Source organism: Pongo pygmaeus, chromosome 8 (assembly GCF_028885625.2).
Source record: "Pongo pygmaeus isolate AG05252 chromosome 8, NHGRI_mPonPyg2-v2.0_pri, whole genome shotgun sequence".
NCBI classification, from domain to species: Eukaryota; Metazoa; Chordata; class Mammalia; order Primates; family Hominidae; genus Pongo; species Pongo pygmaeus.
In genome coordinates, this window is record NC_072381.2 from 67,155,169 (window position 1) to 67,275,349 (window position 120,181).

The 120,181-nt window shown below is 44.8% G+C and overlaps 3 protein-coding genes and 1 pseudogene across 10 annotated transcripts; 3 read left to right on the forward strand and 1 right to left on the reverse strand.

The window, feature by feature from the left end:
- Positions 1-12,940: 12,940 nt before the first annotated feature.
- On the reverse strand, positions 12,941-83,359 carry SAMD8 (sterile alpha motif domain containing 8). 6 transcript variants are annotated; one of them, XM_054503644.2, is made up of 6 exons: positions 82,997-83,359; positions 43,457-44,049; positions 30,302-30,397; positions 26,391-26,508; positions 18,866-19,016; positions 12,941-18,694 (listed from the first exon to the last, which is right to left on the reverse strand). In XM_054503644.2, the coding sequence occupies exons 1-6, from the start codon at positions 83,168-83,170 to the stop codon at positions 18,390-18,392; spliced, it is 1,437 nt and encodes a 478-aa protein (XP_054359619.1). In that variant the 5' UTR covers positions 83,171-83,359; the 3' UTR covers positions 12,941-18,389. The 6 variants fall into 6 exon arrangements, with proteins under 6 accessions (XP_054359619.1, XP_054359620.1, XP_054359625.1 ...); XM_054503645.2 differs by having other exon boundaries at positions 83,030-83,253; XM_054503650.2 differs by having other exon boundaries at positions 82,941-83,096.
- Positions 83,360-85,565: 2,206 nt separating this feature from the next.
- On the forward strand, positions 85,566-88,692 carry DUSP13A (dual specificity phosphatase 13A). Its single transcript, XM_054503655.1, has 3 exons — positions 85,566-85,730; positions 86,532-86,749; positions 88,493-88,692. The coding sequence occupies exons 1-3, from the start codon at positions 85,582-85,584 to the stop codon at positions 88,690-88,692; spliced, it is 567 nt and encodes a 188-aa protein (XP_054359630.1). The 5' UTR covers positions 85,566-85,581.
- Positions 88,693-90,268: 1,576 nt separating this feature from the next.
- On the forward strand, positions 90,269-99,950 carry DUSP13B (dual specificity phosphatase 13B). 3 transcript variants are annotated; one of them, XM_054503653.1, is made up of 5 exons: positions 90,269-90,472; positions 92,425-92,519; positions 96,503-96,676; positions 98,592-98,812; positions 99,509-99,950. In XM_054503653.1, the coding sequence occupies exons 1-5, from the start codon at positions 90,290-90,292 to the stop codon at positions 99,709-99,711; spliced, it is 876 nt and encodes a 291-aa protein (XP_054359628.1). In that variant the 5' UTR covers positions 90,269-90,289; the 3' UTR covers positions 99,712-99,950. The 3 variants fall into 3 exon arrangements, with proteins under 3 accessions (XP_054359628.1, XP_054359629.1, XP_054359626.1); XM_054503654.1 differs by lacking the exons at positions 90,269-90,472; positions 92,425-92,519 and adding an exon at positions 93,780-93,843; XM_054503651.1 differs by lacking the exons at positions 90,269-90,472; positions 92,425-92,519 and adding an exon at positions 94,856-95,355.
- Positions 99,951-104,614: 4,664 nt separating this feature from the next.
- On the forward strand, positions 104,615-105,095 carry LOC129045224 (peptidyl-prolyl cis-trans isomerase A-like; annotated as a pseudogene).
- Positions 105,096-120,181: the final 15,086 nt, after the last annotated feature.

A 120,181-nucleotide genomic window follows, 5' to 3' on the forward strand; every position in this document is an offset into this window, starting at 1 on the left:
TAGAAAAAAATGGCAGAAAACCAAAGGAAGGAAATTCCAAAGGCTGGTGAGAGACAGTGTATCGATGAGGGAGCACAATGAGGACACACAGAATCCAGGCTTTCCTGGCCTTCTCCATTAGTGCAGCATGTCTAAAGCCACCTTGGTTTTAGAGTTTTCCCAAGGAGTCTGACTTGGCAAGGGAAACTATAGCTCAGGAGTGGTGGCTCCCAAACTAACCTGTTGCGGGTCTTTGTAGGAGGAAGCTACTGGAATTCTTAGTGTGTCTAGCTGTGGCCTGGCCTCTGGGGAGGCTCAGTTAAGGGCTTCACTCTGTCCCAGGAGCCCAGCATTGCTCTCAGAGGGGAGAAAAGGTTATTTTCACTTACTCCAGCTCTTCCCAAAATCTCATTAGTTCCTTGAAACCATAGCACCAGGACATTTTACTTCCAGCTGTAAGTCACAGCAGGAAGAAATGCCTATGGCCCTACTTTGGGGGCATAGCCCAGCCCTAAAGGCCTCCTTGCTCTTTTTTTTTGAGACTGAGTCTTGCTCTATTGCCCAGGCTGGAGTGCAGTGGCGCCATCTTGGTTCACTGCAACCTCCACCTCCTGGGTTCAAGGGATTCTCCTGCCTCAGCCTCCCAAGTAGCTGGGATTACAAGTGCCCGCCACCACACCCGGCTAATTTTTGTGTTTTTAGTAGAGACGGGGTTTCACCGTATTGGCTAGGCTGGTCTCGAACTCCTGACCTCAAGTGATCTACCCGCCTCAGCCTCCCAAAGTGCTGGGATTACAGGTGTGAGCCACTGCACCGGCCACCTCCTCACTCTTATAGGCAAGGGAACTCATGTGTAGCAAGGTCTCCTTCCCACAGGATCCTTCTTCTGTTCTAACTGGATGATCCTCCATGACCAGTCTCTGTTTTTCTTCATTTAAGCCCTTATGTAACAGGAAAGTTCTATGTGTATGTGTATGTATACAGATGTGGGCTTTTGTGGTTGTAGTTTTTTTGGGGGGTTGGAGGAGGGGAAGGTAGGAGGAGTTCTTGTTGAGAGTTGAGGCTGCTGCCACAGCTGCCCTACAAGTAGAAAGCCAACGGGTTTATGAAATTCAAATACAGAGGCCAAAGTGTACCAGGGACGCCACCATCACCTCCAAAACAACATCAATTTATCTGCATTTCCAGCAATTTTATGAGACAAGCTACAAAGATACACCATTTAGATGAATCACTCTGCTCTCTGCAGTGCCAAGAACTTCAAGCATAGTTAATTCAGAATGACTAGGTCCAGTTAACAAGAGTTGGTTTGTCTGAATCAAAGTATATTTAAAGAAACTCAGTTTTATTACCTTCGGGAATCTAGTGGAACTATGCTAATAAATTGCTCCTCTGTGTAGGTCTTAAGGGAAATATGCTTTAATGAACAGATGAGAATATTTCCTAATTCAGTCTATCCATTGTTTATATAGAAAGGGTTACTCATCAAGTGTTTAAGTTTACTTGAAATGCTTGCTCTTGTTTACGATCACAGTATTTTAGTTTAATGAACCCTGTGTTTATAAATGGTATAAAATAAACTATCCATCTTGTCATTCCCTCTAAATTAGTGAAGTCCCAACTAATGCCTCAATGGCTCTGTTAGCATAAAATCAAAAGTCATTGTACCAGCTGGGTACGGTGGCTCACACCTGTAATCCTAGCTCTTTGGGAGGCTGAGTTGGGAAGATCACTTGAGGCCAGGAGTTTGAGACCAGCCTGGGCAACATAGTGAGACCTCATTTCTACAAAAAATAAACCAAATTATTTTTTGTGGCCATGTGCCTATGGTCCCAGCTACTTGGGAGGCTGAGGTGAAAAGGATCACTTGGGCCCGGGAGGTCAAGGCTGCAGTTGAACCATGATCATGCCACTGCACTCCAGCCTGGATGACAGAGGGAGATCCTGTCTCGAAAAAGAAAGGAAAAAAAAAAAAATCATTGTACTCATCACTCGAAAGAAACACTTAGCTTTTGCATGGGCTATTCTTCCAGGGGTGGGGGTTTGGGGATCCAGCCCTATTCTTTCATATTTTGTGACACACATTCTTTCTCCCTCCTTTCTATGAATGTTTATTAAGGAACTAGTAATGTGTCAGACACTGTGCTGGGGACTAAGTAATAGTCAACAATCTCACAGTCTAGAAAGGGAGACAGACATGAACAATGAGCAAGTATTGTAAAGTGCTGTAGGTACAAGGATAGCTGTATGAACAGAGGACAGTGGGGTTAGAGTCAGTTCACCTGGGAAGCTTCATGAAGGCTTCAGCGTTGAATGGATTCTTAAAAATGGGGGATACAGCTGGGGGCGGTGGCTCACGCCTGTAATCCCCACACTTTGTGAGGCTGAGGCAGGTAGATCACCTGAGGTTAGGAGTTCGAGACCAGCCTGGCCAACATGGTGAAACCCCGTCTTTACTAAAAATACAAAAAATTAGCCAGGCATGGTTGTGGGTTCCTGTAATCCCAGCTACTCAGGAGGCTGAGGCAGGAGAATCACTTGAGCCCGGGAGGTGAAGGTTGCAATGAGCAGAGATCGTGCCACTGCACTCGTCTGGGCAACAAGAGCGAAACTCAGTCTCAAAAAAAAAAAAAAAAAGGGGAGGCTATAAGGCGGGGCGTGGTGGCTCACGCCTGTAATCCCAGCACTTTGGGAGGCTGAGTCAGGCAGATCACCTGAGGTCAGGAGTTTGAGACCAGTCTGGCCAACAGCCAAGATAGCACCACTGCATTCTAGCCTGGGTAACAGGAAATCTCTAGTCTCAAAAAAAAAAGGAGGATATATTTAGTTGCATCATGGGCTATTAAAAAAAGAGAGGATGCTCCAGGCACAGTGGCTCACGCCTGTAATCCCAGCACTTTGGGAGGCTGAGGCGGGCAGATCACGAGGTCAGGAGATCGAGACCAGCCTGGCCAACATGGTGAAACTCTGTCTCTACTATAAATACAAAAATTAGCTGGGTGTGGTGGCGGGCACCTATAGTCCCAGCTACTTGGGAGGCTGAGGCAGGAGAATCACTTGAACCCGGGAGGCGGAGGTTGCAGTGAGCCGAGATCGCGCCAACTGCACCCCAGCCTGGGTGACAGTGCGAGACTCTGTCTCAAAAAAAGGAGGATGTGTTTGGCAGACAGGGAGAGGAAGGGCAGCACATGAAGGAAAGGTGCTCGGGCCTGATACTGCAACTGCAAGACATATTTAGCCAGCTGCAAACAATATGGCAAGAATGAAAATGACAATGGATGGGATATTAGGGGAGAAGGTTACCCAGCAAGACCAGGCTGGAGAGGTCAGCTAAGGCCCGATTGGAACCTACGCAAGACAGTGCCTGCTCAAGTTCTACCTCCTCATGAAATTACAAGCATGAAATAAGACATAGATGCCCAGCTGTTGCTTAGCCCATATCCCCAGCCATGTCATGACCCATATATGCCCAGTCCAGGTCAAGGGAGAGCATGGGTTGGCTGTCCTCAGCACCAGACCCATATCACATCTGGAGTATCATATTTAGGAACTCAGTGACAAATTAGGGGGCATCGATGAGGCAAAAGAGTAAATCTCATCCCTGTTACTCTGTTGGGGCCATAGGCAGATGTCTAAAAGTATGATTTCTGGCTGGGTGCAGTGGCTCACGCCTGTAATCCCAACACTTTGGGAGGCCAAGGCAGGGAGATCGCTTGAGCCCAAGAGTTTGAGACCAGACTGGGCCACAAAGTGAGACCCTTTCTCTAACAACAACAACAAAAAATTTAAAAATTAGCTGCGTGGGCTGGGCACAGTGGCTCACACCTGTAATCCCAGCACTTTGGGAGGCCGAGGAAGGTGGATCATGAGGTCAGGAGATCAAGACCAGCCTGGCCAACATGGTGAAACCCTGTCTCTCCTACAAATACAAAAATTAGCTGGGCATGGTGGCGTGCACCTGTAGTCCCAGCTACTCGGGAGGCCGAGGCAGGAGAATTGCTTGAACCCAGGAAGCGGAGGTTGCAGTGAGCCGAGATTGCGCCACTGTACCCCAGCCTGGGCGACAGAGCGAGACTCTATCTTAAAAAAAAAAAAAAATTAAATTAAATTTTTAAAAAATTAGCTGTGTGTGGTGGTGTGCACCTGTAGCCCCAGTTACTCAGGAGGCCGAGGTGGGAAGATAGCTTGATCCCAGGAAGTTGAGGCTGCAGTGAGCCATGACTGCACCACTGTACTCCAGCCTGGGTGACAGACCAAGTCCCTGTCTCAAAAAAGAAAAAACAAAATAGTGATTTCTCAATTGAAAAATGTAAAAATCATATGCATTGCTCCACTTAATTCCAGGCAAAGCCAAATGACGATGCACCAGTGAGTTACCAGTGAGACTGCATTTAAATTCCAGCAGCCTCAGAGCCAAGACCAGCCTTGTGTAAACAGAGTTCAGGGAGGAGTGAAGATAGTGGAGTGAGGCGTGCCGAAGCCAGCCGGCCTTTGGGCTTGGGGTGGGCTGACCTCTGGGGGGCCGAGTGCATCTGCTGGACTGAAGGCAGAGTAATTTTTTCATCTCATCCAGGAGAAGAAAGAAGATATGTAGCAGAGGAAAGGAACGGAACATTCTCCCTCCCTACCTTACACAGGGGAGTGGTCATCTACACTAAAGCAAAACTTCCTTATCATAGGAAGACCATTTTCCTTGACCTTTAGGTGATTTTATAGTCATCTCGAAAGGAAAACGAAACTCAACTCAGGACTTGATTAAACACAGAAAGTCCACTAGGATGCAGTATTCCTGCCCACTTCTCCAGGAAGAAAGAAGCAAATGACGTGGGTCTTTTGGCACTGTTTGCTTAATTATAAAGAAATTATTTTGCAAGCTGAATACTGATGCTTTATTTGAAACAGGTGCTTAGTTGGTAGCATTTATGAATTCCTTACCTTTTGTTCCAAATCAAAAGACTAAATAAATAGCAAGTATTTGTTGGGGGGGAAAAAAAAGACTTTGCTGGGCGCGGTGGCTCATGCCTGTAATCCTAGCACTTTGGGAGGCAAAGGAGGGCGGATCACGAGGTCAGGAGATCGAGACTATCCTGGCCAACATGGTGAAACCCCGTCTCTTCTAAAAATACAAAAATTAGCTGGGCATGGTGGCACGCGCCTGTAGTCCCAGCTACTCGGGAGGCTGAGGCAGAAGAATTGTTTGAACCCGGGAGGCGGAGGTTGCAGTGAGCCGAGATCGCACCACTGCACTCCAGCCTGGATGACAGAGCGAGACTCTGTCTCAAAAAAAAAAAAAAAAAAAAAAAGACTTCAAAACAGTGTGGAATTATGAAAATGGATGCCATCCAAGAAGACTGGAAAAATACACTCTGACCTCTTTATGCAGTAGAGGTAGGCTTTTCAAGATACAGGAGACCAATGAGAAAGGTTTTTTTAGGCCGGGTGCAGTGACTCATGCCTGTAATCCCAGTACTTTGGGAGGCTGAGGCAGGTGGATCACCTGAGGTCAGGAGTTCGAGACCAGACTGGCCAACATGGTGAAACCCCATCTCTACTGAAAATACAAAAATTAGTAATCCCAGCTACTTGGGAGGCTGACGCAGGCGAATCACTTGAACCTGGGAGGCTGCGGCTGCAGTGAGCCAAGATTGCATCACTGCACTCCAGCCTGGGCAACAGAGTGAGACTCCATCTCAAAAAAAAAAAAAAGAGAGAGAAGGGTTTTCTTGTTTGTTTGTTTTGAGACAGAGTTTCACTCTTGTCGCCCAGGCTGGAGTGCAATGGTGCGATCTCCGCTCACTGCGACCTCCGCCTCCCGGGTTCAAGCGATTATCCTGTCTCAGCCTCCCGAGTAGCTGGGATTACAGGCGCATGCCACCACGCCCAGCTAATTTTTGTATTTTTGTATATATTTTTTGAAACAGAGTCTCGCTCTGTTGCCCAGGCTGGAGTGCAGTGGCATGATCTCGGCTCACTGCAACCTCCGTCTCCTGGGTTCAAACAATTCTCCTATCTCAGCCTCCCGAGTAGCTGGGATTACAGGTGCCTGCCACCACGCCCAGCTAATTTTTGTATTTTTAACAGAGACCGGGTTTCACCACATTGGCCAGGCCGGTCTTGAACTCCTGACCTCAGGTGATCCACCTGCCTCGGCCTCCCAAAGTGCTGGGATTATAGGTGTCAGCCACCATGCCTGGCTTAATTTTTGTATTTTTAGTAGAGACGGGATTTCATCATATTGGTCAGGCTGGTCTCAAACTCCTGACCTCAGGTGATCCGCCCACCTCGGACTCCCGAAGTTCTGGGATTACAGGCATGAGCCACCACGCCTGGCCTCAGAGTACTTTTATAATATGAACTCAGTAGGTCCTTATAATATCCTTAAAATATGCTAATAATAGCAATGTTTAACATTTATAATAATAATATTTAACACTTTACATCCTTTGCATGTTATCCTCAGAATAACCCTAAGAAGGTAAGTACTATGATCACCTCAAAACGGAGAGAAAGAGAGGTTACATGATTGCCCAAGGTTACTCAGCTAATAAGTGGAGGAGCCAAGATTTGAATCCAGGCACTTGGCTTCTGAGTCTGTGTCCTTAAACCACTATGCTATCTGCCTTCCAAATATTATCATGCGTTATATCAAAGGAGGAAATTGAGACAGTGCAGTTTGGTGACTTGCCTAACCTCATACACAGTCCCATTACATCATGACTAAGAGACAGAACCCAGGTCTTCCCTTTGAAAGCCAAGCCCCATTAGAGTGTGGCAGTTGAGATTAGCAGCCATTTCTACTTTAGATGGCTTTCTTAATAGGAAGGATTGCAGAGGGTGAGGGGTTGAGTCCAGAGTGGGAGGCCAAAGGCTTGCTGATATTTGCCTTGAGAAGGCAATGGCTACCTTTACGTTTAGCAGCAGAGGGTGGATGAAGCTGTGTAAACGGGAGCTGCTTGGTGAGCTGACCCGGGAAGCCAGTCCACAGGACGGGGGCTTGGCAAAGTTGGGCCAAGGGAGGCGATGCTCCCTGTGCCTCTCTGTGAAGACACCCAGCAGCGTATGGGGGAGAGGGTGCAAACACATTACACTGCCACCCCCCCAGACGCCATGTGCCCCCATTTCACTACTGTCCAGGAAAGGGCAAATTCACTCTCCCTGCTGCCTAGATCAGAAGCCCCATCTCCTGCCTTCCTTTTGAAGCACTCCAAGAGAGAGCAGCTCCCGATTCCCACTGACCTATCAAGTGGGCTGAGGGCCACCTCCACCTCTGCCAAGCCCTGTTCCACCCAAGGCTTTGCCTCAGAGTCCCCTCGGATGCCACAGCTCAGATACTGGACCCACTTAGGAACTCCGGCTCAGAGAAACAGGACTGTGCTCAAGGTGAGGCTCAGGGCTAGGCACTTCCCCACTGTGGGCAGGTAGGGGTTCCACTCGCTAGCTCTGGCCAGTGAGAACAAACTATTTCATCAAGGCTAGGTCTCCCTCATTTCAGGGCCAGTGGCCTGATCATTTCAGATGTTTACCCCCTCATTGGCCTTAGTGGTCTTTGCTAGGATTCAGAATACTGTCAAGTTGCTTTGTGAACTGGTGTGTTATCTGCCCCTAAATATCATGACAGAATGTGGTCGGCAGATCTAGTTCTGGCCACCAGAGAAACCAGAGTTCAAGATGGAATAGGGGGAAGGATAAAACTGTTCCTATTCAGAAATGATGTGATTGTCTATGACTATGTAAACACACTAACGAATCTACGAAAGAACTCCTAGAACATGACTTTGGCACTGTCACCGGATAAAAGGCCAGCAATTAAAAATCAATTGTATTTCTAGCGAGGCACGGTGGCTCATGCCTGTAACACTAGCATTTTGGGAGGCCAAGGCAGGTGGATCACTTGAGGTCAGAAATTCGAGACCGGCCTGGCCACCGTGGTGAAACCCCATCTCTACTAAAAATACAAAAAATCAGCCAGGTGTGGTGGTGTGTGCCTGTAGTCCCAGCTACTTGGGAGGCTGAGGCACAAGAATCACTTGAACCAAGGAGGCAGAGGTTGCAGCGAGTCAAGATCACACCACTGCACTCCAGCCTGGGTGACAGAGCAAGCCTTTGTCTAAAAAACAAAAACAAAAACAAAAAAAAACTTCTATTTCTGTACACTAAAAATGCACAATTAGATACCAAAATGAAAGGATAGGAGGGAGGAATAAAAAGCTAAGATGCTGGCAGTGATCATTTGTATGGAGATTACTAATTTACAGCGTTCAGTACTTTCACAACAGCCCAGGGGAGGGAGGAGGGAACCCAGGAGCTTGGGGAACACCTGCGTCTTCACTCTAGCCTGTTCTGAAATGCCTTTGGGGGACGCTGCCTCAAGCTGTGGGTGTTGGTGAAAGGCTCTTCGGGGGGTTCTGATCACTTCCTGAGGAAGAACCAGTCTGACTGGGAGCCTCGGCCTCACCTGGGAACCTGTCAGAAATAAAAATTCCTCCCACTTAGGCGGAAGGTAGGGGTTAGCAATGTGTTTTAACAAGCTAGGTGATTCTGATGCACACCTATTACGCTGTTCAAACCAGTGACTTCCTGTGACAAAGGCACAAGGGCTGCTGGAGGTTTGTGGCACCCTCTGCTGGTAACCAACAGCAAAGGTTGACTTCTGAACCAAAAAAAGGTTCTCATAACTCTAGTTTGTCAGCCTGTGCATTAAAAAAAATAAAAAATTTAAGCAAAGTTAAAAATCCTGCTTGCCGGCCGGGCGTGGTCACGCCTGTAATCTGAGCACTTTGGGAGGCTGAGGCGGGCGGATCATGAGGTCAGGAGATCGAGACCATCCTGGCTAACACGGTGAAACCCCATCTCTACTAAAAATACAAAAAATTAGCTGGGCGTGGTGGCAGGCGCCTCAGGAGGCTGAGGCAGAAGAATTGTTTGAACCCGGGAGGCGGAGTTTGCAGTGAGCCGAGATTGCGCCACTGCACTCCAGCCTGGGTGACAGAGCTTAAAGAAAAAAAAATAATAATAATAATAATCCTGCTTGCCATTCTATCCAGGGCTGCCTCGTCCCACTGCAGTACTTCTGAGATCATGCTGTTTTTCCTTTGGCTCTGCTGCAGCTTTCGTCTCCTTGAGCATCCTTCAATTCTTCCATGCTCCTAATAAAGCACCCAGAAGCATTTGATGAAACCTTCAAGGTCCAGGGCCAGGCAAACTGGCCTACACAGAAAGAGCTGGGTAGGGGAGGCCTTCTCTGCCTTGGCCTACACATGTCACTCCAGCTACAATGGAGATGTGAGGTGGGGATGTGAGTCACTCCCCTGCACAAAACCCAAATCCGCCAATGGCTTCCCATGTCACTTGAAGCAAAACTTAAGTTTTCATCAGGACCTTCAAGGATTGTAAGACTAGAGCCTAGCTACTTCTCTAAGTTCATGTCAGTCACTTTTTTTTTTTTTTTTTGAGATGGAGTTTTTGCTCTGTCGCCCAGGTTGGAGTGCAGTGGCACGATCTCGGCTCACTGCAACCTCCACCTCCCAGGTTCAAGCGATTCTCCTGCCTCAGCCTCCTAAGTAGCTGGGACTACAGGTGCCTGCCACCACACCTGGCTAATTTTTGTATTTTTAGTAGAGACAGGGTTTCACCATTTTGGCCAGGCTGGTCACGAACTCCTGACCTCAAGTGATCCACCCGCCTCAGCCTCCCAAAGTACTGGGATTACAGGCATGAGCCACTGCGCCCGACCCACTTTCAATAACTCTTCCACTTGTTTACTCTTAAACCAAACTCTTTATTGTTTGTAGAACATGCCAAGTCTGCTCCAGAGGCTTGTGCAATTGCTATTCCCTCTGCCCCACATGGCCCTCACTTCATCCAGGGCCTCTGCTCAAATGCCACATCTGCAGAAGGACTTCCTTTAGTGCTATCTCAGTAGTGAGCATTCCCTGTCACTCTTATCCTTTTAGCTGTTCTTTTTTTTTTTTTTTTTGTCATAGCGGTTTGGGCTGCCTGAAGGCAATTTCTGCTAGCTAAATATCACCAGGAGCACACCTCAGTAAAACTAAGTTAGGTGTTGTTTTTGTTTTTGTTTTTTTTGAGACAGACTTTCACTCTGTCCTCCGGGCTGGAGTGGAGTGCATGATCTTGGCTCACTGCAACCTGTCTCTCAGGTTCAAGTGATTTCTCTTGCCTCAGCCTCCCAAGTAGCTGGGATTACAGGTGCGCACTATCACGCTTGACTAATTTTTGTATTCTTAGTAAGAGTCGAGGTTTCACCACATTGGCAAGGATGGTTTTGAACTCCTGACCTCAAATGATCCACCCGCCTCAGCCTCCCAAAGTGCTGGGATTATAGGTGTGAGCCACTGCACCCAGCCAAAGGTAGGTTTTTAATTAAACTTCCTGCAGCGAGAAAGACTAAACACCTGGAGAAGGGAGGGGAATTTCAGTGAGACTGTTAGGTGGGGCTGGTACAGGATTTGGGCTTGTGTTAGGTGTTCTTAAGGAAGGTTTAGGAAAGCAACCAAGTAGGGTGCTGCTCTGGATTGAGTGCTTTCAGAAAGCTGTGGCAATTCGGAATCTTAATTCTTATGAAGGAACAAAGTAATAGTTGCCCATGTTGATCAGGAGGGGGGTGTATGGCTATTTTTGTGGCTGCACGGTGTCTTTATTGCGGTTCAGGCATGACTACGAGTGAAGAGGATCCATTACAGCCAGGCAGGGTCCTCATCTGATGATGATATTCTATAGAATTGCTTATGTTCAGCAGGAGAATGCCACTGTACCCAGGTCAATTACTAGTTGACAACTGCCAGGAATGCTTTTTTTTCTCTCTCTCTCATATATGTGTTTGTTGTCTAGAAAGTAAGATTCCTGAAGGGGGGCTTTGTTTTGTTTACCACTGAACCACTAGCACTTAAACAGTGCCTGGCATAGAATAGGTACCCAATAAATGTTTAATAAATATTCTTTCAAAACATCTTCCATAGCTCAGATCTATAATGAAGCCCTCCACAGGTAAAGCTGGGTCTTTGCAATGTCTTCCAGGTGATGGTAGGGCCAAAAATAGCTACTGCAGGCAGACCAGTATCAACATTACTCTTTACAGAACTTTAAAACAGAGAGCAACTGAGTCCTTTGGGCTTTCCCTTGGGCCAGACAGGACTCAGCCTCCTACAGGTGCTCAAGGAAGACAATGATCAGAAAAAATTGCTACTTTTGAATGGCAAGAGATGGCCAATGTAAAGACTATCTTAAAAATTAAACAGGAGAAACACTCCTCAATCTGCTAAATCATCTTCCTGGCTGGGCACAGTGGCTTATGCCTATAATCCTAGCATTTTGGAAGGCCGAGGTGGGAGGATTGCTTGAGGCCAGGAGTTCAAGATCAGCATGGCCAACATAGTGAGACCCCCATCTCCACACACACAAAAAAAGATTAAAAAGTATAATTTGAAAATCATCTTTCTTTTCCCCCTCAACATCTTATAGTCATATGGTCTTTAATATATTTTAAAAACACTTTTTTTTTTTTTTGGAGATGGAGTCTCGCTCTGTCGCCCAGGCGGGAGTACAGTGGCGCGATCTCGGCTCACTGCAACCTCCACCTCCCAGGTTCAAGCCATTCTCCTGCCTCAGCCTCCCGAGTAGCTGGGACTACAGGCGCACGCTGCCACCCCGGCTAATTTTTTAATTTTAGTAGAGATGGGGTTTCACCGTGTTGCCCAGGCTGGTCTCAAACTCCTGAGCTCAGGCAATCCGCTGGCCTCCCAAAGTGCTGGGATTACAGGAGTGAGCCTCTGTGCCCTGCATCTCTCAACCTCTCAACCTGGGAGGTGGAGACTGCGGTGAGCTGAGATCATGCCACTGCACTCCAGCCTGGGCAACAAAAGCGAAACTCCGTCTCAAAACAAAACAAAAACAACAACAACAAAAAAAACCATCAGGTACAGACATTCACTTCATAATGTGACCCAGGGCTCCTAAAGCTGGAATATGAGCAGGTCTTGGTGCTTCTGTATTTCTGGCTCTCATGGGGGCCCCGTGAACTGAGAACATACGGCATTTAAATGTCATGCTACTCTACCAGAAGCCTTAAAACTATCATTTGGGCATCTTCAAAGTTCCAGCTGAAGGTGGCAACTGAGCTCCTCTGAGGCACTCTCTTAACTCAGCACCCTCATCTTAACATCTCCGTGAGCAAGGCTACAGTACTTTCATAAACTGGCCCTTAATACAACCTATGTGGTAGGCACTTTTTTCCACTTAAATAAGGTTAAGCGGAGGTTTGAAGACAAACTTAATCAGTGTCAGAAACACAACTCATACCCAGGTCATCAGAGTCTAAACCCAGTGCATTTTCTACTCCACCAAACTCCTTGAGGCCTCTTCTGGACTATTTTTTCTCAGAGTTCTCAAAAAGACTAGCTGGGCCAGCGCTACAGAGGCTATATATTAGCAGTGATCAAGAAGACAAGTTCAGTCGCGGATCAAGCTGATACGGTCCTGTACCTGTGACAATGCTTAGCATTCTAACTACTCCACAGTTCTGGACTAAGTTCCACAGATTTAAAGTTGCAGAGCTCAATCATTTGCTTGTTTTTTTGGAGACAGGGTCTCACTTTGTCACCCAGCCTGGAGTGCAGTGGCATGATCTCGGCTCACTGCAGCCTCGACTTCCCAGGCTCAAGCGATCCTCCTGCTTCAGTCCCCCAAGTAGCTGGGACTACAGACGCGCACCACCACACTTGGCTAATTTTTGTATTTTTTGTAGAGACGCGGTTTCACCATGTTGCCCAGGCTGGTCTCGAATTCCTAGGCTCAAGCGATCAGCCTGCCTTGGCCTCCCAAAGAGCTAGGATTACAGGCGTGAGCCACTGCACCTGGCCAATCATTTGCAAAAACTAAAATTCATTATATAAAAAACTGACCAGCTCCATTAATAATGCAAAGACATTTAAATAAGAAACTGCAATCCAACTTTCAAATGTTTTATTTTTAGTGTTTTTAAACATTTTAATACAACAAAGATATAAAATAATATATATTAGTTAAATCTGGATTTAATTTAGAATCAAGATATTTACTTATGTACAAACACTGTGCTTCAAGGTATGGCTACCACAGGAACTTTCACATCTTCAAGTAATACTAGTTTCTCTGTGGATAGAGAGACATTTAGGTAGAATTCACAAAACAAAACATGTCTGTTTTAGTCCAAGCTAATTTTGCTTCCCCCATTAAGTACCAGTTTCTACTTTCTTTGTTCCATATCAGAAATACTTCATTTTTCTAATAATACATAGATCCTCTGAATAAAACTTAGTAAAACTGAACATTTTTAAGATGACATTACTAATTGATAATATTGCTCGGCTGTGTTCAATTCTCCAGACAACCCAGTCCTTCAGATTGAAAGAGACCTGAAGTAACAATGAAATTACCATAGTGTTCTTTCTCTTGCCATATCAGGCACAAACTTTCCTTATGCTGAAACATGGAATACACTGAATAAAAAGTCCTTTGGTTAATTTAGAGTAGAATGTATTATAAAAACCAGAATAGCTGAAATATGGCTTACAGATTTCAGAGATATCTGTATAGAACTTGAAGCAAAGTAATTGGTCACATTTTAGTTATTTGAAATTGGTGGCATTACATCCGGGTAAGGTGAGAAGGGGGTCCAAAACCTAGTTTCATACTAATTTTAGTCATTCAAAGTTACTCAAGACAGGGAAAAGAAACAAAAAACCTACTCAGTCTCTTTCCATTCTTATTAGTCACCTGAAGCATTCTGACCTTTGATGTTACTAACAATTCTCCTCTATAGCAGTATGGGGTAATTCAGGCTAAACTGCTTACAAACACAAACTGTTAAACTGTCAAGTTGGCATTAAAATTGACACCTTTGCTGGCTTAGAAACTGTCTAAATGAAACCAGTACTGTTTAAGAAAGCAATTGGACTATTCTACAAGACAGCTTTCTTGTCTCAAATGCATGAATACCTTAAAGAACTGGCAAATGACTATATTATCATTACCTTTAGTATGAAGAAAACGTTAAGTCTATAAAAGACTATCAAATAATTACATTTATTAAATTAGAGAGTTTAAAACAAGAATGTGGTTAACATTCTTAGGCAATTTAGATCTAGAATCCTTTAAAAAAGCTTACTATGAAATTAATGGTGAAACTGCCTTTTGTTGAATACAAAGCAGACTAGTGTTATAAATATGACTTTGTGAATACATGAGTAATACTTTCCAAACAGATGTTTCTAAAACAGACTGTTTCTTATCAGCTATAAAAGAATCTTGTTCCTCTGTTTCCCATTCACAAATTATAGGATTTCTGGAATTCTTAGTAAAAACACACGGGCAGAGACGGCACGAAACACCGCTGCTCACAGAGTAAACAGTTATAATCCCTGCAGGTCTCTTGATCCAATGGGTTCTGGTCTCTCTGTCACTGACTTTTTCTTCTGAATAGCACACATTATTATTTTATTTTATTTTGTTTTTTTGAGATGGAGTCTCGTTCTGTCGCCCAGACTGGAGTGTAGTGGCAGTATCTCGGCTCACTGCAACCTCCGCCTCCTGGGTTCAAGCAATTCTTCTGCCTCAGCCTCCCGAGGAGCTGGGACTACAGGCATGGGCGTGCACCAACATGCCCGGCTAATTTTTGTATTTTTAGTAGAGACGGAGTTTCACCATATTGGCCAGGCTGGTCTTGAACTCCTGACCTTGTGATCTGCCTGCCTCAGCCTCCTAAAGTGTTGGGATTATAGGCATAGCCCGCATTATTTAACTGACTGGTTCTAAGGATAAGTTCTGATTTCAAAGGATACAAATAAATAGAGCTAGAAGTTCTATTTTTGCCCTTGCAATTCTGGTCAGAGAACTATGGAGAGGATAGCCACATAAAGAATTCTTGCAGCACAGCCACGAAAGGTTTCCCCCAAATTATTTGGTGACAACAGCAAACCTGCCTCCTTCAAAACCTCTTACTCTCTACCAACTCTTCAATTACCCTTCGATAACACTACCCTACCTGGTCTTACAAAAAAAAAAAAGGAAAAGGAAAAAAAAAGGCAACACTGCTCCCAGGAACACAGAAAATGCATCGAAGACTTGCAACATAACCTCCAGTTTGCATCCCCAAACCAAAAACCTTTTGGTTCCTTCCATACTAAAGTCTCCATGATGATGTAAGCCTTCACAAGTCTGCAACTATAGAACCAAATACGAGGTCAAAAAATACGTAGACCAAAGCCATTTAGCTTCTCTGCTTAGCCACATTCACAGATAAAATGTAAACATAAATACTATCTTCACTATGGTTTAGATTTTAACCAGAAAAAAAAAATGAAGAGAAAATCTGGAAATTTCTGGACAAAACAAAAAGCAACTAAAATACAGGTTTCATGTTTAAGTAAAACTGAAAATAAATTTGTCTCAATGTTTTCCAAGAAAGAGATGATTAATTTATGTAAACACTGCCTTATAATAGTTAAAACAATAAGTTATACCTAACTTACATTTTTCTCAAAACATATATGAGCAAGTGCAAGGCTGAAAAGTTATTTTACAATCCCCATTGCAGTCTGTTGTTAGGTCTCTCAATGTCAATAGCTCTGCAAAGTTAGTTGCATTTATTTTTCTATTTGGTCTTAGAATAGAATTTATATGAAGGAAAGAAGACCGAGGTTAATAGCTATTTAAGTTTTTGTTATTGATTGATTGATTGATTGAGACAGGGTCTCACTCTGTCACCAAGGCTGGAGTGCAGTGGCATGATTACAGCTCACTGTAGCCTCAACCTCCTTGGGCTCAAGTGATCCTTCTGCCTCAGCCTCCCATGTAGCTGGGACCACAGGCATGCACCACCATGCCCAGCTAATTTTCTAAACAACTTTTTGTGGGGACGAGGTCTCACTTTGTTGCCCAGGCTGGTCTCGTTTACCTGAGCTCAAGTGATCCTCCTGCCTTAGCCTCCCAAAGTGCTGCGATTACAGGCATTAGCCACTGCACCCAGTCTAACTTGTTTTTTTGTTGCTGTTTTTTTTTTTTTTTTGAGATGGAGTCTCGCTCTGTCACCTAGGCTGGAGTGCAGTGGAGTGATCTCAGCTCACTGCAAACTCCACCTCCTGGGTTCAAGTGTTTCTTGTGCCTCAGTCTCCCAAGTAGCTGGGATTACAAGTGCGTGCCACCATGCCCAGCTATAATTTTTGTAGTTTTAGTAGAGATGAGGTTTCACCATATTGGCCAGGCTGATCTCGAACTCCTGACCTCAATCGATCCTCTGCCTTGGCCTCCCAAAGTGCTGGGATTACAGGCGTGAGCCATCGCACCCAGCCATGTTTTTAAGAGAATGGGTCTTGCTACATTGCCAGGGCTGGAATGCAGCGGTTATTCATAGGCGTTATCATAACACACTCCAGCTTCTAACTCCTGACCTCAAGCAATCCTCCTGCCTCAGCCTCCTCAGAAGCTGGGACTACAGCCTTGCAACACTGCACTCAGCTTAACATTTTAACATTAATGTTGCCATAGAGTTTTTTGAACCCTTTCCCAAAAGCCAACATCAGTGCCTCCCTAGCTAAATTCAGTCTGTTCGTGTAGAAAAATAACAGTAACACATCTTTTGACCTGAAGGGTCAAACCACTCTAACTGGCATAGGAAGCATCCTTTACTTTTCATGATTATGCAACTTCTTTACATGAAATGTTGGCATTTTGTTCCTAGCATGTAACAGAATCAGCAATTTAAGATATCAGATTCTGAGGTGTGAGATTTAAAAGCATAAAAGTTGAATTGCCTTGCAGCATTTCTCAAGTGAGAAATACAAAAATAATGTTCACAGCAGACACAAATTGGGGTCATTCAGCACTAGCTGAGACTTGTTCGCATAATTTCCTTTCCTACCCAATTCATTCAGGCTCCTATGTAGCTTATACAGGGGTGGGAATATGACTCAAAGTGCAAAAATAAAATATTTCACCCAGATAGGAAGGAGCAAGCTTCTGCTATGTGGCCTAATTGCAGGCCTCAGAATGCCAGCACCTTTTCTAAGTTTTTGTTTTAAAACAGAATGTAAAAACTACATAATTAATACTCCAAGCAGCTAAGCTCATTAGTTGGGAGTTTAAATTCCAATTCCATAACCATCCTACTGTCATAACTATTGTAAAAAATCATTAAAAATAAAGTAACAAATGTTATCATAGAGGTGAAATTACTTAAAGTACTAAATTTCTAGTGTTGTAAATAGCAGCTAAGTTATATCACTTCCTGACTACCAAATTAAGACTAAATAGAAAGAATGTATATACACCATTATATTTAAAAGTAAAAAACAACGAAACTTTTTCATATCCAAATATGTCTGAGACTGTTTACTTCCAACGGCCAAGAATGATAAATTTCAAAAACCAAAAAGTTATATTTTGCGTGCTGTAAGTTTCTTTTCAGGAGAAAACAATTCTTTGCATGCATACCTCCCTACTTAACGACATTAAGAACTTTATCTAGCATGTGGTAAAACACTCCTATTTGGCTCATTAAATAACACCATTAAAAAAGCATAAAATTGGACTGTCATCTAACAACTATAGCACAAAGAAGTTATTCTGGGTACCTATACCACTAACATTAAGCCCATTTATTTTTATGGATGCAGCCATTTTTCCCTCATGAATACTCACTGATGGTCACACTGAACCCTCAGAACAAAACAGGCACTGCATCTTTTGTTGCATCTTTGGTGAAATATGCCAGCCCTACATTTGCATTAATGAGACCAATGGCATCCTAGCCAGTACTCTGTCATGTCATCTATGGCCTCTTTCATTCTCTTCTTATTTCAGGCATGCTGGTATGCTCAGTATATTTAAAGATGGTTCAGAAGGCAAAAACTGTTTGTCAGTAAAACAGATCATGTCCCAGGGTTGCATTTTTTAAACTGAAACAGAGATTAATCCAAAGAACAAGTACTGATCACTTGGTAGGGTTTATTCTTCTAAAGGTAATAAGGAGCTTCAAAACATATTATTTCTTGACTAGAGCCCTACTGGAAATCAGTGAAAATTCCTCAACCAGCAAACTGCTCAAGTTGACTTGTTTAAAGTTCAATAAGCAAATACTCAACAGGTAAGGGTACAGCCTGACTTCAATCACAACATTAAGTCTTCCAAAAGAGAAGGGGCAGAAAACATCTACTTAAGCTTTCTGTTCAAACAGCTACATAAGGACTCTTGATTGTTCTTTCTTGCTTTTTATAATCATAACTTTGCTGAGAACAGAAAACTTTACTTTGTCAACACATAAGCCAGGCATCTAAGAACAACCTAGGGGGAGAACGCAAAGTTATTCATTTTCAACAACTATTATATATTTAATCACAAATTCATTAGAAAGATAGTATTCATCCAATTAGTCTTTTCATTATTGCTGGTTTTGAAAATGGCCAACAATATTCATTAGGTACTGTGCCATTAACATTGCATTCAAAAAAAGAGAACATGGGAAACCAAATCCTTGCTCTCCTACTCTGCTGATATGCTCTGGTATTGGCCAGAGTATGGTAGTACAAAAAGAGTCTTGTTGTTATATAAAAAGCAATAAACACATCAATGGAATAATGTTCATGGGCAGCCAAGATGAAGAAGATTCCAAAGAGGTTGAGAACCCAGGATAAAGTGTGCAAGAAATTCCAGCTTCTTGGTGTATCTAGGAAAAGGACAGAAAGATCATTTTAAAGCTACATTCCTTCCAATGCTTCTCAGTCACGTTTCTCAGGTCAGGCTGTTTTGCCATTCTTCACAGGATCTGACACCCTTCCCACAGCCTTCACTGCAGCTAGTTATCTAATATGCATAGAAGCACTAAAAAGATACTTACATTCGGTGACAAAGAAATTCAGCATAGTTAGGACGACTGTGTGGCCACTAAACATGTAATCTCCACATGTGTGAACACCAGTAAGGGTCATACCAAAGCCACTCCAAATGGCAAAGGCTCGATGTAATTTCTCCCATACACTGCCGTATATCTATGAAGAAAAGTTATGAATTAGTGCTTCAAATGCTTAGGGAGGTGGGAACTTCCCAACATCCATTCCTATTGAAATTCAAATGCTGAATAACTTAGAAATAAGATCTAAGCCAAAGCAGCTAGGCCCTCAGTCTAATGAATTCCAGCCAGACTTCAAGAATGGGTGGGCAAAGCTTGGCTGTACTCAGAAATATTTTGGTAATTAAATGAAATCAGGCTGGGCGCAGTGGCTCACGCCTGTAATCCCAGCACTTTGGGAAGCTGAGGTGGGTGGATCACCTGATGTGAGGAGTTCAAGATCAGCCTGGCCAACATGGCAAAACCCCAACTCTACTAAAAATACAAAAATTAGTCAGGCGTGGTGGTGCACACCTGTAATCCCAGCTACTAGGGAGGCTGAGGTAGGAGAATCACTTGAACCTGGGAGGCGGAGGTTGCAGGTAGCCAAGATCGCGCCACTGTACTCCAAGCCTGGGTGACAGAGTAAGACTCTGTCTCAAAAAAATTAATTAATTAATTAAAAATAAATAAAAAAATAAATGAAATCACTGTAACATGAACTCCTTTACTAGGAGTTCCTTTATAATAAAAAGTTCTCTATAACACAAAAACATCTCCAAGTTTTTAATCCAATATCACAGTAGTAGTTGCTTGGCTATTCTTGCCAATAAGACATAGGCTATGACAGACGGAGATCAATGTCTACCTTTCAACATCCACTCTCCCCTTTTTCACTGGTGACAGAATCTCAAACATACTGAGGCAGCAATGAATTCAGCCAAAATATTGCCTTTCCCAGCCTCCCTTGTAGCTAGGTGTGGCCACGTGACTAAGTTCTGTACAATAAGATCTAAGTAGAAGTGTTAAGGGTTTCTGGGAAGGCTACTTACCAAGGTAAGAGACAACACTTTTGAGGAAGTCTTTTCTAACTTTTTACCTTTCCTTCTTTTAGTCTACAACTCAGACTCATTCAACTGGAGGTGAAACTCCAGCAACGATCTTGGACCACAAAGTGGCCTTGAGGATACAAGCCAAGTATTGGGATAGCAGACCAGAAAGACAGAAGAATTATGGGGTTTTTTTGGATAACTTCGTAAAATTATCATACCAGACCTTGTGTACCTATCTTCAGACTCTTTTTTGAGAGAGAATAAACCATTGTGTGTTTATTAAACCATAGCCACTTTGAATTTCCAGTTATTAACAGCCAAACCTAATCCTAACTCCCACACACATAACGCCTAAAAAAGCAGTCCATTTTGAGAAGACCTCGAGTGATAACTGCTTTACAAAAGAGGGACAGTCACTTAAAAAAAAAAGGCACACTGCCGGGCGCGGTGGCTCACGCCTATAATCCCAGCACTTTGGGAGGCCGAGGTGGGTGGATCACCTGAGGTCAGGAGTTCGAGACCAGCCTGACCAACATGGAGAAACCCGTCTCTACTAAAAGTACAAAAATTAGCCAGGCATGGTGGCACATGCCTGTAATCCCAGCTACTCAGGAGATTGAGGCAGGAAAATCTCTTGAACCCAGGAGGGGGAGGTTGTGGTAAGTGGAAATCGTGCCATTGCACTCCAGCCTGGGCAACAAGAGCAAAATTCCATCTCCAAAAAAAAAAAAAAAGGCCGGGCGCGGTGGCTCACGCTTGTAATCCCAGCACTTTGGGAGGCTGAGGCGGGTGGATCACAAGGTCAGGAGATCGAGACCATCCTAGCTAACACGGTGAAACCCCGTCTCTACTAAATATACAAAAAATTAGCCGGGTGTGGTGGCGGGCGCCTGCAGTCCCAGCTACTCGGGAGGCTGGGGCAGGAGAATGGCGTGAACCCGGTAGGCGGAGCTTGCAGTGAGCAGAGATCACGCCACTGCACTCTAGCCTCACTGCACTCTAGCCTGGGTGACAGAGCGAGACTCCGTCTCAAAAAAAAAAACAAAAAAAAAACCAAAAAAAAAACACACACACAAAAAGGCATACTAATATTATAATAATAACATAATTTAATAACAACATAGTAATGGTACAAAAAGGTGCTAAAATTTTATGTACATTTACTATGTGCAAGGCATGCTGCTAAGTGCTTTATATGTTACTGCATTTAATTTCCACAGCAATCCTATGAAGTGATTTAATTGTACAGATGAGGAAACTGGCTTAGAGAAGTCACATAGCTAGTAAGTAACACAGTCAGGATGTGAACCCAGGGAGCTCAATTCCAAAGCCCTATGTCTTCAAGATTCTATCAAATATGACCAAAATAAACAACTTCATAGATACCACGATCTCATTAGGAATCTCACCTGCTGATTATACACTGCCCAGCTTTCCCTTTCTGCCTCATTTGAGGGAAAGAAAGGAAGAAGAATTTATTACTAGAGAGAAAGAAAGATAATACACATGGGTTTGGGTCTTCTGTGATCGCTATGAACACGAGCTTAGAGATATTACTCTTGAGAAAGTAAAAAATCATGTAGTAAATAAACAGAAGAGACTGGTAGGAAAATGTCTCAACCAAGGATAGGAAACTAGTGATGCCAGTCAAAAGGCAGTTATCTCTCCATCCTTTCCCATCTTAAATGTCTCATATATCCTTCCAAGAAATAAAAACTGAAACACAACAGAGCAGAATGAATAGGATGTTTTGACAAGAGAAGGTGTAGAAATATGCACTAAGTGTTTCTAAATTTCAAAAATAGGCATGTTCTTGGTTCTGTCCTCAAACCCCTTACTTCCGGGAATGCAATTTCAAGCAATTAATTTATTATAATGAAAGTACCTTATGGAATTCACTGTAAGGGATTTGATTTCTATTTTTAACAATTACTGCAAATAATACGGGTCAATAAGTAGGTTATATTATAATTCAAAGCAATTAACAGTATTTAGGTCAGATTGGAGTAGAAATATCTATATATAATCAACTGATAAAAACAGTCATTAGAGACAGAAAAAGGTATGTTTATACCATAGAAGGATGGTATCTAATTTATTTTTGCAGGATACGTTGCAGCCCTATGCACAGATATCCCTCTCCTCAGCGGCTGTCCTACAATTAAATCCCTTAGCTATGGCAAATTTTCTCTTTTCAGTGTAATAAGCTTATATTTTTCTTCTTTAAAATCTGTCCTGTCTGGGGGTGGTGGCTCATGCCTGTAATCCCAACACTTTGGGAGGTGGAGATGGAAAGAGCACTTGAAGTCAGGAGTTCGAGACCAGCCTGAGCAGCAAAGTGAAATCCTGTTTCTACAAAAAAAAAATTAAAATTAGGCCAGGTGCGGTGGCTCACGCCTGTAATCCCAGCACTTTGGGAGGCCGAGGCGGGTGGGTCATGAGGTCAGGAGTTCAAGACCAGCCTGGCCAAGATGGTGAAACCCCATCTCTACTGAAAATACAAAAATTAGCCGGGTGTGGTGGTGGGCGCCTGTGATCCCAGTTACTCGGGAGGCTGAGACAGGAGAATCCCTTTAACCCGGGAGGTGGAGGATGCAGTAAGCCAAGATCATGCCACCACACTCTAGCCAGGGCGACAGAGAAAGACTCCGTCTAAAAAAAAAAAAAAATTAGCTGGGTGTGGTGGCGTGTGTCTGTGGTCCCAGCTACTCAGAAGGCTGACGCGGGAGGACTGCCTGAGACCAGGAATTTTAGGCTGACAGTGAGCTATGATCATGCCACTGTACTCTAGCCTGGGCGACAAAGCGAGAATCTGTCTTAAAAAAACAATGACTAAAATACAATAAAATCTCCCCTAATCAACTAGAATACTATTTGGGTGAAACTCTTCATACCATGTATACAGCATACTATTTTGGAGAAACTGCACACACCATGCACAGAAACAAATTCAAAATAAATTAAATATGTAAAATATAAAAAAAATAAGAACATAAAAGCATCAGATATGACCTTTCATCAATCAGAATGGCACTGCTGGCAAGAAGATGAGAAAGCTCACATGCACACATGTTGGCAGTAGTGAAAAACTCATCTTTTCAAGTGTGTATTTCAGCAATACATATCACTTTTTTTTTTTCTTTGAGATGGAGTCTCGCTCTGTCACCCAGGCTGGAGTGCAGTGGTGTGATCTCAGCTCACTGCAACCTCTGCCTCCCAGATTCAAGTGATTCTCCTGCCTCAGCCTCCCGAGTAGCTGGGATTACAGGTGCCCACCACCATGCCCAGCTAATTATTTGTATTTTTAGTAGAGATGGGGTTTCATCATGTTGGCCAGCCTGGTCTTGAACTCCTGGCCTCAAGTGATTCGCCCACCTCGGACTCCCAAAGTGCTGGGATTACAGGCATGAGCCACCTCGTCCAGCCCATATTATATTTTTTAATGTGCATGTCCTTTAATTCTATAATTTTACTTGCAATAATTTATCTTAAGGAGATAACTGAGTAAGTGCAACGCACAATGTACAAGAATGTTTACTATAGCACTGTTTATAAATAGTAAAATTTTGAAACCAAAATGTACATCATTTGGAGCCTGGTATCCACAATGGAATACTGTTAAAAAGATGAATATGACCACATGTACTTCTTCAGAAAAAAGTAAACAACATACTATTAAATGAAAAATAGGCTAAAGAGGCTGGGCACGATGGCTCACGCCTGTAATCCCAGCACTTTGGGAGGCCAAGGTGGGCGGATCATGAGGTCAGGAGATCGAGACTATCCTGGCTAACATGGTGAAACCCCATCTCTACTAAAAATACAAAAAAATTAGCCGGGCATGGTGGCGGGCGCCTGTAGTCCCAGCTACTCGGGAGGCTGAGGCAGGAGAATGGCATGAACCTGGGAGGCAGAGCTTGCAGTGAGCCGAGATCGTGCCACTGCACTTACCCTGAGTGACACAGCGAGACTCCATCTCAAAAAAAAAAAAAAAAAAAAAAAAAAAAAAGAAAGAAAGAAAAAGAAAACTAGGCTAAAGAACAATGTTTGCAATATAATCCTGTCTTGTTTAAAAAGTATCTATGAAAACTTATATGAAGGCCAGGCGCTGTGGCTCACGCCTGTAATCCCAGCACTTTGGGAGGCCAAGGTGGACGGATCACCTGAGATCAGGAGTTCGAGACCAGCCTGGCCAACACGGAGAAACCCCGTCTCTACTAAAAATACAAAAAATAGCCAGGGGTGATGGTCCCAGCTACTCGGGAGGCTGAGGCAGGAGAATGGCTTGAACCTGGGAAGTGGAGGTTGCAGTGAGCCAAGACTGCGCCACACTACTCCAGCCTGGGCGACTGGGAAAGACTCCACCCCCCCGCAACCCAAAAAAAAAAAAAAACTTACATGAGTTGTGTAAGTATGCTTAAAAATGGTCTGTGTGGCTATACACACAACTGTTAACTGTGTTATTTATAGGGTGTGGTAAAAAAGAATCAGGTGAATTTTTACTTTTTAATATATACATTTCTATATAATTTGAATTTTTATAATAAACATATAATTTTATAATTTGAAAAAATTACTTTTCCTTTTTGGAAAAAGAAAAAAAGACCTCAAAACAACTTTTACCTTAAAAATAAAACATTTCCTTTACATGAAATCCTGTGTCTTATCAACCCTTCCCCCTTTCTTACTGGTCAGTCTAACCCTTCCTAATACCAGGAGAAAGTTTTGTCACCCTTCAGCTCAGGGGTATATTTTTAGCTCTTGATCTCCTTTGGCTGCTTAATCTTCCCTTGTTGGCATTTCAGCTATGATATTGCAGTACAAGAAGTGAACTTGAATGCTGTTACAAACAACATTAAAATAATTACAAAGGTGTTAACACATACATTTATTTGAATATGTGAGAACACAGAATTAAAGCATAGAGGCCTAGAAAAGTAGAGTTCTTTTGTCCAAATTTGTATATAATTTGGACAAAATTCCTTGCAAATTTGTATATAGATTTTAGCCAATTTTGTATATAAAGTACAGGCGATTTTCAGAGTCTTATTTTGTCCCCATCTGCATAATTTCTTCTCTCTGTTTAATGAGATGTCTACAGTACACCAAAACAAATCCACAAAATATAAAATGAAAACCAAAAGTCAGCCATTATTTTGTTTATCTCAGAAAGAGTAAAGTTTAGAGTGCTGAGTATGCCGTCAAACTGCAACTTTTGTTTGTTTGTTTGTTTTGTTTGTTTTTTTTGAGACGCAGATTCACTCTTGTTGCCCAGGCTGGAGTACAATGGTGCCATCTTGGCTCACTGCAACCTCCGCCTCCTGGGTTCAAGTGACTTTCATGCCTCAGCCTTCTGAGTACCTGGGATTACAGGTGCCTGTCACCACGCCCAGGTAATTTTCTGTATTTTTAGTAGATTGCACCATGTTGGCCATGCTGGGTCTTTAACTCCTGATCTCAGGTGATACACCCGCCTTGGCCTCCCAAAGTGCTGGGATTACAGGCGTGAGCCACTGCACCTGGCAGGCAACATTTTTAAAGGAGTGAGGAGGACAGTGAAGGAATCAGAGCATGCCATATGAGAAACTTTTAAAATGCTGAGGATGGTGGGAAAGGGAAAATAATAACTGAAAGAAAACTGTTTTCCTTCTTTCTTTCTTTGTTTTTGAGACAGAGTCTTGCTCTGTTGCCCAGGCTAGAGTGCAGTGGCACGATCTCCGCTCACTACAACCTCCGCCTCCCAGGTTCAAGCGATTCTCCTGCCTCAGCCTCCCGAGTAGCTGGGATTACAGGCGTCCACCACTGCGCCTGGCTAATTTTTGTATTTTTAGTAGAGATAGGGTTTAACCATCTTGGGCAGGCTGGTCTCAAACTCCTGACCTCGTGATCCACCTGCCTTGGCCTCCCAAAGTGCTGGGATTACAGGCATGAGCCACTGCGCCTGGCCAAAAGAAACACTTTTTTTTTTTTTTGAGATGGAGTCTCACTCTGTTGCCCAGGCTGGAGTGCAGTGGCACGATCTCGGCTCATTGCAACCTCCACTTCCCAGGTTCAAGCAATTCTCTGCCTCAGCCTCCCGAGTAGCTGGGATTACAAGTGCCCACCACCACGCCCAACTAATTTTTGTATTTTTAGTAGAGACAGGGCTTCACCATCTTGGCCCGGCTGGTCTTGAACTTCTGACCTCATGATCTGCCCGCCTCAGCCTCCCAAAGTGCTGCGATTACAGGCATGAGCCACTGTGCCCGGCCGAAAGACATTTGCTTTCTATAGCTCCACAGCATAGAACAAGTTTCAACAGAAATAACAGAGAGGTAAATCTGGCTTAAGACTTTTACCAAATTATTTCTATAGTTTTTTTTATAGACATTGCAGATACTAAAAAGCACATTTTAATACTATAAGCAAAATCTTAGCCCTATTGCATACAGTGTGCCATCAACCCACCAAAAACAAGAATGATAAAGAAGGTAGCAGGCTACCTTTCCAGTACACTGCAGGTGCTGTCCTGGCACGGAGAGGGAGGTCACAAACATGGTAAAGCAGCGAAGCAAGAATACAGTTCCCATCAGACTACAGAGCCTTCGCAGAAGTATTGACCTGTAACAGATCAACCAAAAAGGGGGAAAGATCAGAAGAAAACAAACCAAAAAACCCCAGGCATCAAATATTTACTTCAAGGAAGAGCAAACAGAAAAATCACTAGACTCTTTGAAGAGGACAGAAATCTTAAAGACCATCAGAAGCATCGTTGTCCAATAGAATTCTCTGCAATGATGGAAATGTTCCATATACTGTCCAAGAAGCTATTTATATACCATGTGGATCTTACGGACTTGAAATGTGGCCAGTATGACTGAGGAACTGAGTTTTAAACTTTATTTCATTTTAGTTAATTTAAATTTTGCCATAATGAACAATACAGACCTAAATTATATTCTAAGAGTATCATTTCACTGATAAGAAAATATGGCTAAGAGTCCAGGCGTGGTGGTGCGTGCCTGTAATCCCAGCTACTTGAGAGGCTGAGGCAGGAGAATCACTTGAACCCGGGAGATGGAGGTTGCAGTGAGCCGAGAATGCGCCATTGCACTCCAGCCTGGACAACAATAGCGAAACTCCGTCTCAAAAAAAAAAGAAAATATGGCTAAGAGAAAGTAAAAGAGTTATACAAGACAGAAGACAAGTAAGCCTGGTGTTAGTCCTATTACTGAAAATTGCTCTTAAATTATTTATAAGAGATAAAGTTGGCCGGGGATGGTGGCTCACGCTTGTAATTGCAGCCCTTTGGGAGGCCAAGGTGGGAGGACTGCTTGAGTCCAAAAGTTTGACAACAGCTTGGACAACATAACCAGACCTCATCTCTACAAATAATTAAAAAATGAGCTGGATGTGGTGGTGCACACCTATGATCCCAACTACTTGAGAGGCTGAGGTGGGAGGGTTGCTTGGGCCTGGGAGTTGGAGGCTGCAGTGAGCTATGATTGTGCCACTGCACTCTAGCCTGGGTTACAGAATGAGACTTGTCTCAAAAAATAAAAAAATAAATAAATAAAAAAGGAGGTAAAGTTAAACACCTGTGATTCCAGGGAATTTTTTGCTCATTTATAACACTGTAGGCTAGGTGCAGTGGCTCATGTCTATAATCCCAGAACTTTGGGAGACCAAGGCAGGAAGGAGGATCGCTTGAGACCAGCCTGGGCAACACAGTAAGATCTTGTCTACAAAAAATTAGTCAGGCATGTTGGTGTGTACCTGCAGTCCTAGGCTGAGGGGAGAGGACTGATTGAGCCTAGGAGGTCAAGGATGCAGTGAGCCATGATCATGTCACTGCGCTCTAGCCTGGGTGACAGGGCAAGACCCTATCTCAAATAAAACAAAAAAATCCATTGTAAATTAGTTAATGATAGTAGCTATCGAATACTCATTCTAACTTCTCTTACCTTAAACTTAAGCTATAAAACACTATGTTTTTAAAAAAATCTTTATATCAAATATATATCAAATAAAAATTCTGAATAACTGTCACTTGGGTAATCATGAACTGCACTGTGACAACACCAGTACTGTTGGACTAATATTCCTGAGGACAGGGACCATATATCACATATTTTTGAAATGATCCTCCCACCCTCAGAAAAAGCACTAAACACAAGGCTAGGTATGTTTCAAGCATTAGTGTGCACTCCTGAGATGGAGCCTAGGAATCTGCATTTTAACAAGCACCCAGGTGATTCTAATGAAAGTGGTACAAACACTTTGAGAAACACTTTCTTTGACTAAGTAAACATTAACACTTGGATTTAATGGGTTACCTCTATGCTTTGTTAAACCTACCAAGGTTTCCTGTAAGGTAAACTCCAGTTTTGAAGAGCAGATAAATTCAAATTGATGAGATCTTGTGAGGCAAAGTTAACCAGAAAGCAGCAATGATACACGTTTTAAAACCACCTCTGGCTTTAAGCAATCCAGAATTTAAAATATTGCTGCAAAACAGGACAAAATGGGAGAGAATGAGGCTCAGTGTGGCCTAAAAGTGTGATAAGAATAGCAACCACCAACCTTTCTTTTCACCTTCAGAACACTGAAATAACTGCTGCCTAGGACCTAAAGCTCATCACTGTGATTTACCTCAAGCACTTCCTGGTGAGGAGAAAGGTCAAAACCTCAAGCAACTACCCTTGTTCCTCTCTCCAGTGTTCCAAAGACAATGGAGAGCAGAAGCTACAATTTTTTTTTAAAGTAATCTCAAAAGCTCACATATCTACAATTTTTTTAAAGCCCCCTCAGGAGCTCTTATGCAATATCTACTAATTTTATCTTTAATTTTTTTGCTTACAATGCCTTGTTTTTTACTTAAATCCACTAATTCTTCCTGCCCATTAAACTAGGAAAGGAGCCCCCCAGGCTTCCTTTTTTTAATTAAAAAAATTCTTCCTGGATGACTCTGGGTACACTGCCTGTGAGTTAGCCCTGCTCCACAAGAAGCAGTAAAAGTAAATAAAATGAAAGTAAATGAATTCTTTCCTCTATATTTTTTGGTGAAAGTGCCAAGAAGCACTTTCTAATTTAGCAACTTCCTATACCATCTGAAGTAAACCACACAGACTATATGTACATGTTGTGCAAAACAATCTGTTTTTTGGTTTTTTTTTTTTTGGAGACAGGGTCTGGCTCTGTCACCCAGGCTGGAGTGCAGTGGCACAATCACAGCTCACTGCAATCTTGACCTCCTGGGCTCAAGCAATCCTCCCACCTCAGTCTCCTGAGAAGCTGGGACCATAGGCATGTGCCACCACACCTGGTTAATCTTTAAATTTTTTGTAGAGACAGGGTCTCTTCATGTTTCCCAGGCTGGTCTTGAACACCTGGGCTCAAGCAATCCTCCTGCTTCAGCCTCCTAAAGTACTGGGGTTACAGGCATGTGCCACTGTGCCTGGCTAATAATTTTTTTTTTTTTTTTTTTGAGACAGAGTCTCGCTCTGTCACCCAGGCTGGAGTGCAGTGGCACAATCTCGGCTCACTGCAAGCTCTGCCTCCTGGGTTCACGCCATTCTCCTGCCTCAGCCTTCCAAGTTAGCTGGGATTACAGGCACCCGCCACCATGCCCGGCTAATTTTTTTTGTATTTTTAGTAGAGACGGGGTTTCACTGTGTTAGCCAGGATGGTCTCAATCTCCTGACCTCGTGATCCGCCCGCCTTGGCCTCCCAAAGTGCTGGGATTACAGGCGTGAGCCACCGCGCCCGGCCAATAATCTCTTTTTTAATGGGCCTCCTCCAAGCAGAGAAAATTTCTTCCATCTAAACATGTGACCAAAGAATATCCTTGGAAGAGTTTCTATCCTACAGAAAGTAACATTTCCAGTTTGTTTCTAAAGAAAGATAAGGCTTTCTTATCTCAGCTCACAACGTCCAACCCCGGGGTTTAAGCGAGTCTCCTGCCTCAGCCTCCCAAGTAGCTGGGATTACAGGCATGTGCCACCACGCCCAGCTAATTTTGTATTTTTAGTAGAGACGGGATTTCTCCATGTTGGTCAGGCTGGTCTCGAACTCCTAACCTCAGGTGATCCACCTGCCTCGACCTCCCAAAGTGCTGGGATTACAGGCATGAGCCACCGCGCCCAGCCTCTTTTTTTAGATCGGAGATGGGCACGATCAGCCATAGGGCATCTCTGATCTTTCCGTGCAAAATGCATTCAGGATTATTACTAAATATGTAGATATTATCTTAGGCTGACTCTTACTGATCAAACTCAAAATCCTTTGTTAATAACTATGTCACAATGACCAGAGAAGGAAATTAACAAGGAAACTGCAAAGAGAAAGATAAGATTTTATGATCTTGATACAAGAGTCAAAACATTTTCAGTCATTTAATGGAGTAATGAGGTACCTGTGCTTGTGAAGAAGAAGAACCAGGAGCCAAATATAGCACAGAATCATGCCACATACTTCCGTCATGGCAAAGGCCCATGGGATTCTAGGAACACTGGAACAGAAAAAAATGATTTTGAATTGAAGAAGTATACATGTGAATGATGCCACCCTTTTCAGTAAGGTGCTCTTTTAATAATGACCTTAAAATTGGTTTTATATAACTTTTATCTCTTTCAGAAGATGATATTTGGAGAAACTGGGAGAAAAAATCTGTGTCATTAAGTACCCCCACCTATCGGAACCTGTTTCTTGTCCGTTGATTCCTAGTCAGGGTTCTCTATAAAGAAGTGACTGACAGCAAATGCCAGAGGAAAAAAAAAAAAAGAAGTGGCAACCCTTTTCTCCCATCCTATAGCACAGCAGATCTGGATATAGGACTACCCACAAAGGACAATGGGAGAAAGGCCCATTTCTTGCATGAAGTGCTCTTTTCAGAGTGCAAACAATCAGGGTTTGAACTTGATGCTTTGTTGTTGTTGTTGTTGTTGTTTTTGAAACAGGGTCTTGCTCTGTCACCCAGGTTGCAGTACAGTGGCACCATCATGGCTTACTGCAGCCTAGACAGCCCAGGGCTCAAGTGATCCTCCCACCTCAGCCACCTAAGAGGCCAGGACTACAAGGCCCGTGAAACTATGCCTGGCTAACTTTTTGTATTTTTTGTATGGGGTCTCACTTTGTTGCCCAGGCTGGTCTCAAACTCCTGAGCTCAAGTGATCCTCCCATCTCAGACTTCCAAAGTGCTGAGATTACAGGTGTGAGCCACAGCGCCTGGCCCCTTGTTTTTGTTTTTTGTTTTACCTCTTTCTCTCTATCCTCCCTTGTTTTGTAACCCTGGTTTTTTTTCTATTTTCAATTTGTCCCTTTTTCCTCCCCACCAAACAGCTCCTATGATTACTCACTAATAAAGGACAGGTCACTTTAAGAAAGAAAAAGGAGAGAGAGGGAGAGAAAAAGAGAGAAAGAGGCTGGGCATGGTGGATCACGCCTGTAATCCCGGTGCTTTGGGAGGCTGAGGTGGGCCAACTACTTGAACTCAGGAGTTCAGGAGACCAGCCTGGGCAACATGGTGAACAACCCAAACTCCCAGGTCTCTACGAAAAATACAAAGATTAGCCAGACGCGGTGCTGCGCGCCTGTAAGTCCCAGCTACTTGGAAGGCTGAGGTGGGAGGATGGCTTGAGCCTGGGAGGCAGAGGTTGCAGTAAGCCAAGGTTTCATCACTGCCTCCAGCCTAGGTGACAGAACCAGACCCTGTCTCAAAAAAGAAAAAAAGAAAGAGGGAGGAAAGAAGGAAGGGAGGAAGGAAGGGAGGAAGAAAGGAAGGGGAAGGAGACTGAAACAAATGAAATAGTCCAGTAGGTCATCTCTGGGTGCCAGGATTATTGACGGTTCTTTTATTCTTTGTACATTTCTACTAAAAACTTTTCTACAATGACATGTTAATTTTATAACTAGGGAAATAAAGGTATTTAAAAAAAGAAAACATGGCTGGGCGCGGTGGCTCACGCCTGTAATCCCAGCACTTTGGGAGGCCAAGGCGGGTGGATCACGAGGTCAGGAGTTCAAGACCAGCCTGGCCAACATGGTTAAACCACGTCTCTACTAAAAATACAAAAAAATTAGCCAGGCGTGGTGGCAGGCACATGTAGTCCCAGCTACTTGGGAGGCTGAGGCAGAGAACTGCGTGAACCCGGGAGGCAGAGGTTGCAGTGAGCCAAGATCATGCCACTGCACTCCAGCCTGGGCGACAGAGCGAGACTCTGTTTCAAAAAAAAAAAAAAAGAAAAAAATTCCTTTCTTGTACAACTTTTTGTAATTTGCTGGAGCTAATAAATTCTTCTTTTTTTAGTTTGCTCTGTGTTTCCTGAGTGCTTATTACTAACTCATCCCCAAACTAGTCTATCAATTTCAATTTTTCCTTCAGTGCAATCTCTCCTAGAGCCTTCTCCCTTTTTATTCCAATTTAGAATGGTTGTATTTTCCAATCCTCCTGCGTGGTTATTTCCTAGAATAAAATTAACTCTCATCTTGGCAATTCAGTTTTTTTTTTTTTTTTTTTTGAGACGGAGTTTCACTCGTGTTGCCCAGGCTGGAGTGCAATGGCGCAATCTTGGCTCATCGCAACCTCTGCCTCCTGGGTTCAAGCAATTCTCTTGCCTCAGCCTCCCGAGTAGCTGGGATTACAGGCATGCGGCACCAGGCCCGGCTAATTGTGTATTTTTAGTAGAGATGGGGTTTCTCCATGTTGGTCAGGCTGGTCTCGAAATCCTGACCCCAGGTCATCCTCCCGCCTCAGCCTCCCAAAGTGCTGGGATTACAGGCGTGAGCCACGTGCCCGGCCTCACTTTTTTGAAACAGAGTCTCGCTTTGTCGCCCAGGCTAGAGTGCAATGATGAAATCTTAGCTCATTGTAACTCCACCTCCTGAGTTCAAGCAATTCTCGTGCCTCAGTCTCCCGAGTAGCTGGGATTACAAGTGCCCGCCACCACGCCCAGCTAATTTTTGTATTTTTAGTAGAGAAAGGGTTTCACAATGTTGGCTAGGCTGGTCTCGAACTCCTGACCTCAGGTGACCCAGCCGCCTCGGCCTCCCAAAGTGCTCCCAAAGGATTACAGGTGTGAGCCACCACACCCAGCCCCTGCTGGATTTTAAATCTCTACTTTCTCTCTCTTTTTTTTTTTTCCAAAAGCTCTTTTTCTCTGAATTTTCTTTGGGCCTCTCATTACTGTCACATAGAATGCAACATCTCTTATTTCTCTTGAAAACATGAAAGTTTTTTTTTAAGTGTTCGTCTGCTCCCTATTTTGTGTTTTCTAATTTACTTTTTTTTTTCTGTTTGCATTTATGTTTTTTCTCAGACGTCTGGTTTCTTGACTGACCATTCATATTTGACAGTAAAGTACTAAAAAAGATGAGACATTCTGTGGGCATAGACTGAGCTTTGTCAAGCTTTGGGTTTCTCTGCGCACTCAGAGTGTGCAGAGATCTAGTTGATTAGATAAGGATATCCCAACCAGTTATTTACAGTGTTTTTCTTCAGGTTTTCCAAGGAAAGGAATCTTACCCTTCTTGGAAGACTGGGGTTGGGTAGGAGGGGATATGAGAAATAAGTCTGGCTACTTAAGGAAGGGAGCTAGAAGTCTCTGTGATTGGTATATAGACTTTTAATGAATCCTCTTGAAAACATGGAAGCTCTCATCTGGACATGGAAAACATGTTCTCATCTGGACATGGTATCCCTAAGTCAACAGTGCTTCATATTCAACTGCTCTGGAGAACAGACCACTAGTCTTCTGTCAGAGTAGAGCAGGTATAAAAGCTTAAGTAGATTTTTTTTTTGAGACAGGGTCTCGCTCTGCTGCCCAGGCTGCAGTGCAGTGGCGAAATCTCGGCTAACTGCAACCTCCACCTCCTGGGATCAAGCCATCCTCCCACCTCAGACTCTCCAGTACCTGGGACTACAGGCACACTCCACCATGCCTGGCTAATTTTTGTATTTTTTGTAGAGAAAGGGTTTCACCATGTTGCCCAGGCTTAAGGAGATTTTTAACCAATTCTCCCCTATTTAGCTCCTATCTGTACCTGGCCTTGAGTGATGCTTGGTACTTTCTGTTTTATGGGAGCTCTGAAGTACAAATAAACTTACCTCTTGGGCAGGGCCCCCTTCCACCCACAACCTCACAAGAGGTACTTAGCGTTCTACTTTCCAAACTTCCATTATTAGCACTGTTTTTGATTTCATGAGATTATACAGTTTCTTCACTCTTTTACTGCCATTTTAGTGGACTGTTGTGAGGAACCTGTCAAATATGTATTCAATCCCTCATATTATTTTTGAGCTAAGCTTTTAAAATGCATTATACACGGATATGCCTTTTTTCTGGATAAAATTTAATTTCCTTGGCTGGGCCTGGTGGCTCACGCCTGTAATCCCAGCACTTTGGGAGGCCAAGGTGGGCGGATCACGAGGACAGGAGATCGAGACCATCCTGGCTAACACAGTGAAACCCCGTCCCTACTAAAAAATACAAAAAAAAAAAATTAGCCTGGTGTGGTGGCAGGCGCCTGTAGTCCCAGCTACTTGGGAGGCTGAGGCAGGAGAATGGCGTGAACCCAGGAGGCGGAGCTTGCAGTGAGCCGAGATCGCGCCACTGCACTCCAGCCTGGGCGACAAGCAAGACTCCGTCTCAAAAAAAAAAATTTAATTTTCTTTAGTAATTTAGAGTCATCACTATGAACACTGATTATTATACTGTATATGGTAATGACCTTGGAGACTACTGAGAAATGAAGGGCAGTTAAGCCCAGATTGATGTAGTTTTTCCATTATTTATGTTTGCTTTTTATAGTGCTTTTGTTTCTTCCCTTGCTATTATGGTTATCAGCTCTCACTTCTCACTGCTGTAGGTAGGCCTGCTTCTAGAAACATTCCTATCTTCTTCTAATTTTCTGTTTCTATGTGCTGAACACATTGGATTTGTGTAAAATAAGCTTCAGAAGCAGACCCTGAAACAAACATCAGTGTGAAAGTCAATTACAGGGAAATGTTCTCAAAGAAAACCCACAGGGTAGTGGGTTATGATATGAGATTAGAAGGCAAGGAAGCAAAGCAAGGGTGAGACATCAAGCAAAGCCCTGTGGAGAACTCAGGAAAGGGTAACTTTGGCTCAGGCTTATGGGGAATTTGGGACAGTGTAGGTCCAATCTAAACGTCGTCCCAATTAGGGCAAAGAGAAATGAGTCACTGGTTAAGGACAGCTGCTGGTGGGAAGTAAATTTCCAAATACTTTTTGGCTTTCTCTTCAAGCAGGCAAAGTTGCTCCAGCAGCCCAAGAGCAGCCCTCCAACACAGACATATCTGCTGGATGTTGGGAGTATCCATGTGCAAGAAAATGGAAAAGAGATCTGAGGGGATATAGAAGGAACACTGACAGCATCTACCATTCTCCTATGAATAAAGTTTAGACGTTTAAGACCATGGAGTTTTAGTGAGTGGCATACTAAGTAAAAAGAGTTAGGCAAAATTTGGTTTGAAATCCTCCCTGCAAATTGATAATATATGTCCCGCTGGGTGTGGTGGCTCACACGTGTAATGCTAGCACTTTGGGGGGCCGAGGTGAGCGGATCTCTTGAGGTCAGGAGCTTGAGACCAGCCTGGCTAACATGGTGAAACCCCGTCTCTACTAAAAATACAAAAATTAGCTGGGTGTGGTGGTGTGCACCTGTAATCCCAGCTACTCAGGAGGCTGAGGCATGAGCACTGTTTGACCCAGGAGATGGAGGCTGCGGTGAGTTGAGATTGCACCACTGCACTCCAGCCTGGGTAACAGAGTGAGACTCTGTCTCAAAAAAAAAAAGAAAGAAAGAAAAGAAAATATTTGTCTATACAAAACTTTGCACATGAATGTTCATAGCAGCATTATTAATAATAGCCAAAAAATAGAAACAACACAAACATCTATCAACTGAAAAATGGATAAACAAAATTGGTACATCCATACAATGGAATATTATTTGGTAATAAGAAGGAAGGTAGTGCTGATACATGCTACAGTATGGATGAATCTTGAAAATATTATGCTGAGTGACACAGAAAGACCCGATACTGTATGGTTCCACTTATATGAAATGTCCAGAATAGACAAATTCATAGAAACAAAGTAGATTAGTGGTTGCTAGGGTCTGGAGAAAGGAAGGAATAGAGAGAGTATGACTGCTAATGGGTATGAGTTTCTTCCCAAGATGATGAAAATGTTCTGGAATTAGTGGTGATGGCTGTACAACTTTGTAAATACACTAAAAACCACTGAATTGTATACTTTATTATTATTATTTTTTTGAGAGAGTCTTGCTCTGTCACCCAGGCTGGAGGGCAGTGGCATGATCTCGGCTCACGGCAACCTCCACCTCCCAGGTTCAAGCAATTCTCCTGCCTCAGCCTCTGGAGGAGCTGGGACTACAGGCGCGTGCCACCACACCCAGCTAATTTTTATATTTTTAGTAAGGACAAGGTTTCACCATGTTGGCCAGGCTGGTCTCGAATTCCTGACCTCAGGTGATCCACCTGCCTCGGCCTCCCAAAGTGCTAGGATTACAGGCATGAGCCACTGCACCCAGCCTGTATACTTTAAAATAATAAAAGCCTCATTGTTCTGCTGAACCATTTCCTGCTCTCCCACTATGCTTTGTTTTTTTATTTTTTGCTTGTTTTTTTTTATTATTTTTTCATCTACCTTATATCCTTTACCTCCTTCTTTTTTTCTTTTTTTTTGAGACAGAGTTTTGTTCTTGTTGCCCAGGCTGGAGTGCAATGGTGTGATCTCAGCTCACCACAACTTCCGCCTCTCAGGTTCAAGCAATTCTCCTGCCTCAGCCTCCCGAGTAGCTGGGATTACAGGCATGCACCACCATGCTTGGCTAATTTTGAATTTTAATAGAGATGGGGTTTCTCCATGTTGGTCAGGCTGGTCTTGAACTCCCGACCTCAGGTGATCCGCCCACCTCAGCCTCCCAAAGTGCTGGGATTATAGGCGTGAGACACCATGTCCGGCCTTACTTCTTTCCTCATCCATATCAGTCCATGGTCTCTCATTATAACCACTCCCTTGCCACTTTTCCCTTCATTGTACTGCCTAGCAAAACTCAACCCTGCTTAAATCCAGTTCTCCACCTATTCCATATCTGTACCTGTTGTTGAACGAGGCTGGTAAAAACACACAATGCTAATATGACTACTAACCTCAAGGAGACCATTAAGTGCTGCTAATGCATTACACAAGTCTATTCACTCTCCTACTCTCCTAGATGGCTTATTTTATACATCTCATCCTTCCTCCTCAAGCCTCCATCCTCCTCTCCATTCTGTCTTTAAACAGAGAAAATAAAAACAATCACGAGAGCACTTCCTTGTGCTCCACCATCACATATGGCAACCCTCCACCTGTTTTCCTATTTTCTACCTTCCCTTCTGTTATGAAGGAACAGCCCAAGGGCCTAAGGCCAGCCTCTCCCAGCCACAAGGTACCATTCCTTTTCATCTACTCAAGGGCACTGTTCTAACATTGTATCCTCTCTTTCTTCTACCATCATTACCCCCCTACATTGAGTCATTCTTATTATTAATACAACAAACATGCTATCATATAGCCAATCAAAAAAACAAAAATGAACAAACGCCCTCTTGACCCTAGATCCTTCCCCACTCCTGCCCAAGCTACAGCTCCCTTTCTCTGCTGCCCTTCCAGGAAAACTTGTCCCTACAGGAAAGACTTTGTCTCCAATTTCTCTGTTCCTATTCTCTCTCTCTCTCTCTCTCTCATCATTTCTTTGCCTAATTCTTTTAACTTGAAAAATTCTGATCCTACAAAAAAAGTTAAAAGAATCAACACTATATTCTTCACTTAAACTCATCATTTATAATAATTAACATTTTGCCACATTTGCTTGCTTTCATTCTTTCTATACATACCTACATACATATACACACATACTCTTTTCGGGGAGGTGAACCCCTCCCCGAAGTAAGTTGCAGACATTATGACACTTCTCCCCTTTGTTTCTCTAGGAACAAGGATATCCTCCTCATAACCCAATACACTATTACACCGAGGGAACTGTAACACTGATTTAGTATCATTATTTAACATGCAGTCCATATTCCAATTTTCCTAATTGTCCCAAAAATGTCCTGTATAGCATTATTTTTGTTTTCTTGATATAGGATCTAATTAAAGTTCACGTGGCTCTTGGTTGTCTCTTCAATTTCCCTTACATTTCCCCCTGGATTTTGCCTGCCATGACACTGACATTTTTAGAGTCCATGTCAGCTGTCTTGTAGAATGTTCCCTGTTCTGGATTTGTCTGATTGTTTCTTCGTGATTAGATATAGGTTCAAGTTTTTTTTTTTTGGACAAGATGATTACATAGGTGATGCTGTGGACATCACGTCCAATGCACATAATGTCTGTTTGTTCCACTGTGATGCTACATTTGATCATTTAGTTAAGGTGATGCATGTCAGATCTTGCCACTGTAAAGCTACCTCATTCCCTCTGTAATTAATAGGTGAGATGAAACTTTCAGATCATGTGAATAAGCTCCCCCTCAATGGCCTTTCACCTAATAGATTTTATCATCTACTGATGACTTGCCTGAATACACTGGAGGCAGAATAATCATGCTGTCCACATTTATTTGCTCGTATTATTCTTGAAGAGCTTCCCCTCTCACCCCACAATTTTTGTTTGCTTGGTCTCAGCCCTGGTCTAGTTCATTTTCCTGAGGAATGGTATGTATTTATTTGTTTACTTACTTACCAAGACAAACAAAAGGTCTCGCTTTGTTGCCCAGGCTGGAGTGCAATGGCATGATCACAGCTCACTACAGCCTTGATCTCTTGGGCTCAAGTGATCCTCCTGCCTCAGCCTCTGAAGTAGCTGGGACTGCAGGCATACACCACCACACCTAGCTAATTTTTAATTTTTTATAGAGACTGGATCTCACTATGTTGTCCAGGCTGGGCTAGAATTCCTGGACTCAAGCAATCCTCCCGCCTGGGTCTCCCAAAATGCTGGGATTACAGCAGTGAGCCACCATACCTGGCCTGGGAACAGTATCTTAAAACCATGATCTGTGTGCTCATAGTGCTATTGTTGCTGAGTTTTTCCTGCAATCATTTTGTATCAGTTCACAGAAATTGTCTTCATTCTTTTCTATGATTAAATAGTATGCCACTGTATAGATGTATGATAGTCTATTCAACCAGCTTCCCATGGGTAAGCATTTAGATTATTTACAATATTTATAATTATTACAAACAATGTCACAACAAATACTGTTGTGCTCATGTTGTTTCATATTTGTGGAGTACCTTCATGTAAATTCCAATACATCTCACATTCTCTCCTGAATCTATTATAACCCATTTTTGCCCTTATTAACTCTTGTCATAGTCACTGATGACCAACATGCTGCTAAAGCCAATGGTCAATTATCCTCATCTTACTTGACCTCTCAGCAGCATTTGATACAGCCAATTGTTCCTAACTTCTTAAAATACTTTTTTTTTTTTTTTTTTGCTTGGCTTCTGGCATACTGTTCTTTCTCTCTGCCCATTCCCAAATCTTAGCCTAGATTTCTGTCTCTCTCAATCTCTCTGAACTTCTGCTCATATTTCCATCTCTTACTTGACATCTGATTTTGCTATAAAACATATCTCAAACCTGACATGTCGAAAACCAAACCCTTAATTTTCCCTCCAAGTCAGCTCCTTCCACAGTCTTCCCATCTCTGTAAATGGCAACTCCATCTTTACAGATGCTCAGGTTAAAAATCTTGGAATAGGCTGGGGGCAGTAGCTCACACCTACAATCCCAGTGCTTTGGGAGGCAGAGGTGGGAGGATCACTTGAGGCCAAAAGTTTGAGACCAGCCTAGGCAACATAGCAAAACCCCATCTCTACAAAAGATTTAAAAATCAGGCAGGTGTGGTGGCACACACCTCTCGTCCTAGTGACTCAGGAGGCTAAGGAAGGAGATCACTTGAGCCTAGGAATTTGAGGTTACAGTGATCTATGAATGCACCACTAAACTCCAGCCTGGAGAACAGAGTGAGACCCTGTCTCAAAAAAAACAAAAAACAAAAAACATCTTGGAATAATATTTGATTTCTCTCTCTTAATTCATCAAATCCAAATTCATCAGCAAATTCTGTTAGCTCTAATTTCAAAATATATATAGAATTTGACTCTTTCATACCACCTCTACCACTGTTCTCATCCAATCTAAAATCTTCTTTGGCTAGATGAATTTAATAAATTCTTAAATGATCTCTAGATCCCCACCCACACCCCCAGGGTATTCTCAATACAACAACTAGAATGACCTTTTAAAATAGAAGTTAGATCCCTCAACTCTTGTCCTCAGTACTTTCCAGTGGCTTCCCTTTTCATTTAGAATGAAAGCTGAAGTCCTTACAATGGTCCTCAAGTCCTTACACAACCTGGCTTCTTGTCTCCTCTCAGATCTGCTCATCTCTCACTGGTTGTTCCTTGAACCTGCCAGGAACACTCCCAGTTCAGATTTTTGCACCCAGCTGTTTCCTTTGCCTAAAGTACTATTTTCCCCAGACAGCCACATGATTTCTTCCTTACTTCCTTGTGGTCTTCTGCTTACAGTTGGAAAAACTGTATAGAAGGGGAGAGGAGATACATGGATATAACAACTTCTTAGACAGCTTTCAATAAGTTCTCCTTACTTTGGAGAAATCTGCAATATAAACTGGGTTGGTTCTCAGTTTTCCCCATTGCTCAAATTTTATAATTAGGTTAATTTTGGGTTTGTCAATTGCCACTCATCCATCGTCTTCCAACTTCCAAAAATGTATGGCTCTTTTCTCTTATTTTATCCACTCCATCCTGTGGGCTTACTTAAAAAACAAAAACAAAAAACTCTTTACTACAGTTCACCGGGCATGGTGGCTCAAGCCTGTAATCCCTGTACTTTGGGAGGCCGAGGTGGGTGGATCATGTGAGGTCAGGAGTTCGAGATCAGCCTAGCCAACACAGTGAAACCTTGTCTCTACTAAAAATACAACAAAATTAGCTGGGCATGGTGGCACATGTCTGTAATCCCAGCTACTTGGGAGGCTGAGGCAGGAGAATAGCTTGAACCCGGGAGGCAGAGGTTGCAGTGAGCCGAAATTGTGTCACTGCACTCCAGCCTGGACTCTGTCTCAAAACAACAAAAACAAAACAAAACAAAACCTCTTTACTATAGTTTTAGTTGGGGTTTGACAGGGAGCAAAATGAGATGTATACATTATTCTGGCATAGGAACACAGACATTTTAAATTCATTTCATTTTCAAAGACAAATACTACACAGCAGTTTTATTTTACTTTATGTATTTATTTTTTTTGAGACAGTCTCGCTCTGACACCCAGGCTGGAGTGTGATGGCATGATCTCGGCTCACTGCAACCTCTGCCTCCCAGGTTCAAGCAATTCTCCTGCCTCAGCCTCCTGAGTAGCTGAGATAATTACAGGTGTCCGCCACCACGACCGGCTAATTTTTGTATTTTTAGTGGAGACGGGGTTTCACCATGTTGGCCAGGCTGGTCTCGAATTCCTGACCTCAGGTGATCCCACCCGCCTCGTCCTCTCAAAGTGCTGGGATCACAGGTATGAGCCCTAATGCCCAGCAAAGGCACTTTTAGAAGGGCAAAAATGTTTTATAAAAAACAAACAAGGGGCCAGGAGCGGTGGCTCATGCCTATAATCCCAGAACTTTGGGAGGCTGAGGTGGGCAGATCATCTGAGGTCAGGAGTTTGAGACCAGCCTGACCAACACTGTGAAACCTTGTCTCTACTAAATATACAAAAATTAGCCGGTCGTGCTGGTGGGTGCCTGTAATCCCAGTTACTTGCGAGGCTGACGCAGCAGAATCACTTGAACCCGAGAGGCAGAGGTTGCAGTGAGCTGAGATCGTGCCATTGTACTCCAGCCTGGGTGACAGAGCAAGACTCCATCTAAAAAACAAAAACAAAACCAAAAACTAACAAACAAGAAAGTAATACTCAAATTTTTAAAAGATTTAAAAATCAAAAATGTGAAAACAGTTCTGAGTACTTGTTTACTGTTTTATTATTATTATTGTTGTTGGAGACAGGCAGGGTCTTGCTGTGCTGCCCAGGCTGGAGTGCAGTGGTGTTAACTATAGCTCACTGTAACCTTGACCTGTTAGGCTCAAGTGATCCTCCCACCTTGGCCTCCTGAGTAGTTAGGACTACAGGCATATGCCATCATGCTTGGCTAGTTTTTAATTTTTTGGAGAGATGGGGGTCTTGCTATGTTGCAAGTCTTGAACTTGTAGGCTAGTCCTGAACTCCTGGACTCAAGCAATCCTCCCACCTGGGCCTCCCAAAGTGCTGGGATTATAGGCATGAGCCACCATGCCTGGCCTACTGTTCTATTCTTATTTTTCATATGTTACACATATACTATATTTTTTATGTATTCAATATTTAATAAAACAGCATGCTATCACTGCATCCATTTGTCTTCTTTGTGATAGTTCCAATTCATTTGGTGATAGGACACCATCAATATTTTTGAAAAAGCAGAACCCTATTCTTCATTAAAAAAAAAAAAAAAAAGGCAACCAAGTTCCATTTATTACAAACATCATTCCAGATACCCTCTTAAAATCTAAAGTACCTGGCCAAGAGCAGTGGCTCACACCTGTAATCCCAGCCCTTTGGGAGGCCGAGGTGGGCGGACTGCCTGAAGTCAGGAGTTCGAGACCAGTCTGGCCAACATGGTGAAACCCCATCTCTACTAAAAATACAAAAAAAGTAGCCGGGCCTGGTGGCGTGCTCCTGTAATCCCAGCTACTCGGGAGGCTGAGGCAGGGGAATGGCTTGAACCAGGGAGGTGGAGGTTGCAGTGAGCCAAGATCACACCACTGCACTCCAGCCTGGGTGACAGAGCGAGACTCTGTCTCAAAAAATCTAAAGTACCCAAGGAGCTATAACTACACAAAAATAAATTAAGCAGTCCAGGCCATGATGGCTCATGCCTGTAATCCCAACACTCTGAGAGGCCAAGGTGGGAGGATCGTTTCAGCCCAGGAGTTCGCCCAGCTTGGGCAACACGGTGGGACTCTATTTCTACAAAAAACTTAAAAATTAGCTGGGCATGGTGGAACATGTCTACAGTCCCAGTTTCCTGGGAGGCTGAGGTGGGAGGATTGCTTGAGCCCAGGAGGTTGAGACTGCAGTGAGCCATGGTCGTGCCACTGCATTCCAGCCTGGGTGACAGTGCAGTGTGAGACTGTCTCAAAATAAAAAATTAAATTAAAATTAAAATTAAATTAAATTGAAAAATTAAAAGAGCAGTGGTTTTTCTCACTCACCTAGGCTTAAGGCCTAATTTACTCTAAGTGAAAAAGGTAATTTCAAAGCATATCTTTTTATACCACCAGATAAAGCAAATGAAAAGTATACATCTACCACAATAAGAAACAATATAATTATCATAAATATAGTATCATTGCTGTTTGTAGGATGTTTGTAGCAACATCCTACAAACTTAGCAACTAGAAACAAAACTTACCTGTCTAAGAAAATATCTGGGAGTGGTGGATAGGTCTGCATGTCAGGCACTCGCTCATGGACTATAACCATAATGAAAGATGTAAATCCAAATACTATAAAAACATATATACAACTCAGTATAGTCTTCCAGTATTCTGGGTCCAATCTTCGAACAGAATGTTTGTTTTTACCATTCATGTACTGGTACTGATCAGAATTCAAGTCAGTTATGGGTCCGTCACAGTCATGGGAAAGCTCCCCATTACAGAGCCAGTCTGTACTCTGAAGAGCACTGATGAAAGGGGTCATGGAACCCATGGGACTGTCACTGTTGTAGCCCATCTCTTCTAAAACATCAATATGTATTTTCTGCAATTTTCGGACTGAGAGCATTAACCTTTTAATGTCCCCTAAGACTTTGATTTCCAGAGGAGGAGACCGGAGGTCATATTCAGTCAATGTTAGCAATGTGATTCCATCAAGTCGGTGCTTATTGCATAAAATATCCACATATTCAAAAAAGCCTTCATCCTTCAGCCACACAGCTACATGCTTGGTAGTCCAGCGGCGAATGCAGAGTTGATTAGGACCTGCCATTTCCTCCTCTGCTGCCTGTCGAGAGAAAACAGGAAAACAAAACAAAAGCTTCAGTGTGTCCTAACAATTTCTTCAAAGACAAACACACATAAATACACCAGAAACAGGCCAGGCGCAGTGGCTCATACCTATAATCCCCAGCACTTTGGGAAGCTGAGTTGGGAGGATCACTTAAGCCCAGGAGTTCGAGACCAGTCCTGGCAACATAGCAAGACCCTATCTCTACCAAAAAAAAAATTTAGCCTGGGCATGGTGGGACACCTATAGTCTCAGCTACCTTGTAGGCTGAGGTGGGAGGATCACCTGAGTCTGGGAGGTCAAAGCTGCAGTGCGGCACGGTTGTGCCACTGCACTCCAGCCTGGGCAACAGAGGGAGATTGTCTCAAAAAAAAAAAAAACCATATGTATATATATATATATATATATATATAGAGAGAGAGAGAGAGAGAGAGAGAGAGATAGATATACACACACACACACGCACACATATGTATATACACACACGCACCCCAGAAACAGTAATTTACCTACACTATCCTATTGGTTTCTAGAGTAAAAGAAACAAAAATTATTCAATAATGAATGGTTTTCAATACATTAACATACTAATAATTTTATGCATATGACTCCAACAGCAGAAGAAAATTTAATAACCAAACATTTTTACAGAAAGACATTTTACAAATGGCTTTTCCACTGTATGAGTCATAATTTAATTAAAAAGCCTACTCAAGAACTGAGAAAAATCCCATTTTAATACTTTTCATAAAATCAAGAAATATAGGAAGATTATATTTTTAAAAATCAAAGAAAAGAGAAAAAAATCCGATTTCTGAAATCTCCATGTTCATGGAAAACGTATCTCCCCACCTGGGGGGAAATAAACATAAAAGAAAGTAGATAACTGTAATTCCAGGGAGCCCTTTAGATTAAGCGTATTTCTAACTACTATACACATAATGATTTCTATAGCAGATATGAAGCCTTTAAACTAGACATATATTTGAATCTCAATAATAACAGTTCTTTCTACAGCTTTGAATATTACATTATAGAACTGAATAGGGCATTTTATTCTTCAACTATCATGGACTTTAGCAATAAAAAATTTTTAAACGAAAACTGTCATTTCCATGTACTCACAAATTTGATGACCCAGACTTTATACTGCAGAATAAAAGGCCAATAATGTGCTATGTTTTAAAAAGTACCAATAATTTTTACTACTTTGATTTCACACAGCTCTATTTATGTTCTTCTTTTATTGTAAAACATTCAGTTACTTGGGCCTTCTTAGGTTTATAAAGTATATCGGATACATAGGAGACAAAGGCCTACAGGGAAAAACACTATTTCTCAAAAGTACTTTCTCAACTATTAAAGCCTGTAGGTTTTCTGACACTTTCCAGACCTCTGAAGATTGTATTTCCTCCTGAGATAATTTTTTTAAAATGGTAGGCAAACTTTAAAGCATAAAAGAATAAAATGATACAACGAACACCTATGTGCCTATGACCCAGCTTGGAAAAAAAAAAAAAACTGTTCTAATACAAATGTTCTTTTTTAAAAATCTGCGTATTAGTTATATGAGTCTGTTCCTTTTGTGAAAATTCATCAAGCTGTATAATTGTGATCTATACTCTTCTCTATATATGTTAGGTTAAACTTTATTTTCAAGGTCTTGTAAAACCAAACAAAACATCAATACAAATGAATATCCTTCTATCCTGAAGGACAAGGAAGCATCCTCTTCCTTTTCCCACAATGTAATAATTCTTCATTTGAGTGTTTATCACAGCCTTATAAATGCATTGTTGGCTATGAAAAACTTTCTGTGCCTCCTTACAACAAGCAAAGCTTGTTAAAAGCTAGTACTGCGGCCGGGTGCGGTGGCTCACGCCTGTAATTCCAGCACTTTGGGAGGCGAGGTGGTGGATCACAAGGTCAGGAGATCAAGACCATCCTGGCTAACAAGGTGAAACCCCATCTCTACTAAAAATACAAAAAATTAGCCAGGCGTGGCAGCATGCACCTGCAGTCCCAGCTACTTCGGAGGCTGAGGCAGGAGGATGTCCCAGCTACTTTGGAGGCTGAGGCAGGAGGATGGCGTGAACCCGGGAGGTGGAGCTCGCAGTGAGCCGAGATTGTGCCATTGCACTCCAGCCTGGGTGACAGAGTGAGATTCTGTCTCAAAAAAAAAAAAAAAAAGCTGGTATTGCTCTGCATTCTTTCCCTACCCACATAAACTCTTGCCAGGAAGACTTACAGTCACTTGGCAAAGGCAGACACTAACTACATGAGCACCACTTGTATCATCAAAACTATTTAGAAAACAAGAAATAAGCTTGATAAAATCCACCCACAGATGAATGTCAGGGAAGTGTCAGTTAATCATTAAGTATTTATTTATTACTAAAAGCAATCGTAATTCTTGGAAGACTTAAGTCATATTTTGTTTCACAAAAGAACTTATATTATTGACCCACATAGTTTCCCTGTCTTTGAAAATTATTATAATATCCATTTACAAGGAGTCTGTATTTTTTACAAAGTTGTCTAATTCTTATGCATTATGGAATAACAAAAACTCTTAACTCTTTTTAGCTATAGCATATCATCACCACCTCAAATGTCAAAGAATTATGATTTAAAGAATTATGATTTATTCACTTTAACACATGGAACTTACACATTTATTATATTATTTTATATCATTTATTATATCATATATACAATTCCATTAGAAATATGATTTTGCTGTTTTAGTTCACATGGATAACTAGATGCTTTCACCCTACCTACTATACATACCTTCTTTTACCCAAGTTATCTCTGACTAAATTACTTCATCCTTGGATATCCAACAAGCACATGCTATAATCTCTGTAGCGGTTATGATATAGCAAATCTGAGAGACAAGTTTCCTTCATATAAAACAAAGCCAGCTAGGCACGGTGGCTCACACCTTTCCCAGCACTTTGGGAGACTGAGGCGGGTGGATCACGAGGTCACGAGTTCAAGACCAACCTGGCCAAGATGGCGAAACCCCGTCTCTACTAAAAATACAAAAAAATTAGCCAGGCATGGTGGCGGGCGCCTGTAATCTCAGCTACTAGGGAGGCTGAGGCAGAGAACCGCTCGAACCTGGCAGGCAGAGGTTGCAGTTAGTGGAGATCGCACCACGGCACTCCAGCCTGGGTGACAGAGTAAGACTCCGTCTCAAAAAAAAAAAAAAAAAAAAAAAAAAAAATACAAGGCCAGATTTCTTCAGTCACATTATTTCTAGTCTGTTAACATGCCCCTTTCTCTAACAGCTTACCACCAATGGGTTCCATGTCACTCCCATTCTTGTAGCATTATTCGTTAGGACAGTTTCCTCTCATATCTGTTGAAAATGATTCTTCTCTTCTTTTATATGTTTTTTTCCACTGTCTTAGCTCACCAGTTCTTTACAACCTCAAACAGGCTAACAGGCTTTGATACTGACGTTTTAGCTGCTAGAAAATATGAGTTATACATGGAAGTCTCTTGGAAGTCTTTGAGCCTCCTGTGGGAATGCCCTAAAAGCATGACACATTTCACTGTTCTGCTTTATCAGGTCAGTGCATGCCCTTTAATTGTATGCTACTATATAATAGTTAAGAGGCCCATACTAAATCACTACTTAGCTAACACTGTGAAAGCCTGCATGAAGGAGGTATATTAAAAGATGATAAAAAGCTTTAGGGCCCATTTAACATTTATGTTGTACCAAAGGAATTACAGGGAACAGGAGACTTTGAGTGATAAATACAAATTGATAAAGTAAGGAAATTAGATTAGTAAATGTTTAAGAATTCAGCTTTTATCAATAATTAATACAAATAAATGATCTGTTAAAAGACATGTGCTTCTGACCAAGATTTACTAACAAGAACCAGATTTATCCTCTGACCTGAAACAACCAAAAAACAAACAAAATATATGGGAAAAAAAAGTTTCAGCCAGGTGCGGTGGCTCACGCCTGTAATCCTAGCACTTAGGGAGGGTGAGGTGGGTGGATCACCTGAGGTTGGGAGTTTGAGAACAGCCTGACCAACATGGAGAAACCCTGTCTCTACTAAAAATACAAAAAATTAGCCGGGTGTGGTGGCAGATGCCTGTAATCCCAGCTACTTGGGAGGCTGAGGCAGAAGAATAGCTTGAACCCGGGAGGCGGAGGTTGTGGTGAGTTGAGATCGCACCACTGCACTCCAGCCTGGGCAACAAGAGTGAAACTCCATCTCCAAAAAAAAAAAAAAAAAAAAAAAAAAAAGTTTCAAGACACTGGACATCAGGAAAATCCCTGAGAGCCAGGAAACAAATAAGGTGAACCCTACTGCCCCAGGTTACAGCCTTGAGTTTCCCAGCCACAAGAGGCACAGGATGGGAAACTCATGTGAGGCCTGGCAGGCTCACTGAGTTGAAGAGATGGAGCTGAGAGTTTGGGGCAATCAAGATGGTTAGTGTTTATGGGGCACAATACTGGAGACGAGATACACAGACAAAAACTCCAGAGATCTGCGGGTCTCTCTTGAATATTTAGCTGAATGCCTATCAGCACATGTATGTAAGGAAACTAACCAAGACCAAGGAAAGATCGCCCAAATGAATTCCCAGCACTCACATGAGGCCAAGGAAAGTGCCTATTCCAAACAGCCAGACTGAAAAAAGGTCTCATGAATGGCTTTGGGTAGAGTACACAGAAAGATCTTGCCATAGTAGTGAGGCAAAACTAACCCTAAGGCAGCAACTCTCAACTGGGGGCAATCCTCCCCACTTCCTGGAACATTTGGCAATGTCTGAAGACGTTTTTGGTTGTTACAACTTTGGGGAGAATGCTGTTAAACATTCTATAATGCACAGGACTATCCGCTCCCCCAACAAAGAATTATTTGGCCCCAAATGCCATGGTGCTGCTATTGAGAAACACTACCCTTGACTAAACATGTCTCTGGGTTCATCCTAACAAATCTTAAAAGGAAGACTCAAAAGGATCAAACTCTGTTCAAGTAGTTGAACAGCATCCCACAAAAAGCTCAAGAATATTAATAGAAATACCAAAGTATCTAGAGCCCAACAATGAATTCCATAATGTCCAACAATGAATTCATGCCTGGAATCTAGTCAAAGATTGTCAGGCATGCAAAGAAGCAGGAAAGTATCACTTATAACGAGGAAAACAATCAATCAATCAAGAACTGACACATATAATAAAATTAGCAGATAAGGAAATTAACTCAGTTATGATAATTGTGTATTACATTTGTCCAAAAAGTTAAATGAAGAAATAGACACATAATGGCCATGTGGTGGCTCACGCCTGTAATACCTGCACTTTGGGAGGCAAGGCAGGAGGATCTCTTGTGGCCAGGAGTTCAAGACCAGCCTGAGCAACAAAGGGAGATGCCCCCTGCCCCTGCACCATCTCAACAAAAAAGGAAATAGATACGTAGCACCATCTCAACAAAAAAGGAAATAGATACGTAAAAAAAGACTAACGCAACTCCAACTTCTAGAGATAAAATGAAATAATCTGAGATGAAAAATACCCTGGATGGGACTAACAGCTGCTGAGCCACTGCAGAAGGTAAGAGCAATAAATGTAACTAAGTAACAACAGAAACAATTCAAGGGCGCTGGTTGCAATCCCAACACTTTGGGAGGCTGAGGTGGGAGGATTGCTTAAGCCTATGAGTTCAAGACCTGCCTGGGCAACATAGTGAGACCTCGTCTCTATAAATATTTTTAAAAAAATTAGCCAGGCATGGGTGCCCATGCTTGTAGTCCCAGCTACTCGGAGGCTCAGGCAAGAAGATCACCTGAGCCCGGGAGTTCAAGGCTGCAGTGGACTGAGACCACTGCACTCCAGCTTGGGCAACAGAGCGAGAGCCTGTCTCGAAAAAAGAATGAAAAGAAAAGAAACTATTCAAAATAAAACACAGAAAAAAAAAAGAACTTTAAAAAAGAGAATATTATTCAGCCTTAAAAAGGAAGGAAGTTCTGACACATGCTACAACATGGATGAGCCTTAAAGACATTATACTAAGTGAAATAAGCCAGTCGCAAAAGGACAAATACTGTATGATTCCACTTATATGAGGTAACTAGAGTAGTGAAATTCACAGAAACAGAAAGTAAAATGGTGGCTGTCAGGGACTGGGAGCAGGGAGAATGAGTCATTTTTTAACAGGTATAGAATTTCAGTTTGGGAAGATTTTTTAAAAGTTCTAAAGATGGATGGTGATAATGGTTGCACAACACAGTAAATGTACTTAATGCCACTGAACTGTATAAAAAAATGATTTCAGCCGGGGGCAGTGGCTCCCGCCTGTAATCCCAGCACTTTGGGAGGCCAAGGTGGGCGGATCACGAGGTCAAGAGATGGAGACCATCCTGGCTAACACTGTAAAAACCCCGTCTCCACTAAAAATACAAAAAAAGAGCCTGGCATAGTGGCGGGCGCCTGTAATCCCAGCTACTCCGGAGGCTGAGGCAGGAGAATCGCTTGAACCCGGGAGGCAGAGGTTGCAGTGAGCCGAGATCGCGCCACTGCACTTCAGCCTGGGTGACAGAGCGAAACTCCAACTCCAAAAAAATAAAAAAAATAAAAAAAAGTTTAAATTATAAATTTTGTTGTATATATTTTACCACACACACAAATACACCAAAGAAAGAACATCAGTGAGAGGTGGAACAACATCAAACAGCCTCCAAAAGACAAGAGAGAACAGAAAAAAAATTTGAAGTAACAATGGCCAAAAATTTTCCAAATTTGGTGAAAACCATAAACATGTGTATCCAAGAAGCTTAACAAACTCCAGATACAAGAAACAAGAAGAAAGCTATACCAAGGCATATCAAAATCAAATTACTTAAAAACAGTGGCAATGAGAAAATCTTAAAAGCAAAAAGAGAAAACAGACACATTAGGAACAAAGGTAAGAATGATAAGAGATTTCTTACTGGGCACAAGCCAAGCTAGAATACAGTGAAACAACATATTTAAAGTACTGAAAGAAAAAAAAATCAACCTATAACTGTATGCCCAGTGAAATATCATTCACAAGGAAAGGCAAATACTTGTTCAGACACACAAAAGCTGATTTCATCACCAGCAGACATGCACTACAAAAATTTAAGGTCCTTCAAGCAGAAAGAAAATGTTACCATACCAAAATATGAATCTACACAAAGAAATGAACACCAAAATGGTAGCCACATGCATAAATATATACATTTTTTCTTATTATTTAAGTTAGTTGGTTTGTTTATTTACTTATGAGACAGTCTCACTCTATTGCCCAGCCTGGAGTGCAGTGGCACGATCTTGGCTCACTGCAACCTCTCCCTCCAGGTTCAAGAGATTCTCCTGCCTCAGCCTCCCCAGTAGCTGGGATTATGGGCCCATGCCACTGCACCAGGCTAATTTTTGTTTTTCTAGTAGAGACGTTTCACCATGTTGGCCAGGCTGGTCTTGAACTCCTGACCTCAGGTAATCTGCCTGCCTCGGCCTCCCAAAGTGCTGGGAGGCACTGCACCCAGCCTTAAGTTTCTTTAAAAGATAATTTAGGCCGGGCGGTGGCTCATGCCTGTAATCCCAGCACTTTGGGAGGCTGATGTGGGCGGGTCACATGGTCAAGAGATCAAGACCATCCTGGCCAACATGGTGAAACCCCGTCTCTACTAAAAATACAAAAATTAGCTGGGCGTGGTGGCACACGCCTGTAGTCCCAGCTACTTGGGAGGCTGAGGCAGGAGAATCGCTTGAACCCGGGAAGCAGAGGTTGCAGTGTGCCAAGATCGTGCCACTGCACTCCAGCCTGGTGGCAGAACAAGACTTTGTCTCAAAAAAAAGATAATTTACTGTTTAAACAAAAAGCAATGTACTGTGGGATATATAACATATGTAAAACATATGTTAACAGTAGCACAAAGGTTGGGAGAAATGGAAATCCACTAATATCAGCTAAAATAATACCACCAAGAAGCCAAAGAGAAAATTAAACCCAAAGCAGAAGGAAATAATAATGATGAGGGCAGAAATCAATAACAAAGCCCGGGCATGTTGGCTCATGCCTGTAATCGCAGCACTTTGGGAGGCTGAGACGGGCAGATCACCTCAGGTCAGGAGTTTAAGACCAGCCTGGCTAACATGGTGAAACCCCATCTCTACTAAAAATACAAAAATTAGCCAGGCATGGTGGTGGCTGCCTGCAATCCCAGGTACTCAGAAGGCTGAGGCAGGAGAATTGCTTGAACCCAGAAGATGGAGGCTGCAGTGAGCCGCCTGGGCAACGGAGTGAGACTCTTTCTCAAAAACAAAAATAAAAATAAAATTTTTTTAAAAAGCAAGTGTAAGGAAAAAAAAAAGATGCAAGGCAAGACCGTCACTCTCACCACTTCTACAAAACATCAGAAGTTCTGGTCAGTGTAATAAGATAAGAAAAAGAAGTAAAAGGCAGGCCAGGCGTGGTGGCTCACGCCTGTAATCCCAACACTTTGGGAGGCTGGGGCAGGTGGAGCATGAGGTCAACAGATCGAGACCATCCTGGCTAACACGGTGAAACCCCGTCTCTACTAAAAATACAAAAATTAGCCGGGCACGGTGGCAGGCCCCTGTAGTCCCAGCTCCTCGGGAGGCTGAGGCAGGAGAATGGCATGAACCCAGGAGGCGGAGCTTGCAGTGAGTGGAGAAGGCACCACTGCACTCCAGCCTGGGAGACAGAGCGAGACTCCATCTCGAGAAAAAAAAAAGTAAAAGGCATACAGATTAAAAAGGAAGAAATAAAACTCTATTTGCTGACAACTTGATTATTTATGTTGAAAATTCAATAGACTATACCAAAAACAGTTACTAGAATGTCAGTTTAGCAAGATTGCTACATACAATATCAACAAACAAAAATCAATTGTCTTCCTTTCTTTTTTTTTTTTTTTTTGAGACAGGGTGTCACTCTGTCACCCAGGTTGGAGTGCAGTGGCATGATCTCGGCTCACTGCAACCTCCACCTCCCAGGCTCAAGCCATTCTCCCACTTCAGCCTTCCAAGTAGCTGGGACCACAGGTACGTGCGTACCACACTTGGCTAATTTTTAATATTTTTGGTAGAAACAGGGTTTCGCTATGTTTCCCAGACCCATCTCGAACTCCTGAGCTCAGGAGATTCACCTGCCTCAGCCTCCCAAAGTGTGGGATTTACAGGCGTGAGCTATCACACCCAGCCATCAATTGTATTTCCATATACTAGCAACAAACAATCAAAAATTAAAATGTATAAAATACCATTTATAATAGCATAAAAAATATGAAATACTCAGGGATAAATCTGACAAAATATGGGCAAGACCTATATGCTGAAAACAACGAAAAACACTGCTAAGACAAATACCTAAAAATGAGAAATGAGTAGGTCTGAAGAATCAATACTGTTAAGAGGACAATTTTCCCCAAACTTATCTGCACATTCAACCCAATGCCAATCAAAATCCCAAGGGGCCTTTAATTTTGTAGATACTGATACATTTCATAAACAGCTGATTTAAAGACTTATTATACAACTACCTGTATTTGTTTTCTATTGCTTTGTAACAAATTACCATAAGCTTACCAACCACTCGAATTCTTTACTACATGGCCTCCTCTTTTCCCGAAAACCAGCAGCTTCTTCTGTGTTGAATTCCCTTCCCTTGTACTTGGATTATTTCTCCAGGAAAAGCCCAGTCCCTTTTAAGGGTTTGCCTGATTAGATCAGGTCCACTGAGGATAATCTCCCTTTCTTAGTCACCATGGGAGTAATATCCCATGATTAGGTGAGATTACAGGTCCCTCCCATTATACAAAAGCATAAGTCATTAGGGGTCATTTTAGAATTCTGTATCTTGGCAGGGAGGGGTGGCTCAAGCCTGTAATCCCAGCATTTTGGGAGGCAGAGGCGGGTGAATCACTTGGAGTTAGGAGTTCGAGACCAGCCTGGCCAATATGGCAAAACCCTGTCTCTACTAAAAACACAAAAATTAGCCCGGCTTGGTGGTGCTTGCCTGTAGTCCCAGCTAATCATGAGGCTAAGGCAGGAGAATTGCTTGAACCCAGGGACTTCTGCCTATCTCAGTACTCAAATCAAGACAAAGTGGTATTAACATAAATCAAGGAAACAGAATGTAGAGTCCATAAACAAACCTATACATATATAGATATCTCATTTTCTACAAATGTGCAAAGGCAATTCAGTGGAGAAAATACAGTCTTTTCATTAAATGATGCTGGAACAAATGGATATCCATATGTAAAAACCTCAATTCATACTTCTACCACATATAAGAATTAACTGAAAATGGATCATAGACCTAACATAAAACCTAAGACTAGAAAATTTCTAGGAGAAAATCTTTCTGACCTGGGTTAGATAAAGATCTCTTAGATGTGACACCAAAAACAAAATCTATATAAAAACAAATTGATGAATTGGTCTCCATTTCTCTAGGTCAGGGACAGAGGAAGGATTTTTAGGGTTTTTAGTCTCCAAGTTTCTGCATGGTTTGAATCTTTTATGATTAAATCTCTCTATAATAAAAAGCCAAATATATAGAAGCAATATATATTCATTGAAGAACAGAAAATTTGAAAACTAATCCCTAGAGAATCACTCCTTATAATTTATTTCTCTCACACACAGAATTTTCTATAAAGAGAAATCACATCATACATAATTCTGTATCATTTTGCTTAACATTATTGCATGAGTCCTGTCTAATGCTATTAAATATCTTTTGAAAAGATAGTTTTAAAACATTCCATTGTATGGCTATACAATAATTTATCCATCTCCCCATTGTTAGCAATTGTTCACTATTTTATTATTATTATAAATGGCATTTATAATAATCAACAAATCTGATTTAAATACTAACTCTTATTACACCATTAAAGCGTGGTCCACCTTAAAAAGCATTTCATGCAAAGCTTGATACTTGTCCAAAGTGTTAATGGGTGGTGATCCACGCCTATAATCCCAGCATGTTGGAAGGCCGAGGCGGGCAGATCACTTGAGGTCAGGGCTTTGAGACCAGCCTGGCCAATGTTGTGAAACCTGTCTGTATTAAAAATACAAAAAAAAAAAAAAAAAAAAATTAGTCTGGCGTGGTGGCGCATGCCTGTAATCCCAGCTACTCAGGAAGCTGAGGCCGGAGAATTGTTTGAACCTGGGAGGCAGAGGTGGCAGTAAGCTGAGTTCACACCATTGCCCTTTAGCCTGGGCAGCAAGAGCGAAACTCTGTCTCAAAAAGAAAAAAAAAAAGAAAAGAAAAAATCACTTAAGCATCAAAGGTCAATACCTATCAAGGTGCTGAGAGAACAATCATTCCTGCAGAATCCGATTATCAATAGGAATTATTCAAACTTAGTTTTAAGTCACAGATAACAGATAAAAACACCTGACTGTTCTGAACAATATGAAATATCTTATCTTTTGGGTGACCTCTGGTTAGAATTTTTGAAAACTGTTTTTAAGAAGTGCAATTTTCAGCAAGTAAACGCTTTACTAGTAAATCTGTTTCTTTTCTCTCCAAACAAATTTAGTTCATACTAATTAGAGATTTCAGCAGCCTAAGAGCAAAAGAACTCAGTATATTTTCTATTATATTCTTATATCCATACTTGATGAAATGAAAAAAGCTTATCATAAACATAACAACTTTACATTTGGTACTCCTAAACATTAGCCCAGATACTCTTTAGTCAGTGAGTCTTTAATGCATCCCATTAGAGTGACCCAAATCTCTTTACAATAATTTAAATAATCCAAATGTGTTCTACCACATTAAAACTGCAAATACCATAGCACAATCAGCCCATTAACTGCAAAAAGAGATAATGACTTTGTCCCCACCCTACCTCTCCAACTTATCAGCTGCAGGACATTCTCAGTACTACTGGAAATGGTGACCTGACTAAAAGGAGCACTGCCATCTACGAATCACCTCTGACTCAGTGCCTGTGGCAGATATGATGAAGTAGCACTCAGTATCCTTTCTAGTCTCCCTCTAGTCGTTTCCTCCTACTACAGAGTCTGAAAAGCTAATCATTATTCCTCAGGGTCCCTTGAAACTAGGATTCAAATGTGAATCAGATTCAGCCAACTAGATGCTTATGAGATGCTCATGAGATATGTAAAACAGATGGTGAAATGGGAGTTGTTTTACTGAAGTTTTGGCTATCCACAAGGATTATGGAAATATTGACCACGTGCACATAATTCTCCAGTTTTCAGTCACTAACTTTGTAAGGGTCATGAAGCAGCTGCAGTTGTGGGGCAAGTAGTAGTGGTTTCCTAATACCTGCATAACAGATATATGCTCTTTTCTGTGTGTGTGGTTAACTATACATAAAATTTACCATTTTTACCATTTTAAGTGTTATAGTTCTGTTTCCTCAAATATATTCACAATGTTGTGCCACAATTACCACCATCCATCTCCAGAACTTCATCATCACTCCAAGCAAAAACCCTGTAACCATTAAGCAATAACTGTCCCCCTCATGCTCAGTCCCTGGTATCCTCTAATCTACATTCTGTTGCTATGAATTTCCCTATTCTAGATATTTCATATAAGTAGAATCATGTAATTTTCGTTCTTTTGTATCTCGCTTATTTCACTTAGGCTTCAAGGTTCATCTGTGTTGTAGTGTATGTCAGAATTTTCTTCCTTTTTTTTTTTCTTTTTTGAGATGGAGTCTCACTCTGTCACTCAGGCTGGAGTGCAGTGGCACGATCTCGGCTCGCTGCAAGCTCCGCCTCCCAGGTTCAAGCGATTCTCCTGCCTCAGCCTCCCAAGTAGCTGGGACTACAGGCACCTGCCACCACACCCAGCTAATTTTTGTAGTTTTAGTAGAGGCGGGGTTTCACAATGTTGGCCAGGCTGGTCTCGAACTCCTGACCTCAAATGATCCACCCACCTCAGCCTCCCAAAGTGCTGGGATTACAGGCATGAGTCACTGCACCCGGCCCAGAATTTTCTTTCTAAGGCTGAATAACATCCCCTTCTATGTATATATCACATTTTGTTTACACATTCATCCATCCATGGACACTCAAGCTGCATTCATCTTCTAGCTATTGTGAATAATACTGCTTTGAACATGGGTAAACAAATATCTGTTCAAGTCCCTGCTTTCACTTCAGGTATATACCTAGAAGTGGAATTGCTGGCTTGTACAGTAATTCTGTTAAATTTTTTGAGGAGTCACCATATCATTTTCCACAGCAGCTGAACCATTTTACATTCCTACTAGAAATATGCAAAAAGTGTTCTAATTTCTCTATATTCCTGCTAACACTTGTAATTTTGTGTTTTTTTTCTTAATAGTAGCCATTTTATGACGTAAAGTAGTATTTCATCGTGATTTTGATTTGATTTCAGTAATGATTAGCCATGTTGAACATCTTTTCATATGCTTACTGGACCTTTGTATATTTTGCTTGGAGAAACACCTATTCAAGTCTTTTGCCTATTTTTTTACTGGGTTTTTTTGGTATTGAGATGGCGTATTCTCAAACTCAGCAGTTTCATTTTGGCCTCCTAATGCCAACCTTCTGACTGTAGCAAAGGTAGCATTCCTCTGACAGGCCAATTTAAATATTGTAGTAGAAGTCATTCCTAGCCCAGACCAGAGAAGTTCCTCTCTCTTACAAATGAACCCTGACTGATTACCAAAGGCTCTTTAGTCCTCTGAATTGTTGATTTCAGAGCAAGCTAAGTACCCAAAGGTCAAGGCTTCAAGCTGTCTCATATGAGGTCCACATTCTGGTCCAATTCTAGGTAAGGCAAGGTAAGTTTATGTTTTTTTCCCTTAGTTTCTTGGGAAACTAAGCAGGATATGTTTTTCAGCTCTCTTCTCATTAACTATATGTACTTTTGCATTCTTTGGAATGAATGACATGTTTTATTTCAAAAAGCTATTCAATTATTTTTTCTCAACCAAGCACTTAGTGACAGGGGAAAATGACTTGAATAGTAAAATAACCCATTAGTAACTTACACAAAACAAAAGCTCTGATCTGGCTACTTCATCTACTAAGTAGGTTCAACAGCAGTAAGAACATGAAAGCAGACAAGTACCATACTACAATTTAAAAGAAAAGGGAGGAAAGGCAAAATGAGAGTGTATCTAGCCAAAAAGAAAAAAAAAAAGAAAAGAAAAGAAAAGTAGCACTTAGGGCAGCAGAAGAGCTTAGCGGGTTTTTGTTAGGTTATTTTTGTTTTATTTTTAGGAAAGATGGTCAGAGTAACCAAGAAGATTACTAAGGCCTATATGATTAGCACATGGTAGGTTCTCAATAAACATTAAATAAATGTGCAAAAAAGAAAAGCAGCAATCAAAACAATAATTCATTCAATTCCCCAATGTCCTTCTAAACAAGATTTTTTTTTTTTTTTTTTTTTTTTTTGAGACAGAGTCTTGCCCTGTTGCCCAGGCTGGAGTGTAGTGGCGCGATCTCAGCTCACTGCAAGCTCTGCCTCCCGAGTTCACGCCATTCTCCTGCCTCAGCCTCCCAAGTAGCTGGGACTACAGGTACCCACCACCACGCCCAGCTAATTTTTTTTGTATTTTTAGTAGAGACGGGGTTTCACCATGTTAGCCAGGATGGTCTCGATCTCCTGACCTCATGATCCGCCCACCTTGGCCTCCCAAAGTGCTGGGATTACAGGCATGAGCCACCGCGCCCAGCCACAGATCATTTTTAAAATTTCAACTTTATTTATAATTGACACATAATTGTACACATTTATGGGGTACGGTGTAATTTTTTTTTTTTTTTGAGATGGAGTTTCGCTCTTGTTGCCCAGGCTGGAGTGCAGCGACACAATCTCAGCTCACCGCAACCTCTGCCTCCTGGGTTCAAGCGATTCTCCTGCCTCAGCCTCCTGAGTAGCTGGGATTACAGGCATGCACCACCACTGCCCAGCTAAATTTGTATTTTTAGTAGAGACGGAGTTTCTCCATGTTGATCAGGCTGGTCTTGAACTCCCGACCTCAGGTGATCCGCCCGCCTCGGCCTCCCAAAGTGCTGGGATTACAGACATGAGCCATCGCATCCGGCCCAGTGTAATATGTTAATACATGTATACATTGTATAATGATCAAATCAAGATACTTAGCACATATATAATTTTAAACGGTTACCATTTATTTTTTCTTTCTTTTTTTTTTTTTCTAGAGACAGGGTCTTGTTCTCTTTCCAAGGCTGGAGAGCAATGACACAATTATAGCTCACTGAAACCTCAAACCCCTGGGCTCAAGTGATCCTCCCACCTCAGCCTCCTGAGTAGTGGGGACTACAGGCATGTGCCATCAGGCTTGGCTAATTTTTTTTTACTTTTTTGTAGAGACAGGGTCTCACTATGTTGCCCAGGTTGGTCTCAAACTTCTAGGCTCAAGTGATCTTCCTGCCTCGGCCTCCCAAAGTGTTAAGATTACAGGCATAAGTCACCACACCAGTCACATCTATCATTTCTTTGTGGTGATAACATTCAAAATCTTCTAGCTACCTTGAAATATACATTATTATTAGTCATAGTCACCCTACTGTACAACAGAAAACCAGTTACGCTTCTCATCTAACTGTAATTTTATTTTTTGGGACAGTCTCACTCTGCCGTCCAGGCTGGAGTGCAGTGGCACGATCTTGGCTCACTGCAGCCTCCACCTCTTGGTTTCAAGCAATTCTCCTGCCTTAGCCTCCCAGGTGGCTGGGATTACAGGCGCTCACCACCACACTCAGCTAATTTTTGTATTTTTATTTTATTTATTTATTTATTTATTTTTCGAGATGGAGTCTCGCTCTGTCGCCCAAGCTGGAGTGCAGTGGCGCGTGATCTCGGCTCACTGCAAGCTCCACCTCCCGGGTTCACGCCATTCTCCTGCCTCAGCCTCCCGAGGAGCTGGGACTACAGGCACCTGCCACCACGCCCGGCTAATTTTTTTGTATTTTTAGTAGAGACGGGGTTTCACTGTGTTAGCCAGGATGGTCTCGATCTCCTGACCTCCTGATCCACCCGCCTCGGCCTCCCAAAGTGCTGGGATTACAGGCATGAGCCACCGCACACGGCCTATTTTTGTATTTTTAGTAGAGATGGGGTTTCACCATGTTGGCCGGGCTGGTCTCTAACTCCTGACCTCAGGTGATCCACCCGCCTTGGCCTCTCAAAGTGCTGGGATTACAGGCATGAGCCACCGCGCCTGGCCTGTTATTTTATTTTATTTTAAATTCCGGGATACATGAGCAGGACATGCAGGTTTGTTATATAGGTAAACATGTGCCATGGTGGTTTGCTGCACCTATCAACCCATCACCTAGGTATTAAGCCCTGCATGCATTAGCTATTTATCCTGATGTTCTCCCTCTCCCGGCTGCCCCCCGCTGACAGACCCAGTGTGTGTTGTTCCCCTCCCTGTGTACCTGTGCTCTCACTGTTCAGCTCCCACTAAATGCCATTTGTCCCAGCAATCCCATTACTGAGTATATACCCAAAGGAATATAAATCATTCTATTACAAAGATGCATGCACGCATATGTTCACTGCAGCTGTATTCACAATAGCAAAGACATGGGATCAACCCAAATGTCCATCAATGATAGACTGGATAAAGAAAATGTGGTACATATACACCACGGAATACTATGCAGCCATAAAAAGGAACGAGATTACGTTCTTTGCAGGGACATGGATGGAGCTAACTGTAATTTTGTACTTGCTGACCAACCTCTCTCCATCCTCCTCTCCTATCCTTTCTCTCTAGCTTCTGATAACCACTATCCTACTTTCTACTTCTACAAGATTAACTTGTTTTTAGATTCCATATATGAGCGAGATCATGTAGTATTTGTCTTTCTGTGCCTGGCTAATTTCACTTAATATAATATCCTCCAGATTCATCCATGTTGCTGCAAATAACAGGACTTCATTCTGTTTTGTGGCTGAATATGAATATGGTGCACGTGCACAGACACACACACATTTTCTCTATTTATCTGTAGACGGACACTTATGTTGATTCCTTATCTTGGCTATTGTGAATAGTGCTGCAATAAACATGAGAGTGCAGATATCTCTTCAACATCCTGATTTCATTTCCTTTGGATATATATCCAAGAGAGAGATTGCTGGATCGTATGGTAGTTACTATTTCATTTTATTTTTTGAGACAGGGTCTCACTGTGTAATCCAGGCTGGAGTGCAGTGGTGCAGTCTTGGCCCACTGCAACCACTGCTTGCCAGGCTCAAGCAATCCTCCCACCTCAGCCTCCTAAGTAGCTGGAGCTATAGGCACGCGCCACCACGCCTAGCTAATTTTTGTAATTTTTTTGTAGAGATGGAGTTTTGCCATGCTGCCCAGGCTGGTCTTGAACTCCTGAGCTCCAGCAATCTGCCTGCCTCAGCCTCCCAAAGCGCTGGGATTACAGGTGTGAGCCACCACACCCAGCCTCTATTTTAATTTTTGAGGAACCTTCACAGTGTTTTCCATAATGGCTGTATTAATTTACATTTCCACCAACAGTCAATCAGGATCATTATAAACAAAACAAAAACCTGCTTTTTTCTTTCTTTACTGATTGACTGAGATAGACTCTTGCTCTGTTGCTCAGGCTGGAAAGCAGTAGTGTGATCACAGTTCACTGCAGCCTTGACCTCCCAGGCCCAAGGGATCTTCCCACCTCAGCTTCCTGAGTAGCTGGGACCACAGGTGTGTACCACCAAGCCCAGTTAGTTTTCTTATTTTTTGTAGAGATAGGGTCTCCCTAGGTTGCCCAAGCTGGTCTTGAACTCCTGGGCTCAAGTGATCCTCCTGCTTTGACCTCTCAAAGTGCCGGGATTACAGCCGCGAGCCACCATAGCTGGCAAAAAAAAAAAATCTGCCTTTAGACAGCTGATTATTTCAGTCTTAAGAGTATACAGGGAAGATTTTATTAAATATTTCTCTTTATTTATATTTTTATTATAATACTTTATTACAAATTCTTCACGGCTTCAGGGAGTTTTATATCCATAAATTTAAAATGTCCAACTGTCAAGAGATAACACAGGGTCACTAATTTGGTAAATTTACCAGGAATCAGGATCTGGTATTCACCCTTAGAGATCAAAACTTGACCCCGTCAGTTCCCCAGAGTTGGTCAAACCAAGAGAGACTAAAAGAAAACTCACAAGGTACTAACGGATAAACTAGAGCACCAATTCTAGACACTCAAGTGTCTAAAAAGAATGCTCAAGCATTATCTCAGGCACACCCTTTTATAATTCTGAAGTGTCTAGGAGGCTGATTTAATAATCAGAACGCTACTTGTAGAGCAAGTAATCAGGGCAAAGAAAAACAGATCGTCTTGGGCAAAATCTAATCCAACTTCCTGTGAGACCTAACGTAACATCAGTGCCACAGAGCAGAGAGTACCTGTCTAGAAAAGGTTGTTCGTATCTCCCAGTTTCAGTCTCTCTCTCTCCTAGACAGTGTAGGATATAAAAAGCCAATTCTCTTTGATGCCTCCTTTGCCTAGGCTTCCAAGGAAACTACGTATACAAAGGTTTTCAACCCTGGCTACACATTAGAATAATCTGAAATTTTAAAATGTACTTGTATCAATGTCCATGCCTCATCCTAGGACAGACAACTGAATCAGAATCTCAGAAGAGACAGAAATTTTATATCTGCATTTTTTAAAAAGCTCCCCATGTGATTCTAATGCCCAGTGAGGCTTGAGATGCCAAGATGTTTAGAGTATTTCAAGTCATCTAGAGAGTTAATATTGGTGTTGAAATTAAACTCCAAGAATTTGGACAACGAATTCAGTGTTCTTTCCACCACTGCATGCTGCTTTTCCTTGGAGCTAAAGGATGAGTTAATAATGCTATCAAGTTCTAACAGAGATTTAAAGATTTATCATAGATTTTTAAAAAATATTCTTACCATATTTTGGAGGCTCACTTATTTCTTTAATTATCATAAATATATAAATTGTAGATAAATTTGATCAGTTATTTTTAATAATCAAAGTTCTGTTTTCTGGCTATTAGATTTTGGTATTATAGACAGATTCTAAGCTTCTAATTAGTATATGTTTTAATACAAAATAACCTATAATTTTTCTTAATATTATATATCTGCAGTCAACACTAGAGCGTGATTTTTCTTTTCAGACAGTTCTGTGTATATGCTTAAACTATATTTTATTCAACTGTATTATGTAGTAATTAGTAGAGGCAACAAGCCAACATCAAATCAAGATGTAATAGATGAAATAAGATGTGTGCAAAGGCACCTCAAAAACTCAATGTTACACAAACCAGACCAGAGAACAAGCAGAATTAGAATGGATGGTCACATAGTGCTCTGCAAAACTCAGATTAAATAATACTATAAAATGAGGAGGGAAAGAAAGGGATAACAGAAGGAAACTAACATTTATGAATACCTACTACAGGTTAGACCCTGCAGGGTGATTTCATGTGTGATCTCATTTCCTAATTATAACAACTCCTGCTTGATCTCTGCCTAGTTGTTTTGAGGGTTCTGCCTGCCTGGACTTCTGTTTTATATTTTCTACCTCTTGAGTCTTCCAAGCTCTCTTCAAAGTAATAGATAATAAAATAAATATAAAACAATAACAGCAGCAGCAGCTACATTTGTTGAATGCTAAGGCACTATTCTGAGTACTTTATCTTTATAGTACTATTTAATTCTCACAACACTTTTATGAGGTAGACATTACCATTATCTTCATTTTACACATGAGACAATGAAGGCACAGAAAAGTTAAGTGAAGTGATCAAGGTCCTACTTGAAATTGTCCGAGCCAGGATTCAAATTTGGGATTCAAACATTTTGCCAGATTTGCTTTACACAAATTCTTTAAATTATTATAACTTAAATTATTTAAAGTCACCTAGAGAGTTAATATTGATGCTGAAATTAAACTCCAAGAATTTTGACAACAAATTCAGTACTCTTTCCACCACTTCATGCTGCTTTTCCTTGGAGCTAAAGGATGGGTTGAAAATAAAGCTACTAAATCCTACCAGAGATTTAAAGAATGAGCATAGTGTTTTTTGTTGTTGTTGTTGTTTTTGTTTTTTTTTTTTTTGAGATGGAGTTTCGCTCTTGTTGCCCTGGCTGGAGTGCAATGGCACAATCTCGGCTCACCACAACCTCCGCCTCCTGGGTTCAAGCAATTCTCCTGCCTCAGCCTCCCGAGTATCTGGGATTACAGGCATGCACCACCAAGCCCGGCTAATTATTTTTTTGTATTTTTAGTAGAGACAGGGTTTCTCCATGTTGGTCAGGCTGGTCTCGAACTCCTGACCTCAGGTGATCTGCCTGCCTCGGCCTCCCAAAGTGCTGTGATTACAGGCGTGAGTCACCGTGCCTGGCTGATCATAGCTGGATTTTTTTTAAGCATTCGTATCTTATTTTGAAGACATTGCTTAACTGTTTAATATGAAGACATTATGACATTCACCATAAATATTTCGGCATCCAGTTGTTATTCATCTTCTAATAATAATGACAACTTCCTAAATAAGTACAATACACATTACCACACCTAAGAAAATTAACCATAATATTGTCCCTAATTGTCCCTCAAATTTATTTTATTTCTGTTTCCTCCAAAAATCAGGATTCAATTTAGGTTCATGTATTACACTTGGTCATCACATCTTGCTAGTGTCTTTTAGTCTAGAACAGTCCCCTAGCTCTTGTTTCTTTTTAGGCGGGAGACGAGTTCAGGGTAGTTCTTTGTAGAATAACCTATATTCTAGATTTACCTAGTTGTTTATTTCCTCTACTCTTAACCACTGTACTATGATGTCAAGGGTTAAGATCACAGCTAAACCTAACACAAATCTCCAATCACATGTATTCATGTAACTACTCAGATGGCTTTGGGGTGTTTCTTAAAACATTAATGGCTTGTTATGTATCTAAGGCTGTATAAACAAACCATTTTCTACTGTCCCTAAGATTATATAACTACTTCTTCCTACATAGATGTCAAATTCAAATCTAAAGATGCCAAATGAAACTAGCTAATCATTTTAACTTTAAAGAAGTCCAGACCGGGTGCCGTGGCTCACACCTGTAATTCCAGCACTATGGGAGGCCGAAGTGGATGGATCACGAGGTCAGGAGATTGAGAGCCTCCTGGCCAACATGGTGAAACACCGTCTCTATTAAAAATACAAAAATTATCTGGGTGTGGTGGTGGGTGCCTGTAATCCCAGCTACTTGGGAGGCTGAGGCAGGAGAATCACTTGAACCAGGGAGTTGGAGGTTGCAGTGAGCCGAGATCATGCCACTGCACTCCAGTCTGGTGACAGAAGAAGACTCCATCTCAAAACAAACAAACAAAAAACCCAGAAGTCCAAAAGAGTCACTTGAGCTGGGGACTTCCAGGCTATAGTGAGCTATTACTACACCTGGGCAACAGAGCAAGACCTAGTCTTTTAAAAAAAAAAAAAAAGAAGAAGAAGAAGAGGAAGTACGAAGAGATATAACAAACATCTTTAGAATTAGAAGAAAAGCACACTGGAAAAAAGATCCAGTTGAGACGGTTTTTTTTAGGTGATTCAGAATACAGAAAGAAGTATGGAGGAAAAGTAGGGCTTCTATACTATGAAAGTGTCAACTTTTGTTAAAAGACCCTTTTGCAGAAGAAGTAATACATTTTCGCCAGTATGTGTCTGAAATTTTGCTATTTAGGCACTAAAACCAATTATATGCATGTATTAATAATGCAATACAAACAGCTGGATAAAAAAGCAAATATTTTCATCTCAGGCTTGCAACTAGTCACTTCCTTTATTTTGTAATCACCCCAAGGCACCAGTCCAGTATCACTGTGTACCACTTCTAATCAATAATTCCCTTCCCCACCCCCTGCCGCCCACCCCATGGTAACCACAAACCTATCTTCGTGATAATCCCTTGTTTTTCTTTATAGCTTTACTACCTAAGCATATATCCATAAACAATATAGTTTAGTTTTCCCTGCATTTGTACTTTAAATGAATGGAATAATACCATATGTATTCTTTTAATCTTACACAAATGTAGATTTCAGAATTCACCTGTTATTAAAAATATCTAAGCTGGGTGTGGTGGCTCATTTCTGTAATCCCAACACTTTGGGAGGCGAACGAGGGAGGAATGCTTCAGCGAAGAAGTTCAAGACCAGCCTGGGCAACATAGGGAAACCTTGTTTCTATTAAAATTTTAAAAAACAGAAGGGCGGGTGCAGTGGCTCACGCCTGTAATCCTAGCACTGTTGGAGGTCAAGGCAGGTGGATCACTTGAGGTCAGGAGTTCCAGACCAGCCTAGCCAACATGGTGAAATGCTGTCTCTACTAAAAATACAAAAATTAGCTGGGCGTGGTAGCATGCGCCTGTAATCCCAGCTACTCGGGAGGCTGAGGTAGAATTGCTTGAACCTGGGAGGCGGAGGTTGCAATAAGCCAAGATCGCACCACTGCACTCTAGCCTAGGTGACAGCGACTGTCTCAAAAAAAAAAAAAAATTAAAGAAGAAAAAACATCAGAACCAGATTAATTTTAGAGGGCTGTTAAAACAGTTTTAAGGTTCAAAATACTACAGGAAACGTTAAATAGTCATTTTAATTTGTCAGTGAAGACCGGCAAAGGTTTTATGACCTAGGAAGAGTTAACTGCACTGAATGGGAAAGTATATTCAACCAGAACAAATAAAATGTGTTATTGTATCCTTCAAAGGAAATACAGTGAACAAAAGTACATGTTGTTTCATGGCATTAACTAGTTAATTCCTTCTGAGTTAAAATGTCTCAAGAGGACTTGTTTACTTAACATTTACATGCTGAATCTGTCTGTCATGTAACTGGGATTATCAGCTATCCATTCAATACCTAGTTAAAATAGTAGGAAGCAGACAGGACGTACAGCTAGAGGATATGTGATGTCAGCAGAGTGTTATTCCTTAAAAAGAATGTATACCCTAACTCACAAACTCAAGTTCTGAACCGTGTTCAGTGCATTTTCAGGAAGTAATAATAAATTAGCTAACATTCATGGCATTTACAGTGTCTGAGGAAGTGTTCTAAGTGTTTGACTTATATGCCCAAATAATCCTCACAACTATATAAAGTAGGTACTATTAATTTCCTCATTTTATAGATGTGACAACTGATATAAATGGGTTAAGTTCCCCAAGATCAACTTGTACTAGCAAGTAGTACAGAGAACTGTTCAACCTAGGCAATCTCATTTTAAAGTTCATATTCTTACCCATGACAATATACTGCCTCACATGAACTGAGGGCTCTTGTACTTCTGCAAGAACTAAATCTCAAATATAAAATACTAAATATTTTCTAGTTATCAGCAGAAGAATGTATCAAAGTTACATTACATAACGAAGATTTTTTTTTTTTTTTTTTTTTTTTGAGACAGAGTCTCGCTCTGTGCCCAGGCTGGAGTGCGGTGGCGCGATCTCGGCTTATTGCAACCTCTGCCTCCCAGGTTCAAGCGATTCTCCTGTCTCAGCCTCCCGAGTAGCTGGGACTACAGGCACAAGCTGCCTCTCTCCGCTAATTTTTGTATTTTTTAGTAGAAACACGGTTTCACCATGCTGGCCAGGCTGGTCTCGAACCGTTGACCTCAGGTGATCTACCCGCCTCGGCGGGTGCTGGGATTACAGGTGTGAGCCACTGTGCCCAGCCTAATGAAGACTTTCTGAACCACAATTTTGCACTGTTCAGTCTCAAACATTTACTAAATGTCTACTATATAGAGATGCCAGACACTAAGGCACTGAGGATACAATCGGGCCAATCCGGTGGCTCAGGCCTGTAATTTCAGCACTTTGGGAAGCCAAGGCCAGAGGACTGCTTGAGCCTAGGAGTTTGAAATTAGCCTGGGCAACATAGGGAAACCTCATCCCTACAAAAAAAAAAAAAAAAAATTAGCCAGCGTGGTGGCACATGCCTATAGTCCCAGGTCCTCAGGAGGCCAAGGTGGGAAGACCACTTGAGCCTAGGAGGTTAGGGCTGCAGTGAGCTATGATCATGCCATTGCCCTCCAGCCTGGATGACAGAGCAAGATACCGTCTCAAAAACAAAAAAAAAGCAAACAAAAGCACTCATATGTTACATTTATTCATCTATTAAATATTTACTGTACACATACTATATGAAAGGTATTACACTAGGCAATGTGGCATTCATCCAAATGAATCTGAATCAGATTTTGCTCTCAATGATTCTACAGTCTAGAAAGGGATATTAAAGAGAGTCATAATTAGTTCACTCAATCCTCAAAAGACTAATAAAGTGGATACTTATCTAATTTGCTAAAAATTAGAAAGTTAAAGGAGTTGGAAAAGAGAAGTTATTTCCAGTTGGTAAAATCAGAAAAGAGTTCTTGGAAGTGACTTTTGAACTAAGCGTTAAAGGAGTGGTAAAGCTATGTGGATAGAGATGAATAAAGTACAATAGCAAAAATTTAAAAATAAATAAATAGATCAATAAATAAAAATAAAAGTATACTAGCAGAGGAAATTGCATGACCAAAGTATGAAGGCAGGAAACAGTGGTGAACCATCAGTATGTAAAAGGCACAGGGGAATAATAGGATAAAAAGTTGAAAATATAAACTAGGGCCAGATGATGAAAACCTTTTTGTTTTTGTTTTTAGTATAATCTCCATTTTATCTTTTTCCAGAAGATAGTTTTTCTTCAGTCCTTAAGGAGTCGGCTCCTTATATGGACTTTGGTGGAAGTCATGGGGCAGCACTCAAAAGTCTAAATCAGGTGGACATGTTTGGTCCTTGCAGGCTTCACAAGTTCGATTCTTGACTACCTTTCTGTGAATGGCACAACTCATGTAGTTACGTAGCTTCACATACAGCTTTGGAAGCCCATAGGTGCCTAAGGTACTTGTTTCAGAAATGTCCCTGATAGCTGTGGGCTCGACTATGTTTCAAATAATGAACTTTTTTTTTTTTTCATTTTTTTGAGACAGGGTCTCACTATGTCACCCAGGCTGGAGTGCAGTGGCACAATCTTGGCTCACTGCAACCTTTGCCTCCTGGGCTCAAGTGATCCTTCCATCTAAGCCTCCCAAGTAGCTGGGACCACAGGTGTGCACCACAACGCTGGGCTAATTTTTCTACTTTTTTCTTTTTGTAGCGATAGGGTTTTGCCATGTTGCCCAGGCTGGTCTCAAACTCCTGGGCTCAAGCGATCCTCCCGTCTCAGCCTCCCAAAATGCTGGGATTACAGGTGTGAACCACCACAGCCAGCCTCAAATGATGAACTTCTTAATAGGCTTGTCCCTGGGCATACATCATGCACAGTTCATGCAGCAAATAGGCTGCATAAGGCAGTAGTCCTTTTAGACACAACAGTTGTTCCTTCTTGGAAACAAGGACCTGAGAGAGCCATGGAAACCTCTGTCAAGTTAAAAACATTCTACACACAATGGGATTCTCTGCAGATATCTGAAAAAGAGGATGACATAATCAGAGTGTGTTTTAGAAAGAATAATTGGCTGGGTGTGGTGGCTCATACCTATAATCCTAGCACTCTGGTAGCTGGAGGCGGGAGGATCACTTGAGGCCAGGAGTTCAAGACCAGCCTGGGCAACATGGTGAAACCCCATTTCTGTAAAAAACAAACAAACAAACAAAAACAACAACAACAACAAAATTAGCTGGCTGTGCTGGCATGTGCTTATACTCCCAACTACTTAGGAAGCTAAGGTGGGAGGATGGCTTGAGCCTGGGAGGTTGAGGCTGCAGTGAGCCATGACTGTGCCATTGCATTCCAGCCTGAGTGACAGAGCGAGACCCTATCTTAGGAAAAAAAAAAAAAAAGAAAGAATAATTGTCTTAAGAGTGTAAAACAGATTGTGAGACAGGATGGAATATAATGACAGACATGAAGACAGAATGACGGAAACAGCTTCTAAAAAGTAGAGAACAGAAGAAGAGAGAGCTACTCTTCACTACGTGTACTGTTTTGCTCTCTAGATTTTTCTGACAGGTACTTTTTAAATTTTTTTTTTGAGATGGAGTCTCGTTCTGTCACCCAGGCTGGAGTGCAATGGTACCATCTCGGCTCACTGCAATCTCTGCCTCCCGGGTTGAAGCAATTCTCCCACCTCAGCCTTCCAAGTAGCTGGAACCACAGGCGTGCGCCACCACACCTGGCTAATTTTTGTATTTTTAGTAGAGACAGGGTTTCACCACATTGGCCAGACTGCTCTCGAACTCCTGACCTCAAGTGATCTGCCTGTCTTGGCCTCCCAAAGTGCTGGGATTACAGGCATGAGCCACGGTGCCTGGCCTCTGACAGGTACATTTTAAAAAATAAATGGATTTCTGCTTGCAGGAAGATGGAGTAGACATACTTTTTCCTATTACTCTATGGACATTATATATAAAATAAACATAAGAAGACTCTGAGAAATGAAGAGGAAGACTGACTGGCCAGGCACCTTGGGACCCAAGGAACAACACAGTAGTGAGCTCTTTGGGTGTTTTGTTTGTTTATTTTGCCACATATGTCCCAAAGTGGATACTAGAGAAGCTAGCAACCTGGAAATGTCAAAGGTGCAGATAAAAAAAGCTCCAAGAAAAACCAAAAGACCGGCTGGGTGCAGTGGCTCACGCCTGTAATCCCAGCATTTTGGGAGGCTGAGGCCGGCGGACTGCCGGAGCTGAAAAGTTTGAGACCACCCTGGGCAACATGGTGAAACTCTGTCTCTACTAAAATACAAAAAATTACCTGGGCGTGGTGGCATGTGCCTGTAGTCCCAGCTACTCTGAGGCTGAGTAGCTACTCTGAGGCTGAGGCTCGAGAGTCGCTTGAGCCCTGGAGGCAGAGGCTGCAGTGAGCCAAGATCATGCCACTGCACTCCAACCTGGGAGACAGTGAGACTCCACCTCAAAAAAAAAAAAAAAAAGAAAGAAAAGAAAAACCAAAGGACCAGAAAAAGAGACAGCCTAGCAAGACGTAAGACTTTTAGACAATAACCCACTCTAATCCAGCCAAACACCACATAAAAAACCAGCCCCATTTCCACTCCCACCCTCACCAGGAAAGGCCAAATGGAGAGCCTTGATTTTTAAGCCTGTTAGGTTATAATCCAGCCATATCTCTCTCCACATCAGGGTGGTATCAGAGAAGACCAAGTAGGGAGCTGGGATTGTCATCATTGTCTAGCAGTAACAAGTCTCTCCCCTTCTCTTAACATGCTGTCAGAGGAGACCATTTGGGGAACTCAGACTTCAAACCCAAACAGCACTTATGAGGCACCCCTCCTGCTCCTTGCCGAGGTACTACCAGAGGAAGCCTGCTGGAGAGTCAGGACTAACAGCACTCAGTGGTAAATCGGAGGTAACAAAACCACCCACAACCCTCATCTCTTTTACCCGCCCAACCCCCTGCACAGGGTGGGGCGAGGTGAGGTGGGGTGGGAAGCAAGCATGAGGTGTCCATTTCCTTCCCAGCAAGCAAGGTACAAAACCTAACCCTTCTCCACCTGGTACTATGGAGATGGTGCCTATAGAACACTACAATAGGAAGGGCCAATATCCCTCACAAATATAGATGCAAAAATACTTAACCAAATATTAGCAAACAGAATTCAGCAATATATAAAATTAATTATATATCATGACCAAATAGGGCTTATTCCAGGGATGCAAGGCTGGTTCAATATTTGAAAATCAAACAATGTAACTCACCATCTTAACCAGCTAAAGGAGAAAAAACACAGGAGCATATAAATAAAAAAAGCATCTAACAAAATTTTTATCGCAAATACCCATTTATAATACAAATTGTCAGAAAACTGCTAACAGAGGAGGATTTTTTGGGGAAGGGGTAAGAGACGGGGTCTTGCTATGTTGTCCAGGCTAAACTCCATGGCTCAAGCATCCATCCGTGTCAGCCTCCCAAAGTGCTGGGCTGCTGAGTTTACAGGCAAGAGCCACAGTGACCAGCCAAGAAATTTTTTTTTTTTGTCTGAGACAGAGTCTCCCTCTATCATTCAGGCTGGAGTGCAGTGCCATAATCTCAGCTCACTGCAACCTCTGCCTCTGGGGTTCAAGTGATTCTCATGCCTCAGCCTCCCAAGTAGCTGGGATTACTGGTGCCCCCACCATGCTCGGCTAATTTTTCTATTTTTTTTCTGGAGACAGGGTTTTGCCAGGTTGGCCAAGCTGGTCTCGAATGCCTGACCTCAGGTGATCTGCCTGCGTCAGCCTCCCAAAGTGCTGAGATTACAGGTGTGAGCCACTGCGCCCAGCCTATAATTATTTCAAAATAAAAACTGAAAAAATTTTAAAAGAAGCACAATGTCCTAAAAAATAGCAAATATGGTATATGTGTATATTTTTAAATAAATAAAGATCAAACTAGTAATATTTACTCCTTGGATGGGCCCTTTCATCGTCTACATTAAAAATTTCTAAAATTTCTATATTCTACACAACAAGAATGTAATACTAATAACCAGAGAGCAAAGGTTTTAAGAAAATGATGTGATATGATTTTGAAAAAAGAAAGAAAATGAAAGCAGTATTATTTTTCACTGTTTGAAGCAAATCTCATTTAAACAGATACAAATAGAAAATTAAGAAAGTCACTGGGCATGGTGGCTTACTCCTGTAATCCCAGCACTTTGGGAGGCCAAAAAGGGTGGATCACTTGAGGTCAGGAGTTCAAGACCAGCCTGGCCAACATGGTGAAATGCTGTCTCTATTAAAAATACAAAAATTAGCTGGGCATAGTGGCGGATGCCTGTAATCCTAGCTACTCAGGAGGCTGAGGCAGGACAATTGCTTGAACCTGTGAGGCAGAGGCTGCAGTGAGCCAAGATCGCACCACTGCACTCCAGCCTGGGCGACAAAGTGAGACTCTGTCAAAAAAAAAAAAAAAAAAAAGAAGAAGAAAAGAAAATTAAGAAAGTCAATTAAATTCAATTATTAACCCATATATGCATATACACACTAAGTATATGCATGAGGCAACCAGCAAAACCAGGAAGTCCAAAAAAAGATCTGATCCAGTTCCATGACCCATTAACAGTGTGATGTTGGAAATAGCTTAACCTTTATCTCATAAGGGATCCAGAGATTACAAACAGAAAGTAATTTGAAACATTAAAACATGTTGTGTTTTGTAAATCAGGATGACAGAGTTCTTAGGTTAGAAAATGGAAGTGACCTGAGAGATCTAGTACAATTCCTCAGTTTACAGCTGAAAAAACTAAGGCTAGAGAGTTAAACAAGCTTCAGATAAATAAGCTATTCGCCAACAGCAACTGATATACAGCCCAGAAAGTAAGAGTACTGGCTCTAGAATTAAACTGCCTAGGTTCAAATTGTGGATTTACCACTCACAGTTATGTGACCCTGCAGAAGTTACATAACTTTCTTGGGCCTCACTGTCTTTATCTGTAAAATGAGGAGAACTCCTACTTCATAGGCTTGTTGTGAAGATTACATGGAATAATACACGTAATGCACTTACAATAATGCACTTATAATAATGCTTAGCAAATAGAAACTGCTCAATAGGCCGGATGTGGTGGTTCCCGCCTATAATCCCAGCACTTTGGGAGGCTGACGTGGGTATGCCACTTGAGGTTAAGAGTTCAAGACAAGCGTGGTCAACATAAAACCCCACCTCTACTAAAAACACAAAAATTAGCCAGGTGTGGTGGTGCACGCCAGTAGTCCCAGCTACTCGAGAGGCAGAGGGAAGAGAATCGCTTGAACCTGGGAGGCAGAGGCTGCAGTGAGCTGAGATTGCAGCACTGCACTCCAGCCTAGGCAACAGAGTGAGATTTCGTCTCAAAAAAAAAAAAAAAGATGGAAATTACTTTTCAACATAACAACAGTGTAATTAAGCTACATAAACTGAGAAACAATCATACAAAATAGAGGTTCTAGTTACTCAATGCATTGCTCTACACATCAATATGCACTGCTCATATAAAGACTTAACATAAAATTTAACTATTAATAAATATTTCCACAGGAGCATACCACTCACCAACATTTTAAAAAGTATGTCGCCGGCCAGGCACGGTGGCTCACGCCTGTAATCCCAGCACTTTGGGAGGCCGAGGCGGGCGGATCACGAGGTCAGGAGATCGAGACCATCCTGGCTAACACGGTGAAACTCCATCTCTACTAAAAATACAAAAAATTAGCTGGGCATGGTGGCGGGCGCCTGTAATCCCAACTATGGGAGGCTGAGGCAGGAGAATGGCATGAACACGGGAGGCGGAGCTTGCGGTGAGCCGAGATCGTGCCACTGCACTCCAGCCTGGGCAATAGAGCGAGACTCCATTCCAAAAATAAATAAATTAATTAAAATAAAATAAAAAGTATGTCAGTGATGTAACTGATTACTGTTGATACCTAAAAGCACTTCTGTACAGTTTGGGAATTGGGAAACTTCCTAAAGCAATAGGCACTAAAAACTAGAAAGACACAGCTATTCCACCGGGCTTAATTATACCAACATACAAGAGACGAAAATGGCCTCTAATCTATCACTGGACGATCTTTACCTTTATTGAGACAGTGTCTCACTCTGTCGCCCAGGCTGGAGTGCAGTGGTACAGTCTCGGCTCACTGCAACCTCCACCTCCCAGGTTAAACCGATTCCCTTGCCTCGGCTTCCCGAGTAGCTAGGATTACAGATGTGCACCACCATGCCCAGCTAATTTTTTTGTATTTTTAGTAGAGACCGGGTTTCACCATGTTGGCCAGGCTGGTCTTGAACTCCTGACCTCAGGCAATCCGCCTGCCTCAGCCTCCCAAGGTGCTGGGATTACAGGCGTGAGTCACCATGCCCAGCTAACAATATTTAAAATACAGAGGATATATCAACAAAATGAAACCTTTACAATATGCTTACTTTTACAGAACCAACGTCCATGTTCAGATGGTGATTACAGTGACTTAAACATGCTGGATTTTTCTTGTAGTTTCACTTCTCACGTGTGCACACGTGTGTGTGCATGTGTGTGCAGAAAATAAAAATATTGGAGTACAACCAGCTGAAGCAACTGTCCTCTATTCTAAATTCTGTGATTGTATTTAAAAGCCCTACATTCAAATGCCCCTAAAGGAATTCACAACCGATAAAACTTGACTCATAAATACAATATGTGCTATTTGTATAAATTATTATTGATTCACGCCTGTAATCTCAGCACTTTGGGAAGCCAAGGCGGGCAGGTCACCTGAGGTCAGGAGTTCGAGACCAGCCTGACCAACATGGAGAAACCCCATCTCTACTAAAAATACAAAAAAATTAGCTGGGCATGGTGGTGCACGCCTGTAATCCCAGCTACTCAGGAGGCTGAGGCAGGAGAATTGCTTGAACCCAGGAGGCGGAGGTTGCAGCGAGCTGAGATCGCACCATTGCACGCCAGCCTCAGTAACAAGAGCGAAACTCCGTCTCAAATTAAAAAAAAAAAAAAGAAATTATTACTGATTTAGTTTACAAAATTTAAAAGTTAAACAGTTTCCAAATGATGTATAAAACATAAAAAAATTAAGATCCATATCCCAAGATAAACATTGAGGAAGAGACTTAAAACATTATATAAAGCTAGAGTTAATAAATTTTCCTTAGGGCAATTATATATTATAGATGCACTGAAGCTAAAATACAGCTAAATCAAATACATTTAGCTTATCTAATATCCACATAATAAAGACATGTTTGCAGATCCATAAACCAGAACATAAAAACAATTCTTATGAAAGCAAAAAGCCTAAACTATGATGTAGGAGGATAAGGTTTAATGTGGGCATTTATGGCCAAACTTTGTGATTAGTAACTCTGTAGTTTATAGTATTTGGGATTATCCAACTTTTTTCCATCCCATTTTAAAATTTTTACCATAAATGAAAACATTTTCATTCAGCAAACAAAAACTACTCTTTTCTCTTTATACTTATAGAAAGATATTTTTCTTTTTCTTTTTTGAGACGGAGTCTTGCTCTGCCACCCAGGCTGGAATGCAGCGGCGTGATCTCAGCCCACTGCAGCCTCTGCCTCCCAGGTTCAAGCAATTCTCCTGCCTCTGCCTCCCGAGTAGCTGGGACTATAGGGGCGCACCACCACACCTGGCTAATTTTTATATTTTTAGTAGAGACAGCATTTCACCATGCTGGCCAGGCTGGTCTCAAACTCCTGATCTCAAGTGATCTGCCTGCCTCACCCTCCCAAAGTGCTGGGATTACAGGCGCAAGCCACTGCGCCCAGCCTATTTTGCATTTTCTTAGTAAGCACAGGGTATTGTTTCCAAAACATCGATAAAACCTGCAATAATTACAAAACAGTTTCAAAGACCTTACACTAATTCCTACCATCCATTCTGAAACTCTTTAGTGGTGATTTTCTGTTTTGTTATGTCCCGCTTCTGAGCAGTAGAATTTAGGGCAGCACCTTTAAAAGAATTAAATTCCCTCCTCAGTTACATCATCATTCTCTTGGCTGCACTTCGGTTCTGGGACTTTTTTGCTGCTCTAACCGTGAACTCTTTATAATTTTACTCAAAAAAAGTTGTCATATATACCAAATAACGCAATCTTTTTCTGACTCCAAATAGCCTTTAAACTAACTTCTACTATCAGGCTGCACCAAATTATCTACACCAAATCCAGAACTGTCTCCCCTCAATGAGTAAGAATCTGACAGATATTACCGTCCATTTTATATCCTCAGTTATACCAAAAGTTTTTACACGATGATAAATCACCAAAGTGATTTATCACTTTGGTGATAAATCTGGTAAAGGGTTCCTGACCTGGCTGCAATGCCACGGCAAACCAGTAAAGAAGCTAAGAATCTAAAATTCTAATTTTTATTCTAACCAGGCTAGCAGTTTAACATATCGATTTGGTAAAATCTTTTTTGCTTGTTTGTTTTTTGAGATGGCATTTCACTCTTGTCACCCAGGCTGGAGTACAATGGCAACCTCTGCCTCCTGGGATCAAGCAATTCTCCTGCCTCAGCCTCCCAAGTAGCTGGGATTACAGGCACGTGCCACCACGCCCAGATAATTCTTTTGTATTTTTAGCAGAGAAAAGGTTTCACCATGTTGGCCAGGGTGGTCTTGAACTCCTGACCTCAAGTGATCCACTCACCTTGGCCTCCCAAAGTGCTAGGATTATAGGTGTGAGCCATCACGCCCACCCTTTTTTTTTTTTTTTTTTTTAAGATAGGGCCTCACTCTTTACCCAGGCTGGAGTGAAGTGGCACAATCACAGCTTACTGCAGCTTTGACCTCCTGGGCTCAGGTGATCCTCCCACCTCAGCCTCCTGAGTTCTGGGACTATAGGTGCACACCACCACGCCCGGCTAATTTTTTGTATTTTTAGTAGAGACAAGGTCTCACTATGTTGCTCAGGCTGGTCTCAAACTCCTGGGCTCAAGGGATCCACCCACCTCAGCTTCCCAAAGTGCTGGGATTACATGCATGAGTCACCCCACCCAGCTGGTAAAATCTTTATTTTTAAATATGCTACACTGGCAGGCCGCGGTGGCTCACGCCTGTAAACCCAACACTTTGGGAGGCCAAGGTGGGTGGATGCCTTGAGCTGAGGAGTTCAAAACCAGCCTGAGCAACACAGTGAGACCTCGTCTCTACTAAAAATACAAAAAATTAGCCGAGCATGGTGGCACGCGCCTGTAATCCCAGCTACTAGGGAGGCTGAGGTGGGAGAATTGCTTGAACCCGGGAGGCGAAGGTTGCTATGAACTGACATCATGCCGCTGCACCAGGCCTCGGCAACAGAGTGAGACTCTGTCTCTAAATAAATAAATAAATATGCTACATCCAAAATCTAATCAATATAATGGAAAATGAGAAACTGGCTCAAGACTTCAACTCCTTTAAATATTGTGAAAATGGATTGGATTTGGAGCCAAATTTTAATGTATGGTTTTGGAAATCTCTGGCTTTCATGCCAATATTATATTGATGGAACTGACATCAATTCCATTTAATCTCAAAGTTCCAAACTAAAACAGATTTGCAAGTATTTCCAAAAACTCAGTGACACCAGTTAACCTATACGAAGGCCCTAAATTAGCAGAATCCATGGTTCTCACCTCCAACTAGAATTTATCTGTCAAAAATTTCAAGACAACAAAACAAGTATCAAGATAACAGATACTCATGTTACTACCTCTCTTGTCCTCTGCCACAACTCATAAGCTTAACTAAATGCACTTCAAAAATTTAAGACACTCACACCTGTAATCCTAGCACTTTGGGAGGCTGAGGTGAGAGGATTGCTTGAGGCCAGGAGCTCTAAACCAGCCTGGTCAACATAGCTGATACCCCATCTCTACAAAAGAAAAATTTAGAAAATTAGCCAGGTGTGGTGGCACACGCCTATAGTCCCAGCTACTCAGAAAGCTGAGGCAGGAGGACTGCTTGAGCCCAGGAGTTCAAGGCTGCATGAGCCATGATCGCGCCACTGTATTCCAGCCTGGGAGACAGTGAGGCCCTATCTTTAAAAAAAAAAAAACTACTAAAAAACATTTAGACAAATATAAATATAGTTCACCGCCCTGCCCCACAACACTCTTTTCTGAAGTACATATCAGAAAACATTGTTTTGTGGTGAAACTATTATAACCAAGTTTTTCTTAGTTAATAATAGTCTTTTTTTTTTTTTTTTAGACGGAGTCTCGCTCCGTTGCCCAGGCTGGAGTGCAGTGGTGCGATCTCCACTCACTGCAAGCTCCGCCTCTCAGGTTCATGCCATTCTCCTGCCTCAACCTCCTGAATAGCTGGGACTACAGGCAACTGCCACCAGGCCCGGCTAATTTTTTTGTATTTTTAGTAGTGACGGGGTTTCACCGTGTTCGCCAGGATGGTCTCGATCTCCTGACCTCGTGATCCGCCCGCCTCGGCCTCCCAAAGCGCTGGGATTACAGGCGTGAGCCACCGTGCCCGCAGTATGTTACATTCTATAGTATTGTGAGGACCCAATAACAGAACATTTCAATACGGAAACATGAAGTCACTAAACTCAGCTAAAGGTTAGGCTTCAGATCTGTGATGATGGTGCTGTGTGTATGGGAGGAGGGGGTACAGGAATATTCACATCACAGGTCTGTTACAAATCCATACCCACACATTCATATGGCAAACTACCAGGAAGCAACAGCGGTAGCATGTAAACACCGCTCTGTTTTCCCTGTGTGCCTGGCCCATGCTCTCCTATTTTTAGTTAACATCTTGATTTCTCAAGGCCAAGAAAACCACAAGACCTAAAGTAAGCATCACTGTCCTGACGATATCTGTTGTCAAATGGCTTTCTCTGTTCTTGCCCTACTATTAACCCCTCAATGTGTTACATCATACCCTTAGAGCAAAACAAAAACAAGAACAAAAACTAGTTCCAAAAGAATTCCCAAAATCACATATAAGCAAGTATTAAAGCATGGCATTTTGCAAATAAGTAACTCTTTATTTGTAAACAAATATAAATACATGAGACATGTGAAAATAATCAAGGCTCTCCCCTGTCATCTCTGCAAATAAGTAAAACATTTAATCTGGGAATGAAATAGTATAGTCCTCCTCTATAACCTAAATCCCTTAAAAGAACTACGATTAGCTCATACTGTATTTTTTCACCAAATACCACAATCATTCAAAAGAGCTTCATAGGTAATTTAGCAAAATATGGAATTGTATTCATATCTCATATAAATCAGCTTGATGTCCAAAGAGAATCAAAGCTACAGAAGCTTTAAAATTAGAAAGTGAATTCAATCTTAGTTCACTAACAATCCATGGCATATGAAAAATGAAGGGGGTAGAATCTGAAGACAGGAAAGATTTCCATCCATAAATTAACGGGCGTGCTAGGTACACCCAACAATTAACACCATATATTACATCAGGCCTGGAAGTAAAAATCTCGAAAGAATAGCTCATTAACATGGCATTCTTATAAAACAATAATAATACTATTCATGGAAACATCTGTGATTTAAGTTTCTCAAAAAAAGTGTTCAAATTTCAATTCTCAGAAAAGCCATGAAAATGTCTTAACCAGTAACAGCAAAGTTTTGAAGAAGTATTGAGAATCTAATGATTAACAAAATAAAAAAAATGTTTACAAGCAACTGTGCAATGTGAATAAGCTTTTGCAGAAGGCGGGTTATGCTACTGAAATCAAAACTGATTTACCTAAATGTGTCTGCATATTGTGCCATCACAGTCATGATGGCTTCTTCTGCCTTAGAGAAACTGATTTTTTTTTTTTGAGACATATCACTCTGTCGCCCAGGCTGGAGTGTATTGGTGTGATCTCATCTCACAACCTCTGCTTCCCGGGTTCAAGAGATTCTCCTGCCTCAGCCTCCTGAGTAGCTGGGATTACAGGTGTGAGCCACCACACCTGGTTAATTCTTTTTATAGTACTAGTAGAGACGGGGTTTTGCCATGTTGGCCAAGCTAGTCTTGAACTCCTGACCTCAAGTGATCTGCCTGCTTCGGCCTCCCAAAGTGGTGGGATTACAGGAGTAAGCCACCACACCTAGCCTAAAACTGATTTTCTTTATTCAATGGGTGTGAGAACTGACAAATGGAAACAAAAATTAAAAAACTATTAGACATGCTAATATGTTAATTGTACAACTCCATCTAACAGTTTCTCTTTAATTTTGCAATAACATTAAGCTGTAATCTTAATAGAGTTCTTATATTGCAATTCAGCAAATTTTTACATGCCATGACTTTTATTTAGAACTAAGTATGAAGATAAGGTCTCCAAAGGATCTCACTCTAGAGATAAAACGAACAAACAGTAATATTACATAAACTTCAACTGAAGATAATTTGTATTAAGTTAAAGAAAAGGGAATTAATACTTTAACAATCTCAGCATTTTTAGCTAAGAATTCACATATCCTTTGAAGAAACAATTACTATTCCACTGTGCATCTGAGGGTATGTCACGTAGCCCATACACATAAACTAATTTAAAAGCTGTTGCCAATCAAATTATCATCTCATGAAGATTAAACAGTAGATATCCATTTAGACTTAATCAAGCATTTAGAAAATGCTTGATGCTAACAAAAATTAGCCAGGCGTGGTGGCGCCCACCTGCAGTCCCAGCTACTACTTGGGAGGCTGAGGTGGGAGGATCACTTAAGCCTGGGCAACACAGCGAATCTCTGTCTCAAAAAAAAAAAAAAAGAAAAGAAAAGAAAGAAGAGAAAAGAAATGGCCAACAACTTTACAAACCTATAATCACATAAAAAGTAGTAAAACATATGAGACATGTGGCTAAAGTCACACAAAGACTTCATGGAACCATGTTACGACTTAACAATCACAAAAGGAAGTGAATTTATCTCTACTAAAGTGAATATAAATATTGCAATCATTCTTTTTCTGGCATAATTATGTTTTGGAACTATGTCTTCTATAAAAAGCATCTGTGTACCCACCTGTCCTAGTTGTGTTGGCTGCCAACTACAAGCATCCTCTGTCCTTATTTTTCCAAATCACTCTACTAAAAATACTATTCACACAATACCTGCAAAATAGTATTTCAATATTGGTTTTGCCAATCAGTCAAAGGTACCTCTCCAATTTTCAAGAGATAACTCCAATCCTGGGGTTATCAGTGAGAGGAAGATTTGGTATTGCGCCTAGACTGTGGCAAGTTCACTGTGCCCCCTTAACCCAGAAACTTGCATTGACTATATATTTACTATGTGGCAAATACATGTGTCAACTTAAAACTTTGAAAGTGGAACCAGTCCATGTTGAGTATCTGTAAAATCCGAGTGTCCAAATTCTTGTTTCAAGTTTAATTTTTAAAATCTGAGTATCCAAACTCTTGTTTCAAGTTTTTAAAACTTAAAGGTAATGCAGTAAATCTTTTTTAGGATCTTAACATGTCTGGTATTTAAACTTATTTACGAAAAAAATACAATGAAAAAAGACACCATTACTGTCAATAAATCCAAATGATATCTTCATTTTCAGAATCACGTCTTCCACTACCTTCTTCAAACATCACTTCCTCTCCACTACTTCCCCCAGTCCTTTAGGCAAATCAGTGATTCACACCGCCCCTTCCACCCAAGATTCTTAAAAGGATCCACCGTGCACGAACGAGAAAGCCCCACGATCCAAGTACATTGCCCTAGTGATCTTTGATGTTTTAAAAGGCACCTGTAAAAATTCCAAAGCCCAAAATTAGATCCCCAAGGGCTCCTTTTCTTTCTTGACCACACTTCTCTTTTTCAATGCCTCCCTCACCCCTTGAGGCCAGACGATTTCCCATCCAATAGCCCTCCTCCTTCTAGTCAAACCTAAATCCTGCCCTCCATCACCACCAGCCCCACCCGGGGTGGGGGCGGTATAAGAGGGCTCCAAAAGAGGAGAACCCCATAAGAGGGCTCCAGTCCCAGCCCCGATCGCCCTCCCTCGCCCTGGGAAGGGAACACCGGCCCAGGTCTTGCTCCTCTGACTTCTCATCCCCGCTGCCAAACCCAGAGCATCTCTTCCTTCGGGTCCACATTCCCGCAGGACCTTCGATCTTCCTCCCCCACTGCGCAGCTTTCAAAAGCCCCCAAGCTCTGGGCTCTTCAAGCCTCCCCCTCCCGCCCCCTCCCTCTCGTTCCTCGGCCTCCACTTACCCCTCAGCCTTCAGGCCCTCGGTTCGACAACCTCCATTTCCTTCAGATTCCATTCCAGAGCTGACTCTCCCGGCTCCCTCAACTGTCTCCCCGGGGCCCCTCCAGGTCGCGGTCCCTCGGCAGCCCCCAGCTCCATCCCAGACTCCCCACTCACCCCTGGCAGCAGGCGCCCCCCGAGCTCCCCTCTCCTCAGCCTCAGCTCCCGCTCACCTCCGCGGTTCGAGTCGGGCTCCCCGGACCCACCTCCGAGTCGGCGTCCGAGCCGCCGTCGGAGTCCGGGGCCCTGCCCGCCTCGCCGGAGTGAAGCGCCTCAAGCGGCGGGGGCGGAGCCTGGGGCGGGGAGCCGGAGTGGAGGCGGGGGCGGTGGCGGCTGCGCGCAGGCATCGTCCCGGCTGCCGTCACCGCCGCGCCGGCAGGGCCTGTGAGCCGAACCGGAACTGCTTCGGGAGGCGGGGCCCTACCTGCCGGGGACGGGGTTCTACCGGCAGGGGGCGGGGCCCACGCTGGAAAAGACGCGAGGCTCCAGATGGGCCCGAGAGGAGAACCGAGATGCTGCCGCGGGGGAGCCCGAGGGCGCATGCGTCATGCCGGAGGCCAAAGCGACAGGAGGAAGCGGGGCTAGCGGAGCGGGGGCGGGGCCTGTGGGATCAGTAAATGGGGTTAGGGCCTAGAAGGAGGTAATCCGAATTCCTCTGGAGACAGCCAGCTCTTCTCCAATAGCCAGCCCCCAATGATCATTGTTATAATTTATTGCCCATTTACTCTTTGACAGTGTCTATGCCAAACGCCATATAAACATCTCATTTAATCCTTGTGTTAAGGCTGGGAGCGGAGGCTCACGTCTGTAATCCCAGCACTTTGCGAGGCTGAGGCGGGATCACCTGAGGTCAGGAGTTCGAGACCAGCCTGGCCAGCATGGTGAAAACTCGTCTCTACTAAAAATACAAAAATTAGCCGGGCGTGGTGGCGCATACCTGTAATCCCAGCTACTCGGGAGGCTGAGGCAGGAGAATCGCTTGAACCCGGGAGGTGGAGGTTGCAATGAGCCAAGATCACGCCATTGCACTCCAGCCTGGGCGACAAGAGCAAAACTCCATCTCAAAAAAAAAAAAAAAAAAAAATCCTAGTGCTAATTCTGCAAGGGGGATCCTATAGCACAGAAAGGTAAAGAAACATGTTACCTGACATATTGCAAACTGATATTCCAACCCAAATCTCTCTAACATCAGATCCTGTATTTTCCTCACTCCACCATGCTGCGCCACCCTGAGGGAAGGTCTGCTCCCAAGCCACGTCTAGCATTGGCATAAACCAAGTCCAAACCCAGTTGTAACCTGGACACGAGCCCCTCCTTGGCCTCGCCTCCCCACACAGTGCCAGGCCGACTTCAATGGTTCTGAATGGGATGGACATGAGTGTAGACTGCTTCCATGGGATGCCCTGGTGTGGCCTTTCCCTTCGAACTGGTCTTAAGGTCAAGGGCAGCTGGGAACCTCCTCACTGCAGCTCATACCATTCCCAGCTCCATCAGGGCCACTGAGAAGTCACATGAGAGAGGGTGAGACATCTCATCTCTTTTGCTGATAACCAGCTCTGGCAGAAGGACAGGCTGACCTTTCTCAGTTTCTATTTTGGGACCCAAAGCCCTTATAGGCAGAGGAATCTCCCTCCCACCCTCAAAATGTTTCTGATGACAGTTAGCCCCTTTGGCTCTCAAAGTCTAGGGCAACACTCACCTCCCTTCTCCCCATTTTGACATACAAGGCCCTCTTCAGCCTTCTCTTCTGACAAGTTAGCCATCTTCATTACAGGACCATTGTTCAAACCTTCCCCCATTGGCCCAGCACGGTGGCTCACACCTGTAATCCCAGTACTTTGGGAGGCCGAGGCAGGCTGATCACTTGAGGTAGGAGTTCAAGACCAGTCAGACCAACACGGCAAAACCCCGTCTCTACTAAAAACACAAAAATTAGTGTGGCATGGTGGCATATGCCTGTAATCCCAGCTACTCAGGAAGCTAAAGCAGGAGAATCACTTGAACCTGGGAGGTGGTTGTGGCAGTGAGCCAAGATGATGCTACTGCACTCCAGCCTGGGTGACAGAGTGAGACCCTGTCTAAAAAAACAAAACAAAACAAAACACCTTCCCCCTCCCCCCATGAATCTTGTGGGCACCCTTTAAAGGAAGCTATCCATGTCTCTTACCCATATTTCTCTGACTCTACAACTCAGAAAACTGTCCCTGACCTCCATAATTCAGAGACTCATCCAAAAGACATCCAATCCAGCTCCTATCCAATTTGTGGCCCACCTAGACTGTACACTTCTTTCAGTTCTTTCTATCGTTCATCCTTGGAACCAGCCACCTCCTCTGCACCCTGGATCTCTACTTTAACTCAGTCCTCAGAACCTAATAGCCTTAGGTAGGGCTCTACATCTACTAATTCCACAGATGTTTCTAAGCACCTACTATGTGTCAGACCCAGCACGTCCTTTGTTTCATTTAATCCTCAAATTCTGTAAGGTAGGTGTGATTATCCTTATTTTACAGATGAAGAAACTGAGGTTCAGGGTGGTAGCTGACTTGCAGAGGTCTCCCTGATTCCATATTCTCATGGAGTTTGGGGGCGGGGGGAGGCTTGAGGAGGAAAAGGTCTTGTCTGCTCTGGAGGCCCCTGTGACTTGCTGAGTCACTTGCTCCTGTCACCTGTCCCTGTCAATCTCTGGGAAGGAGAAATGACACTGGAGAGGGAGAGAGGAGTGACCGCAGAGGCAGAGGGGTGGGTGGGCTGGCCCATGGCTGAGACCTCTCTCCCAGAGCTGGGGGGAGAGGACAAAGCCACACCTTGCCCCAGCATCCTGGAGCTGGAGGAGCTCCTGAGGGCGGGGAAGTCTTCTTGCAGCCGCGTGGACGAAGTTTGGCCCAACCTTTTCATAGGAGATGCGTGAGTGGTAGCTGGCCAAGGGGCATGGGGGTGGGGACATGGAGAGGCCGTTCTTGGTCGCTTTACCAGACACAGGAGGGTGGAAACAAGGAGAAATAGCTCTGTTCTGACCGTCCCAGGCCAGGGACCTTCTCCAGGACCCCCCGGCGTGCTGAGGACAGTGCAGTGACCAGGTATGGACACCAGGGAGAGCAGGGACTTCGCCTGCCTGAAAGCAGGGAGTCTCCCAGGAGTCCTGGGAAACATTTCCAGGACAACTGTCAAGTGTAGAGGCAGAGGCCTAGGAAATAGTATTTGGGGCATGAGATAAGGTAGACAGAGAGCCCCCTGTTTCTGGGCCCAGCCTCCCTCCTCTGGATACAGACAGTGGAGAAGCCTGACTGAAGGTGAATCAGAGAAGGTGTTGCCTCTAAACATTTGTAGGTTAGAAGCAGGTATGAGGTGGTAGCCAGTAGAGGACGGATGTGCGTGGGAGGACATGGGGCAAGAAGGGAGGGGCAGCCAGGTTCCAGGGCTGAAGCAATCCCTTCCTTCCTGTCCTGGTCAAGGCAGGGGCAGATGCACTGAGGAAGCAAAGAGGGTCTAAAGATCCCCCGACACACACACACCACCGGCTCTACCACCAGAAAGTGCGGGGCTCTGGGTATGGGGCTGTGGAGTCAGACCCCACTTGGAGCTTGCTGGGGTTGGACTCTCTTTGGACCCTAATGGCTCGGTCCCTCTGCAGCAGGGGGCCAGGCGAAGCCTCCCTCCTGGTCCCATGGCTTGGCCGGCATCAAGTGCCCTTCCTGCCCTCCCCAGGGCCACGGCAAACAACCGCTTTGAGCTGTGGAAGCTGGGCATCACTCACGTGCTGAACGCCGCCCACGGGGGCCTCTACTGTCAGGGCGGCCCTGACTTCTACGGCAGCAGTGTGAGCTACCTGGGGGTGCCAGCCCACGACCTCCCTGATTTTGACATCAGTGCCTACTTCTCCTCTGCGGCTGACTTCATCCACCGTGCCCTCAACACGCCTGGGGGTAGGACTTGGGGTCCAAGCCCATATCCCATCTTGCTCATTCATGGGGAGGATGCCTCATTTCCTCTCAGTCATCAGTGCCCTCCCAGCCCTGTTTTTTAAAAATCCTCTGCTTAGGCCGGGTGCGGTGGCTCATGCTTGTAATCCTAGCACTTTGGGAGGCCAAGGTGGGTGGATCGCCTGAGGTCAGGAGTTCAAGACCAGCCTGGCCAACAAGGTGAAGCCTCATCTCTACTAAAAATACAAATATTAGCCAGGCATGGGGTTTCCTGGCACGCACCTATAATCTCAGCTACTCGGGAGGCTGAGGCAGGAGAATTGCTTGAACATGGGGGGCAGAGGTTGCAGTGAGCCGAGATCATGCCACTTCACTCTAGCCTGGGCAAAAGGGCGAAACTCCATCCTGCCCCCTCCAAAAAAAAGTCCTCTGCTTAGTGCTCCAGCATTTTATCGAACCCTATTCCTTCCCAGATGGGGAAACTCAGGCCTGGAATACAAGGTCATGCCATGAGTTAGGAGCAACCCTGAGGCGGAAAGCCATTTCTCCCAAACAGCAGAACAGCTCTTTCTCTGCAACACTCAACTTTGGGAAAGCACCATTTGGTACCTAGATGTCTGCCCCAAAGTACTTTTTTTCTTCCTTTTTTTTTTTCTGAGACAGAGTCTCAGTGCTACCCAGGCTGGAGTGCAGTGGCGCGATCTCTGCTCCTCCACCTCCTGGGTTCAACCTCTGCCTCCGGGCTTCAAGCAATTCTCGTGCCTCAGCCTCCCAAGTAGCTGGGACTACAGGCATCTGCCACCACACCGGGCACTGAGTATCCACTTCGTGCCTGGCACTGAGCTAAATACTGGGAATCTAGACTTTAAGAAGCAGGGTCCCTGCCCTCTTGGAACTGGTGGAAAGACAGCCAAATTGTGAATAGTGTAGTGAGAGCTACTCATAAGAGTGGGCCAGTGTGGAGGGCTCTGGGAGCACACGTCAGGGGTGCTGAGCCCAGAGGATCGGGAAGGTGGGGGGACTTGCCTCTACAAAAGTATCCATGTGTCATATGCAAAAAAGATGAGCTGCTTTGTGATTCAAGCAATACTTTGAGCGATCAAGAAAGCCTGTGGAGGAAGCTGTGTCTCAGCCGAAGCCTGGTGGATAAGTAGTAGAAGTTAGTCATACCAAGATCAGGGGAAATGATTTGCAGGTATTTGGAATAGCATGTGGTAAGGCTGGAGGTCAGAAACCATGGCAGCCTCAAGGAACTGCAAGTTCCTCCATATTTCTCGAGCTAAAGGTGGGGGAAGGACAATCTGAGATGAGGCGACATGGGCCAGCTCTTGAAGGGTCTTACAAGCTATGTTAAAAAGGTTTGGAGGCCAGGAGCGGTGGCTCATGCCTGTAATCTCAACACTTTGGAAGGCCAAGGTGGGAGAATCACTTAAGTTCAGGAGTTCAAGACCAGCCTGGGCAACATTGTGAGACTTTGTCTCTACTTAAAAAAAAAAAAAAAAAAGAAGAAGAAAGAAAGAAAGAAAAGAAAAAAGAAATTCGGACCCTATCCCAAGGGTAGGCAGAACAGGTGTTGATCTACCCATTTTACCAATCAGGAAACTGAGGTCCATAAAGGCTGAGTGACTTGCACAGGATCACAGAGTGCACTCAAGGCAGGGTCAGGAAAGGAACCTGGGTCCCCATCCCAGCCCATGGGTGGGCCGGTGTGTGGGACAGGGTTTTTCACCAGGATGTCTTCCTCAGCCAAGGTCCTGGTGCACTGTGTGGTGGGCGTGAGCCGCTCTGCCACGCTGGTCCTGGCCTACCTCATGCTGCACCAGCGGCTGTCCCTGCGCCAGGCGGTCATCACTGTGAGGCAGCACCGATGGGTCTTCCCCAACCGAGGCTTCCTGCACCAGCTCTGCAGGCTGGACCAGCAACTGCGGGGTGCCGGCCAGAGCTGAGGGGCCAGGTGAGGCCTCAGGGGGCGAAGCTGGATGTGGTTGGCAGGAAAAGGCCAGGTGAGGGCCTGGGCTGCAGACATAGGATTGCATTCTTCCAGGATTGGTTGGCAGGGCTGTGTGTGGCTGGAAGTGAGGATTAAAGGGGGCCTGGCCCTCTCCCCAAACTGCTGGGTTCCCTTAACCTACCCAAGGTCTGGTCTCACCCAAGGGTCTGGCCTAGGCAATTCTCCTGTAGGACCCCCAACCCATCTCCCCCACCCCACCCGGATCCTTCAGACCCCAAAGAGAAGAGAAGGACTGGGATGCAAGGGTGTGGAAAGCATAAAATGGAAGAGAGGAGACTTTCCTATCTGGTCTTGGGGCCAACCTGCCCTGCCTCAGCCGAAAGCCTGTGGGGGCTCCCCTAAATCTCACTGAGGCATCTGCACAGCCAGCCTGGATCCTCCTGAACCTCCACATCCCCTTCCCCCTAGGTCTGGACCCCAGGTACAGTGCCACAGAGAAAACCTTACAGGCTTAGCTAATTCTCATCAGTGAGGTAAGGCCAGGCCTCCACGGTGGCTCCCCACCCAGCAGGGCCTGCCTTCACCTCTGCTTCCCCTATAACTCCTTCCCTGTCTCGCCTCAAGCATGTCTTTGGCTGTCCCTACCACCCCATGCCACAGATAGGCTGCCATTTGGGGGTGGGTGACTGGCTTGGGCATGCTTGGGAGCTGGAACAGCAGCAGCTTTTTCCTCCCAGAAACCTCCCAGGGCAGGGCCTGACTCTCTCCCTGCCTCCCACCCCTAAGAGCAGTTCCTGTCTCTGAAGGCATAGCCAGCCCAAGCAGAAGGGGGGCCCTTCAGCAGCATCGACCCCTTCCCACGTGCTGGCTGGAGGATAAGCATCTTGAGGAGGAGGATTAGGGAAGGATCAGGGGCTAAGTTTAGAGTTTGGGGGTGAGTGTGATAAGAAACTTTGGGTTATAGCTGGGCTTGAGATTGGCCTGCGGCCAAGCTGTGGCATGGAGCTCTGTGGGTAAAAGGTCTGAAGGGGGCATGTTTCCCGTGGAATGGCAAATTCCCTGCCTGCTCTCTCTCCTCTAGACAGGACCCAGGAACCTGGCAAAGCAGCAGATCTCCGACCATGCCCAGTCACCCTTCTCCCTCAGCCTGGGGCCTTAGGCTCCCTGACCTCTGACCTCAGCATCTTTCCCATCAGGCAGCTGACTTTGGGGGAGTTGGATAGGCAGGGGTACAGCATTGCACAATTCATGGAGGTGTCATCCACCAAACTGTGCAACTGGAGGCCCCAGGAGTTATGCAGTGTGCAGCCTGCGCAGCTGTACAGAGCAGCTCTGGGTCCGGGGACTCTGAAAGATAAGGGGCCCATGGGGAGAGGTCATCTCTGTCCCTAAGCCATGGATACCAAATCTACCTCCTCATCTCTCCCAGCAGCTGCACTCACTTGACCTTATGCACAGGGCTCAAGGCAGAAGCAGGTTTAGGTGACAGCTCTTATCCCTGCCCCAACAAGTCCCAGCCAGCCTGGGCCTTGGTTCACCTGCCTGTAACACAGAGCTCATCTCTCTTCCAGAACTGGTCCTTACTCCCTGCCATGGGGCTCTGCCACTTTGCCACCCCGGCACTGGTCCTGCTGGTGCTGGTGGAGGCTCTGGCCCAGGCGGACACACAGAAGATGGTGGAAGCCCAGCGTGGGGTCCGCCCTAGAGCCTGCTACTCCATCTGGCTCCTCCTGGCGCCTGCACCTCCTCTCAGCCACTGTCTTCAGTCTCCACAGGTGGGAGTGGGCTCCCCTCTCAGCCAAGCCCTCAGGCTTCTTGGCCAGGGACCCCAAGTTCCCTGGGAAAGTGGGGAGGGGAGGAGAGAGGAAGGGGGTTCCAGGTATTTGTGATAGCTGTTGGCCACAGCTGTCTCCAGCAGCTGCCCTCAGGGCTCAGAGAGCCCCAGGAGGGGCTGAGCCTTAGCTTCCTGGAGCTCAGACCTCAGAGACCCAGTGCAGGTATAGCTGCAGGCATGGGTGTGCCCTGTTCCCACCATCTGGGAGTGCAAGTGGGGAGTAGTATCAAGGTATGGGTGTATGACAAAGGTCTGTGGATGACAGAGAAGGTTTCTAATAGGCCCAATTGAAGGTCCTAGCTGACCACAGTTAGCATGGGGAGAGACCTTAAAGACCATCTCTCTGGCCTCAGAGGACAGTGGGGCCTGGGTGTCCCTGCCTTTTGGGTTGGGGGAGGAGCTTGGCAGAGGGTAGGAGTGGCCCTGGACACACTGCTTCTGCCTGCAGCCCAGGGCTGTCTGAAGACCTGCTCTATACCTGTGTCTGTGTGTGGGCCTGTGCCGCTTCCCTCAGCCTGAGTCTTCTAGGTCTTTATCCTGGACCCGTCCCATCAGCCTTGGCCCCTAACTGAGGACGCCTGGACCTGGGTCCTGCTGTTGGCAATGCCACCAGTTTACATGTGATTTTTGGCTAGTCTCTTCACTGTCCTCCTCCACAGAACATCCTTCCAGCTTGAACTTCCTGCCCTTCTTCTATAATACCCTTGAAGGCCAAGGGAGAGGGTCTCACTCCAGTTGCCTAGGCTGGAGTGCAATGGCATGGTCAGGGATTAGAGCTCACTGCAGCCTTGACTTCCTGGGCTCAGGTGATTCTCCCACCTCAGCTTCCCGAGTAGAAGGGACTACAAGAATGTGCCACCACAACCAGCTAATTTTTTTTTTTTTTTTTTTTTTGAGACGGAGTTTCGCTCTTGTTGCCAAGGCTGGAGTGCAATGGCGTGATCTCAGCTCACCGCAACCCCCACCTCCTGGGTTCAAATGATTCTCTTGCCTCAGGCTCCCGAGTAGCTGGGATTACAGGCATGCGCCACCAAGCCCGGCTAATTTTGTATTTTTAGTAGAGACAGGTTTTCTCCATGTTGGTCAGGCTGGTCTCGAACTCCTGACCTCAGGTGATCCGCCCACCTCGGCCTCCCAAAGTGCTAGGATTACAGGCGTGAGCCACCGCGACCAGCCCAACTCGCTAATTTTTTGTATTTTTAGTAGAGACAGGGTCTGGCTATATTGCCTAGACTGGTCTTGAACTCCTGGGCTCAAGCAATCCTCCCACCTCAGCCTCCCAAAGTGTTGGGATTATAGGTGTTAGCCACTGCATCCGGCCAAGGGACCTTTTAAAATGGTTTATTTGATCTTCCTTCTCCCAATATCTTTCTTTTTTGAGACGGAGTCTCACCCTGTCACCCAGGCTGGAGTGCAGTGGTGCAATCTCGGCTCACTGCAAGCTCCGCCTCCTGGGTTCACGCCATTCTCCTGCCTCAGCCTCCTGGGTAGCTGGGACTACAGGCACCCACCACCACGCCCGGCTAATTTTTTTGTATTTTTAGTAGAGACAGGGTTTCACCATGTTAGCCAGGATGGTCTCGATCTCCTGACCTCGTGATCCGCCCTCCTCGGTCTCCCAAAGTGCTGGGATTATAGGCGTGAGCCACCGCGCCCGGCCCCTTCTCCCACTATCAACATACATGTACAAAATATGCCACAGTCAGACCTGGGCTGAGCTGCCTTGATCCTTAGTAGTGCTGGGACAGAGGCCTGGGCCTGGAGGGGAAGGTGCCTGACTGGGCTTGGCACTGGCCATGCCATGGAATCAGTGGACAAGTTGGGAGTGGCAGGGGAGGCTGGAAGAGGGGGGTAGACAGCATGCTTTATAATTAAACTCAAATCAAAAAATAGAAACAGCATCAAGTGTGCGGAGACAGGCAGCTGAAAGCCGGCAGCACACACTGCCCGTCAGAGAAGTGCACAGCCTGGGCCAGATACTCCCACAGGTGGGTGAGTGCCCCTAATTTGGGGGGGTAGGGTGTGGTCCCTGAGCATGCTGGGTAATGAGGGCCAGGACACTTGTGCCTGTGTGGGGAGGGGTGGGGTTTGGGTTGGGTAGATAACCGACTGGGTCAGAGATGAAGGCACAGACAAAGTATAGTACAGTCAGAGAGACCTGGGCTTGAATCCTGACTCCCACATCAATTGGCTGTGTGACTCTGGGTATGTTGCTTAACCTCTCTGAGTCTCCGTTTCCTCATCTGTAAAATGGGGATGATAATATTACCTACTCCATTAAAGGCACTGTGAGGATTCAATGAGAAAATGTAAGCGCCTAGCTCTGTCTGGCACATAGTACATCCTTGATGAGTGCTAAATATAACAATTATTGCTGGACAGAGAAAGAAACGTCAAGAAATACAGAGATAGAGAAGAAATCTCACTGTCCCGTAGGGAAGTTACCCTCCACATAGGATATGGCTGGGGCTGGAAAGGGTAAGAGTAATTATAGTAGTGATAATAATAGTAAGATGTGCCATTTATTGGGCATCTACCATGAGACAGACCCTGTGGGAGGTGCTTTACATTAATTATTACATGGAATTCTCACAGCAGCCCCACTGAAGAAACTGGCTCAGTGAAGACAAGACCACATAGCTGCAAGTACCAGACCTGAGATTTCTGCCCAGGTCTGCCCTCCCCAAGACCCGCAGGCTGAGCGCAGAGACCCACAGCTGTTCCCCACTGGCAGCCACATGCCTCCCTTCTGCAGGCCTTCTCCCCACACTCCTCACTGGTCCTGCCCTGAGATCTCCAGCCCCACATGGCCTGTGGCCACACTCCTGTCTGGCCTCCCTGGAGTGGAGTCAGAAAGGATGGGCAGGAAGAAAGTCCAGGGGACCATCTGAAACTGCAGCTGAGAGGTGGATGGCAAACAGCTGCCCCCTGCCCCCAAGGAAGCCTGTGCCTCTGCCTGATGTCGTGGGCACACAGAGCAGTGTCATGGGAGGCTGCAAAGGCACATGAGCTTCCTGGGGGAGGATGGGAGACAGAGGCAAACCGAGGAGTGACCCAGGGAGGAGAGATGCAAACACAGAAAACAAGTGCATGGACTTGCAAACAGCAGCAGCACAGGAGCAGCCAGGAAAAGCCCTGCCTACAGAGGCAGCTGCTCTGCTGAGCGGGGGAGGCAGGAAAGGGGCGAGGAGGAGCACGGGACCAGGTAGAGAAGGAAGGCTGCAGGGAGTAGGAGGGGAGCTCGGCCGGTCCCTGGCCCTGCTGGACGTTGGGCCTGTGCTTCACCCGGCTGGGGACGAGGAGACATGGAAGGTAGTGTCAGGCAGGGCCCTCCGAAGACCAAGTCTCAGGTCTCAGAAACCGGCGGAGCTGCCACAACCACCAACTTCCCCTCCTTGGGAGGGCCTGGGGCTTAAAGGACGAATCCCTGGGCGGGTGGCCGGGCCTGACTCTGACTGATGGGATGGGCTGGGTCCCAGTGGGTTAGAGTGGACAGGTGGGGCAACACCCTGAGCATCGGGAGCGAGGCATTAGGTGGAGCCTGACCAGGGATAGCGCTAAGTCCAGGGGAGAGCCCCGTTCTTCAGACCTGGGCCTAGGTCCTCTCGGAGGCAGAGGCATGCATTGTGGCCTACCAGCCCCCAAATCCTTGACCCCTCTGGAGCCTCCTGGGGGTGGAGCCTGGCTGCCTGCTCCCTGGCAAGGCTGGGCTGTGAGACACCCATTGGCCACCAGGGGGCAGCCTCACCCCATGCCAAGCTCTGCAGGCCTGAGCCCGGAGCCTGTCCCACTTCCCAAAGCCCCATCTCCTGCCTGGGGTGGTGCAGCCCCCCCCGGTGGCTCCAGACTAGTGTGGCTGTTGGACTCCCCTGGGGCCTGGGGGCTTCCCCGACTCCACCACACTACACTGCCCTCTGCCCTGCAGTGACCGCACATCCAGACACTCCTCTCTCATTCTCGGGTCAGACACCCAGCGCATCCTGAAAGTTAAGTCCAGGATCCCTAGCATGGGAAGATAAACTGTGGTCCAGATGGGAGCAAAGACTTGCTCGTGGCTACAGAATGAGTTATGGCAGAGTCCTGGGGGAGCCGGGCTCTCCTGCCTGCCTCAGAAGTTCTCTTCCCACCTCTTCAGGTAGCCTCCCATCTTCATGGGGGGTTATGGAACCAACGGTCTTCAATCCCAAAGAGATACCAAGCAGAGAGGAGGCCTGGGGGTTTAGAGGGACCAGAGGGCCCACTGTAGTCCGCAAGGCCTCAGTTGGCTCTCAGGCCCCACCCCCATGGGCGCCCCAGCCAGCACCTGGAATTCTAGCCGCTTCACAGTGTTTGTGTTCTGGGCGGAACCTGCCCAACCCTGTTCTGCTCAGGCAGAGTCCTGCGCCTGCACCCACTCCCCCATTCCCAGCCCCAGACCATGCCCCAGGTAGGTGGCAGGCCACTCAGCCACCTGGAGAGGTCACAGTGGGGGATGAGGAGGACAGCTGGGTCTTCACTTCCGCCTTGCCCGACAGCCTCCCACTGGGTGAGCCTGGCCAAGCCGGCAGACTCCTGGGTTCCCGTTTCTTTTTCTGGCCCTGGCACTGCCTACCAAAAGGAAAAGATGTTCTTCCCAGTATGCACCTTCCCTAGTCACTGGTCCAGGGGATCAGGGGCAGTTAGCAAAGGCAGGACCCCCTCTCCAACACGGCACCAGGCCCATATTCTGGTGCCGCTGAAAATCCAGCTCCGCAGGGTCCCTGACTCCTTCAGCCAGCAGATGCCTGAAACAAGCTACCCGACCCGGGTGGGGCCTGACATCCAGCGCTGGCCTGAGTCGTGGGGGTAAGGAGGAAAACCCAGGGCCTATAGGCAGGTGTGTGGCTCAGCAGCACCAGGCTCCCTTGAGGAAACAGATGGGTTAGTGACCACTCTCTGAAGGCCCCAAAGATGGTAACTGAAAGGCTTGGGGATGGACTAAAACCCCAGCTTTGCTACTCATGAGCCGTATGGCTTTGGGCATCACTTTTAAAACATTCTGAGCTTCAGCTTCCTCCTGGGTAAAATAGGAACAGACATCCCACGAATGAGACATCAGGCTTTTTGTTGTTGTTGAGACGGACTCTCGCTCTGTTGCCCAGGCTGGAGTGCAGTGGTGTGAGCTCGGCCCACTGCAACCTCTGCCTCACAGGTTCAAGAGGTTCTCCTGCCTCAGCCTCCCTAGTAGCTGGGACTACAGGAGTGGACCACCACACCTGGCTAATTTTTGTATTTTTGGTAGAGACAGGATTTTGCCACATTGGCCAGGCTGGTCTCGAACTGCTGACCTTAGTTGATCTGCCTGCCTCAGCTTCCCAAACTGCTGGGATTACAGGTGTGAGCCACCGTGCCCAGCCAGAGACATCAGGCTTGTAAGAGGCATTAGCTCATTCCATGTGGAGATGCTAACAAATACCACTTCACAGTCCTGGCCTCTTACCTGGAGATGGGCTCTGATATCCAAGTCCCTGAAAGTGGGAGGGGACAGGGGTCTGAGGGTGAGTACTGGAAGTAGCAGGTGAGGGGGCTTGGATGAGCTGCTTAGGTTGGTGGTGGGGGCTTCCTGGGTGTCCTGAGAGCCACAGCCATCTGGGGCTTTCATCCCTACAAAGTCCAAGCTGACTTAGGGGTGAGATCTGCACTGACTAGTGCCACAAACAGGGAAGTCCAAGGGCCCCTTGGCCAAAGCTTCATACATCTGCAGCTCAGCAGAGAGGAGGAGAGAGGTCTGCCCAGCTCCACAGCAGTGACAAAGGATTGATTCCCTTGTTCCCTGGGGAAGGGTTCTAGGCCTCAGCCCCAGCTGAGCTTGTTAATACCTCATGTGAAATAGCTGAGGCCCTTCCCGCAGCATCCCCGTGGCACCTGGGCACTGCACCGTGGGCTTCCCCATCAGCTGGATCCACCCTCTGGGAGCCTGCCTCCAGCCACTGCGGTGTCCACTCTGTTCCAGGATGGACTCACTGCAGAAGCAGGACCTCCGGAGGCCCAAGATCCATGGGGCAGTCCGGGCATCTCCCTACCAGCCGCCCACGTTGGCTTCGCTGCAGCGCTTGCTGTGGGTCCGTCAGGCTGGCACGCTGAACCATATCGACGAGGTCTGGCCCAGCCTCTTCCTGGGAGATGCGTGAGTAAGACCCACATTAGGAGTGGGGGTGGCAGAAGGGTGTGAGGTTCACACGGGAATGGGGGCATAAGCCTCTCCCAGAGCCCTCCAGGGCAGAGGTGGCACCCTTGCCTCCCACCGTCTCTTTCCCTATGTTTCTTTCCTTTTATATTGTTACTGCTTTTAACTGTGGAACTAGAATGCACATAAGAAAAGTACACAGGGCCGGGTGCGGTGGCTTAAGCCTGTAATCCTAGCACTTTGGGAGGCCAAGACAGATGGATCACTTGAGGTCAGAAGTTCGAGACCAGCCTGGCCAACATGGTGAAACTTCATCTCTACTAAAAATACAAAAAATTAGCCAGGTGTGGTGGTGGACGCCTGTAATCACAGCTACTCAGGAGGCTGAAGCAGGAGAATCACTTGAATCCGGGAGGCAGACGTTGCAGTGAGCCGAGATCGTGCCACTGCACTCCAGCCTGGACAATAAGAGCGAAACTGTCTCAAAAAAAGAAAAAAAAAAGGAAAAAGGAAATGTGCACAGAGGATGTATGAACAGCTTCATCACCCAGTGAAGAAAAAGGATATTACTTGTCTCCCAGAAGCCCCTACTGAATCTTTCTCATTATAACTTTTCTATTCTCTGTGGTTAATCACTATCTGTTGAATTAATTATTTTCTGTAAAGTTTTACCACCTATATACCGAAACAGTGTAGTTAGTTTCACCTGTTGTTTAAAATGAGTGGAATCATGTTGTGTGTGTTTTGTGCCTGGGATCATTTGCTCAAATTTGTGAGTCACCCACATTGTTATGTGTACCTGCAGTTCAATCATGTTTTCACTGCTGGAGATTTCATCATATGATTATGCCACAGTTTATCCATTTTACTGAATATGGACATTTGAATTGTTTCCACTTTTTTACTATTATGAACAGTGATCTTAGTAATATTTCATTTAAAAATTTTTATTTATTTATTTATTTAGAGACAAGGTCTCTCTCTGTTGCCTAGGCTGGAGTGCAGGGATTATCATCATTCACTGCAACCTCAAATTCCTTAGGCTCAGCAATTCTCCCGCCTCAGCCTCTCAAGTAGCTGGGAATACAGGTTTGCACCACCACACCTAGCTAATTTTTCTTTTTTTTTTTTTTGAGGCGGGGTCTCATTCTGCCACCCAGGCTGGAGTATAGTAATGCAATCTCCACTCACGGCAGCCTCGACCTCCCAGGCTCAGGTGATTCTCCCACCTCAGCCTCCCAAGTAGCTGGGACTACCGGCATATGCCACCATGCCTGGCCAATTTTTGCATTGTTTGTAGAGATAAGGTTTTGCCATGTTGCCCAGGCTGGTCTCGAACTCCTGAGCTCAATCAATCCTCCCGCCTTGGTCTCCCAAAATGTTGGGATTATAGGCATGAGCCACAGTGCCTGGCCTGAAAAGGAGTCTTTTTTGTTTTTTTGTTTTTTGTTTTTTTGAGATGGAGTCTAGCTCTGTTGCCCAGGCTGGAGTGCAGTGGCACAATCTCGGCCCACTGCAACCTCCGCCTCCTGGGTTTAAGTGATTCTCCTGACTTAGTCTTCCGAGTAGCTGGGACTACAGGTGCCCACCACCATGCCTGGCTAATTTTTGTATTTTTAGTAGAGATGGGGTGTCACCATGTTGGCCAGGCTGGTCTCAAACTCCTGACCTCAAGTGATCTGCCCACCTCAGTCTCCCAAAGTGCTAGGATTATAGGCGTGAGCCACTGCACCCAGCCGGAAAAGGAGTCTTAAACTCCAACAGGAGGAGCCCCTTCACCCTGGGCCAATTTGCAGGCTCTTGTCTTTACCCTTGGTGGGTGGTGGGCGGGGGTGTTTGCAAACTTCAACCCAGCCAGAGCTGCCACAGTCAGATCTCCCTCCACTCTCCTAACCCCTTGTGCCCTCTCCTCCAGGTATGCAGCCCGGGACAAGAGCAAGCTGATCCAGCTGGGAATCACCCATATTGTGAATGCCGCTGCGGGCAAGTTCCAGGTGGACACAGGTGCCAAGTTCTACCATGGAATGTCCCTGGAGTACTATGGCATCGAGGCAGATGACAACCCCTTCTTCGACCTCAGTGTCTACTTTCTGCCTGTTGCTCGATACATCCGAGCTGCCCTCAGTGTTCCCCAAGGTGCACTTCTGGGTCAGGCCTGGTGGAGGGTGGAGGGTGTGCTTTAGGACTCTCCATTATTCCAGTAGCACTGGTGGGTGGGAGTCCAGAGAGACAAACCCTTTCAGCAACCCTCCCACTCTATGGGGAAAATAGCTACTACCATTCAGTGAGTGTCCCCTTCAGGGACACCCTGGAGGCTAGCAATCGCAGACATAACTAAGATCCAGTGTGGTCATCAGCATCACCACATCCCTCCGTAAGAGGCCAGGCACTGGACAGAAGGTATAGGACCCAGCGAAGCTCTTGAGTGGGCTCCTCTAAGATGAGGCCTTGGCACAGAGCTGCAGGGACAGGCGAGAGGGCAGAACTCGGGGGAAAGGGAGGTAGGTGGACACCGCCTATAATCTGATGCAAACCCAGGGACCTCAGGAATTCAGTAAACCCCCATCCCCTGGCCCAGAGTTGCAAAGGATGCCTGAGGAAGCACCTGGACTGGAAGAAGGAAATCCCGGCCGCTAACCTAAACCCTGCCTCTAACTTGCTATGTGACTTTGAGCCAGCCTCGTCTCTTTGGGCTTCAGTTGCCCCGTTTGACAGAGTAGACAGTGTCAGTATTCCAGGATACTGTAGAGGATGGCCATGAGTGTCTCTTCTTCCCAGAGGGGTGGGTGGTTCAAGGGCAGGTAGCTGATGCTAAGTTGGTTCTCCCTACAGGCCGCGTGCTGGTACACTGTGCCATGGGGGTAAGCCGCTCTGCCACACTTGTCTTGGCCTTCCTCATGATCTACGAGAACATGACGCTGGTAGAGGCCATCCAGACGGTGCAGGCCCACCGCAATATCTGCCCTAACTCAGGCTTCCTCCGGCAGCTCCAGGTTCTGGACAACCGACTGGGGCGGGAGACGGGGCGGTTCTGATCTGGCAGGCAGCCAGGATCCCTGACCCTTGGCCCAACCCCACCAGCCTGGCCCTGGGAACAGCAGGCTCTGCTGTTTCTAGTAACCCTGAGATGTAAACAAGTGGGGGCTGAGGCAGAGGCAGGGATAGCTTGGTGGTGACCTCTTAGCAGGTGGATTTCCCTGACCCAATCCAGAGATTCTTTATGCAAAAGTGAGTTCAGTCCATCTCTATAATAAAATATTCATCGTCATAAAGACAGGCGATCTTTTCATAGTCTGTGGGGCAATGACTTACTCTCGGGATGGTCACAAGGTTCCAGATGGCTTGCCAACTCTGATTCAGTGGGATGGCAGCCTCAGGGAGGAGTACAGGTGGGAATAATTCATGATATCTGCCTTGGGTGCAGGAGGAAGGTTTGGGGGTACAAGTGTGAGGATTAGATAACCTCATCCTCATCTTGTCCTCCTCATACCCTCACCCAAGAGTTAGGTTGTCTGATAAAGACCCAAGTTCAATGCATCACCATTCTCTCCATGCCCGTCCTACCCAAGGCTGAATATCAAAATTCACTGTCCACTAGTAGCATCTCTTGAAACCAGTCTTTTCATTGGCACTCTGCTTTCAAACGGACTGCTTAAAATTAGACACCCAACAAATTAAAGCATTAAACAAGAGGATGATGTGGTTGGGAAGGAGACATACCAGAAATACTAGGCAAAGAGCAAAACAGCTCTGAGTTTCTTAGTTCTTATCTTAGCATAAAATAAAATAAAACAATAAAGAAAGGCCCCTCTCCCAGGTTCCTCACCTGTAAAATACATCATAAAAACCCAAGGTATTTATGGGGTTTAAATGGGCAGCTTTCCTCTACCTCTCTGGCTGCTCTTAGTGAGGTCTTGCCTCCTCTGTTTGTGTGTGTGTGTGTTTGGGGTCTCTGGTTGTTTTGAGACAGGGTCTCACTCTGTGGCCCAGGCTGGAGTGCAGTGGTGCAGTCAGCTCACTGCAGTCTTGATCCCCGAACCCCAGCTCGAGCAATCCTTTCATCTCAGCCTCCCAAGTAGCTGGGACCACAGGCGTGAGCCACCACACCCAGTTAATTTTTAAATTTTTCTGTAGAGATGAGGTCTCACTATGTTGTCCAGGCTGCTCTTGAACTCCTGGACTCAAGTGATTCTCCTGCTTCAGTCTTCCAAAGTGCTGGGATTACAGGTGTGAGCCACTGTGCCTGGCCCCTTGCTTCCTTTGGCTGGCCCTTCAATATCAAGTTTTCTCAGAGTTCCATCCTCTGCCTCCTCTCTCCTGCAGTGTTTCTGCTCTCCCAGTTCTCTGCAACACTTGGTCCCAATCCCACATTGCTGTTGGCTGCCTCAGGTGCTCTCTGGGTCTTTTACAGAGGATATATGTATGTCTTAGGTGGAGGATGGCGGGAGGGCTGGTGCTGCCATGTCTAGCTTAGTCACAGGGCCCAGCCCCCTCCTGGCAGGTGCAAACACTCCTGGGCTCCCCACCCTAGGAATGGAAGACTGTTCTCAATTCATCCTGGGGTTGATGGAGTCTATGATTCTCTGGAGCAGACAAACCCAGTCCCAGCTCAGTAGCCCCACCTGCCCATTCCCAATTCTCTTGGATCCCTCTTCCACCTGACAACTCAATGCTTGTTGCTGTTTCTTGCTCATGCACCATCAGTGGGACCCAAGATGGTGGCTCCAGAAGCCAGTCATCCCTATCTGTGTATGGGCAGCTTGCCCCTGCTGGCTGGGGTGGATGCACTGAGGCTGCGGCAGAGCCACACTCTGGGCCTGGGGCTTGGGTTCCAGCAGGTCACCTTCTTGGGGCTCTGTGGATTGGGTGCAGAATCTGAGGCTGCAGGGCGAGACTGAAGGAAGCCATGAGGAGGCAGGTGGAGGGGAAGCCAAACATTCCCCAAGTACTGAGGAAATCGAGGCCGAGCTCCAGGCTGGTACCTCCTCTGGGATGCCTTCCTGCCTGCCACACTCACCCAGGGAAGCCTATAATAACATATCTCCCTCTTCTATAGAGCAGCCTTGTGAAAGAAGTGGTGTATTGTGAGGAGCACCACTTTGGAGCCAGACTCTTTGGGTTCAAATCCTACTTCTGCCCCTTGTCAGATGTATGATCTCAGTTAATCTCTCCATACCTCAGTTTCCCTATCCATAACACAGGATTAATGACAGCCACCACATAGGATTGCTGTAAGAATTAAGTGGGGCATATAGAAAGTGCTTTGCACAATATGTGGTGAGTTCCCAGAAATGGTAGCTGTGGCCGGGTGCAGTGCTTCATGTCTGTAATCCCAGCACTTTGGGAGGCCGAGGCAGGAGGATCGCCTGAGCCCAAGAGTTTGAGACCAGCTTGGGCAACATGGCAAGACCCCATGTCATTTATAAAAATAATAAAATACATAAATAAATGATAGCTGTGATCAATCATCATCACAGCACATAGTACTGGGGCTCCAGTCTTGGACTGAAAGCTGGCAGCATTCTCAGTGCATTGAACGAATGGATGAATGAGTAAAAATCAGCTGACTTAAAGGCAACGTGGTATCCTGGATTGGATCCTGGGGTTTTTTTTGTTTGCTTTTTGTTTTGAGACAGAGTCTTGCTCTGTCGCCCAGACTGGAGTACAGTGGCACAATCTCGGCTCACTGCAACCTCCGCCTCCCAGGTTCAAGTGATTCTCCTGCCTTAGCCTTCCAAGTAGCTGGGATTACAGGTGCCTGCCATCATGCCTGTCTATTTTTTGTATTTTTAGTAGGAACAGGGTTTCACTATGTTGGCCAGGCTGGTCTTGAACTCCTGACCTCAGGTGATCTGCCCACCTCGGCCTCCCAACGTGCTGGGATTACAGGTATGAGCCACTGTGCCCGGCATATTATTTATTTTATTTATTTATTTATTTTTTTTAGTAGAGACAGGGTTTCACCATGTTGGTCAGGCTGGTCTTGAACTCCTGACCTCAAATGATCTGCCTGCCTCAGCCTCCCAAAGTGCTGAGATTACAGGAGTGAGCCACCACACCTGGACTTGGATTGGATCCTGGAACAGAAAAAGGACATAAGTGGAAAAACTGGTGAAATCTGAATAAAGTTTGTGGTTTAGTTGATAGTGTTATAGCAATGTTAATTTGTTTGATAAAGGTAGCAAGGTTATGTAAGAAGCTAACATTAGAGAAAGCTGAGTGGATATACAAGAAATGTCTCTGCTATCTTCGTAAGTTTGCTGTAAATCTAAAATTATTTCAAAAATAAAAAAATTAGCTGACAATTACCAACTGCTTTGCATATGCCAGGCACTGTGCCAAGTTCTTTAGATACATATTTTTTTTTTCAAATTTCATCCATAACGTTTTATGCCTTTTGAAAACACACGAATCGGAGTCCAGGAGCTATGGGCTACAGTGAGCCAAGCTGTGATTGCACTACTGCAGTCCAGCCTGGGCAACAGAGTGGGACCCTGTCTCTAAAAAAGAAAAAAAAATCACATATCAAATACAGCAAAATGTTAAGATTTGACCATATTTATGGAGTTGTGGGAATATAGGTGTTTATTATATGATTTTGTATATTTTAAAAAATATTTCGTCACTTTAAAAATTAAAAAATAAATCTACTAACTTCTAAATTAGGAACATCCTACTCCGTATTTAGGTTTGGAAACCATCAAGTCAAATGGATTTTAGGAAGTATTCTGGGCTGGGCGCAGTGGCTCACGCCTGTAATCCCAGCACTTTGGGAGGCCGAGGCAGGCAGATCACTTGAGGTCAAGTGTTGGAGAACAGCCTGGCCAACACCGTGAAACCCTATCTCTACTAAAAATACAAGAATTAGTGGGGTGTGGTGGCGCATATCTGTAGCTCTAGCTACTCGGGAGGCTGAGACACAAGAATCGCTTGAACCTGGGAGGCAGAGGCTGCAGTGAGCCAAGATTGCGCCACTGTACTCCAACCTGGGTGATAGAGCGAGACTCTGTCTCCAAAAAATAAATAAATAAAAATAAAACTTTAAAGAGGCTATATTACAAATAATCTTGCTTAAGAAAAAAGGTAATGATGACTCAGTTGGTAGTATTTAGATAAAGTAACTGTGTTGAAGAGAAGCTAAGCCAGTGAGTCATACTCTCCATCATTTCTTTCACTCCTCACAATCCTGTAGGGTGGGTCATGTGAACACCATTTTATGGGTGAGAACACAGGCCCAGGGAGATTAGGCCAGAATAGCAGCTAGTATTGGTTGACAAATTTATTGTCTACCCGTGCCTTAGTCAGTCAGGCTAGGCCAATGACTCTGACAGCCCCAAAACCTGAGTGACCTAAACTCAGCAACACTATTTATTGATTGATATTTTTATTTTTGAGATAGCGACTCACTCTGTTGCCCAGGCTGGAGTGCAGTGGTACGATCACAGCTCACTGCAGCCTCGACTTTCTGGGTTCAGCCTCCCAAGTAGTTGGGACCACAGGCACATGCCACCACACCCGGCTGATTTTTTGTAGAGACAGGGTCTCCCTATGTTACCACTGTGTTCCCAAACTCCTGGGCTCAAGCAATCCTCCTGCCTTGGCCTCCCAAAGTGCTGGGATGACAGGCATGAGCCACCACACCTGGCAGGCCATGCTTTATTTTTTATTCACAACACAGGTTGATGGAGGGCCAGGAGAGTAAGCATGGAGGAATGGAGGCCAGGTCTACTACTGCCCCTCAAGTTCCATGGTCCAGAACCAGTCACATGGCCACACCTAACTGCAGGGGAAGCCAGGAAGTAGTCTAGGGTGGTGCCCAAGAAGAAGAGGAAACTGCAGATATTGGTGATCATGAGCTTTCTACAGCAGGCATTAAAAAAAACAAAAACAGGCTTTGCAGACGCCACCGCCACTGCCAGGAGCCCTGTACTATCAGCCATGGTTAACCCCACCGTGTTCTTTGACATCTCCGCGAGCCCTTAGGCTGTGTCTCCTTCGAGCTGTTTGCAGACAAAGTTTCAAAGACAGCAGAAAACTTTCGTGCTCTGAGCACTGGAGAGAAAGGATTTGGTTGTAAGGGTTCCTGCTTTCACAGAATTATTCCAGGGTTTATGTGTCAGGGTGGTGACTTCACACGCCATAATGGCACTGGTGGCAAGTCCATCTACCGGGAGAAATTCGATGACGAGAACTTCATCCTAAAGCATACATGTCCTGGCATCTTGTCCATGGCAAATGCTGGACCCAACACAAACGGTTCCCAGTTTTTCATCTGCATTGCCAAGACTAAGTGGTTGGATGGCAAGCATGTGGTCTTTGGCAAGGCGAAAGAAGGCATGAATATTGTGGAGGCCATGGAGGGTCCAGGAATAGCAAGACCAGCAAGAAGATCACCATTGCTGACTGTGGACAACTCTAATAAGTTTGACTTGTGTTTTATCTTAACCTCCAGACCATTCCTTCTGTAACTCAGGAGAGCGCCCTTCCACCTGATTTGCTCGCAGTATCCTAGAATCTTTGTGCTCTCGCTGCAGTTCCCTTTGGGTGCCATGTTTTCCTTGTTCCCTTCCATGCCCAGCTGGATTGCAGAGTTAAGTTTATGATTATGAAATAAAAATGAAATGCCAAAAAAAATAAACAAAATATATACATACACATACACACATGTATAATTTATATGTATAATTTTTATATTTGTATTAATTTAGAAATTATATATGTATATATAACTAAACTCTCACAAACCCTAAGAGGTAGATATTGTTGTTATTCCCATTTTACAGATAAGAAAACTGAGGCTTAAAGAGCATAAGTAAACTTACTCAGGTTGCTTAGCTAGCAAGGTAGAATCATACTACCAATTCAGTCAGTGAACCTGTGTTCTTAAACACTTCAGGAGCCTCCATTCTGGATTGGCCTTAGTGACTTGCTGGCCAGGAGAATGCAGTAGAAGCAGCATTCTGGGGCTTCCGAGGCTGTCATAAGACACTTTGCATCTTCTGCCTGGGTCACTTGGAATGTGCTCTCTGGGAATCCTGAGCCACCCTGTAGAAGTCGGCCTGCGCCCCACTCTGCCATGCTGGAGTGGTCATGGGTAGGCCAACTGGTTGACAGCCTCACTGAGCCCAGACACTAGACATTTGAGTGACCCTTTCTTGGTCACTCCAGACCAGCACATCTGCCAGCGAAATACCACAGAGTGACCTCTGTCAATGCCACATGGAACAGCAAAATTGTTTACTGAACCCTCCTGAATTACTGACCTAAAATGAGATATCAGAAAATGCTCTTGTTTGGAGTCACTAAGTTTTGGGGTAGTTTGTTACACATCAATGGGTAACCAGCACAGGGGCAGAGCCAGGTCTGACCAGCAGCCCTGGCTTGTAGCCACTTCATTAGCCTCCAGAGGAGTGTGTGAGTGAGGAAGGGACAGGGCGGCCACATCCATCCCCCCGGTGCTGAGTGCATGGAGATGAGAGGCCCTGTGTGTACAGGGGAATGAAGATGGCAATAGAGCTCCACTGGAGACCAGGAAAGATGTTAGGGGCCCAAGGGGAATATTGGTGGCAAAGGGCTTGAGATGGGGAGGGTGGAGAGGCTACCAGAAAGAGAACCTTTCCCCGCTCCTCATCCACACCCCCAGCTCTTTCCTAAGCTCCAGCCATCCTACCTTCCTCCCAGGACAATAAACTCCCGCTGAGAGGCCCGAGATCTCCTTCCTTCCCTCGGCAAGGCCTCCTGGGGGTTCTGCTGGCCTCTAGTTCAGAGCCAGTCCTTGATGGCTGCCTCCTCTGCTTTCTGCCCTGGGGTGGGGTGGGCAGTTGCAGTGTGGACTCCGTAGCCAGGGAGGCCTTGGGGGAAACTTGATTGGGGAAAACTCAAGGGGAACTGGCCCACCCCATGACATCCTCCCCAGGTACTACCCTCCCTACCAATCAGGAGGAACCGCCACCATTATTCTCCTTTGCCTCAGATCACTCTGCTTTTCTCAGCTCATTCCCCCAGGTGTCTGAATTCATCTCCTCAACCGTGCTTCCTGAGCCGTATGAAGTCAGGTCAGCCTGGTCTCTCTCCTTGGGAGCTGCTAGCATTTCCCCTCCTCTGAGATTTTCTGCACTCCGGCTGCTACTTCAGAGCCTTCCATCAGCCCATTCTTCCCCCACCCCCACCCTCCCGCTCCCTCCTCAGAACCTTTCCCTTTCACACCTGTGCAGGTGTTCGGGCTTTGCCTCCTGGACCCTCTGAGCCTGAGATGGGGCTCCTGGGACCCATGACTAGGACCCCGTCAGACTAGGCTTGTGGGCTCCAGCTTAGTGATAGTGATTGCTAGGACCATCCTGACTTGAACAGTGATTGTGAGGGAGGGCCCAGGATCAGGGGCACACTTGAAAAGGAGTGCTGGAGAAGGCATCACTTAACTTGAGTGATGAACTTGCAGGCAGCAGTGCTAAGGGGGAAGCTTGGGAGTGGGGTGAAGAGGCTCTTCTGGTTGCTTTTCAGCCATGCCACATGAATATGAATGAGCACTCTGTCCAGCCTGTGCAAGGTACCCATTGTGCCAGCACCCCTTTCTGAGGGATTCCTGGCCTCACAAACTCTTTACAGGGTAGGTCTGTTGTCCTAGCCAGAGATGGTTGCATTAGGATGAGCCCTGTTTAAAAAAAAAAAAAAAAATTAGTGATGCTTGTTAAAGCACAGAAAGGAAGACTTCAGGACCACCGAGATGGGTGTGGGGACCACGACAGTGGGATTTTGCAGCGGGAAGAAGAGATTGGGCTCAACTCTGAATACGGCATGGACAAGTGGGAATTTATAGACAAGGAGAGGGGTAGAGTTAGTGGAAGGAAAATTACCAAGAGGAAGTATCAGGGATAAGAGGGGTTTTGGCTAAACTAGCCTAATAGGATTTTTGCTGAAAACAGGCCAGGATGGCTCGATATCACCTGAAGAAGGGTGGAGGAGAAACCTGATCAGATATGCAGGGGAGCGGGGGCAGGGAGGAGTTCCTGATAAACTGACTTAGCGGGGTTGTTGCTAAAACTCGATTTTACCAGGAAGTGCACAGGTGGGCCTAGGAGAAGGTTCAGGAGCCTGACTGAAGTTTGGTCGAGCCAAGAATCTTTGTCTGGAGCTGGATAGCGACTTCTACTTGCCTCCCAGTATTTATTCTCCCCTTTACTTTGGCAAAGAGCCTCGAGTGTTAGCTGGGTGGCCGTGAACCCAGCTAAAGTAGAACATCTCCCAGCCTCCTTGCAGGTAAGTGTGACCAAGTGACTACATTCTGGCAGATGAAATGTAAGTGGAATTCTTGTGTGGAACTTCTGAAAAGTCTCTTTGTAAGGGAAAGACTAGGCCGAGGCAGGTAGATCACCTGAGGTCAGGAGTTCAAGACCAGCCTGGCCAACATGATGAAACCCTGTCTCCACTAAAAACACAAAAATTAGCCGGCCATGGTGGTGGGTGCCTGTAGTCCCAGCTACTAGGGAGGCTGAGGCAGAAGAATTGCTTGAATCCTGGAGGGGGAGGTTGCAGTGAGCTGAGATGGTGCCACTGCACTCCAGCCTGGGCAACAGATGGAGACTCCATCTCAAAAAAAAAAAAAAAAAAAATCACCTCCACTGCCTGGAGTGTGAATGTGAGTGTGGGGCTCCCTGCTTGTCCTGAACTGCCTCTGCAGTCCAGGACGAGCGAGAGAGAAATGATTATCTTGAGAGAGAAATGATTATCTTGTTTAAGCCAAGTTGATAATTTCTGAGAGAGAAACGATTATCTTGTTTAAGCCACTATTTTTCAAGTCTCCGTTACTTGCCCCAAACCTGGTCTTAACTGTTCTGTCTCCTGACCCACAGGTAGCCAGAGGCCTGCGAGGCTCTTTCATGTAAGAGCTGTCATTGACGGGACAGGGAATTGCCCACCCAGTGAAGTGCTCTCTGGGAGAGTTTGAATGGGAGACAGAGTCAGAGGTGGCAGGTTGGGTTGGGAGGTGCCTGGAGAGAGAAATCCGGAAGCAGTAGCCAGAAGGCAGCAGAAGTCACCAAGAACCAGAGGCAGGCAGCTGCAGCCACAGGAACCTCAGAGGCAAAGCAGAGGAGAGTCCCCGTAACCAGAGCGCTGGGAGGCAGAGCAGTCTGCACTTGAGAACCCATGCGGAGCCGGCCAGGGAGCCACGGGCCATGCCGGGAGGCACTCCCATTGCCCAGCAGAGTCCTTGCTCTTAAGTGTGTTACTCATGAACCTCTGAGGTCACCTGAGTGGGGGTCCACCTTGTGGCATCTGAAAGAACCTCATCATTCACTTCTTGAACCTTGATCGGACCATGGGCACCACCTGAAGAGAGGGAGCACCTTTGGGAGGATGGCGGGTCAATGGATCCAGGCCTGTCCCAGAAATGGGCACCACACGGAGGTATGTGGCCCGATCTCACTCACTCTCCATCCAGCGCTGTCCCTCTTGAGAAGCAGCGACATGTCTCCAGCAAGGAGATCGTAACACACCTCGCCACCCGCACATGGCCACCACCAAGCTGCGCTGCTGCCTGGGGCAGGAACTGAAAGGTAGAAAGAACCGGGCCTTGGACACAGGCGGACTCGGGTTTTCTCTGCGACTCCTCCTGCGACTAGGTTCACAACCAGCTGTGTGAACCTGAGCAGATATTGAACTCCTCTGAGCCTCAGGTTCCTCAAGTGTCAAAGTGGGAAGGATTAACAGCCTTGCGCAGCTCTGCTGGGGGGGTGGAAATAACGAAGCAGCCCAGTGCCTGGCACATAGTAGGCGCTCAGTACAAGCTTGAGTATCTCTCCTTCTGCTGAGACAATCAAGGGCGCAGAAGGAAGACCTGTATCTCCATCCTTCCTGAGTGGGCGATGGGAGGGCTGGTCACACAGACCCCAAGAGAGACGCTGTCTTTTCCTGCAGCTTCTCAGGACAGCAGTGGGGGGAGGTGCGTGAGTGAGGCAGGAGGACATAACAGGGCCATTACAGTCAGCCGGTTTCTAAAAGACCCTCATCTGGCTTTACTTCACATTCTTTTAAATATATGTATATGATTTACAAACTTTTGCCAAGCAGTTTCACAGAGATAACAGGCTCTGCATTCTATTATAGATTTCCCAACTACGGTTGTCAACTTCCATTAGGATATTAGGCTGTCATGACAAGCGCAGCCCTCCTACGTAACACTCAGATTCTCCAACTACTGCAGTATTCGCTTAATGAAAAGATTCTTTTTTTTTTTTTTTTTTGAGACGGAGTCTCCCTCTGTCGCCCAGGCTGGAGTGCAGTGGCGCGATCTCGGCTCACTGCAAGCTCCGCCTCCCGGGTTCACACCATTCTCCTGCCTCAGCCTCCTGAGCAGCTGGGACTACAGGGGCCCGCCAACACGCCCGGCTAATTTTTTGTATTTTTTAGTAGAGACGGGGTCTCACCATGTTAGCCAGGATGGTCTCGATCTCCTGACCTCGTGATCCGCCCGCCTCGGCCTCCCAAAGTGCTGGGATTACAGGCATGAGCCACCGCGCCCGGCAATGAAAAGACTCTTGCAGGCTCTCCAGAATCCCTACTGATCTTTATTCTGATCCTTAATTTAGAGAAAAGGCAAGAAAAGTAAAATGCCTTACATGAAACCTCCTCACTTTTTCAACAAAGACTCTGGTGTGGTCTGGCCAAAGTATATGCATGTTCATACATGCGCACACACACACACACGCGCGCACACACACACTCACACACACACACACACACACACACAGGCATGCACACCTGAAGCAGGCTTATGAGAAAAATCTGGAGTGTCTTGGAATTTTTTTTTCAATTATAGCTCAATAAAAATGTCCTCATAAAATCCTAGGTAAGCAATTGCTTTGCCGACAGGATGGGGCTACCCACATCCCAGGGAAGCCTGCCTGGTGTGATTGGGGGAGGAAGGGCAGAAAACCAGAGTTGATTCCTCCATCCTCCCCACAACTCCACCCCCCCTCACACACAGCAGACACAATGGGCTCCTCTGAGGAACAGAATAGCCCATGCTAGTGGGAAGGTAGGGAGAAACCTCCTTCTTTCTGAAGCCTGTCTAAGTCTGTCCAGCCAAGAGGCCAGAAAGAGGTAAGCTCTGTATCAAGCATAATATTTTGAAAATACTGAATGGCTGTACTTTTCATTCCTCTCGCCGATAATTAAGTTCTCTAGAAGTAGGGTTGCCAGATAAAATACAGGACACCCGGTTAAATTTGAGTTTCAGATAAGCAACAGATAACTTTTTAACATAAATATGTCCCAAAGAAGCATGGGACAAACTTAATCTAAAAATTTATTTGTAGGCCCGTGCAGTGGCTCATGCCTCTAATCCCAGCACTTTGGGAGGCCAAGACGGGAGGATCACTTGAGACTAGGAGTTCAAGACCAGCATGGGCAACAAAATGAGACCCCCATCTCTACAAAAAATAAAGAAAAAAAGTAGCCAGGTGTGGTGGTGCATGCCTGTAGTCCCAGCTACTCAGAAGGCTGAGGTGGAAGGATTGCTTGAGCCTGAGAGGTCAAGGCTGCAGTCAGCTGTGATCGTGCCACTGCATTCCAGCCTAGGTGACAGAGCAAGACCCTATCTCAAAAAACAAAACACAAAAACCCATTTATTTGTAAATCTTTCAACCCTACCTGGAACTCATTTTGTCATTATTGTCCCAGAAAAATGGGAAAGGGGGACCACATCCAGTAGGAGGAGGCCAAGAGGGGGGATATTCTGGTAAGAAAGGAAAAGAAAGAGGATGCTTGAAGAAGAGGGAGGTGAGGAGGGGCAGCGACAGAGGTCTATGGAGGGTGACCTCCCTTCTCTAAGACAGTGTCCCAGATGTAGGTGGGGGTGCCATATAGAACAAGGAAGACACTGAAAGAGGGGGACTTTGCTCTTTACTCAGGCTTCTGGAAGATCATTTTGCACCAACGTAGACATGTAACAGCCAGACTCAAGGGGCCCATAGCATCAAGGCCTTCTTGCCACCTTGCTTCTTGCAATAAACCCTGATGTCATCCATAATCCATCTTGGGCAGGAGAAGGGAATTTGAAGTGCTTGAGGTGTTGTTTTTTTGTTTGTTTGTTGTTGTTGTTGAGACAGGGTCTCACTGCTACCCAGGCTGGAGTGCAGTGGTGCATTCACTGCTCACTGCAGCTTCAACCTTCTGGGCTCAAGTGATCCTCCCACCTCAGTCTTCTGAGTATCTGGGACTACAGGCGCACACCACTAGAACTGGCTGGTTTTTTATTTTTGTTTTTTTGTATTTTGTTTTGAGATGTTGCCCTGGTTGGTCTTGAACTCCTGGCCTCAAGTGATCCTCCCACCTTGGCCTCCCAAAGTGTTGGAATTACAGGCGTGAACCACAGCACCCAGCCCACTTGAGCTTTTAACTGGGAAGGGACTGTGGCATTATCATTTAGCCATTTAAATGTCCTCAATTCCCAGCAGGGTGGGGCTGGTCATGTGGGGAAAGGTAGAAGAGCCAAAGAAAAATAGACACCTCACGTTCTTTGCACATCCCAGTGGAAAGAATAGCAGCAACATGAGGGCAGTGCACAGTGTCTCTTGTTGGTACTTTTCACTCAGATTCTAGAGTACTTTTCAGCTCGTAATAGGCAATGGGTCATTATTTGCTGTACAGGAATGGGTAGAAGAAGTGAGTTTTTGACTGGTTTCAAGCCCAACTGCAGCCACGAGGTTCTCTCAGATTCCTGGGTCATGCCCGCAGACATCCTTCCCTCCTGAAACTGGCCTCAGGGACAGTCCCAGACCTTGTCCCCAGAACCCAAGTAGTGAGTTGGTTTGCTAGCCCAACCCACCAGCGTCTTGTGGGAAAAGCTACAGCAGCAGGATTAGAAAGCCTTTCTTAAAACAACAATGGTTATGTGCTAGGGCCTGTGTTAAGCACTGTGTATTATTTCATTTATTCTTGAATATACAAACCCCTCAAAGTCAAAATCGTCAGATAATCCTTTATAATCCACCATCAAAACATATCCAGAATCTGATTCACTTCTCACAACCTCTGCTGCTACCACCCCTGACCAAGGCAACCAGCAGCTCTTGCCTGGACATCCAGAATAACCTCCTCACTAGTGTCCCAGCCTCTACTTTTGTTTGTTGTATTTCATTCTCCACAAACCAGAATGTTCTTTTTCAAATGCAAATTAGATCGTGTAAGCATCGCTCCCTAGAATAAATTCCAAACTCTTTACATTGGCCTGCAGGGCCCTATGAGATCTTGGCCCTCATCTGCTAACCCTCACACCCTCTCTCACTCTATTCCAGCTGCATTGGCCTTTGAACGCATAAGGGCACAGGCCAGTTGTTGTAACAGAGACTCCAGAATACAGTGGCTTAAACAGACAGCTGCTTATTTCTCCCTCATGTCACGTACAGAGGTAGGTGGGCAGTCTAGACTGGCAAAGTGATTCAGCTCCACAAGGTCATGCAGGGACCCAGCTTCCTTCCACCTTGTTGCTCTGCTGTCCCGGAGAATGTTGTCTTTATCTGCTGGATTGAAGCTGGGGCACAGCCACATCCGCATCCCATGGCTTTCTACTGTTGCACTTCCTGGATGCTGCAGCATTCCTTGTTTATTCCCTTAACCCTGTTCACACTCTGTATGTAGTCCCTTCATTAATATTTTATTGTTTAAAGCACCCCTGATGAATTTTGTTCCTTGCTGGTTCCTGACCAGTAGAGGATCCTCTCTGCACAATGTATCAAAGTCAACCCCTTCCTAAAACTGAGCTCAGTCCAGCCTATACATTATCATCTTTTTTCTCTTCAGGATAAAGTCCCTGAAATTTAACTGGGGTGGGCTCAAGGTACCTGTCATGACTAAACTATCATGGGTTGGCTGGGTGTGGTGGCACCTGTAATCACACCTGTAATCTCAGCATTTTGGGAGGCTGAGTGGGAGGATTGCTTGAGGCCAGGAGTTCAAGACCAGCCTGGGCCACAAAATGAGACCCTGTTTCAACAAAAAATGAAAACAAAACAAAAACTTAGCCAGGCATGATGGTGCACGTCAGTAGTCGCAGCTACTTGGGAGGCTAAGGCAGGAGGATTGCTTGAGCCCAGGAGTTCAAGGCTGCCATGAGCTATGTTCACAACACTGCACTTTAGCCTGGGCAACAGAGTGAGACCCTGTCTCTAAAAAACCAAACGAACAAAAAACCAAACGATCACAGACTGGCTAATGTTTATCTCTGAACAAAAGGCCCATGGCAGTTTGGAATAATATCACTCTCTGTGCAACAAGTATTTGACTTGTTGAGTGCCCACTGGGTTCATGGATGACCAGCACATCATCATATGATACTCCCATCCAGTGCCAAACTGGCCACTTCTGAGCAGTCTTTATGGAATCTCCCAGCTCTATGGGACAGCCCTTCCCCGTGTGCACCCCCAGCACAGCCCGCATCCACTGAGCCACCAGCGTGTGCTCCGGAGTGCATTTCCCCACCAGACCGTGAGTTCACCCCAGACAGGTCCCGATTTCCTGCCTCCCTGACCTGCTGGCTGCTTCTAGAACAGGGCCTGGACACAGAGTAGGGCCTCACCTGGGTCAGCTGCTGAATCCATGGGGAGAATTCAGCCCCCATTTGTTGGTTAGTTTAATCCTCTTTAGGGATTTCTTAGTCCAATCAGAGCTAAGACAATGAACCAGAGTTGAGGGAAAGCAAGAAAAAGCGCAGTAGTGACTGGCACAGATTGGTTGCTTAGGACAAGCCAAGAGCTTTATATGCATTATCTTATTCAACCTGCACCATAATGCTAGAGGTGGATCCCGTTACTGTTCCTGTTATTATGCCCAACGTAAAGAGAGATGAGCTTGGAGAAGTTAAGGAATTTGCACAAGTTCAGAGGTAAGTGGGAGAGGCAGGATTTGAACCCAATTCCTTACATTTGAAAGTACACGTCCTTCACTCCTCTGCTCTCCTGCCTCCCCCATGCCAGCAATCACCCTGTCAATCCTCACCAGTGTCACTTTGATGCACTAACAGGCCGTGAAGAGGAAACAGCCATCTATCTGTAAAATAAACAAGTCTTGGCATGCAGACAGAGGTGCTAATAGAGACACAATTGACCGATTTGCTGAGATCACTGACAGGCTTGAGCAAAACATTCATCCCTTAGGAAAGGCAGAATTTGGTGAGGACCCCTACCCATAACCCCTGCTGTGGGTCCTAAGTGCTTCAGAGCCCCCCAGCAGAAGACTGACGGCAGCTTTCTCAGTGTTTTGACAGCCAGGGAGAGAAACAGAGATATTGATTTCAGAGAAATATCCTTGGCCCTTAGGCCTTCTCGCCAAACACAATGTCCTCACATAGCTCAGCCATCAGAGTCAAAAGTGACAGCTTCACAGCAGACGTGGCCAGGCCAGCTGCCGGCAAACTCCGTCGAGAGCAACTGAAACCTCCAAAGGCACCCACACCTAGACTTTAGGAACTGTGGCCAACCCAGGCAGGGCAGGAGGGAAGGTTTGTAATCACTTAAGGAAACTTGTCCTCCTGGTGGGAGGAAGGTAGGTCAGGCCTTGGCCGGAGGACAAATGGAAGCCCCCACCCCATATTCCCATCACCACACTGACTTGTCCCATTCTCAATGATTTAGACCTGGGCTGTCCAGCATGGGGGCCACCAGCACTGTGGGGTTGCTAAGCACTTGAAAGATGGCTGGTCCAAATTGAAATGTGCTGTAAGTATCAAATACTCACAGATTTCAAAGACACAGTGTGAAATAAAAAGCGATGTCAAATATCTAATTTTTCATATTGGTTACATGTTGAAATACTATTTGGGACAGATTTTGTAAAATGTATTATTTATTTATTTATTTATTTGTTTTTTTTGAGACGGAGTTGGTCCAGGCTGGAGAGCAATGGTGCAATCTCCGCTCACTGCAACCTCTGCCTCCCGGGTTCAAGTGATTCTCCTGCCTCAGCCTCCTGAATAGCTGGGATTACAGGCACGTGCCACCATGCCTGGCTAATTTTGTATTTTTAATAGAGATGGGATTTCTCCATGTTGGTCATGGCTGGTCTCGAACTCCCGACCTCAGGTGATCTGCCTACCTCAGCCTCCCAAAGTGCTGGGATTACAAGCGTAAGCCACCATGCTTGGCCTTGTAAAATGTATTATTAAAATTAATTTCACCTGTTTAATTTGTATTATTAAAATTAATTTCACCTGTTTAAGTTTAGGTTTTCTTTTCTTTTTCTTTCTTTTTTTTTTTTTGGAGATAGAGTCTCACTATGTTGCCCAGGCTGGACTCAAACTCTGGGCTCAAGTGATCCTTCCACCTCAGCCTCCCAAGTAGCTGGGATTACAGGCATGTGCCACTATGTCTGGCTCTTTTTACGCTTTTGAATGTGCCTACTAAAAATTTTAAAATTGTATACATGGCTTACATTATATTTCTGTTGGACAGTGCTGCTCTGAAGGATCAAAAATAAAATGATTCATTGAATTCAAAGTGAAAAAAAATATGAACATATTCTTTATCAGCATGAAATTAGGCTGGGGACGGTGGCTCACGCCTGTAATCCCAGCACTTGGGTGGACTGCTTGGGCTGAGGAGTTTGAAACCAGCCTGGGCAATATGGTGAAACCCCATCTCTACATAAAGATGCAAACAAAAATTAGCCAGGCATGGTGCTGCACAGATGTAGTCCCAGATACTCGGGAGGCTAAGGTGGGAGAATTGCTTGAGCCCAGGTGACGCAGGTTGCAGTGAGCTGAGATTGCGCCACTGCACTCCAGCCTGAGTAATAGAGCAAGACTCTGTCTCAAGAAGAAAAAAAAAAGCAAATTAAATAAAAACAATAAAAACCTAAAATTATTTTCATATAATTTTCAAGCGTTCTTTTCTTTCTAAGATATTCAGTGTTTCTATTAAAAATAAAAAGAAATATAATCATTGACTATCGAAGTTTTAAGACAAAATGATCTAAATAAACCTGAAAATCTGAAGTCTTTTAAAAAAATTTTTGTTAAATCTCATAAAATTTTGTTATAGGCTGGGTGTAGTGGCTCATGCCTATAATCCCAGCACTTCGGGAGGCCGAGGTGGGAGGATTGCTTGAGCCCAAGAGTTCAAGGCCAGCCTGGGGAACATAGGGAGACCTTATCTGTACAAAAAAATTTAAAAATTAGCTGGGTGTGGTGGTGCACAGATGTGGTCCCAGCTGCTTGAGAGGCTGAGGTGGGGGGATCGATTGAACCAGGGAGGTCGAGGCTGCAGTAAGTTGTGATCACACAACTGCACTCCAGCCTGGGTGATAGAATGAGACCCTATCTCAACAAATATAAATAAATAAATAAAATATTATAAAAATGAAACTATTTACAAGTCTAGCAGCCAATGTAAAAAACTGTCATTATGTGTTACGCTCATTACATCTAGACCTACATATACATGCTTTAAAGAACACTATGGGGCCAGGTGCAGTGGCTCACGCCTGTAATCCCAGCACTTTGGGAGGCCAAGGCAGGTGGATCACCTGAGGTCAGAAGTTCGAGACCAGCTTGGCCAACATGGTGAAACCCTGTCTCTACTAGCTGGACGTGGTGGCGGGTGCCCGTAATCCCAGCTATTTGGGAGGCTGAGGCAGGAGAATCGTTTGAACCCGGGAGGCGGAGGTTGCAGTGAGCCAAGATTGCGCCATTGCACTCCAGCCTGGGCAACAGGAGCAAAACTCTGTCTCAAACAAACAAACAAACAAACAGAAAACCACTATGAACTGTGTAATATACCAAAATATTTCTCAGCTATTGCAACTGTCAGAATACCATGCTAATTCTGGAGTGCCCCCAGAACTGTGAGGTGAAACAGACATCATGATGCTCAGTGCTACCAGGTCCTTTATACTATCTGAGTAGATATACTTGACAAATAGAATAAGCTCCGTTTCTTCACCAGGAAGCCCTTCCACAGCTCAGATCCTCCTAGTACTCCAAAGCAGTGTCCACCTCCAAGGTCAGTGGCAGCACGGCCCACCGACCTTCATGCAATTCATATTTAGTTACCTTTGATTTTGAGGACACAGAGCAAGAGAAAGGGAAAAGCATTCTCTGTGGCCTGTGGATGGTTTTAATTACAAAAGTGGGTAGAGTTACCGTCACACTTTGCCACTGCTGAAAGCCAGATCCCAAGAGAACAAAGCACCTACATATTCTTCTTCTTTTTTTTTTTTTTTTTTTTTGAGACGGAGTCTTGCTCTGTCTCCTAGGCTGGAGTGCAGTGGCGCAATCTCGGCTCACTGCAACCTCACTGCGACCTCTGCCTCCTGGGTTCAAGCAATTCTCTTGCCTCAGCCTCCCAAATAGCTGGGATTACAGGCACCCGCCACCAAGCCACCTGGGTGGGCTTGTTGGATGAGAATGGGGGCACCCTAGACTTAGTCTGCCTGGGAGGTTGAGACTAAGAGGGAGCTGAGCTGCTCTGCATGGCAACAGGAGGACTCTCGAGCCTGTTGAGGTGCTCGGCTCTAGAGAGGAGGTGAGAGATGACGAATGAAGAAAAAGGAAAGCTGTGACAATCGCATGTACAAAGAGGAGCCTCATGAACACAGCAGGACACAGAAAGTCCTTGGAGATGGGGCCCAGCCAATAATTTTCAAAGAATGTGGAGGTTGAACCTTGAATGTGGACTTGTCTCCTGCTCTGTGCTGCAATCCCTCTGCCCCACACAATCCCTTGTGTGAGTGATGGAGGAATAATAGAAGATGGTGGTGTCAAGCTCGGAATGAGGCTGTAGGAGTGAGAGGCCAGAGAGCGCCAGCGAGGGTGGACAGGCCACAGCAGAATTGACTTTGGAGAAATGAGAGCCATCCTACTATTCTTTTCCCAGGGGAAAACAGTCCTCTGAGATGTGGGAGAGGGCTTTGGACTTCCTGCAGAACATGGGCCTCAGTTTCTCTTGCTTTGCTTTGCTTTTTGATATGAAGGAAGAGATTGCCCTCTGGGAGAGCTGCAGACTTACAGCCACTGGATCTGGCCTCTGGGTGGGCAGGGAGGCCTCTCCCCTGGGCTGCAGCTGGACTCAGTCTCCATGCATATTCAGGTATCCACAGGGCACTAAGAGCCTCTGGATCTTCTGGACCCAGAAAAGTTTGGGTCCAGGACGGCAAACTTCATATGTTAGTTTCCCCTGTTGGCCACTGGTTTCGAACTCTTGACCTCAAGTGATCTGCCCACCTCGGCCTCCCAAAGTGCTGGGATTACAGGTGTGAGCCACTGCACCCAGCCAGTAACAGTTGTTTCTACAGGATTATACTTGACCTGCATGAATGGAGCTTGCTTTTTCACAGAATCCCAGGAAATCTCCTTGGAGTTGGGAATAATTGGACACATCTCTCAGTCCAACTGATGCTTACCTGGCTCGCTCCCATCTTGATGGGATGGTGTGTTTGCTTCATCTACATGAGGCAGCTCTTGGGTTGTCTGCCAGGGACCAGGTTCTGCCCTTAGTGTTGTGCAGAGAATGTTGGTGTTTCCCCTTAGCTCCTCGAAGACAGACCAGGTGTCCTCTACCACCACCACCACTCTTTTCTAAGAAAACCTTCCCAGGGCTTCCTTCAGTTCCCCTTCTCTATCCTTGTCACCCTCTTTGGGGCCTATTTTAATGTGTGAAGGATTAGAGGAGGGGCCATCAGTCTTCTGGTTAACCACATGTAGGGTCTACTCTACTGGAGGTGATAATCCAACAACCCACCAAATTCTCCTCTTGACTTCATGTAAAGTAAGTCATTGAACGTTTCCTAGATGGTGTGAAATACTCTCTCTCTCCCTCTCTCAGTCATCTAGCTAGCTCAGATGTCTTTAGATATTTTATGTTTGCTCCGTGCTGAAGCTGCATCTTCAGAGCTCCCTTTTGCTTCCTCAGCCCTTGACTGGGGCTGGGGCTGCCCCCCAGGCTTTCAGCTAAGGAGAAATCTTTCTTCTCTATCTTTGGCAATTCCAGCATCTCTGACTCCCTTAGTTCTTGGGGTAAGTGCAGAAGGGCCTTTCGACCTTGCTGTTTTGACTCCAGCACTTGACAGCAGGGATATTTGGACTCTGACATTCTGATTTCATTGTACACTCAGATTCTGTGTATTTGCCTTGGGAATTTTCCTCACACCAAGAAATCAATAAAAGCTAAGTCACTTAGCAATGAATAGTACTAGTAGAAATAATCGCTATAAATTAAACTGGCAGTAGCTAATGTAGCAAATTGTGAGGAAGATCTTTGGTTGGCTGAATAAAGTTGCAGAGGACAATATAATGACCCCAATGCAAGAAGATCGTGTTAAGTGAAAGATGTGGGGGCCTGGTGCCTCCTTCCCTACTTCTCCCAGTCCTTCACACACTAAAGCATGCCCCAGAGAGGGTGACAACGATGGATATGAATGAAGAACCACGTCATTCATAAGGAACTGTAGCAAGCCCTGGGAAGATTTTACTAGAAAATTAGAGGAGACTGGGAAGGATTTTGCCCATAAGTATTA

Excerpts from the sequence above, each read along its gene's own strand:
- SAMD8 (XM_054503644.2), bottom strand. The coding sequence starts at position 83,170 with ATGCCTGCGCGCAGCCGCCACCGCCCCCGCCTCCACTCCGGCTCCCCG. Across the intron at positions 26,509-30,301 it reads CTTCTTCTTCACAAGCACAG|GTCAATACTTCTGCGAAGGC; the intron begins GTACCTCATTAC and ends GATCTGTTACAG. Across the intron at positions 19,017-26,390 it reads ACCTGCAGTGTACTGGAAAG|ATATACGGCAGTGTATGGGA; the intron begins GTAGCCTGCTAC and ends TTTTCTTCATAG.
- DUSP13A (XM_054503655.1), top strand. The coding sequence starts at position 85,582 with ATGGCTGAGACCTCTCTCCCAGAGCTGGGGGGAGAGGACAAAGCCACA. Across the intron at positions 85,731-86,531 it reads AACCTTTTCATAGGAGATGC|GGCCACGGCAAACAACCGCT; the intron begins GTGAGTGGTAGC and ends TGCCCTCCCCAG. Across the intron at positions 86,750-88,492 it reads TGCCCTCAACACGCCTGGGG|CCAAGGTCCTGGTGCACTGT; the intron begins GTAGGACTTGGG and ends TGTCTTCCTCAG.
- DUSP13B (XM_054503651.1), top strand. The coding sequence starts at position 94,949 with ATGCCCCAGGTAGGTGGCAGGCCACTCAGCCACCTGGAGAGGTCACAG. Across the intron at positions 96,677-98,591 it reads AGCCTCTTCCTGGGAGATGC|GTATGCAGCCCGGGACAAGA; the intron begins GTGAGTAAGACC and ends CCTCTCCTCCAG. Across the intron at positions 98,813-99,508 it reads TGCCCTCAGTGTTCCCCAAG|GCCGCGTGCTGGTACACTGT; the intron begins GTGCACTTCTGG and ends TTCTCCCTACAG.